A 121,896-nucleotide genomic window follows, 5' to 3' on the forward strand; every position below is an offset into this window, starting at 1 on the left:
AAAAAAATCGGTCAATCCATTTCGGAGGAGTTGGGTGAACAATGAAGACACATAGTGATAAAATAACCAAACGAAGCCCTAAATAAAACCTAGTTCAGAATAATACCGCTCCAAACGGATTTACTAGACTTTAAAGTTATTACGGAGTTTAAGAGATGGCTAGTTCGTTTTATTTTTGTATTACATATTTCAAAATCGCGTTAAACCCAGTTTAAAGTATTTATAAAATACGTGACTGGTGTAATGTTTCCGGAGATTTGTTGAACATACAAAACTTTTGAGAATGTCTATGGAATTCTTAGTTCTATGTTCTATTTTGTGTTGCGATATTTCTCAAGTTCGATTCCTGTAAATAATGAGGTAATTCTCTTTATTCTATAACATTTAAATAATAAATATGTATCGATAATATTTAATTTATTCACCTTTAGTTTTAACTACCGGTTAGGCTTTTACAAGTGCCTACTTGTAAAAGCCTTGTGAAACTGTGACTTCGGACGTAATGATCAATTTTTCACATTATTTAAAAATTTTCGATTGTTTCTAAATGTTCTATTAAAATGGAATGAGATGGAGGTTCATATTATATCTATCATGTACTCTACTTACTATATATATATACTACTATATACTAGCGGACAGCGGTCGTAGTAGCCCCGGCTTCGCCCGTGGTACCTACATGTTTTATAGCCTACTAGCGGTCCGCCCCGGCTTCGCCCGTGGTACATATTTATGTTTTCTCTACATAAAAACCATCCTGGTACTTCAAGAAATATAATAAAAAAAGAATTATCGAAATCGGTCCACCCGTTCTCGTGTTATGCGCTTACCAACACATTTTGCGATTCATTTTTATATTATTTATAAGATGTTGCTCAGTGAATATGCAGCTTTGAGCTTTCTAATGGTGAAAGAATTTTTGAAATCGGTCCAGCAGTTTATGCGTTAAAAGTTAAAACCATACATACATAAATACATACATACAAACCTTTCCTCTTTATAATATTATAAAGTTTTTTTTCGACCAAAAATAACAACAATAAAGTACCTACACATTGAATACGAAATATAGCTGAAACTCAACCGATTGTAGTGAAATTTCACTACAACTGTAGCTCTACGTATAACGTTGTTTCTACATGTTTAAAACTCGTAAACTCAACTGCAAGAATATACTATAGAGAATGTGAACAAACTAAATAATTGTTATCATATTTTAAAGCAATAAATTCACGTCAACACGGATATTTAAATTATTGTTTGCCCAATTTAACATTGATATAGAGATACTAGAAGGTTCAACATTTTGTACCTAAATCTATATGATACGATTAATAAACAGTTTAAGGTTTTTTAATTGGTCATCCTAATGCAGAAACTTTAATATTAGACAATTTTGAAAATTCGCTGAAAAAATGGAATTACTCTGAGTGTAGGTACATACATATATTTCAAAAGTGACACTGAAACCCGTTATGGATGTTAAATACTCTTGAATCTAAAACCAGCTGAATTGATTTTGATAAAGTCACGCAATATAGTTTTCAACATTAGAATAAACCAATAATAATTATTGTTAAAGTAATGTTTTCATGATATTCTCCTGGGACTTAACACATCCAGCATCTGTAATTCGTGCGAGTTATGCACGCTCACGTATAACCTCTAAAGTGCTTAGTATCTCTACGAGAACTCCTTGCCGCCTATTTTTATGCGATTTTATGTATAGCGCATGTATCGCATACGTGCTTTATTAGGGGACTAGATACATCTATCATTTGGTATTTATTTGTACAGTTTTTAAACGTAATTAAATTATTTTAGAACAATAGCGGAAAGTACGTTCGCAAGATAATAATGGTGTACATAATTTTAATTTATATTCATTATTTATTCTAGTTTTGTTGAATCAAGTATACGGAAATGGTATAAAAAACAGCACGAACACACTCTCTAGCCTTTTAACTACCCTTGTATACAAATATCATATGATAGAATCGCTCCAATGGCAATTGCGACGTGAAAAAAATACATTTTCACATGTTAATTTTAATAGTAACTAGTATTAATAGTAAGTATAAAAATAGATTGTAGACCTAAATATTGAAATTATTTTTCGTTACACGGCAATTAAACTCGTACGTTTGCATGCGGCTAGATGTATGTAGTCCCCTGTCCCAGTATCTAAATGTGGTCACGTATTGATCCCCTCATTGGAGATGAAATCGATTCTTTAAAGATTCCTCAATTTCAATGTATCGTAACTTGTAAGAACTGAATATTTTGTAACATAAATCTAGGTTTTCTTTACATACATTTTACCAGTATATATTGTTCTTCACGAAGTAAATATTTTGTACTCTCATTCAAAATCTGTGTACCTAGTGTGTACCTATAAGTTTGTTTGTTCTTACTTGGTTGTCTGGAGGAGATCTCTTTTAAGTGATGAGGCCATATAAGTGTTGTGGTTTTTCTTCTGCCCATTAAGTCAGTACAATAAATAATCTTAAATTCATTACAAATAGCAATTTTCCGCTCGCTTTGTAGAACACTAAACAAATCTATGTGTTACCTTATATAATAAAATCGTAGGAAAGTCAAAACAGTTCATTGAATATTTTTCTAAAAGGATACTTGGTGCGTCAGCGTCATCTACGTTGATGAACTTTTATACCTATTTGCTGACAAAGTAAATTTTATTAGGAAAAAAACTAAATGCTTATTCCTTCTAGTTATTTATACAATCTGTGTTTTTCCCAATCGGACAATACAGTTATTTTTTCGCAGTTTTTGCTGTCATGTGTCAATTTGCGATTGATAATTCGATTCACAATTGAATTTATTGAGTTAAACTTAAGGGTGCGTATAAAGCAAAATTACCAATCTTCTATTAGATGATACGTGTAATATTCAAGACCAAATCTAAAAAATAAAATATATATCAAACTAGATGATATGTTCAACGATTCTGTTTAATCAAAAACATAAAATATTAAAATTTACTCGATAAAAAAAAATCACCAAGTTAGCTCTAATTTTCACACTTTTACGTTTTCTACTTGACACGGTAATACTTATTATGATTTTTTTTTTATAAACAATTATATTAAAACATTTGCAAGATATTTGTCAGAGCATTTTGTGTAATTACTTTTAGTTTTGGTTTTATCTGCGATAAACCACTTTTATCGTGACAAAACCAAACGTTTATCTCGAGAAAAAAAGAGCGCCAAAAGTGGTTTATCGCAGATAAAACCAAAACTAAAAGTAATTACGCAAAATGCTCTGACAAATATCTTGCAAATGTTTTAATATAATTGTTTATGAAAAAAAAATCATAATAAGTATTACCATGTCAAGTAGAAAACGTAAAAGTGTGAAAATTAGAGCTAACTTGGTGATTTTTTTTTATCGAGTAAATTTTAATATTTTATGTTTTTGATTAAACAGAATCGTTGAACATATCATCTAGTTTGATATATATTTTATTTTTTAGATTTGGTCTTGAATATTACACGTATCATCTAATAGAAGATTGGTTATTTTGCTTTATGCGCCCCCTTAAGTCACACTGATGTGAACTTTATATTTTAATCCCTACTAATATCATAAATGCTGTCTGTCTGTCTGTTACGCTTTCCCGCTTAAACCTCTCAACCGATTTTGATGAAATTCGGCAAAGACAATCTTTAGACCCTGAGAAAGAAGGCTTTAATCAAAACACCACGCGGGCGAAGCCGCGGGCGGAAGTTAGTAGGATATAATAATTATTAATTATGTACTGGAATAACACCATAAAAATATAGGTAAGTAATATTTATTTCTAATAGTTTTTTTCTTTACTTTTAAATATTTATTATGCACTTACCTACTACGCGAGTGAAGCCACAGGCTCTTGCTAGTACATATATTGTTATAATAATTAATATACATATACTTACTGTGAATTATGAAGCTTTTTGTTTAAAGTTTTCACCGGATATTATAAATGCAAAAGTTTGTATGTGTGTTTGATGATTACTCCTTCACGCAAAAATTGCAGACCTATTTTCATGAAATTATCACAGAGGATATATTATTATGTTTGTAATTATTGTACCTGTGTGTTCTCCAAATAAATAAATAGTTTTTCATTTTCCCGAACTATGTGGGTTTTTAACTACGCGGGCCATGCTGCGGACGAAAAGCTAGTAATTATTTAATTAATATAGAGCAACTAGGGGTCCGCCCCGGCTTCGCCCGTGGTACCTACATGTTTAAACTATCCTATCTCTCAAGTTGGATCGAACTGCACATGGTGTCCGAATTTTATTATAATCGGTTAAGTGGTTTAGGAGTCCATTGAGGACAAACATTGTGACACGAGATTTATATATATTATAAGATAGCCAACCAAAAAAAATAACTTCCATATACTATCAGAAAACTCAAGTAAATGCCAAAAAGTTAATTTTATTTTGAATACATCCAGGTTAGTTAGCAGGTTGGTAGATGGCCAATACAGACGGCCAAAACCAATTTAGTTTTGTGTAGCAGATAGCTTATAATATTAGATATAGGTATATCTGGTCAATTATATAAATCCTATCCTATCCTACTATAATAATATAAAAATGCGAAAGCTTGTGAGGATGGATGTATGTGTATGTGATTGTGTATGTTTGTTACTCTTTCACGCAAATACTACCGACGAAACCAATTTCAATGAAAGATTAGATGAAATTTACACACAGAAATATGATCAAATAGGTACTTCTACCTAAAGATATATCATAATATAGTAAGTGGGAAATATTTATATCATTAATCACTAGGTACATAGTATAAAACAAAGTCGCTTTCTCTGTCCCTATGTCCCTTTGTATGCTTAAATCTTTAAAACTACGCATCGGATTTTGATGCGGTTTTTTTTAATAGATAAAGTGATTCAAGAGGAAGGCTTAAGTATATAATTTATTAGGTTTTAGACAAAGCGGGCGAAGCCGCGGGCGGTAAGCTAGTTTTTAAATAAATTCGAGTTTAACTTAAGTAAATTTTTAGTCCTTTAGTATCATTATTCTAGTGTTTGTATACGTAGAATAAAAAGGTTTCTTTCTTTAAAAAAATCTTATCACAATCAGGATTCGAACCCAATTACTTTACCTTATTATTTAGCCATTTGGAAAATTACGGAAACATAAAAATGACCCAAAAACAAAATTTCCTCGTATTATCTAATTTTATTGTATTCTCAATAAGTATTAGATAATTGAATATTTTAACAATAAAAGGTCGTGAGTTTGATGTCGTGATTTATGGATAATACTTCCGTAAGAGTTATTTTTAATTCCGGTTATTGACACACTTCATTATTATACCTGAAAAAAATGCTAGACTATGATATAATTTAATTTACCTACCTAATAATTTTTTCGTTGAATCTTATCAAAATCTGTTCAGCAGTTTGCGATTGACGGACGAACTTCAAACCTTGACATGTGTCAATCTTTTACAATACGTGAAAGTTTGTGAGGATGTATGTGTGTTTATTTCACGAGAAATCCACTGAACAGATTTTGATAATACTCTACAGTGTATCAGAATGACACATAAGCTACCTACTCTCTATATACTCTCTTTTCCCCGAGGGCGAAACCGCACGGCACAGTGAATAGGTAATACATATAGGCTTAGAGTATATATAGTATATAGAGTGCGAACAACACGACGTTCCCGCCGCGCGCGCTCGTAGTCGTGGTTGAGTGCTGACGAAGTGCGTTGCTCTGGAATTTTATTCATATTTACGAATAAACATGGTAAAATATGCAGTTCTCTCTTGCAAAAATGATACTATAAAATACACAAAATTGAAATCCATTATCACATTTCATCAGTAAGTCGATTGTTATACTTATTTTTATGAAAATAAATCTAGCATCGCGGGGGTGAAGAGGAGGTGGGAGGCGGACACGCGCAGGCTCGCTCGCGCGCCTCACTGCCGCCACGTGATCGTAGTGATGTGACCTGACCAACGCTGTACTCGATATAAAGTTTACTAGAAGAACTATATTTTAACAAATTATTTATTTAACTTTAAAATTAAAACTCTTTTAAAAATGTATTAAAAATAAATTTGTGGTGTGTTTTGTATGATACACTTTCTAATATTATGAATGCGAATGTATTACTTATAGTGTAAATGTAAAGTATGTAATGTTACGATATATTTTCTGAACCGCTAAATTGATTTTGATTGTAGAATGGATAAAATTAAATAAAAAAATTATTAATATTATTAAAGTGAAACTTTTATTACATCGTCTCAAACTTTTTGGTCTGTGTAGCGCATGTCGCGTGTATCGCGGCTGCCGAGTAGGTATACCTACTCGGCAGCCGACAGTCACGCGACATGCGCTACACAAAGCAGTGTTCGGAACCGTTCGAACAGTTTCACTTTTACCGTGGTTTCATAAAACCACACAACATTTTTTTATTATACAGTAGACCGATTATCCGAATCACAAAAAATTGTCCAAAAAAAGTCAAAGTGCGCTATTATTCTTCCCCCCGCGAAGCCAGTGTTTGCGCGTCAAGTCTTGACTTGACTTTTTGTGCCTATACTGACTTGAGATGTTTAAAAAACAATGATTTTTATTTCTAAACTTGTACATAAGTAGGTACATTTTATTTATATATTTAAAACATGTGAAAATTTCATGTTTCTTTCATTTAATTCAATAAAAATATAGTGCAATATCAAAACGTAGCTTTTATTCTCTCCAATTGCAAATTAAAAAAAAAATCCGATTATCCGAATATTTGATTATCCGAATGGGTCCCGGTCCCCATTAATTCGGATAATTGGAGTTCTACTGTATTAGCATTTTAAATTATTAATTATTTCTTATTTTTATTTAACATTTTTAAAACATTATTATTATTTTTTGATTTATTATTAAAGATTTATTTTATAGCACTAAACCCGATCTTTTATTTTTCTGATATTCATAAACATATTTTTTTTAAGTACTTAAAATTAATACAAGAAATATTCAAATGGAATAAACAAACTTTATTCAGTTGGTAAACAAATTTAAAATTACATATTTATACTTTTTTCATATATTTTTCCTTTAATAACTTATTGAACATAAAATGTACTTATGTTACATATTTATTTACATAACGTCTTATCGATAGTTCAACACGCAATTGATACCTACCCATCCCTATTTGTCACACACACATCTATATAGTATCTATAGCTCATCTGCCTACGATGCGCACTGAGCAATTTGTGCAATACACTCGCTCTATACTACTGTAATATATACTCTAAGCATATAGGTATTTTAAGTCATAATAAAAAAGGCAACAATACATGCTATGTCAATACATTAATCTATATTTACTGTAACAAATCATAATCGTCACATTTCGTTAGCGACACTTTAAAACTAGTTAAAATCATATTACTATTGATCCTTCATAAATACATAATAATTATTTGTATAATATCGAATCGAATTTGTATCTTGATATCTAGAGACATAATTCATAATAAAAAAAGACGGGTTGCACTGGGGGAGTGCCGGTCGAAGTGAAAACTTGATTATTAACGTTGAGCATGTTTGATATCCGTCCGTCTTACGCTTTTTCGATCAGGTCACGTGTCCTGACGCGAGTTTAAGATTTTATACTCAACGCCGCGGCCGCTAAAGAAGTTTTCACTTCAAAAAACTTCTAACAATATCGTATTTAAAAAGAAAAGACAAACAGACAACAAAGTCTCAGTAAAAGGGTTTTTAATCCTTTGGAAACGGAACCCTAAAAAGAATGAGCACAGAAGTTGTATTCGTATTTCCTATAGGAAAAAAAATAAGTAAAAGTAAAATAAGGATTACAATTCGATTCATTTTTACGCATAATTACCTATATCGTTAAACATTAATATTTAATATACTAGCGGTCCGCCCCAGCTTCGCCCATGGTACATGTATACGTTTTCTCTCCAATAGAACCATCCTCGTACTTCAGGGAATATTATAAAAAAAGAATTAACGAAATCAGTCCAGCCGTTCTCGAGTTTTCCGCTTTCCAAACACATTTAGCCGTTCCCGTTCCCGTAGGATTTCCGGGATAAAACCTATCCTATGTCCTTTCTCGGGTATCAAAATATCTCTATACCAAATTTCATGCAAATTGGTTCAGTAGTTAAGGCGTGATTGAGTAACAGACAGACAGACATTTAAGTTACTTTCGCATTTATAATATTAACTGTATGGATAGAATACGTAGAGCTATTTTCATAGTAAAAATATATTTAAATAATAGTTTTCAATTCAATGTAAAAATACAATTAGCATTTTACAAACTACATATATTTCTATGAATTCACCCTTAAATATACTAGCTGTGCCTCGCGGTTTCACCCGCATTGCTCCACTCCTGTTAGCGTGATGATATATATAGCCTATATAAGCCTTCCTCAATAAATGGGCTATCTAACACCGAAATAATTTTTCAAATCCGACCAGTAGTTCCTGAGATTAGCATGTTCAAACAAACAAACTCTCAGCTTTATAATATTAGTATGGATAACCTAAAAACAGGGTCGTTGACCCGTAAAAAAAACTACAGTCGTACCAGAAAGTTGAAACATCTATAAAAAAAAACTAACAGCAACTTTTATAACAATCTCAAAGCAAAATCAGCTGGAATACGTATTTAAACGACAAACTTGCAAAACTTATAACAAGGGAGTACTTTCTATACAACTTGTATTAAAAGAGCTTGTTTAAATTCGCGCTGTCATTATGTTCACTGCTTCCCGCGCATTTTGACATTTGGCGCCATATTGATTTTTTTTATTGGTGAAAAAAAGTATCGATGATGTTCTGTGACGATAAATTAATTTATTAATTATTGGAAATAATTTTTATTGATTGCAGTTTTAGACATTTTTTTATTATTATTTATAATTTATTTTACTTATAATTTTTGTTGAGTGGTAACTTTTTAATTATCATTTGGATTGCAAAATTACACAATGGAATATTTAAGGTAAGTTTTTTTGCTTTTGTTGTTTAATATCGATGACATTAATTTATAATTGAATATAATGTAATATAGTCCGGGATACATCGCCCATTTTTGCAAGTGATTACTATCAAGCTAATTTTTCGTGAGTAGCTTTATTTTGAAGAGATGCCCAATAATTTCATGTACGAAACTCTCGATTGTGGTAGCTTACAGAGGTAACAAGGATATAAATTTTTGATTTGACGGTTCTCAAATATTAATTACTAACTGAATGTTTTTTTTTTGTTCAATCTCAAGATAATTATCTAAAGTATTCGAAAAAATATTTGTCCTACAAAATCTATGGTTTGATCAAAGAGTCCCCCTTTCCAATGTGTATCGATAACGAAGTCATCATAAATGATTACTAACCAGCTGATTTTTTTATTTTCACTTATTTAATACTTATATAATTCAACAGACATATTGTCCTACAAATTGCGTAATAAATATTTGAGAACCGTCAAATCAAAAATTTATATCCTTGTTACCTCTGTAAGCTACCACAATCGAGAGTTTCGTACATGAAATTATTGGGCATCTCATCAAAATAAAGCTACTCACGAAAAATTAGCTTGATAGTAATCACTTGCAAAATGGGCGATGTATCCCGGACTAATAGGTACCTACATACCGACTACTTAAACCCAGATTATAATATTATGTAGTGTAGAAAACAAAATCTTTACCAAAATAATCAACCTGCCATTCCGGCGATAAGCAAACAGACATACAGATAGAAATTTTGATCATATTAAACAATATTAAATAAAAATTTCGTTTATGCATGAAATATTATAACTAAGGTTTTGTTCACAATACTAATAATTTCAAATAAACACTAGAAAATACCTATTTCAATTATTATTCTCTATTTTTATATTTATATTCTATATTACAAATATTTCAATGCAATACGTCTAGACTACTAAGAAATAATATTTTAATCAGATAAGTAGATTGAAGGATTACGCTCGGAAAAACAGACTCGTTAAACTATTATTATTAATATTCTATATTATATTAAACGGCTCAATTACTTGGTGTTCATCAAGTTAATGAATATTATATCTACTTATTTACTGTAAAAATAGATTACATTGGTTTATCACTACATCACTACATAGTATAAAACAAAGTCGCTTTCTCTGTCCCTATGTCCCTTTGTATGCTTAAATCTTTAAAACTACGCAACAGATTTTGATGCGGTATTTTTAATAGATAGAGTGATTCAAGAGGAAGGTTTTAGTAAGTATATAATTTATTAGGTTTAAGACAAAGCGGGCGAAGCCGCGGGCGGTAAGCTAGTAGTAAGTATAAAACAAAGTCGCTTTCTCTGTCCCTATGTCCCTATGTATGCTTAAATCTTTAAAACTACGCAACGGATTGTGATGCGTTTTTTTTAATAGATAGAGTGATTCAAGAGGAAGGTTTTAGTATATAATTTACTATGTTTTAGACAAAGCGGGCGAAGCCGCGGGCGGAAAGCTAGTATATAATAAATTCAAGATCTCTAGACTCTACCTCGAATGACCTCGACCTATAAAACAAACCAGCTTCAAAATATATTGTACCTAGGGTCAACTCATCTAATTCTGTGACAAAACAGAATATGAAAAAAAAAACAGGTTAAACTTTATAAATTTTATTTTTATTTTTAATAGGAACATTAATCAATCTTCTATTTATCAAATGGAGCAAGTGTAATGGTTAGGGAGCCAGGTGCAAATTTGGTTCATTAATTCCTCTCAAGAGATAATTCGTCAGACGCATGAGAGTATAGTATTATAAAGCCTCGTGAACGTCAGCTGGCGCTCGGTTGGGGGGGTGAGCGGTTGTAGCCTCCCACGCACATAGGAAAAAAAATACATTCATTCATTCATTTCCTCTCAGCTAAAAATTTGTCAAATTGTAGCTAACCCAATATCTCAACGAAAAAAAATAGTCAGCTGGTTACAACATGGTGTATTATACGTCAGCTGGTGTCTCGAACATGAAAGTTAAATTTAAAGAAAAATTTATTTTCCGTTATTTCCTCTCAAACAAAAATTTACCTGATGATAGCTTATATGTAACTGTGGATAAATATATATGTCAGCTGGCTGTATCTTGGTGGAAAAACCGTCAGCTGATACGGGAGGCTACAACCGCTCTTCCCCCCAACCGAGCTCCAGCTGACGTTCACGAGGCTTCATAATACTATACTTTGATGCATTTTACTAATTACCGCTTGAGAGGAACTTGGTCATAAAATCTGCTGCTGGCTCCCGGACCATATGAATTAACTCAGCGTAAAATGAGCTTAATCAAACCGCGATGACTTGTCTAATTCTGTGACAATCACCATAATTCGGTGATAGTACTTCTCTAATTCTGTTATAACCGAATTAAGTGAGTATTTATTATTTTTTAACACAAAAGTAAAAAAAAATACAATTAATAAAAAATATAAACATATTGAAAGTAATAATTATTTATTTATTTATCAATGAGAAATTATCAAAAGAGGGGAACCATAAAAAATTAATATTGGACTTTATAATTGTTTGTGTGAACAGTGTACAGACTCATTTTTGACTGCAGAATATTTTGAATTGCGGATGTCAGCGTTGTTTCATTATATTTTCTATTTTTATTTTTGTCTTCCTCCATGCTGTCTAAAATAAATAAAAATAACTCACTTAATTATGTGATAAAAAAAATAACGGACTTTTTTAAAATGCTTGAAAGCGATCCTACTTTTAAACCTGAGTAAAAATAAATATTTTCTGACTTAAACGACTAACGTATACGTACTAAAAACAATTATTTATACACGAATTGAAAATAATAAAAATTTGCTTGGTTAATTCGGTGACACTGTTTTGAGTTGCAATCTTGAAAATCGTTAACTTTTTGAACCCAGGAAATAAGGTATTATGCAAAAACAAATGAAAAATTACTAAAACCTTTATCGGTATCAACAAGAATATGTTTTTAACAATTAATTGTCAAAGTATCATGAACTTACACTCACCTTTTCTATTTAAAATTAATTAAATAATGACAGCACATTTGCACGCTACCGGTGAAACGTCAAACATGGCGGGCGCAGTGACAAATCCCGTGATTGTTACTATCTCACCCGCACGATTTTAACAAAAATTTGTACACGAAAAGAAGCTTTATTACCATACCATAGGGTTAATTTTAATGTATTGGATTTTACTCCTATAACGCTGTAAAAGAGTCCAAACGTTGTATCTCCGAATTAAGTGAGTCACATAATTAGGTGAGTTTACCCTACTAGCTGCGCCCCGCGATTTCACCCGCGAGGCTCTGCTCCTATTGGTCTTAGCGATGATATATTATAGCTTAGTGGCTTCCTCGATAAATGGGCTATCTAACACCACAAGAATTTTTCAAATCGGACCAGCAGTTCCTGTCAGTTATATGTACCACGAGCGAAGCCGGGGCGGACCGCTAGTTTTAGACATACCTGTGTAACCCTTGTGGCCTGTGGGGTATGGGGTATGGCATTTCAGGGCTTATCACCTTCTCATAAAATCAATCAGAATGATATTACAATATACGAATTCACCAATACAGATACAAAACATAAGTTTAATATTGAATATCGTATCGTAAAATCAGAGAAAGCCATTCAAAATTAAAAGTGAAACTCGCTTATCTTTAAATTTATTATCTGTACGTTTATTTTATTATTTTGCCGTTATGTGATATCTTTTGTTAATTAATATTATCGCTAAAGAGAATTTATTTTAAATTATTGGATAAATTTCGAATCATTTTACCCTGTTTTGTTCATATTATCATTTCGCAAATACAGTTTATATTTAAGCTTAATGTATTTTTAAAAGATAATGAAAGTATAAGGATTCATTCCTCAGGCGTATTTAAACAATTAGAAGGTATTTTAATTCACCAATTAATGAATCTTGTTTTACATACGTCATTACATTAGTGCCCTTAATAAATAGATAAATGATTTGATTGATTGATTAGGTATTTTGTTTTAAAAATTTAAATGATTTGATTTTTTTTTGGACTCTACGCGCGTAACTCAAAAGTGTGCTCAAAAGCTATCGAGATCGATGTCTTTTCATAAATTCCCCATTAATGTATCAGCTGTGGTATCAGCCAACTAAAATAGCAAAATTTTCTTTCTTATTCAACCATCCTGATAAAACTCCAAAATCGAATTGTTTCCGCAAATATCCAGCAATCAATGTCTTTAAAACGCCGAAAAAATAAAAAAAAAAACACAACGTTTGTTATCTTGATTGCATCATTGTGTCGTGTGAACTCGGCCATGGATCGGCGCCATATTGTCGTTGTCATGGCAACGCCATTGTTTTCCCGCGCCTGAGAAAATGGCGCTTTTTCTGCTAGGGATGATAGATTATTGATATAGCTTTGGCAGAATATACCGTCTTGTTTTTTATGAATAATTATGTAAGGGCTTTTTTGTGTTAAACTTAAATAAATAAAAAAACTTGATAAGTACGAAAAGATTTGGAAAATGCTCGCTGTAGGTTTCAAAGCATAGGTTCATAATATTACAGGAAGTCGAATAAACATAATTTCTCATATTATACCATTGAGATAATATTACTACGTATGGAGGAGACACCACGAACAAAATCTGTGCGCCATTTTTTTGCTCTAACTAAGTTTTAAAAATTATTATCTAGTTAGGTACTTACCGATGAAAGTTATTCCTTTGCACTTTTCCGTATTATTTGTGCAATATCGTAACACACGAAGGCATATTTTTTGATGCGTTTCACTTTAAAACAAATAAAAAATGAGCGTGCAGTTACGCCATATTATGGCGTATGTTGAGCGGAACGTAAGTGATGTAGGCGGTGTCGTCTCCATATGTATATCTCAATGTATTATACTTACTTATTTATTTATTTATTGTTTATGTATGTGCAACGATTTTTTATGTAAACTTAATCGATACTTGGATACCAGAAAAAAAGATGTTAAAACACTGAATCGATACGTAAAGTGCTAATATTTTATATTGTTCTGTTTATATTAAATAAAAAACACAGAGAGTGCCAACCCTACCTCGTTTACTAGGTTCCTCTATTTGTCGATATCTTTTAAAGCTAAATAGATAGACACTTTCTGAGTGTAATTCTATATTATCTGATACAGAGCTAGTTGTCGAGACCAACTCGCTATTGACGGTTTTTATATGGATTATCACATGTTTTATGTTGTATTAGTAATTAGTATCCAGGAAGTTGTCTATCTGAAATCAGAATACCAGAGGCAGAGAGCACCAACTTTCAAATACAAAAAGATTCATCAAAATCGGGTCACCCAGTTCTGAGTTGAATTGAGAATCATTTTTTAAGTCGGTTGAAAAAGTTAACAATTATTGAAATGTGTAGGTAGGTACCAGTTTGTCTGCATCTGTGTATGTGTCTTCTAAAAAAAAGCAAACAAAGTCGCGGGCATACAACTATATATACCTACACAAAGCTAGAATCAAGCTTGTAAAAACATCAATCAAAAGTTTATTCAACCAATGAAAATAGCAAAAAACATACACATCGGAATACGTTTCTAAGTAAATTAGATATGAACAATATATGATACAGCCAAGCGTGAGTTATTGTTGGGAAATTGGGTTGAAAATTTCACTGGGGAATTTCGTTTAGATATACCTACGTAAGCATAAAACATTATAACATTTCGTTAGACATACTTCTTACTCTTTGACCTTTGTTATTATGTCATATCTGTGTTATTACTTATTCTTTGGTGTAACCTTTTTGAATTGGAATTTGGAAGATTTTGAAAAAGGAATTCGAATTTTTAATTTGGTGATTTTGAATTATGGTCACTTATGGTTCTGTGCAGATCAAGGTGCAGATTAACAATTATTTTAATTGTTAATTATTTGTTCTCGTACGTGGGAAATTGTAATTACTTATTTATTAACCTTTTTTTACATAATATGAACAAATAGGCATGCATACCTACCTAGTACCTACATACAAATTTCCTAAAAAAATTCTTACCTAATATGCAATGTAGTTATTTATTCAAAAATATGTAAACTATATAATATTATGTCTATAAATTCTGTAGTAAATACTTAGTTCCCATAGATCTATTTCTTAATGAATGTCATAGACAGTATATTTAGCACTTATCTGGGTCCATAATCTGACTATATTTAAATATAATTTGTTTATGTAATAACGCTTCTAAAGCGCTTATTATAAGAATAGTTTCATAATAAATAAACATGCTATTTTGAATTCTTGTGATTTTATTTAATAAGTAGTTGAACCACGCAACTTCGTCTACTTTCAAAATTAATAATTCTGCAATAATTTCTTTGCTGCTCCGCGCCTATTGGTCGTAGCGTGATATTATCGTCGATAAGTGGCCTATCGAATGCATTTTTTTTGCAATTCGTACTTTAGTAGTTCCTGAGATTGGTGCGTTCAGTCAAACCAACAAACTTTTGGGCTTTAAAATATGAGGAAAGTGTGTGGTACAAAAGGTTTTACGAAGCCCAAAGAAAAATAACCAAAAATACCATAGTATAAAATAAATTGCGCTTTTTTGGCTCAAAGCTATCTCTACCAAACAACTTTACGAGTAATTCTTACAAAATTAGTTTGAACGCGAATATCATTCTATATAAAATAGAAGCACATAATATGTACCCAAGAATATTATTACGGTATTTATTAACTTTCTGTTATCCATACTAATATTATAAATGCGAAAGTAACTCTGTCTGTCTGTCTGTCTGTTACTCAATCACGCCTAAACTACTGAACCAATTTTCATGAAATTTGATACGGAGATATTTTGATACCCGAGAAAGGACATAGGCTACTTTTTATCCCGGGAAAATGAAGCAATCCTGGAAATCCCACGGGAACGGGAACTATGCGGGTTTTTCTTTGACTGCGCGGGCGAAGCCGCGGGCGGAAACCTAGTAAGAAATAAATTTAACAATTTTAGGATAATATGATGTCGCAGGCCATACCCACCAATATTCTTTTGAATAACCCAGGGGGGAAATAGATAAATAAAAAAAAACACTACATTTTTATTTTTAAATACTTTATTTTATTATACTATCAATATGAAATACAATAAATATTAATAATATCAATAATTACATTATATTTGTTCCAGTATATATCTTCTAACACTCGGTATGGTAGCAGCCCAGGATCTCTCCACACCATCCAGCCTCCTGCAGCCGAGGAATTACAACCACCACCCTTATCAGATAAGACAATATTTGGAAGAAGTCACCCCTGAACCTACGAAGTAAGTATTTTGTGATATTTTTAATGGAGTTAAAGAGATAAAGATATTTATAACTAGATTTCCGCCCGCGGCTTCGCCCACGTTTTCAAAGGAAAACCCGCATAGTTCCCGTTCCCGTGGGATTTCCGGGATAAAACCTATCCTATGTGTTAATCCAAGTTACCCTCTATATGTGTGCTAAATTTCATTGTAATCGGTTGAGTAGTTTTTACGTGAAAGAGTAACAAACATCCATACAAACTTTCGCCTTTATAATAGTATTAAGATTGAAGCGAAACTTCTTTAGGCTCGTTGAGAGTAAAATTTCAAGGTGGCAGCATGGCAATACCGTCACGTCATGGAGTAAGACGACGATTTTGGATAAGATGGAGTAAGATTTCGATCTTTGAATCTTGCCAAAGAAGTTTCGCTTCTGACACGTGCGCACGGCACACACGCTCGTTTTTTAATGCTATTATATAGGTAACTAGCTTTCCGCCCGCGGCTTCGCCCGCGTTTTCAGAGAAAAACCCGTTCCCGTAGGATTTCCGGGATAAAACCTATCCTATGTCCTTTCTCGGGTATCAAAATATATCTAGATACCAAATTTCATGCAAATTGGTACAGTAGTTCAGGCGTGATTGAGTAACAGACAGACAGACAGAGTTACTTTCGCATTTATAATATTAGTATGGATTATATGTATAACCAAAATCTTTATCACATTATCCTATTTAAGTTTTTACTGATTTTTATTACCTGTGTACTGTGTAGTGTCCACAGAACTATATGTAGTGTCAATGTTATCATTTCGGTTTGGAGACAAATCTTCAATCTTAATATACTATTATAAAGGCGAAAGTTTGTATGGATGTATGGATGTTTGTTACTCTTTCACGTAAAAACTACTGAACCGATTACAATGAAATTTGGCACACATATAGAGGGTAACTTGGATTAACACATAGGATAGGTTTTATCCCGGAAATCCCACGGGAACGGGAACTATGCGGTTTTTCCTTTGTAAACGCGGGCGAAGCCGCGGGCGGAAATCTAGTCCTACATATTTTTTTAAATCATATGTTTTAGCTGTCTTACTGTCTGATAAATAATATTTTTATGACTTTTATGATACACTTCTGAGAATTATATTTTTATAGTCTTTTATACCATATTTTATTATAGCAGACACCAACAAAAGATTCATGATTCCGGAAAATTCGTATTTCAATAACAGGTTAACTGCAATTTTATTGATCTTCATAAAAATAACGGAATTTCTCAATTTGACATTATTTTTGAGGATTGTTTGATGACAGTGTCTCTAACGGTGCATTAACATCAAACGAACATAGAGCTAGAGCAAGAGCAAGAGCATTCGTGATCTTTCAGTGTAAACGAAAACTCGCATTCAGTGTTGTGTATTAGAACATTGCATAGAATCTTTTCGAACGCACTAAGAACAACGAAAGAATGCTCTACGCCTGTTTACACTAAAAGAATTTGACATTGTGAGGTTAGAATGAGCATTCGCTGATGTAAATGCACCGTAACAATACCAAAACTTAATAATTGAAACCGACTTACTAAAATATAAAATAGTATTATAAAATATGTACTAGCTTTCCGCCCGCGGCTTCGCCCGCGTTTTCAAAGAAACACCCGCATAGTTCCCGTTCCCGAGGGATTTCCGGGATAAAACCTATGTGTTAATCCAAGTAACCTATATTTGTGCTAAATTTCATTGTTATCAGTTCAGTAGTATTTGCGTGAAAGAGTAACAAACACACTCATACACATCCATCCTCACAAACTTTCGCATTTCTAATAATAGTAGGATTAATAGGATATTGCACGCCTCATAAGCGAAGCGTTGAGGTGGGTACTACTGTCACTTCGCGCAAAACATCTGATTTTTCAAACTTAAAATGTCTTTATGTATCATACATTGCACTTGTAAGATAATACATACACACACATATTAAGAAAAAACACTATTTTTAACGTTCATGATATTTTTGATGTCATTTTTGTTATTTAAACTAGTTAAAAAACAGTTTAAAAAAGTGCTGTCTTGGACGTCCGTGTGTCTGTATGTGCGGATCCTTTTTCTTGTTAACACGATAGCGACCGAAATACTTTACTAATCGAGTATTTTTTTTTCTTTTACGCTTGAGTATGCTCAGGAATAGAACCCTTTCATTTTTCAGGGTCTGATTCGATGTGGTTTAATTTTTATTAAATAAACAAAAATAATAATTAATAAATATTTATTAAAAAAAATTATGAGGCGTGCACTTTTGGATTTTCCAAATTATTATTATATCTATTGTACAAATTATTATTAGGGCTGATTTTCAATCCTTGGTTAAAACTTATTCGTCGAATAATGTATAAAACTACCATTTTAAAAACGTATTCTAATTGCCCGTATTTGACAGTTTACGTGACATTTTAATATTATCGTGTAATACTTTATTGGACGGATAAGTTTTAACCAAGCATTGAAAAATCGGCCCTTAAACAAATTATACATTATCCCTGAAACAGCTGCATAAGAAAACCCCAACAATGAATAAACATTTTGTTTTGACACAGAATTATAGCGCGGCTATGAATCTGCTAATATCTACGATCGCCGGCGGGAAATAAATTATTGATACCATTCATCTCTAATCGATGTTAAGGTATCCTTTTGTTATTTACGTGTAAATGTAATATATCTTGTAGCAAAAAAGCGTGCTACTGTTTTTTGAGTAATAGCGTAGTATATTATTATTAGTCTGTGGTAATAGTTTAATAATTAAATCTATTATATTTAACTCACTTCTTACAGAATCAACAAAATACATATAAATGTAACATATTTTTTTCATTGCATTTTTGGTTTTACTCCCGTTCGAATTGCAAACCTTAACCATTATCAAATACACATCGGTCCAGCCATTTAGAAAAAGTTCAGTGACAAACTCACGGATGGAAGAAATATACAAAAAGATAAACCAATAAATTATTAGAGTTAATATTATTCAATTAATAAAATAATATATTACTATACCATAAACTCTATTAATATACTAAACGATTAAATTACAAACCCATCCAAACATAACCGCGCCTACCGTTGCTTACCCACACCTAAAACAGTAAACAAGAGTTCTAAAACTGATAGTAAACGGTCGTTTAGCTGAATAGTTAAATGTTTTAGCCGGACATCGAACTGGCTATCGATTTCTCATTAGCCAGCTATAGTACAAAGATATAAAGAGTACTAGATGATAAAAATTGATGGAAAATGTATGCTAAAACTGATTATCATTTTCTCTTAGGAATGAAAATTAAAATGGAAATGAAAAATATTTATTAAAATTTAAAATCGCATAAATATGCATATTATTTCATATATTCTATTTTACATAAGTTTGAAACAACAACTGTTAATAGCTCTTGTCATTGGTATAATCTTAATATACATATATATATAAATCTCGTGTCACACTGTTTGTCCTCAATGGACTCCTAAACCACTTAACCGATTATAATAAAATTCACACACCATGTGCAGTTCGATCCAACTTGAGAGATAGGATAGTTTAAACATGTAGGTACCACGGGCGAAGCCGGGGCGGACCGCTAGTAAATTAATATGGTTAAAAACTACATAATATACCATGGCGGTGCCATTTTCTATTTTGAATTCAGAATATCTACTTATTCATAAATAATGTTATAAACAAGTACTATAGCCTATAGGAAGGTAATATAATATCACAGATCACAGCAAAGCTCTCCCTCTAAATATAATATTAACTTTACTAATATAATAGCTAGAGGTAGAGCATTAAAAAAATTAAAACCTTTCTGCATTTATACGTAAAATAAACACAGCTAGTTTTAATTTTTTTCCTTATATCTCCCAGTCTATCCTCTATTACAATTGTCATAATTAAATAGCACATCCAGTACTTTATATCCGTTTTGACGTCCATTACATCGAATCATCACTATTAGGATGGAATTTAACAATTGGTTATAATCGGATTTATCTTGAAGGCTTTCATTTGGCCATCAAAACATTATTTACCTGTACAACACTAGATTTTCCCGTGATTTTGTCTACAAGACCATTATTATTCTGAATCTGAAGCAACAACATAATATTTTCATGATTGTGGTAGTTGAAATAATTATTTATTTATTTATTTATTTAACAAAAGAACATACATAACAATTAGAGCTGGTTTTTCAATCATTGGTTAAAACTTATTCGTCGAATAATGTATAAAACTACCATTTTAAAAACGTAATCTAATTTTCCGTATTTGACAGTTTAGGTACCTACTTGACATTTTAATATTATCGTGTAATACTTTATTGGACGGATCAGTTTTAACCAAGCATTGAAAAATCGGCCCTTATACAAATAAAAAAAATTTATGCGTGTACTAGAGTACACACGTAAGAAGTGAAACTTCTTTATGACCTTAAAAATGTCACGAGTATGGCGTAACGCAAAAATGTCACGCGTACGGCGTAACGCAAATATGTCACGTGTACGGCGTAACGCAAAAATGTTACACTAAATTTTTGTCCAACCCCGATAAAGAAGTTTCACTTCAAAAAGTAAGACTTCCCACCGTGCTAGTCACCGACTGTGTTACAGCAGGGAAGTTTTTGTTTTGTATGTAAAATTCTCTACATTCTGGTTAAAATCAACCTATACATAAATTTCATAAAATTGTCTTCTTTTTCAAAAAAAAATTTTGATGCTTGTTCCAAGAAATTTGTATAAAGAATAATTTGAATTTACAGCAGCTGAATAAAAACTACTTTGGCGTGTGCGTGTACTAGTGTACACACGTAAGAAGTGAAACTTCTTTAAGACCTTATTTTTCAAAAAATAATTTACTATATTCAACTTTACAGAAATACGTCGAATCACGCGTGGTAGGGAATGGTGGGAAAAAGATGGCGCGTAGCGGAAAAATGTCACGCGTAACGAAAAAATGTTACACTAAATTTTTTTCCAACCCCGATAAAGAAGTTTCACTTCAATAAATAAGTGAAATTTCAGTTGAAGTTGATTACCTATACCTATCCAAAATTATTTATAACTCCAAAACCGCTAGACCGTGTTATCTTTGTCTCGATTCAGAACAAAATTAATAACTTTGTACAAAACAGTAAAAAGACTATGAAGAAACTTTAGAAGGTGGTATAAAGTTTGCTTGTTCGGGTATACCTTTAGTTTTAGTATACATACTTTGATTACAAGTTTTTGTATAGCTGGTAGATCAAACTGTAGTTTTATTATATTATTAAAACTAGCTGCTCCGCGCGGTTTCACCCCCGTGACTCCTCTCCTGTTGGTCGTAGCGTGAGGATATATAGCCTATAGCCTTCCTCGATAAATGAGCTATCTAACACCGAAATAATTTTTCAAATCGGACCAGTAGTTCCCGAGATTAGCGCGTTCAAACAAACAAACTCTTCAGCTTTATAATATTAGTATAGAATATTACCGTAGAAAGATAGATATATAGCGCATAACTCGAGAACTGATTTCGTTAATTCTATTTTTTATAATATTCCTTGAAGTACGAGAATGGTTCTTATGGAAAGAAAACATAAACATGTACCACGGGCGAAGCCGGGGCGGACCGCTAGTTTGCAATATAAACAAGTTCAAATTTTGACATGTTTCTTACTTACGCAATAAGGTTATTGAAGCAATTTTTTTAAAAAATAGAGTGATTTACGAGGAAGTTTTAAGTACAGAATTTATTAGATTTTAGACATAGCGGGCGAAGCCGCGGGTGGAAAGCTGGTACTAAAATATAAAGCAGTAGAGTTTGTTTGTTTGAACGCGCTTAACTCAGGAACTACTGATCCGATTTGAAAAATTATTTCAGTGTTAGATAGCTCTTTTATTAAGGCTATACATATATTATCATCACGTGAAGACCACTGGACAGTTAGTTAATAAAATAACATCATTTACAGACAAGGTCCAGTTCTATTCCCGAACGACGCCCCCCCACCACCAAGACCTCCCCTGGTGGTAACATCTCGACCTCTCGCAGAATCCGTAGCAAGAAGCGAACTTAACAACACAGTAGCTGCGTCTACGTATATACGACCTGTGTATCGACAGAATTATAATGGACTCCGATTAGTGGTAAGTACTACTAATACCCTACTTCACTACTTACTACATAGTATAACAACAAAGTCGCTTTCCGCGGTAACCTAACCTGAAAAAACATGCTTTATTTACTGGTCTAGTACTACTATGTACTTCTTTGAGAAAAATTTCAAGGTCGCGTCAATACCGTCATGGCAATACTTGGTATCTTAGAAACTTGCACAAAGAAGTTTTACTTCTGTAACGTGAGCTCGGCACACACGTTCTATTATTACTTATTATCTCTTCAATATATTAAAGGAAATTTTTCTAAAATTTTACACAAAAACATAGCTTATCAGGCGACCTTATCACTTAACAGTGATCTCTTCCAGGCAACCGAGGCAAAGGTTAAACTCAAAAATTTAACTAGTCATACTACAGCTACAGCTATAGCTAAACCTAACTATAATCTCTCCTTAATCTACAAAGCAAAGTATATTATTACTACATAGTATAAAACAAAGTCGCTTTCTCTGTCCCTATGTCCCTATGTATGCTTAAATCTTTAAAATTACGCAACAGATTTTGTTGCGGTTTTTTTTAATAGATAGAGTGATTCAACAGGAAGGTTTTAGTATATAATTTATTAGGTTTTAGACAAAGCAGGCGAAGCCGCGGGCGGAAAGCTAATTCATATAAAAGAAAAGCAAATAAATTGCCGCGTTTTTGCGAGCTATAGCGGAAGGGATCTTATTATTTCCCGCCCTTATTGATTTGATTGATTGCAGCCCTCCTGTGAGTGACGGCAGGTGTTTTGTTTACTCCTAAGTGGATAATACTCATTGTATAGTGTTTTTGCGCAATCTATACTAATACTAGCTTTCCGCTCGCGGCTTCGCACGCGTTTTCAAAGAAAAACTTGCATAGTTCCCGTTCTTGTGGGATTTCCGGTATAAAACCTATGTGTTAATCCAAGTTACTATCTATGTGTGTTCCAAATTTCATAGTAATCGATTCAGTAATATTTGCGTGGAAGAGTAACAAACATCAATACTTACATACTTTACATTATTTTATAATATTAGTCTAAGTCTATACCTACTTACTAACATTGAGTTTCTTAGCTTGCTTGAACGCGCTCATCTCAGGAACTACTGGTCCGGTTTGAAAAATTGTTTCAGTGTTAGATAGCCCATTTATTGAGGAAGGCTATACATACATATATTATTATCATGCGAAGACCAATAGGAGCATAACAATGCGGGAAAAACTGCGGGGCACAGCTAGTGATGTTATATAAGTAAAAAGTTGTAGAGAATATTATGTGCTCATTGTATACTTGTGTTGTATTTTTATTAAAGTTTTTCATAGAATGTTCTAGAAATATAGTGTGGGTGTATTTGACAGGCGAGGTTCTTAACATGTTTTGTTTTAAGAATAATGTGCGTATGTAAATGTTCTTGAGGACTATTTTATTTCTGTTTTTTTTCTTTGCAGGTTTTATTACTTTTTTTCTATGTTGAGGATGGTTATTTTATGATAAGGATTTTAAAAAATATTGTGGCTTTTAAACATCATTGTTTTATACAAGCGTAGTTTTAAAATAGACAGTTTATAAAAATCTCCATCTCAATCTCTCAAAGCTCTCTGAAATTATGGTTTCTAATAATTGTTAAAAAAAGTTGTATAATTTAATGAATTTAAATGTTTAATTTTGAATTTGTATGAATTCTAATGCATTTCTATCTAAAAAGCGTAGAAATCTATATTAATCTTATAAAGCTGAATAGTTTGTTTGTTTGTTTGAACGCGCTAATCTCGGGAACTACTGGTCCGATTTGAAAAATTATTTCGGTGTTAGATAGCCAATTTATCGAGGAAGGCTATAGGCTATAATATATCATCTCGCTAAGACGGAATGGGGCCACGCAGGTGAAATCGTCGAAATACAAATAAAATTCATTAAAATCCGTTCAGTTGTTCTCAATTTATAAGAAGTGCATAAAATCATGATTTTCTATTATATTTTCTTACAATCAAAGAATAACTAACTAAACATAACTATCAAAGTAATACAATTACATCTTTTCAGACGCAGCAACCTACAGCATCACAATACAATGTTCCAGATCGTGATCTCGACTATAATGAGGTAAAAAACTTATTTTAATAAAACTCAATTGAATAAAAAAGAATCTTTATTTATAACTATTCAAAATCTTTGGTAAAAGTATATTTCTCGTAATTTAGATTTGAATTTTGAATGTTGGTAAAGTAATTAAAAAATATTGAACCGATTTTTGACCAGCAGATAGATACATTACTAGCTGTGCCCTGCGGTTTTACCCGCAGTGCTCCACACTTGTTGGTCTTAGCGTGATGATATATAGCCTATAGCCTTCCTCAATAAATGGGCTATCTAACAACGAAATAATTTTTCAAATCGGACCAGTAGTTCCTGAGATTAGCGCGTTCAAACAAACAAACTCTTCAGCTTTATAATATTAGTATAGATTCTTGAGTGTCTTAGTATTAGTAGTTTTGTTTTTATCCTTTGTTAAAATATACGGTTAAGTCCTGTTATGTATATATGTATGTATGTATGCAGCAGATGCATGTCACATCTGTTTCACTGATCGATTTTCTTTACGGACAAGTAGGTGATTTGCCTTTTGCAGTAATATGTAAATTAATAGACTGTTTTGAAGAAGAACTATGAATCTCTTTTTCAATGCTTATGTGCCAGGTACAGGGACCAGGGTGGTAAAATTAAACAAAACATAATGTTAATAATAATTTATTTTCAATATTGAAGCGGCTCCAGCTTCACACAGCACATCTTTGATAAGTCGAGTCAGTAACTACTGCATGATGCATCATTCCTTGACCTAAAATAAAAAAATTAAAATATTAATTTTAAGAATTCACAACAATATAAGGGCGCACTTACATTAAACGAACCTATGGTCTATAGCTATAAATAGAGCAAGAGCATTATTTCGTGATCTTTTAATGTAAACGAAAACACGTATTCAGTGATGTTCAGTTTAAGAACATTGCATAGAATCTTTTCGAACGCACTAAGAACAACGAAAGAATGCTCTACGCCTGTTTACACTAAAATAATTTGACATAGTGGGGTTAGAATGAGCATTCGCTCGTTTGATGTAAATGCACCGTAAGAATTATTACATACATCACAGGACATGCGTTTTCTTTTAGTATTACTTAAGTTAATTCTGTTCTCATTAATTATTTTATCATTAGACTAGCTTTCCACCCGCGGCTTCGCCCGCTTTGTCTAAAACATAATAAATTATTAATTATTAATTATATTAAAACATTATACTAAAACCTTCCTCTTGAATCACTCTATCTATTAAAAAGAACCGCATCAAAATCCGTTGCGTAGTTTTAAAGATTTAAGCATACATAGGGACATAGGGACAGAGAAAGAGACTTTGTTTTATACTATGTAGTGATATTCTTATTTCTATAATTTAATTTCTTCCTTACAGGGTCAAAACTACGCATTCTCATACATCGTAAAAGACCAAAAGACCGGAGACGACTTCTCTCACAAACAAGAGAGTTCAGGCTCAGCTACCAACGGGGAGTACCGGGTTCGACTCCCGGACGGCAGAGTGCAAATTGTGTCCTATACAGCTGACGAAAATGGATATAAAGCCAACGTCAGATATGACGATGAAATAAAACCTAATACTAATTACATGAATAATTACAAAGATATTTATAATAGTGTAAATGTTAAAAATGATTATAATACAAATCTTAATATAAAAGACACTTACAACGCTAATCTTAATATAAAAGATAATTATAATCTAAATCAAAATTACAAAATCAATGATAATTACAATCTCAATTATAATCCTAATCCTGTTAAACCTAATTTAGACTACAACCAATATAACTATAGAGACGAAATACCAGTAAAAGAAAACGCATACGATTCTAAAGAATACTACGATTATTCTGTTGAGAATTATAAAAACCCGGATGAATATTTATTCCAACCATCCACGACTGTCAAACCTTTTCATACAACGATAAAACCTTTTCATCCAAATACTATATCATACAAATTTACTCCAACAACAGTAAGACCATCTTATGACGAAATAAAACATTTATTCACTACACCAAATTACGCAAATAATATAGAAATAAATAGTCCTTCTTCATACAAATTTGATGATGTAGTTCTTATTGGTAATAAACAAAATTATAATATTAATAATAATTTAATATCAACAACTCCTACATCATATATAGTATCGTCTGTAAATAGTGCGTCTGATAGAATTAATTCTAAACCAGTGTTATCTGATAGTTTTTATACGCGAATTAATAAATATTTGGCTTTTAAAAAGAAATGAATAAAATATGTATATAAAAATACGAATCATACTGTCTTACCACACAAAAATTTAAAACATGATTTAACTTTAAGCACGGGTTCTCTATATTAATCTGGTTTTGTCGTATTTCACATAGACAACTATTAAAGTGACAGATCCCTGGTTATAGTTAGGGCGTATTCAGAAAGAAAGCTTGAAACTTATAAGCGCTTATCGGCGCTTGTCATGTTCATATATTTTCCTGTCAGTGCTGGTAACCCGCGCAGGAAAATATATGAACATGACAAGCGCCGATAAGCGCTTATAAGTTTCAAGCTTTCTTTCTGAATACGCCCTTTGACTGTGTTTAAATTGTTTTGTGGTAACCTAACCTAGACTTTTGTCATCTGTAAGTCCTCAAACTTCCCTCTTTTCTAATAAGAAAATTCTTCTAAATTCGTTCTGCGGTTATGGTGTGGAAAGGAAACAGATAGTTTTTTTATGTTCTCTACATTTTTTTTTGCAAATTTGAAAATCTATAAACAATAACCATATATTATTTGAAGTATAAAAATTTTAATTTTCTCATATTTTTTACTGTTTTAATTGTAAGTTTATGTTATTATAAGGTGTTAATAGTTGTATTTAGGGATTATTTATTTCGATTAATAAATGTATTAAAATAAAACTGTGTTTTTATTATCTCTTTTAGATTATTTTTAAAGCATTATTTTACTTAATAGAGCATCAGCACGTCAGCTCTGCATAAAGCTCTTTCAAGTGATTTTTTTGTGACTGAAGTTTTAAAAATGTAGACCAGACCGTAATACGTAACTAGTATATTATTATTAGTCTGTGGTAATGGTAATAATATTATAATGACAAATTATTTTTGCATATTTTATATGTAAGAATATTGTGTTAATGAATAACATCTCCCAAAAAAGGAGCTGCAGCTGCAGCTGCAGGAGCATTTTAACATTTATATTTTTTTGTACAATAATATTTGAAGTACCTACGGATTGTTGTATCCATTATGTATGTATCCATATGTGTATGTATTTATATTTATATTTGTATCGTATTAGAAAACCAGTTAATTTACTACAAAATTTGATGCTACGGAAAGCTCATAAAAAGCATAGAGTATAAAACAGCAAGTGTATAGACTATAGTGTATAGACTATAGACGATAGTGAAGATAAGCTGTGGTCTATGGTCTGTCGATTATTGACAACGATACTGCCAGTGATGTCGGTATGTTATTATCGATAAATTTTATTAAAAACATCTTCAAGACGTGCTAAAGGATTGAAAGTACCAGTAATAAATGTAAATAAAAAAATGACTTTAGTTTTGATTCTTGATTCCTGTCTCCTTGATCTCAAATAACTGTAAAAGTAGTGTAATGTTTTTTTTTTTTAATTACAAAAGTCTTAAGCTTAATTATTACAATAATTATCTTTATCAAAACCCAATAATTCTGTATCCATATTCCATACTAATATTATAAATGCGAAAGTAACTCTGTCTGTCTGTCTGCTATTCAATCACGCCTAAACTACTGAACCAATTTTCATGAAATTTGGTATGGAGATATTTTGATACCCGAGAAAGGACATAGGCTAGGGAAAATGACGCAATCCCGGAAATCCCACGGGAACGGGAACTATGCGGGTTTTTCTTTGAAGCCGTGGGTGGAAACCTAGTTATAATATAATGAAGGGCTAATTTTGCGTAATACTTCGCAATCATAATTAATTTTGAGATGTTAGTTAAGACTAGGTACACCTCGCAAGCAATGAAAGGTGAAAATATTTTATGGCAACCTCGATAAAAAAAATCTGATAAAAAGTATCGATAAACTAAAAGTGTCGATTATTCAGCACAACACTAGTGATGTGAAAGTCACGTGCTAGCTGAATCCGCTGGCCGGTTGCCAAGTGCGACTCGGGAACATTTTGTGACGAAAATATTATGAAATTTATACATTTTTTGCACTCAATTTTTAGCTTATAAATTTTTATGTACAACAACACTACAAATGTAACATGAATTAAATAGATATTAGTTTAATATTAATTAATTGATTAATTAGATATTTATTGTTATTCTAAGTAAATTAATAATAAAAAAAATTGGTTGTTTGTAAAGTAGGTTTAAATTTTAAAATATTATCTCTTATTAGACATGTAAATCTACAGTATACTCAACTCTATGAGAAGCAAACATAATTTAGAAAGATAGCTTAAACAATTATTACTAAACTAGCTTTCCGCCCGCGGCTTCGCCCGCGTTTTCAAAGGAAAACCCGCATAGTTCCCGTTCCCGTGGGATTTCCCATGTTAATCCAAGTTACCTTCTATATGTGTGCTAAATTTCATTGTAATCGGTTCAGTAGTATTTGCGTGAAAGAGTAACAAACACACACACACACACAAACTTTCGCATTTATAATATTACTAGAGGTCCGCCCCGGCTTCGCCTGTGGTACATATTTCGCAATAAAAGGTAACCTATGTCCTTTCTCAGGTATCAAAATATCTCCATACCAAATTTCATGTAAATTGATTCAGTAGTTAAGAGGCCATATCGATTTTAGAGTGATTTTGACTTGTTTCTGTAATTCTTTAGGCGCTCGTTTAACAAAACTAAATTAGTAACAATGTGTTTTATTATCTTAAATTAAAGATTCATTCAATATCTAAAATATGCTCGAGACAATTTATTGATATTCATTGTCCAGTTTGTTTAATAGCCAATAACCTGAGGCGTGTTTCAATTTTTTCCATGCGGGACGTTCGTGTCTTTGTAGTTTACACGGAATTTAAAAGAAGAAGTTTTCATATAAAATATACCTACAACAGTAAAGACACTGAGACATCCTAAAATATGCTCGAGGCAATTTAAGTACTTTTATTCAAAAATTCAAAGAAAATCTAAGTTAAAATAGCCTTACTTTGATGAAATTTTATGTGTATTTGGCGTCGAATTTCTAAAACATACAACAGAGTAAAAAATAAATAAAAAATACACATTAAATGATAGATTTATGCTTAAAAATTTGCAATCAAAAAAATACATATTATATGATTTATGAAAGTAATGGAATATTTTAAAGTTCTCTAGAATTTTCGATTATATACGGGAGCGCAAACGCTGTAATGGTGGCAGTACACATGGGGCCAACGTGTTGGGCCAACGGGTTGGGCCAACGTGTAGAGAGCTACTTGGCGGTATGTTGGCTTCATTAGCCTAGTTGGCGCCAATATTGGCAGGCCAACCGAATGTTGTCGGTTTTTTGTGCACACATCAAAGGATCTTGGCGCGCTCCGCAAACAGCGTTCACACGTTGGTGTCTTGTTCAGTTTGTTGTTACGCGTCAGCGGAGACAGTATCGTTGCGCGTCAATTGAAATTTACGTTTAACCATGTTCCGATAGCGATGGAGGCCCGAGGCGCCGATGTGGACAAGCAATGAGGTTTTACAATTCGTAGAATTGTATCGACATGAAGAATAATTTGGAATTCACGGCATGAACTACACAAAAATAAAAACCAATCTCAATAAATTCGATGTTTTATTTTCTATTTATTATATTATTCTAGATGTTTTTCTTATCTCACTTTCATACAATGCGATAAAAAAATGAATATATTTATAAAATGAGTAAAATAGTATTAAAAAGTTACTTGTTCTTAAAAATTAAATAACAATATACAATGAGCAAGGTTTTGATCAAATTGTGCTTTATTACATAAATAATATTATAATTGAATATAATAATATTATATATAATCTTAAAAGTTTCGTTTAATAGGTAATTAAAATTAAATTAAGTGTAAAATGTACATATTTTGAACATTTGAAAAAATCTAAACATAATAATGTTTTATTTATACAGAAATAAAAAAAAGGACAATAGAGATTGGAAAATGGTATCATCGTAGACGGCAGAGTACACTCATTGTTATTGATGCACATGTACGTAATAATTAAACGCACTGTATAAATAAATTGCCGCGGCTGCAAGAACTTCTACGGACTACGTCCATCCTTGAAGCGCCAATGCAGAATGATCAGTACACCAATGTGTGAACAGGATCCTTCATTTTTTCCCAACACGTTGGCCCAACGCCTTGGCCCAATGTGTACTGCCGCTATTACGGCAGACCGCGCTCCGCGCTTTAGGGAGTAGGACGTGTTGCGCTGCTCCGTCAGACACAAAATTACTAAAGTACGTTTTTCCCGCGCGTAGTAGGCGGGAAGCCCACGATATTAGATTAGAATTGGTGGAGTAGACGATAACGAGATAATAAGGTCCTATAATGTTTCCACTTTGAGCGCTTTCAGCCTTTGCTACTCGACTACACGATGATCGCGTTAAAACGTAAAAATACTAGCTTTCGTCCAGCGCAATTTTGTATTAGGACTCTTAAGGCGTGATTGAGTAACAGACAGACAGACAGAGTTACTTTCGCATTTATAATATTAGTATGGATTAAAAAATTCAGGTTTTATATGTTGCCTACCTACATATTTATTTTTGGTAATTATCTATGTAATACGCGTGTATTCCTCATTGCTATAACTTTTAGGTAAGTGCATGAACATAATATTTCGACTAAGTGGTTCATTCGAGATAACATTTCTTAAGCTAAAACATTTTACATTATAAACAACTTACTTATACAATTTTTAATTACTCTGGCGCGCACAAAAACAACAGAATAAACAAAAAATATTTCTTCCTCTGACACTTCATTAAAAAAGACAACAACGTTTTTTATGATCTCGGGCAAATCTGAATACCATAGCTAATGGAAATAAAACAAAAACCCTCAGCTAATTCCTATAATGACTGTGTAGCAAGGAGATATGGTTATGGGGGCGGCCATTTTGTAAGCACTCCAAATGGCCGACCCGCCCGTTATGGCGGAAAATGTATTTGTTTTAGAAATAATAGCTTATGTCTTGAATATTTTTACCATAAACTGCATGTGAACATATTTTGCACGCCTCATAAGCGAAGCGTTGAGGTGGGTACTACTGTCACTTCGCGCAAAACATCTGATTTTTCAAACTTAAAATGTCTTTATGTATCATACATTGCACTTGTAAGATAATACACACACACACATATTATTAAGAAAAAACACTATTTTTAACGTTCATGATATTTTTGATGTCATTTTTGTTATTTAAACTAGTTAAAAAACAGTTTAAAAAAGTTCTGTCTTGGACGTCCGTGTGTCTGTATGTGCGGATCCTTTTTCTTGTTAACACGATAGCGACCGAAATACTTTACTAATCGAGTCTTTTTTTTCTCTTACGCTTGAGTATGCTCAGGAATAGAACCCTTTCATTTTTCAGGGTCTGATTCGATGTGGTTTAATTGTTATTAAATAAACAAAAATAATAATTAATAAATATTTATTAAAAAAAAATTATGAGGCGTGCACTTTTGGATTTTCCAAATCATTTAAGTATCTGCTGTGTGTTTGTTTATTAAATACCTATTTACTAGAGCTGTAGAAAACTTTTATTCGGTTAGTAAATAGTAATGTTTTGGTAGTTTTACCTAGTAAATTTAAGAATTCAAATAGTAATACTTTTCTATCTATAGTTAAAATAATTATTTAAAAAATACGAAAGTGTCTGCATACTTTAATTCCCTCTAACATCATTACATCTTCTAATAATTAAATCATACGGTCACAGGTGGTTCTGTGCATAAGGTCTACCAAATAATCACAGATAAATCTTCTTATATATAAAAATGAATCGCAAAATGTGTTGGTAAGCGCATAACTCGAGAACGGCTGAACCGATTTCGATAATTCTTTTTTTATTATATTCCTTGAAGTACGAGGATGGTTTTTAAGTAGAGAAAACGTAAATATGTACCACGGGCGAAGCCGGGGCGGACCGCTAGTTAAGTAAATATTTATAACTTTATAGTAAATAAAGTTTAGCATCTTTAATGTCTGTGATCATAATAATATCAACCCAATATCAACAACCAATACAATGACGTTGTTCTTGCCATAACAGAAAAAAAATGCAATGTAAAGCGAAGTTCACATTGCTGTTTTCCCTCCAACTTCCACGTGGCACAGAACATAAACACAATTACCATAATTCCCGCGTATTCAGAGTGGCCTCTTCACACGTCTTTTGTTTTCAGCTATTATACGAGTTCGGAATTTGAACTATCGAATTTCAATGAAGTCAGAAGTTTCAACAACTTGCGAGTTGTTTGATTATTTAGCGCGGGAAATTTCGAAGTTGAAGTGTTGAACGTTAACTTGGGAATACGTCTGGGTTTTTAATTCGTTTTTTAGATTGAGTTTGGCGGGTAGCCACGATAAAATATGTACTTTATAAAGACTATGTTTTTTTAATGTACTAAGTACCTAGTAAATTGATTACATAATATTGTCCAACAAACTATTATTTATCTACAGTGCTCATAAATAAGTACGCAATGTTTATTTTTAGGTACATTCAATAAATGATACTGACTTCATTATCTAACATAGGAAAAGGAATTTTAAGTACAACATATTTCTATAGTTTGTGTAATAATCTGGTACCTAGTTAGAATAATAAGCTACATCACTGCCAAGTATCATCAAAATCTGTTCATTGGTTTTCGCATGAGAGAGTAACAAACTACATCTATATATTGCTACTAACTTTATAATATTATAAAAGGAAAGGGAATATGAAGGAATAGATAAATAAAAACCAGTTAAATAATTACATCGTTTATTTTATCACTCCTATAACATCAATGTAACATAAAACGTACATTGAAACGTTTATGCCGAGCGTTTATGAGAAAAAGTCAACTGTCAATGTCAATTTGTCAATTATTTGCGGCAAAACTTGTAACTTTCGAAACTGCATCAAAAGTTTTACAACTTAAAAGTAAAACTTACTTCCAGAAATCAAGAAATTAATGTGTAAACTTGAAAAGTTGCTTGAAAATGGAGCGATGGAGAAAAGCTCCTTTTAAAATATACATTCAAGATATTTTTCGCGCCAAGCAATCGGAGATTAACAAATATGTCTATGAAATGTTTGGGGTTAAGTTTAAAAATGTTTTATTACACGGTGTTGTAACAGCAGTGTATAATACTTCGGAACGCTACACTAACTTTGAATTGAGTGATCCAACAGGTTCATATCTTCAATTATTATTTTTTTATTATTATTAGTTTGTTCTGAAAATCGTCATATTCTAGAAACATATTTTTATATTCAAGAAGTAAGCATTACTACTTATTGATGACTTCCAACTCCTATTTTTCGGACTTTTTATAACACATCTTTTAAGGTATTTTTTAATCATAATTTAACTAAACCTACATTCTAAGTTACTAGGCCAATTTAGATACAAATAATTGTCTTTTAGTTGCTTCTTCCGAGTTGACCTAAGATAGAAAAATAACACAAATGTTAATTGGTAAAAAGGTTTTAGTTTTCTTTCTTTATACTAATATTATAAAGCTGAAGAGCTTGATTGTTTGTTTGAATGCGCTAATCTCAGGAACTATTGGGCTGATTTGAAAAATTCTTTCGGTGGTAGATAGCCCATTTATCGAGGAAGGCTATATCATCACGCTAAGGCCAACAGAAGCAGTGCAATGCAGGTGAAACCGTGGTGCACAGCTAGTATATAATAAACTTTTGACTTCCTTTTTTTCTTGCAACCAACTTAAGTTACTAATGTATACTTTATTTTCAGGAACAGTACAAGTGTACTATAATTTCACGAAAGCCAATAAACATGTAAACGCAGAATGTATGAAAGATATTGTTCAAAGCTTTGCAAAAGTATCGCGCATCCCTGATAGAGATGTAAAAACAATGTCCTTTATGTTAGAAAGGATTGAAAAGAGAAATTCAAATTTAAAGTTAAAAAAAGGTGATTACATAAGTGTGCTTGGTGATATTTTTGTAGATGATTTAAAAGATACAAGAATGATTTCAGGGTATGACTGTAGTATAACCAGTATTGAAAAAGATATCATTTGGATGGAAGAAATTAGAGATATATATGATAGGTGTTATATTAAGTAAAGAAATTTTAAAGTTTAAAAAGTAACTATTTATTTTAGATTTTAAATATGGTACCTAAATAAAAAACTGTTATAAAAAAATATTTTTGTATTTCATTTTCCTTTTACAGTCCATTAACATGCAATAGCATAATTGAAACAAATAAAATGTAATAACTAATATGTATTTATAATACTTAATTGTACAAAACAATGTAGGAAATCTAGTACAATATTATTAGTCTGTGGTACAATCTATTATGGTACAAAGTTTTGCACAATAATAATAGACGGCCTTATTGCACAGCAATCTCTGCCAGGCAAGATATTGTGTAATAGTCAACTGCAAACCAATAAAATAAACCATTGAACTGATTTGGATGAAATTTATTACAGATAATATATTAGAGTTCCGAAAAAGTACTACCTATGTTTTGTATCCTGGATGTCTTGCGGGAGCGAGAAATATTTCAGTTATTAAGCGGTCGAAGCCACAGGCAGAAAACTAGTGTATATATTAATTGTTTGGTCTCTTATTTATTGAAAACAAAAATTATGAATAAGATCGCTATCTTCATTTTAGCACAGATTTTAGCAAAACAAATATCAACCTCTTTTTGAATACAGTGACATCTGTTGCTTTCTTGAAGTACTACTATAAATAAATGCATATGTAATCAAGTTAGGGTTTAGTGTCCAACAAAGAAAATTTGAACAGGCAGAAAGCTAGTGAATATATATTTGAATTGTTTGGTCTCTAATTTATTGAAAACAAAAATTATTAAATACATAATATCGCTATCTACATTAATTTACCAAAATAAATATCAACATCTTTTTGAATACAGCGACATCTGTTGCTTTCTTGAAGTACTACTATAAATAAATGCATATGTAATCAAGTTAGGGTTCAGTGTCCAACAAAGAAAATTTGAACAGGCAGAAAGCTAGTGAATATATATTTGAATTGTTTGGTCTCTAATTTATTGAAAACAAAAATTATTAAATACATAATATCGCTATCTACATTAATTTACCAAAATAAATATCAACATCTTTTTTAATACAGCGACATCTGTTGCTTTCTTGAAGTACTACTAATAAATGCATCTGTCATAATGGCATTACGGTTCAGTGTCCAACAAAAAAAAATTAAAATGTCATTTTTGTTATCATTTCGTCGGGCCGGTTATTCAACCGCAAAGAAATTCAATCGTTTTCACTTGATTGATAGAAATCGGAACAGTAGATTTATAGAAATAAACAGGTAAATTTCAAATTACTCTATTTACATTCCAATTATAGCACATTCTTTATTAAAGTAAGATTATAAGTAGCCACAACTTAGAATGAAACTTCCGTAAAGTTGCTTATATTAATAAGTTTATTTTCTAGAACGATGGCGAGTCAAGGCATATCCCCGCAAGAAATTGAAGCACTATGCAAAACACCAAGTCCCTCTACCAAGGTTTGTACTTGCTTATATCAATACACTTTATAAATAACTTATTGAAATAGTCAATCGATAGAAAACTGTTATTCTAATACTCCATTAAACGCTCATATGTACGCCACATTAGAATTTAAAACTGGTTTATATGTAACATATATTGCAAATAGATTATACAAATTGATCCAGCTGCTTTTGAAGGAGTTATTTAAACATAGGTACTATATAATTGCTTGTTTAAAACATGAGTAGGAATTAGAAATTTAGAAGCTGTGTAAGATTTAAGAATTTATATATTCAGTCAAAATCATATAAATGCCATTCTCACTCATAAATTCATTAACAAATTATTATAATAATTAACATTACTCCACATTCCAGGACTTTGTTTTCCAACAAACAATGTACCGTATCAAAGATCCTCGTCAATCAATTCCATTCTACACTGGAGTGCTCGGAATGACATTACTCAAGCAATTACACTTCCCCGAGATGAAATTTTCCCTATTTTTCATGGGTTATGAGAATCCCAATGAAATACCAGCCGATGATAAGGAAAGAACTGCTTGGGCTATGTCGAGGAAGGCTACTTTGGAATTGACGTAGTAAGTATATGATTTAGTAGTTCTTGTAGTAAAAAGTGAAGTCCCATGTCCCCTAGTGGGGTAAGGAGCAGATGCATTATACATCTGTTTCACTGATCGATTTTCTTTAGGGACAAGTAGGTGATCAGCCTTCTGTGTCCTGCCAGACCGAGACATTTTTTTTTTTGCGTCTCCACCGGGAATCGAACCCAGGACCCCTCGGTGTTATGCTCACGCGTCAACCACTGTACCGAGGAGGCGGTCAAAGTTCTTGTAGTGAAAGGAAATTCCCATGGGATCTCCCATTTATCTCTTTTTTACAGCAGCATCTATTTCATTGCTGTAAAAAAATACCTATTTATCACAAGAACAAGAAAGAAACAAATATTTATTTTTATAATTATAATTAGGAAAGGTAAGGATAGTTATGATCAATAAAACACTTATTTAAATGTTTAAGTATGTTTATTGTGCTTGGACGTATTAAGCAAGTATATACAGGGTGTAATCGTTAAGTGTGCACAGGCGATTATTCCGTAACTATTACAGATATCAAAAAACTTAAAACTGATATCGAAAGTACTTAACCTAATGAGTAAAATGGCCATAATAAATTTTTAAAAATAATACGAAAAATATCTAAAAAATTAACTTTAAACCCTCCCATACATTTAGTATGAGATATGAATATCCCATGTACATGGGTTGATCCAAAAGTAATGATAATCAATATTAAACAAGGTCATTACAGTTAAAATAATTATGTATTTCTCTAGATAGTCTTCTAACTAGATAATATACTTCGATATTTTTTTTCCTTAACTTAGAAAAAAAAAACTTTGACTTTATCTACAAAAACTCCTCAAAATCGGCCATCACTTCGCTGTCGTCTTAAAATTTCTTGTATCGACGGTGTTTCTTGTGCCGAGGTAAGAGATAGAATTAACTAGGAGCTAGATCTTACAAACAGGGTGGGTGTTCAAGCATTTTCAATGCCGATTTTTGATTGGCAGCCATCGCAACTGACGCTTTGTGATCTGGTGCGTTGTCTTGGTGAACCAACATTCAAGACCGAAGTTTGCCATGTCTCTTTTTCTTACTAACCTACCCGCAATCTTTTAATTTGGTCTGTGTAGTAAGAGTCCTGTGTAGTAGTGGCTACCTTCTTAAAATATTCCACATTTCTTCAGCGTCCCAAAAAACTACGGCTTTAATCTATCCCACTAATTTTCACTTTGAAAATCTTCACCGTCACTTTGGAAGCTCGCATCCAGGCCATTGATTGTTTCTTGGTTTCAGCATAAACATGGTGAACCCAGGTAACGCCCATGGTCACAAATCGTGACAAAAAATTATCCTGATCTCATTAAAAATTTAGAAATTCACCCTCTAAATGTCGAATCGTTGTTTCTTCTTTTCGTCGGGAAACATTCTGGCTCGCACTGTTCACATTAAAATTAATGTTAATACTTGGAAACGTGGCCTGTAGATATAATTTTTTTGTGATAACTTAGTGATTACATGAGCAAGCATAAAACATTTATTTTATATTTTTATGTGCACAGGAAATACCCAATTATCATTACTTTTGGATCAACCTATACATTTAATATGAAAGATTTTAGCTTTTTTTTTTGTTTTTTTGGTTTTCTGCTTTAATTACTTCGCAAATTTGGAGGGAAGTTCATTTAGAAACTGTAAATAGACCTCCTCATTGTATTGCACAATAAGGACGTCACTTCGAAAATCTACTATGAATACAAAATGTATGGGAAATAAATTGTATGGGAGCGTTTAATGTAACATTTTTGGTTATTTCTCGTTTTATTTTTAAAAATTTATTATGGCCATTTTACTCATTAGGTTAAGTACTTTCGATATCAGTTTAAAGTTTTTTGATATCTGCAATAGTTACGGAATAATCGCTTGTGCACACTTAACGATTACACCCTGTATATTTAGTTGAACATTACACAAAAAATATATGTAGGAAGTCACTGCAATAAAGATAAGATTACAAAATAGATGTTTCAAATATCGAAAAATAATGACGAATTACGAAAAATTATGTAGTACTAGCTTTCCGCCCGCGGCTTCGCCCGCATTTTCTAAGATAAACCCGCATAGTTTCCGTTCCCGTGAGATTTCCGGGATAAAACCTATCCTATGTGTTAATCCAAGTTACCCTCTATATGTGTGCGAAAATTCATTGTAATCGGTTCAGTAGTTTTTGCGTGGAAGAGTAACAAACATCCATACATCCATACTCACAAACTTTCACATTTAATTAATAGGATTGAAAGATTGAAGAAAAGTTTTTTTTATTTTGGTTGTTGATACAAAATGAACTGTAAAATTACTGGACTGAAATTGAATATTTTGTTCAAAAGTGTATTATTTTTTCTAGCACATAACTCAAACTCAAACATTTATTTATGCAATTAGACTTCTTCTAAAAGCACTTTTGAAACGTCATTACATATTTTTAACATTTACCACCGATTCGGAAAGCAGTATCTACGGAGAAGAACCGGCAAGAAACTCCATATTATAATTATTCATTTAAAAGTACTTAACAATATTAATAGCAAATAGCTTATATTATATACTATTGAATATAATTGGTATTGTTTAAGATAAGAAGGTCGTTAAGTCAATGACTGGAGTGATTATAACAATGTTATCAAAGTTTATAAGTTAATTTACAGTTTAAAGTTAAAAGTTTTAAATCTTTACTATAATATTATAAAGCTGAAGTTTGTTGGTCTTAGTGGCCTAATATGTATATAGCCTTCCACGATATCTAACACCGAAATAATTTTTCAAATCGGACCATAAGTTCCGGAGATTAGCACATTCAAACAAACTCTTCAGCTTTCTAATGTTCGTATAGATTAACAAACATACAGAAAGATGAGATGATGATGATACAAAAATACATGATGATGATAGAAAAAGAACTAACGGTCCGCCCCGGCTTCGCCGTTGTTTATATTTACGTTTTCTCTCCATAAGAACCTTTCCGTGCTTCAAGCAATATATATAGGTAATAAAGAATTATCGAAATCCGTCCACCTGTTCACGCGTGATTCCGTGACCAAGGAAAACGGGTTTCATTTTTATATCATTACATAGTATAAAACAAAGTCGCTTTCTCTGTCCCTATTTCCCTATGTCCCTTTGTATGCTTAAATCTTTAAAACTACGCAACGGATTTTGATGCGGTTTTTTTAATAGATAGAGTGATTCAAGAGGAAGGTTTAAGTACATAATTTATTAGGTTTTAGACAAAGCGGGCGAAGCCGCGGGCGGTAAGCTAGTATATAGATATAACTTAAAAAATTAAGCTATAAGTATTTTAATTAATTTTTTTTGAAGTGAAACTTCTTTATCGGGGTTGGACAAAAATTTAGTGTAACATTTTTGCGTTACGCCGTACGCGTGACATTTTTGCGTTACGCCGTACGCGTGACATTTTTGCGTTACGCCATGCTCGTGACATTTTTAAGGTCATAAAGAAGTTTCACTTCTTACGTGTGTACTCTAGTACACGCATACATTTTTTTTTAAATTTTCAGTAACTGGGGCAGCGAGAGTGATGATTCAATGTATCACAACGGAAACTCCGACCCGAGGGGCTTCGGCCATATTGGTATCCTTGTGCCTGATGTTGATGCGGCTTGTGCGAGGTAATTATAATAAAAAATATGGGTTGTCTGTAAAGTCGGTTTACTGACGATAGTTGAACGTGACAACGTCCGATTGTGCTTCTTTGTCGCTCGTTCCGCGCTCTCGCTCGCACTTCAAGCCTTACATGGAACGTCTCAGAGCGAGGTAACGCCGCATGTGTCATGTTTTTTCGTGCGTGCAACCGGCTATATCGAATTATAAGACGTTGTCACGTCAAAATATGTGCGTGTACTAGTGTGCACACGTAAGAAGTGAAACTTCTTGATGACCTTATTTTTCAAAAAATAATTTACTATATGCAACTTTACAGAAATACGTCAAATCACGCGTGGTAGGGATAAGAAAAAGATGGCGCGTAACGGATAAATGTCACGCGTAACGAAAAAATGTTACACTAATTTTTTTCCAACCCCGATAAAGAAGTTTCACTTCAATAATATGGATATTTGTTAATATTTTGGATTTAACTACTGGACGGATTTGGATGAAACTTTACAGAAATATAAACGTCAGAAATGTGTTGAAAAAAACTCGAGAAATAAACTGTGCTAAACAAACTCGAGAACCGCTCGACCGTTATTGTTTAGCTATAAGCCTTAGCTTTTCTTTTGTATTTAGTATTTACTTAAGGGCTATCATGCGGAAATCATTTTAAGTATAACATACTAGCTGTGCCGCGCGGTTTCGCCCGCATTACTCCGCTCCTGTTGGTCTTAGCATGATGATATATAGCCTATATTACTCGTGGATAATGTGGCTTTCGAATAGTGAAAGAATTTTTAAAATCGGTCCAGTAGTTTATGAGCCTATTCATTACAATCAAACAAACAAACAAAGTTATCCTCTTTATAATATTAGTGTAGATTACTATGTATACATACCTTCTCAATGGATGAGCCAATTTATACAATAAAATTTAATCAAGATTTACAAAAAATCAAAGATGGTTCTTTGGTTTGGTTTTCATTCAGTCTAATTTCAACAATCGAAAAAAAATTTTTTTTTATAAATACTTATTGTTTTATTTTATTTTTATTGCAGATTCGAAGAACAAGGTGTGAAGTTTATTAAAAAGCCGCAAGATGGTAAAATGAAGGGTTTGGCCTTTATTCAAGATCCCGATGGTTACTGGATTGAAATATTCAACAATAAATGTGTGGCTCAGTAATTTTGTGTGTATGTACATGTGCAACTAGGCAACGGTGAAATTGCTATTGATTTGGCTTTCAAATATTCAGTTTTAATGTGGAATTTATCTATTTACTATTTATGTAAAACTTTCATGAAATATCGAAAAAATTATGTTCATAGAAATTTATAATATTATGTCTAAATATTCGTAACTGAGCAATAATTACGATTAAAACATATAAGGATTATACTTATTAATTAATATTTATGGAAGAAAAAAATATTAATAATGTAAGTGTAAAAATTAGATTTTTATAAAAATTGTTTTTTTATGTTGTCCGGATATTATTCCGTAATTTGTGAAATGTATTTTGTATGAATTAGGATAATTTAAGATTTTTTTTAAATGTTAATCTTTTTTTCTAATTTTGTTTTGTTAATAGTTATTAGTTTTCACTTGTAATCATGTTTTGTAAATGCATTATCAAATATATCTTTTATTGTTATACATTTTTGTTTTATTTAAATAACTCGTTTTATTATTTTTATGAAAATGGAGAGAGGTTAATTTCTAATATATGCTATAATTAAAAGTAACAGATCGATTTCTGTAGGAAGATATTTTTTAGGAAATTTGGTGTAGGTGCATGGACCAATATACATATATCAAGTTATATTGGTCCATGGTAGGTGTTTAATCGTTACTGAACTATTAACATAAAAAATACCCTGTATGCCGAGCACGCGTGTCATTGTGAAATTTCTTTGGAAAGATTCAAAGATTACAAAAACGTCACCAACGCGCCCAAACGCGCCTTAAAAAGTTACACTTCAATAATGTATAAGTGTGTATAAAACAAGTAACTTCATGGACACAATTTTTAGGGTTCTGAACCACTAAAGGAAAAAACGGAACCCTTATAGGATCACTTTGATGTCCGTCTGTCTGTCAAGACAAGACTTTTTTTCTGAATAGACATTGAATTAATAAAATAGGCTTGTTCGGAACCCTGTGTCCGAGTCCGACTCGTACTTGGCCGGTTCTTTTTATTTATTCGCCAGGCAGGCAGAAGTTTTATCTTATAAGTTTTTTTTTATAATTTATACATTTATTGCAGCCACATTGCAGCATTTTAATAAGTGTGTTTATCATAATTTAGAATCACAGGGATATTTGGCAGTAGACAGTAGTGTTCATTTGCAGAATTATTCGTTTAGGCAAAAATAATTAAACAAAATCATATTGAGCTAATTACTTGTAGCATTATACATAAAACAATGCAATATTCACCTCCTAACCCCAAGAACATAGACTTTATTTCATATTAAAATAAAATTATGCACACAATTTAAAACCCATATTATATTGTGTAGGTAACCACACAATATAACAATAATGCGCACAACAAAATAAAAGCATATTATAATATAATTACACGCTATTACAATTCAGGATTATGAACCATATCGATAGCTTGTTATAATTCTTCACAGTCAATTTATTGCTGTATAAATTGTAATATGTAGATAATCTGTGCCAGTCACGATGAAGGTGTTTATATTTTTCTTAGTTGTGTACGCGGCTGCTTGCTTTGCTGAAATTCAGGTAAGTTTTTAAAAAAGAACTGCCTACGAATAATCACAGATAATAATTTATAATAACTAGGTACCACTTTAGTAGACTTAAAATATTAACGTTAATGATTTTTTGTTACAGCGCCATCTAGTTTTAATTACGTTAAAGTATTATTGTTAGGAATTAATTTTTTAAATTACATAATTTTATACCAGTGAATAATGCTCTAGTTTGGCTAAAGTGATTTTAAAATGTAATAAATTACGTATAACTCAGTAGAGCTTTAGCCAGATGCATTGTACATCTTTTTCTCTGCAAATTTCATACAGCATTTTTTAAACAATATCTCTGGTGCTGAACAAAACAGCTGAACCGATTGTAAATGAATTTTTAAATGTTTATAAATAAAAATAATAAATAATAAGGCCAATCACAGTCTATTGGATATAGTTTTTAATTTTGAAGTACCTAACGAAAATTTTATTTTAGTAAGTAACGTACCTAAGTAGTTACCAATAGTTTTAGCCGTTTGTTTGTAAATCTTGCAAAAATATATATACAATAGTTACTGAAGTATATTAATAATTTATAGGCAAGGGCAATTATTCACATGTCCTATTATACATTACATTTACAATTCATTATATTAAATTAACGTATTCTTATAACACGAAACATTTCTTTATAGAACACCAGTGCAGAAAATGCGTCGACAAGTGCAGAAACAAAAAGAGCGAGACGGGTGATATCCCGTATATTTACCCGCCCTCACTCCGCACCGCGTACACAAACATCCAAATTACTAGACATCATTAGAATACCGACTGAAGACGGGGTTAAAAGTATACAATATAGCACTGAAGAACACGGCAATGGTTCAAGCGAAAAAGCATATGTTATACCTTATAAAGCATCACATCATGCACAGAATATACATAGAAATGGATTAAGCGCAGAAGCACACATTCAATCTCATAATACACCTTATATGCAAGTTACACATGGCACAGAAACGAGTGGTAACAGCGATGAAAAAGCATATGTAACACCATACAAAGGCATTCATTTAAGCGGTAGTGGCGAGTCACAAAATGTTGCAAATTATGATGAGTACGCAGCAAAACATGAAACTGACCTTAGTGGAGAAGCCTTGCTCAAAATACTTCAAGATTACAATATGCCTCACTTGGATGGAGCCAGTAAAAAGCTCCGTAAGGGAAAACTAATATTATATTATGATGACGATGACAACGGAAGTAGTCCTAAAGAAGTAATTATCGATAATGTTCCAAAAGAAACAGAATCAATTAACAACATAAATACCATTTACAAGGATGTTCTTGAGTTATTTACGAAGTATGGTGTGACGCCAGGTATTTATTATAAAATTCTTCAAAATTCTATGGTTAAAGGGAACTTTGAAACAGGCGATAATGAAAATATTATCCAGCTTTTAAAAGCTTTAAATAAATATGCGAATAATAGTGCACATGATGATATTCTTCACGACATTAAGGCTATCGTAGCAAGAAATAACAAATCAAAAGGTCATCTAGCTCAAGTAAGTTGATTAATAATTCACTTTATCTATTTTTATATTAAAAAATAATAAACATAAAACATATATGTTACTATGAACAAATTTCATGAACCCAACTATTATTTTTATATTTCAGCAAAAGTATGATATTGATGTAAATCACCATCAAATAGTTGAGAATGACATTGATGTTGAAGATATAATTAATAGAGTCCTAAATCACAAGACGCAAGTCGATATTGAAAGCAGTGAAACAGATAAAGAAGGATCGATTGAGATGCCAAAAGACATATATAATGAAATTTTGCAAACAATTCAGAGAGATGATCCAAAAAAGCTAGAAACAGCGAAAATGAATATTAAGGACGAACTAGATCGCTGGATAAATGTACTAAATGATTCTGCTTTTAACATTAAAGGAAAACCATTGACTGAACAAGAAGATAACGACGCTAAGAGAGTAGAAAATAAAATACTTCAGGGTCACATTATACCTATTACGATTAAACCTGAATACACAAAAGTAGCTGAACACAAAATTTTAGAAGAAGTGACAAATGAAAAGAACTATCAGAATTATGAAAATTCACTTGAACCACAAATAGGAGATTTGGCTAGTGCCGAAGTACCAATATCGTTAGGTACACACGCACATAATTTTTTTATTAACACTCAAAGTAATGAAGGCAAACCCAAGCTTCATCTAACAATGAATAACAATATACACAGAATTGATTTAATGAAACATCGACCAAGAAACAGAAATAATTCCAGGTATGGTTTATATGAAACAGACGTAATAACACTTAAAAAATTGATTAATTACGTAATAGATGACATATCTCACATAGATAATTTACCACCAATTTTATCTAATAAACCTATTGATGAATATATCAAATACAATAAAGCTAAACCATTCTTAATTTACGTGATATTCCAAAACCACAACGAACACTTTGATCATGAGAAACCAAATATTGATGATAGCGATGAGATTTTAAATGATCTAAACCTTTTACAAGAGGACGATGATGAGGATACTACGGATGAATACAGAAGATCGCACTTGAGTCTTATTATTGAAGAAACTTTAAGTCAATTTAACAGAGATTTCCAAAATCAGCATTTAGATAAAACGAAGCTAAACAAATTGAAGTTGATTATAGCTCAAATATTGAGTATGACGTACAAACCAGTGACTAGGGAATTGATTACTCAAATCACCCGTGACCTTCTGAGCGGCCAATATAATAGTTTCCTTGAAACAATTTTCGATAAAATACAGCCAAATAATAATGATAATATAGATGAGGAAATTATAACAAGTGACGCTTTCCGACTTTCCATAAAAACAGCAACAGATAAGCTTATAAAGAATGTGTATGATATCCTAATCGCGCTTCGAAGGAGAAACGTGTCGCAAATACGAATAAGAACGATAATCAAGGAATTAATTGAACAAGGAATGTTGAAAATAACAGCTCAAAGTTTGAAAATTTGTTCAACAAAAGTGCAAAGCCAAATTGATCTGGGTATTAAAACGGCATTACAGAAGTATAAAGTGTCCCTGTAGTAATACTTGACCTTAAGATATTTTGCATTAAATTTTTTGTATTTCAAAATGTATTTTATTCATCCTTACAACAGAGTAAGCATCAGGTAAGTATGAAATTGTAATTGAATACAAATCAAATTAATATATTTTCTATTTCAGAAATCTCATTTAATGTACACTACTATGAATACTCATTGCTATATCTTCAATAATCTCCTAGCTTATCGGTGTCTAGCAGGAATTTACAGTATTCTGAAAGGTTTTCAAGTGCGCTAGTTAGATTCGAAAAAGTCTCATTTGTACCTAAGTAATAAGGCTCGTTCGTTGAAGTATGCAATTAGTTATATATTCCACAATCGGGAGCACATTTCAATTTTAATTCCTATAATACTATCCAGAACCCTGCAATTACCATAAAATAGGCTAAGTACGTGCAATACTTAAAACGTGGACAAAATCTTATGACGCACTTGCTCAAAAATAATCGTGTAATCACAATTTCCAATTACAATAATCACATTGTAGCAATTATCGGGAGATGATTTCACGCTGATATTTTAACAATGCGCTCATTTGCTCCTCGCTTTTGGCTGAAGTTCTCGATAACACCATGAACTTAGCGTGGTTTGTGTTTCTGATTGGCATCGCACCAGCTTATTTAAATGAAGAGGTAATTATATCATATCCTACTTCCTACTATCCTACTAATATTATAAATGCGAAAGTTTGTGAGGATGTGTGTTTGTTACCCTTCACCCAAATACTACTGAACCGATTACAACGAAATTTAGCACACATATAGAGGGTGTTTGTGACCCTTCACGCAAATATTACTGAACCGATTACAACGAAATTTAGCACACATATAGAGGGTAACTTGGATTAACACATAGGATAGGTTTTATCCCGGAAATCCCACGGGAACAGGAACTATGCGGGTTTTTCTTTGAAAACGCGGGCGAAGCTGAGGGCGGAAAGCTAGTTTTACTATATATTAACAAGTGTGGATGGATATCGATGAATTAATGACCCTTGAACAAGAATGTATGAAATGTAGCATAGAAATAGATTATGGATATGGTCTATAACTAAGGTCTAAAATTGAACATGGATATGTACCTACATAACGAGAGAAACTGTGAACTGAAGTTCTTTTCTAAATAAAATAACTGTTAAATATAAAATTGTTAGCTTGTTCAATTTAGTAGGAATTCAGTCTTTTAAGTAAATTACGTAAAAGATTATCTAGATGAACCAATTAAAAAAATGTCTATCTGTATGGGCAGGACGCGCTTCTGACATTGCCAAAATAAATATTAATAATATTGTTCAATCTCTTCACCCTCACACTTTAATATCTTACACGTCTTTTTAACAATACTTTTACAGACAAAAACAAGAACACCGATTCCAAACGAAGCAGAAATTAATCGATCTGATATTCAGGTATGTACCATAAGTTTTATGCATTTAAAATCAGTAACATATATTAATTTTTAAAATATTTCTAGGCCCAGAACCAAAAAGACGCAGACCCAAAAGAAAACCATAAATGTCCTTCCAAAGATTTAATAATAAGAACTTTAGTTTTTGTCAGGGATTACTTACTTCCGGCTGATAATAAAAAAGTTGATGTTGATATACTTAAAGACACCCTTGGAACATTTATACGACAAATAAATGATACAATTGTGGAAGATTCATATATTATAATTAATAGTAACAGTCGACCAAGGAAAGAAGTATTACGAGTATCTCAAATGGACGAAAGTAATCCACGAAATATATTAACGGGTAAATTATCTTTAGAATATCAAGTTCCTGAATTTAGAAACGGGGATTGCCAAACACTTTTAAGAGCTATTCTGAATGCAATAAACGCCGCGTATATGCAAATGAACGCGTATTGTGCAGAATCTGGCAAATGCAAATTCTCTAACAATGACATTACTCCACCACAAATTTCAATCCCACCAGGGCCACCACAACAAAATGTAATCGGAGGAATTGTTCAGAATCCACAAACGAACGAAGAGTTAAATAAATACATTTTATCTTTATTGGGAACTTATCCGCAAAATTTAGACATTATGACTATACTACAAAACTATAGACCTAATTCTACATCTATCAATGTTAACGGTAATAATAATAGTAATGAACAAGTGCTTGCTAATACAAATCTAAATAATGGATTACCGAACGGTCAAACGCAGGGTGCAAAAAATTCAGTACTAGAAATTTATACAATCTTGGATAAACCTTCAGGGTATACTGTTAACCAAGATTCCATTCCAACGGCTATTAATTCTGCTCACACGGCACCGGTAACAAATGCTTCGCTTCATATAATGTATGGTGCAGGTTCTATGCCACCGCCTGGACATATCGGTAGTATACAAATGACCCAAAATATTACTGGAACACCCACCATATCAGCTGAAAATCTGATATTAAAACAAACCATGCCTAGTACTGGTTCAACTATAATGAACAGCCATACTGGAGACAATAGTATTCCAATGCAAGGCTACCAGCACGGAGTATCCAACGTGATAAATAGAAACGTGATTAATAATGTACCAAATCAAGTTCCTAGTTACAATGTTCTGCAACCGCCACAAAATGCGTTTCAAAACGGAAACAATCCTCTAAATGCCTACCTACATTTGCAACAGAATAATCCTCAATTGGGATCGATCTATACTCAGAACCCACTATATGCTTATTTAAACTCTCCACAATCTAAATATATATTACAGAACTATAACAATAACTATCAGAATCCGCTCCATTTGAAGCCCCCTGTAACCAATCAATTCGGTTATTTACCAAACCAAAGAAACATGCTACTAAATCCGCAAATAAATCAAGGAATTTCATACAACACGGCTCCGGGAGTTAATAATTTGTTACAAAACGTCAATAACACAGTTGCATTACAAGATTTGTATCGCTTGACCAGTATGACGAATGGGCCTAAATTAAACATAGCACCTAATAAAAATGGCATGATTGAACTGACGTTTACATTGCAGCGCCCAAAGGCATTACAATATAACCCTGTATATTACGTCAAATACATCCTACCGTACCAGACCTATATGTACAATCTCCAGAACTTGTTACAGACGAGACCATTCCTAAGAAACAATCCAGCTCAATTATATCAAGAATTACTTGCTGTGGCTAACATGACAGAATCATCGCAGGACTTGAAAGATCTAGAAAAGCACGAAATTACTAAATTAGTAACAACCAACGGCGCTTTAGTAAAAGCAAAAGTTTTAGGTGATGGCAAAGATTCAGTTGATGCAGTTATCACAGATGAAGTTCAAAATATATTGAAATTGTCGTCTAAATTAGGTGCAGAGGGAATGTTGAATGCAACTAAATTAGCAGTTAATAATATAGAGGAAGCAATGAGTAATGGAAGCAACACAACTAAACTTGAAGCTAATGTTATAAATGCACCCATAGCTGATGTTTTGAATAGATCAGTGAATAGTAGAACACTTGGAATGACTCCTTTAATCACTAATCAACAGTACTTGCAACAAGCAATTAGAAATAATCGATATAATTCTCCATATGCGGGATATCGAAATGTTTATCCTGGCAGCAATGTGAATAGACAAGTTTTATTCGGTTAATAATATAAAATAAATACAAAAAATTTACTTAGTATGAATAATACTGCGAATAAAAATTTTGGTTCATTATTTAAATGTGTTTCGTTTCAGCTATACACTATCTGTCCCAGCAAACAATCTTTATATCACTTAGCGGCATGAAAAATAGACGTTATTTTGGTTAGAACCGATTCTCAGATCTACCCAATAGTAATCTAATCTGTGCCAATAGGCACACAAAATTTTACGGGAATCGGATTATTTTGGGGGAGTATAATAATTAATAACTAAAATCGTGACACGAGAATTTTATACACCATGATTTTGTTTACAATGTTAATTTTCTTTATACGTACCTACACTCGCGATGATACTGATTAATTTGAGCAAAGTTTTAAAATTAATATATTCTTAAAAATAAATTTAAAATGATTTTTTCAGAAACATCTACATGTATACATTTTAACTGCAACATGCGCCTGCGCACCTCCGACTCTTGCCATTTCATTCCGTTCGGGACCTATCTCTTCGTTTCCTATTGGTCACGCGCTCCGAGCGATGTTGCAGGCAAGATTAGAAATTAAGTACCCCGTGGTTATTGATTTTTTGCCTAGTGTGACAAATATTGAATAATGAATGAAAAATTCATATTTATAAATTATAACAGGATAAACAAAATCACGGTGTATAAAAGATAAAAATAAATAGGTAGAAATTATCACAACCTTAAGCTGTCAGTAGTTCTTTACGAATGTATGAAATTCAATGGGTGATTATGTTGTTTCTCAGACTCTTATGTTCCTAACTCGTGATTAACTATTTGAATATTCATTTCATATTTATTAATATTTGTTTGTCTCTAAAACGCAGGTAACGTCAAGTAACAAACGTTATTTTTACCCGACTACGGCAAAGCAAAAGGAGGGTTATGATTTTGACAGGCTATGTATGTATGTATGTATGTATGTATGTATGTATGTATGTATGTATGTATGTTCATCTGTTCCCTCGTAACTTCTAAACTACTTATCAGAATTCGACAAATGACATATCATTAGAAGCGTCTTAATTGTCCGCTGGTTATAGGCTATATGGGGTTTCACAAAATCTAATGTGGCGCCCTCTAGCGGACAAAACATACAGAGTAAAAAAATAAAGTTAAGATAAATATGCCGTGTTTGGTATCATTTGAAAGCTTTTTACTCGCACATTTTGAATATATATATATTACTAGCATTTGCTTGTGACTTTACCTGTATTCATGGGCTGATTGCATATAATTCACATCTTTTCGTTCATAGCTTCTTTATTAGTTCATCAATTTAACTTTTGTCAATATTATGCGCCAAAAATACACTTTAACACCAAAATAGTACAAATAATAAAAAGTAAAACAACTAAAACCCAACTACGACAAAAAACGACGCTGAAAAAGTATAAAACAAGATTTTCAGAATTCCACTATGTAGAGATAAATTTTCATGTTTGGAAAGGCGTAGTCACACGTTGTCAAAGTGCTACGGTAGATATATGTAACGTGTGACTACGCCTTTCCAAACATGAAATCTCTACATAGTGGAATTCTGAAAATCTTGTTTTATACTTTTTCAGCGTCGTTTTTTGTCGTAGTTGGGTTTTAGTTGTTTTACTTTTTATTATGAAATTTGAAATGAACATTGAATACGGTGAATACAATGGTGAATACGAATAATTTTAAATATTACAAGTTGTTGCAGATCTCATTTAGGTAGATGAAAATCTGCATAAAGGCAATTAAATTATGATTTTATTTTTTTCATTTTTTTCATTAGGTACCTACTTATTCATTCTTTCCTTTTATCTACATAAAAATATGTGCAAACCGTGAAATACTAAACTAAAGTGTAAACTTCATTCGAAAATTGTCAGAGATAAGATAATTTATAGTGAGAATAATTAACAAAATTTTTTACCTTCATTATGATGGATATATTGGTTTTTCACATAGCAAAACAAGCAGTTCTGGTGCCGATTTCACTGAATAGTAATAGGTAGGTACATATTATAATAAATTTAATCTTTAAAAAGATAAACGCGTTACATAATGCCCACCCAGATCATTATGTAACGATCTAAGGTACCTACCACCCGATACTTTGCCAAAAAATAATATGCATTACTTACTAGGCAAATCAATGTCAAATCGCAACTAGGATAACGGCAATAACCTCGCGCAGTAACAGTTTGGATTAGTTAATCACGTAGTGATTATATTACTTCTTCTTCTTCTCTTAAATAATGGCTCCACCCAATAAAAAGGGACTTCGCCAATGTCCAGTATATATGGGAGAAACAGGACTCAAATTTCAGTCAGTTAGACTTGTGCAGATTTGACATTTAACATTTGGTACTGAGTGGGAAAATGCAGAAATTTTTATCAACTTGGAGCGGCTAGAACAAACACATAAGACAATACAGGTTATATATATTACAGACAACAGGAAACACTAATATGATTTATAAATATAATAAGGGGTTAATATTTTAGTTTATTATAGGAAATAAATTTAGATAGAATTTCAACAAATTTGGAAGGCACTAAGGACAACAGACATTTAAAATTTGTGGGACGAGGGATTTCAGGAGGGAGGACATCCATTAATGAAGAACGAAGCTTGGTACATTCAAAGAACAGGTGGTCAGTAGTTCCTTCGTCCAATCCACACTCACAAATAGAGTGATCTCGTACTCTGATTTTCGCCAGATGGACAGGAGTACACGCATGGGCGAAGCGGAGCCGACAGATAGTGGATGTTACTGGTTTGTCGAATTTACGAAAGCGGAAAAACCATGGTTTGTGTGGAATAGTAGGCTGAATGTCCCAATAAAATTTACCTTTTGTGCGGCTGGATTCTTGCCAAAGATTCAACCACTTCCTATCTAAACGTGATTTTGATAGTGGAACAAGGTCTTGACTGTAATTACTAAAGTGAGTATTGCAACCCACTTGCGTAGCAGACTTAGCCAAAGAGTCAGCCATCTCGTTACCCCCTATACCAACATGACCTGGTATATAAGAGATTTGAACGTGGAGACCCTTATTGAGGCAATTTAAAAGAGCCACACGGATTCTCAAAATCAAGGGGTGACAAGATCTGGATCGAAAGGGATTAGATAGGAGAGCCTGGAGGTGATTATATTATCCTCTTTGAAGTTAATAGTGACATATTCAAAAGTGCTTCTAGAAGTAGTCCAATTGAATAAATAAATATTTGATTTTGTTTATGAAGATAGAATATGCATGCATGAGAGACGAGAGACGTACCTACTCGTACTAATACCTAATCTGTGGACGTAGGTAACCTAAGAGCGTTTTCACATTATCCGATCCGATATCGGATATCGGAAGCCGATAGCCGATATCCGATATCGGAGGGAAGTAAAATGTATGAAATATGTATCTGTCTTTCACATTGTCCGATCCGATATCGGATATCGGAGCCGACACCGATATGCCCGTGAGCTATCGGACGATAATGTTCAGTGTTGCCAACTCAATTTTCGAAAAGGCAGTATACCAACAGCAAAAAAGCACTAGTTTGTGTATTTTCAGTCTTATAGGACGCTAAATCTTTAAAAAAAATCTTTGCTTTAACCTAAAATCCTTTCTATTAAAAGAAACCTTTTTTTATTAAGAAAACACACATTTAAGTATTTATAGGCATTAAAAATACGATTTATACGGCAGCTATTTTAATTACCGTATAAAAATATACGGCAATTGGCTGAACTGAAGTAAACAAAAATATATTGCGTTCTTAAATTCAAATATCTATCTTCGAAAATATTAGTGTCTATCATCTTTATTTTAACTCATTCTGCCTCGCTCCTCCTCCTACTCGGATGTTGGTTGTGCTCTGTGGTTGTGCTATTTATTGTATTGTTGTCATTGAGTGCTTTGTTTTTAACCGACTTCAAAAAAAGGAGGAGATTTCACACCGATTTTGTTTTTATTTTGAATTAACAACAAAGAATATTTGAAAACTCTTAGTTCTAAAATAATTGCGACGGTAAAATAATTTATGTATCTTTAATTACAGGAAATTACAACAATCATATTATAAAATATATATTTGAACGGGTGACAATATTATTTACAGTGTAATAAGAAAAAGAATAGAAAATTTGAACAAAGATTGTATCACTTAATAAATTTATCATAGGTACTACATGAACTTTTATAAATGTATACAGTGAAAAAATGACTAAATGACTAGGTACGTCTTGTTAAAAATACATATTTTATTTTATTTTATTTATTTGGTCAACCAACATTTGTTTACAATGATTCTTAAATATAAATTTTACATAACATATAGTTCTTGCGATAAAGTAACAAATAATTAGAGGTTAACACAGCATGCGCCAATTATACAGAGCTATTTCTTAAAAGTAGGATACTTGTTATTGTTAATATTATTAAAAGAATAAGAATTATTTAATTATGGTGATGACAACAATTTAAGGTTTTAATTTTATGATATGATGGATATGATCTATCATTTGATTTTTTTTTAATTATACCTTTTTTTATCAACTGGCAACTTAGTTTAGTTTTCTCTAAAAATTTCTGGCAGCACTCATGATAATATCGGAAGGATTTTATCGGACAATGTGAAAGGGAAAATTGTATCCGATATCGGACATCGGCTATCGGCGTCCGATATCCGATATCGGATCGGATAATGTGAAAACGCTCTAACGAGGGTACATTAATAATAGCACAGATTACTATTAAAGTAAAGATTCAATCCACAGAGTATGTTAAAAAACCTGTCCTCGCTCGGTGGAATCATGATTTGCTATAAAACAAGAAAAAGGGATAAAATACTGTAGAAAATAAAAATTACAAACAAAACTTTATTAACTTCTGAGTTATTTGGTCTATTAAATATATTTTTTTCATCTTTGAATCTACATAATATGCATAATCTATGATAGCTACTCTTCCAAAATTACTCTTCATCGAGCTCTTCATAGTCCGGAGGCACTTTAAAAAACCATTCTCTTAAAAAAAAAGTTGAATTCGCAGTGAAAAAAAATGGCGGTGAATTATGCTAATTTGCCGCCTTTTTTTGTGCACTGTATGATAACGTAAAGCGGAACGCAAAAATGGCTATATTCAAAATATTTGTTACCTTTGACGTCTGTCAAATAAATGAATTATGATAGTTCATAACCTCAAATTCGTACAAGATCATAAACATAATAATTCAAATAAAATATAAACAAATAAAATATAAATAAGTGTCCTATAAAAATTGTTTAGTGTAAATGTTAAAGTGTAATTGTGTATAGTGTAATATGATTTCACGTAAGCCGATATTTCAAAAGCCGAGTAAGTAATAATAATCTAAGAATCTTAATAATAATGGATTGTAAACACAAATCATAATAACAATATACCATCATAGTTAAAATAGTCATATAAGCTTGAAATATAACGGCAAATCGTAATACTGGATGTAGTCCCGTTTTGCAAGAATTAGTATCGCATTTTCGATCGCTTTGGCTTATCATTGTAGTGTGAAAGTGAAGTCCCATGTCCCCAAGTGGGGTAAGGCGCAGATGCATTATACATCAGTTTTACTGATCGATTTTCTTTAGGGACAAGTAGGTCAGCCTTCTGAGTCCTGCCAGACCGAGACATTTTTTTTATAAGCCTCTACCGGGAATCGAAACCATGACCCCGCGGTTCTACGCTCACGTGTCAACCACTATACCAAGGAGGCGGTCATCATTGTAGGGTCAAGGGGAAATAAACTCCAATCACCAAATCTGGCCACCTTATTCAAATAAAAGTGTATAATATCTGAAGATTTAAAGGATTGTGTAAACTGTAAAGTCAATTTTATCCATTTTTATCCAGGCGATGACAATCTATACCCAGTGAGGAACAAAAACGGAGAGATAGAAACACTAGTCAATCCAAACATTGACTCCGCATTAAGCATAGACAACGATTCCAAAACTAATGTTGTGTACAATCGTTACCATCACTTACCATTGGAGGCTCAACGACAAAAGTTACCAGTGTTCCAGTACAGAAATCATATATTGTATTTGATGGAGAGATATCAAACGCTGGTCTTGATTGGAGAAACGGGATGCGGCAAGTCTACACAAGTACCACAGGTAAGCTTTTGTTAATCTCTATAATCTGTGGCTGCCTATAGTATATATTTAGTACTTTTAATTCTATGTCCATAGTGGTTATATTCAGGAGTGAAAATGCTATATACACAGGTGTTTTTAAATAAAAAAAAGACGGGTTGCACTCCGGGAGTGCCAGCAGAAGTGAAGACTTGATTATTAACGTTCAGCATGTTTGATATTTTGGAATGGTATCCGTCTTACGCTTTTTCGATCAGGTCACGTGTCCTGACGCGATTTTAAGATTTTATACCCATTACAGAAAAAGTGCTCAACGCTGCTAAAGAAGTTTTCACTTCAAAAATGGATTAACTTATTGATAAAATAAACTTTTTCCTCTCTGGTTTGCATATTTCAAAGTGGTCTGTAGAATTTAAGACGTATATGCATTTACCATTGTATTTCTCCATTTAAGATATTATACCAAACTAAGTTATCAATAAGTATTTTACAGAATAAATTTGAATTAGAAGCTTACAGCTCATGTCAGTCCACCACCGGGTTCAATCTTTTGTTTGTAGTTATACAAATCTTTACCGTTTCTAAAAGTTACCTAAATTTGTGCCAAAATACATAAGCAATACAACCTGTAATTGGGCATAAATATGCTTTTTCCTCATTCCTCTTTAGGTATATAATTAAATTCGTAATTTTTGGTTTATCCAAAAACAAAACTTAACTGATAAGCAATGAAATCATATAAATATTGTTTACATATTATAAGATAAGAAAAAGCTAGTCAAAACGTTACTCATAACATTATTGCACGCCTCATAAGCGAAGCGTTGAGGTGGGTACTACTGTCACTTCGCGCAAAACATCTGATTTTTCAAACTTAAAATGTCTTTATGTATCATACATTGCACTTGTAAGATAATACATACACACACATATTAAGAAAAAACACTATTTTTAACGTTCATGATATTTTTGATGTCATTTTTGTTATTTAAACTAGTTAAAAAACAGTTTAAAAAAGTTCTGTCTTGGACGTCCGTGTGTCTGTATGTGCGGATCCTTTTTCTTGTTAACACGATAGCGACCGAAATACTTTACTAAACGAGTCTTTTTTTTTCTCTTACGCTTGAGTATGCTCAGGAATAGAACCCTTTCATTTTTCAGGGTCTGATTCGATGTGGTTTAATTGTTATTAAATAAACAAAAATAATAATTAATAAATATTTATTACAAAAAAAATTATGAGGCGTGCACTTTTGGATTTTCCAAATTATTTTAAGTTTATTTTGAAATAACTATTAAATTTATAATTTTACTAGCGGTCCGCCCCGGCTTTGCCCGTGGTTCCTATATGTTTAAACTATTCTATCTCTCAAGTTGGATCGAAATGCACATGGTGTGCGAATTTTATTATAATCGGTTAAGTGGTTTAGGAGTCCATTGAGGACAAACATTGTGACACGAGATTTATAGATATTAAGAAGAAAGATATCATTAAATATAACTTTTAATGCTATATTTGTAGCAAGTTAACATCACTATTCACTATGTTGTTTAAAATAATATTTACCTTCATAATAGAAACTTGGTAAATAATACCAAGTTCCAATTCATGCTTAATTAAATTTATAAACATTCAACTTATAACTACATATTTGGAACATCTCTGCTTATAAAATAGTCACGTATTTTATAAAGTGGTTTCGTTTTTTAGGGTTCTGTAGTTAAATGTTAGAGGTAATATTGCCTGGCCATATGATGCATATTATATATTTTTTTATTAATTATTTTAGGCATATTCTATAAAAAAAACCACAAATAACTTTATAACTTACTCAATACTACGTAAAACAAACTTATCTATTATTATAATATATAAAGCTACACTACCACTCACTCACTCACTGACATCGCTTTTCTCGGAAACTATGCGGAAAGTGGGGGGGATAACGACGTGATCGTGTAGAGGTGCGCCGAGCGACCAGAGGAAAAATATTGACATCTCCAACACCCTGGACAAGAGAGTGGACCCCTGGAGGTGCGCAAAAACGGTGACACCTGGAGGGGGGGTGTCGGAACAAAAAATGCTCAGAACTGGTGGCGATTACCAGGGGGGGTGGAAAAATGGGGATTTTCGCGAAAACAAGATGGCCGCCGTACTTTGCCAAAATCGCCGTTTATGAATCCTTACGTCTCAAATTTGGCACACGTGCTCTGTTCGAGCCGGCGAATCGATCGGTGCCCCGTTCGAGTGGCTCCGGGCTCCCGTTTCCGACTTTCATACATTTATTTATTTATTTATTTATTTATTAGACACACCAATAATGACTCAATTAATACAATATACAGAAATACATTAATAATTATTTCATAAACTGAATTGGCCATAAAGCAGGCGTATACAACAATTATAAAAAAAATGTCTTAAAATTTTTCAGTTTTAAAAGTTTAAAAATACATAATCAAATTTATCATCCATTGACGAAAAAACATAAAATTCATCACATAATTAAAAATTTATCAAGAATACATAACATGATTAAAATTTTGAAATTTGAAACGTCCATGAAATAAAAAATATATGACTAAAATTCAATTAAAACATGGCTAAAACACATAAAATACAAATTAATAAAAACACATAAAGCACATAAAATAAAATATGTCAAATACATCAAAAATACAACACAGTCACTGAATAAAATTTACTATTTTATTTTTAAAACTATAAAAATTATCGTGAAAGATGTCAATGTCAACGTTATTACTATGTTGTAAGCTATTTCTTTTATTGGTAACACTATTGTACGTTTTCATTAACCTATTAAATGGACTATTCTTTTTTAAATTAGTACGGGATAGACTTGGGCAGAAAGTACTAGAAACACCGTAACGTGGAATAGAGCGTGGAACTGACAAATTCAAATACATAATTAGGTTAGAGCTAAGGTTCCCATGAATAATTTTATGCAATGTATATAAATCGAGTAAACGACGGCGATTTTCCAAAGAGTTTAATTTAAAGTGATCCAGTCTATCTTTATAAGCTGCCCTATACGAAATACGGTGATCCTTAAAAGCTAAGTACTTTGTGAAAGCTTTCTGTAGGCGTTCAATGCGGCCTATATGAATTTGATAATGCGGATTCCAAATCGTACTAGCATATTCTAATAGACTACGAACTAGGGCACTAAATAGGCAAATTATCGTACTTGCTTGTCTGAAATCTTTTGTATTCCGTTTTATAAAACCTAACATCTGCCAAGCTTTAGAACATATATGATCAATATGGTTTGAAAAGTTTAGTTTTTTGTCAAATAATATACCTAGATCACGAACTACTGACACTTCCTTAACAGGTTTATGATTAATTGTGTAAGCTGATTTAAAAGAATTCTTTTTTCTAGAAAATTTTATGTGAAGGCACTTGTCAGCGTTAATCTCCATTTTATTATTCTTACACCAGACTTGAATAGCATTTATATCATGCTGCAGAAGATATGCGTCATCAGAATTGTTCACACTACGATAAAGTTTTAGGTCATCGGCAAAGATTGAGCAATTACTATAACTAATGCAGTTAGAAATGTCGTTGATAAAGATTAAGAAAAGAGTCGGGCCTAGGTGTGACCCTTGGGGAACCCCTGACGTCGCAATATATTCACGAGACCTGAATCCACCCATGGTCACCCTTTGAACCCTATGGCGAAGATAAGAATGAAACCATTGGATAAGAGTTCCGTGGAAGCCATAATTCTTCAATTTTACCAACAGTGTTGTATGGTCGACTTTGTCAAATGCACTGCTGAAGTCTGTGTATATGGCATCCGTTTCAGAGCCTCTGTCTAAGCATTCGGTGATATATGTTGAATAGTGCAGTAAATTTGACACTGTCGACCGATTTTTGCAAAATCCATGCTGAAAATCATTGATAAGGTTGCTAAAGTATGGAGTAACGGCGGATAGTACCAAGCGTTCAAAAATTTTTGAGAAAGTGTTTAGTAGAGAAACCGGACGGTAATTTTTGACATCATCTTTATCGCCTTTCTTGTAAATAGGGACGATATTTGCTGTCTTCCACGCGGTTGGAAAAATCGAAGACTCTAGGGATTTCTGAAATATGATTTTGAGCGGAAAGGAAAGATTATGGCTGGTTTTAATAATAAAAAATGGCGGGATTCCATCTGGTCCTGCGCCCTTACTAGGATCGAGGGAACGGAGCAATTTTAGAATATGGCTCTCAATTACCTCGATATCGTATATGGAGAATTGTGAATATATATCATTATCCGCGGTTAATACCTGCTGGTCACTACATGAAAATATTGAATTAAAATGAGAAGCAAAAAGCTCGGAAATGCCAGGTCCAGTATCGGAAGACAAATTACCTAATTTCATTCTTGCGGGAAAAGTCGACGAACAACCTCTACGACTTTTAATGAACGTCCAGAATTTTTTAGGATGATGCTGTATTGAAGCTTCTATACTAGTTATATAATCCTTATATTGAGATTTAATTAATTTATTAATTCTTTTACTCAGGATGCTGACTTCTAGATTGTCCCTAGGATTTTTATAGATTTTAAACCTTTTACGGATTTTTTCTTTTTCAGAGATTAGCTTTATAAGATCCTTTCTATACCAAATAGGATATTTTCGGCTTTTTGTTTTGTGGCTGGGAACGTGAAGATTAATTACATCATTTATCAAACTATAAAACTTTGAAACCATAACATTGACATCTTTACACGAAACCAATTCCTGTTCCCAGTTTATCTCTGACAGCTTGGAGTTAATCAAACAATAATCAGATTTAAAAAATTTACGACTTGCATATGGTTTGTTTATTAAATATTTAGATTTCGATAATGCTACATTAATTTTAATTGCCGGATGATGAGGGTCTAATCTAGCTAAGGGAACAGAAACCTTTGATACTTCAATCTGACAATTTCGGCCAAAAACTAAATCTAAAATTCGCTGGTTATGATTTTTAACATTATTAAATTGGAGTAAATCATTTTGAGACATGAAATCCACTAGAGACAAGCCAGATGAAGTATCATAGTTGCACGGGCGTAAATACATATCTGATTCCACCGTCCAGTCAATAAATCCCATATTAAAATCACCTATAACTATTGATTCACATGGATGCGATTGTATAGCATTACTTATATTTTCCAAAATACCATCTAATACATATGAACACACTGGAGGAGGTAAGTAAACAGCACATAGTAAGATATCCCTAGTTTTGCCCTCCGATATGCATTTCAATGAAACCCATAAATCTTCATATATACTTTCAAGGTGACGCATACGAACAGATTGAATTTGTTTAGATATAGCTATAATAACACCACCACCTCTCGTCTTTATAGATGCCGTAGATTGCCGGTCTCTTCTATATATATTATAATTTTCATTTAAAATCTCGTTATCAAATACTGAACAATCCAACCAAGTTTCCGTACCAATAATTATGTCGTATTCGGTTTGCAGTGACATTAACCTTATACCATCTAGTTTAGTTTTCATACCTCGAAAATTTTGATAATATATATTGAATGGTAAAATATTAAATATCGGACTTTTTCCTAGGGCAATGATACTATATTTTGTTAAGAGATTCGAAGTTCTTAATTTGTATGGGTTGAGATCGCTCATCCTTCCGGGTCAAAATTCTCCCGTTTCTTACCCAGACAAATTTTATACCTTTTTCCTTTGCAACGAGGCGTGTTTTAGCATGAAGGGACTTATAATATGGTGATAAATGTTCCGACACATAGATAGGAGTCTTATTTCCACCATAACCCAACAAACTAGAATTAATACGATCGTTTTGTGTGTTTTTATTAAACTTTGAAACAGCTGATATTATTCCATCCCGAACGTGTGTACTACGGAGCTTAAAAATAATAGATCTCGGTCTTTTATTAGAATCGTCGAGTTTTCTTACGCGTGTACATGTTATAATGTCGGATTCCTGAATTGGGTAGGAAACGATGGAGCAAAGCTGCTTCATTACAGAAATTAAATTTTCGGCTTTATTTTCAGGCAGTCCGTTCACCTCCACATTATTCTCACGTGCATGTTGTTCTAATAAATTAATGCGCATTGATAAATCGCTTACATTTGATTGCAATACAGAATTCTCTTTTTTCAAAATCGAAGTAGTATCTTGAATGTGTTTAAATTCACATTTCAATTGGTCATAGTCAGCGCATAAGAAATCTAAAGTCTTTTGAAAGTCATTTAAAACTGATAATTGGTCTCTGATCCCATTTAACTCCTTCGATATATAAGAATCGATTGATGCTTTAACAGCCTCATGCACTGCTGATTGAATTTCGCTTTTTATTAAGGATAATAAGTTCGGATCACAAATTGTTGACTTAGATTGGTTCTGCGCCGATTTCTTTCGGTGAGTAATGTTGTTTTGAATTATTTGCTCGTCATCTGAAGAGCTTGTACTTTTATGTGTAAGTGCATTTGAGCGAACCGGGGTATTTGAATTGTCACCTCTAGGAATCTTTTTATTGCGGCATGCCTGACAAGTCCATCCCCTTTTTTGCGATTCCGACATTAAGTTGAATTTCTTAAGGGGGATGTTAGCGCACAACAGATCGAAACGACTTGTGCAGTGTAGACAAGATAGGTATTCGAGACCACTGATGATATTTGGGCATGCACAACACGAGAGACCTTTATTATTAGAGGCCATATTTAATTTTTTATTATAAAAATTTTCCTTTTCCTCTCCTTATCCTTATATACCGTAAAATATTATGTGTGTTCTTGTTAAAGTAGATGATAGCAGAAAAAAAAGAAAAAAAAAAAAAAAAAAAATTTATGTGGTATTACGTGGGATCGAACCGTAGACTCCCGATTCTAATACCGATGCATGTTACACATAGCCAAACCAACCGTTGAGCGTTGAGTCAAATTACGCGATATTATTCTTCGGATTTTTTAATTTATTTTTATCAGTTATGACCGAGGGTAATAGAAAATTAATTTCATACACTTATAAAGTAAATTAATACTTCCACTAGCACAATTTCGCACTGTCTGCACTTTATATTGTTTATTGTGTAACAGGATTGATAAATAATGTAATCAATCGCAATAAGCCAGGTGAGTTCACGTATATCACACAATTTTAATCAACAATAACTCTCAGCCGATTCACCGACGTTTTATTATGTTTTGTTATGTTTTGGAAATATTTTCAAATTTAGGATGACAATTTGGAGACTCTTAACATGTTCCCTCAATAACAACACAACTTTAGAACACTTTATCTATTTATAAATAACAAATATTTAAGGACACAATGTTTACATGTCAGAATTTGACAGATGATGGAAATTATTAAGATACATTGGAAAATCCAACGGCCCGCGGAAACGGTGCGAGTTGGGTGGGGGGTGTCGGAACTAAAAGTGATCACCACCCTGGGACGCTACCAGGGAGCCATAGTGGGTCGCTCGATTTTGGAATTTTTCCATTTTTGGCGCAAACATAAAAACGTAAATTTAGACGAGGTGGCGCAACGGAGAAACACACCAATGATGCATTCATACTCGCCCAGCTCCCAGGATATCCAGAAAAATCCGAAATTTTGAACTTTCTCACAGCCCGCGGAGACGGTCAACGGCCCGCGCAAACGGTAGCAGCTACATCTGGGGTGCTCAAACTAAATGTGTAGTAGACCTCGAGCAATTACCACAGATAGTGAAAAAAATTCAAAATGGCGGAAAAAATGGCCGCCGCCATACAAATGCTAAAATGGCCATTGCTGGGCCGATCGCGCTGAAACTTGGCACAGGGGCTTTAATCGAGCCGCACATTAAGGTGGGATACTCATAATTGAATTTCCACCGCTGGTTTCCGAGTTTCATACAACGCGAAATTCGACGGCTCTCGGAAACGGCGCGAGATAGGTGTGGGGTGTAGAACTAAAAAATGATCAGGAAGATGGGGCGCTACCAGGGCAATGGAGAGATTTCAAATTGGACGCCATTTTTTTTTCAAAAATGGCCAATTTTTCAAAGCAAGATGGTGGCGCCGGTTACTTTACGATCGGTCTGAAAATTGACTTCTGTGCTCTAATCGGCCAGATATACAAAACTGCATACTCAGAATTTCTCTCCGACCCCCGGTTTCCATTTTCCATACATCACGAAATTCAATGGTTCTCTGAACCGGTGGCAGGTAGGTCGGGGTCGCGGAAGTAAAAAATGCTTCAAAACCTGGTCCGCTTCCAGGCACATAAAAATTTTTGGTAAAAAGCGAATTTTTTTTTTTCGAAAATTTTGTATGGAATTTTCCATAGTAGGAAGGGAAATTGAATAGCAACGGCAAAGGACGGCGCCGCGGGCGGCTTGCTGCCCGCACACAGCGCAACGGCGAAGGTCGACAGCCTCCCGGAGCAGAAAATATTTATTAACATTTGAACTACCGCACGAGCCAAGCGAGCGAAGCGAGCGAATCACGGCAGCGGCCAGCGTAAATATTCAAATAGGTAGCGAGGAGCGAAGCGACGAGCGAGTTAGGTTATCTTTTGAACTACCGCACTAGCCAAGCGAGCGAAGCGAGCAAGTCACGTCAGCGGCCGGCGTAAATATTCAAAGAAGTAGCGAGGAGCGAAGCGACGAGCGAGTTAGGTTAACTTTTGAACTACCGCACTAGCCAAGCGAGCGAAGCGAGCAAGTCACGTCAGCGGCCGGCGTAAATATTCAAAGAAGTAGCGAGGAGCGAAGCGACGAGCGAGTTAGGTTAACTTTTAAACTACCGCACTAGCCAAGCGAGCGAAGCGAGCAAGTCACGTCAGCGGCCGGCGTAAATACTCAAAGAAGTAGCGAGGAGCGAAGCGACGAGCGAGTGAGGTTACTTTTGAACTACCGTACTAGCCAAGCGAGCGAAGCGAGCATGTCACGTCAGCGGCCGGCGTAAATATTGAAATAGGTAGCGAGGAGCGAAGCGACGAGCGTGTTAAGTAAACTCTTTAACAATTTATTATGAAAAATGAAAAGTCACTGCCCGCTATCGATTAGACACCTCAAAGTAATTTATAAACAGTTTCGACTGACTGTAGAATCGCTGTTAGCAGATGTAACAAATGGACAGGAAATTCGAATGCATTTTCAAATGACTGAAGATTTCTGCCCTGGGATGAGCCGCGAGCTGCTTGCAGCTCGCGCACCAAGCACCCTCGAAGGTAGACAGCCCCCCGGAATAGAAAATATTTGAATGGGAAATTTATAAGCACTTCCGATTGATTGTGGAATCGCTGTTAGCAGATATTAACAAATTGACGGGGAATTTTTATGCATTTTCAACTGACTGAAGATTTCTGCCCTGGGATGAGCCGCGAGCTGCAAGCAGCTCGCGCACCACGCACCCTCGAAGGTAGACAGCCCCCCGGAATAGAAAATATTTGAATGGGAAATTTATAAGCACTTCCGATTGACTGTGGAATCGCTGTTAGCAGATATTAACAAATTGACGGGGAATTTTTATGCATTTTCAACTGACTGAAGATTTCTGCCCTGGGATGAGCCGCGAGCTGCTTGCAGCTCGCGCACCACGCACCCTCGAAGGTAGACAGCCCCCCGGAATAGAAAATATTTGAATGGGAAATTTATAAGCACTTCCGATTGACTGTGGAATCGCTGTTAGCAGATATTAACAAATTGACGGGGAATTTTTATGCATTTTCAACTGACTGAAGATTTCTGCCCTGGGATGAGCCGCGAGCTGCTTGCAGCTCGCGCACCACGCACCCTCGAAGGTAGACAGCCCCCCGGAATAGAAAATATTTGAATGGGAAATTTATAAGCACTTCCGATTGACTGTGGAATCGCTGTTAGCAGAAAATTATAAATGGACTTGGAATTCTAACACATTTTCTAATGACTGCCCTATTGCTTCAACCCAGGGGCAAAAGGGGCTCGCGGGCTGCTTGCAGCCCGCGCACAACGCACCAGCTAGTACTAATATTATAAAGCTCTAGTTTGTTTGTTTGAACAATGAACATGCTTATCTCAGGAACTACTAGTCTCATTTGAAAAATCCGAGTTTTATTTTGCATCCGTTTCACTGATCGATTTTATTTACGAAGAAGTTGGTATTTTAACTACCAGCCCCCCTAGTCAAGTGGCTTTCTGTTAGCGTAGCGTTCAATAGAATAGACTACGAATGTATGAGATTGACGTAGGCTGTAGATACGTTTATCTGGAATTTTCAGCAAATCTTTCAAATCTATTGTTACTGAGTTAAAATTAAAATTTTTTAGATATTTACTTTTTCATAATTTCGTTTAAGTAGGTTTATTTTAAGTTGATATTTTTGTTTTCGCGTTATTTTTAGTTTTAAAGAAGTGATTTTCAATTCTAAAATAAAGATTCATAGATTTTTGAGGCATAGTAAGTGTTGGTACGTAAGGTAAGGCTCCGTAACTTACCTTACGTAGCGACACTTACTTGGCTGCTAGTGATGTGCTAATTTTTCAAGGCTTATACAATTTTTCACAGTATATAAATTTTTATCTAAACACGTTTTACAGTTTTTTTTGTTTTCAGCTAAGTAATATACCTAGTAAGCGTAATGTACATATGACTGAACATCACAATTCACAAACAATAACAATATTTCTTAAAATGTTAGGAATTGAAACCGTTAAATATAAATATAATATTATATAATCTTAGGTAGGTTAAGGTACCTATCTTTTTTTAAATAATAAAGAAGGAACTTTTAAAACTGCTTGATTTTAATTTAAAAACTGTTTTCATGAATAAATCGCATCCTTTTAAATAACACAAACATTAGAATATTTATAATTTTATACACGTAACGATTTAGGTATCAAAACATAAAGCTATTAAGTATAAAGATTTAAGGGCGCGTATAAAGTCAAATCACCAATCAACTTTTAGTTGATACGTGTAGTATTCAAGACCAAATATAAAAAATAAAATATATGTAAAACTTGATGATATTTTCGATTATATTGTCAGATCAAAAACATAAAATATTGAAATTGACTCGATAGAAAAAATTCACGAAGTTACCTCTAAATTTCACACTTTTACGTTTTTTACTGGACATGGTAATACTTATTATGATTTTTTTTTTCATAAACAATTATATTAAAACATTTGCAAGATATTTGTCAGAGCATTTTGTGTAATTACTTTTAGTTTTGGTTTAATCACGATAAAACACTTTTGGCGCTTACTATATTTTTAATTACGCAAGAAATCATCTTCCATCGCACGTTCCGGGAGCTAAAAACATAATTCTATTTCATACATCAGACGCTATCGCTCCGTTGAGACGAGTAGACCACGCTAAAATTGCTGCGCCGTGGCCCGTGTTTTATAATTACGCCGAATATTGATTTGTTGAAAATGGTAAACAACAAAATGAAAAGACTTAAGAAACGAGAACTAAAGAAGATTCAAATTGAAAAGATAACTAAATGTCGAAGGTAATAATGTATATAATGTATAATAAAATAAATAATAAATAATAATAATAAGTATATTAATAAATAATAATTATAATATAAAAAGATAAGTCTTGATTTACCTATTTGAGAAAGTTTAGTTTCTGTAAAATAATTTCCGCGGGCTGAGTATTGACGCGATAGCAGCAGCAACTATAGATAGGTAAATAAAATTCATAGTGGTAGGTACCTAATTCTTACAGTCGCGGTGCAATCAATCAAGTCAAGAAAGATTTATATTATTATTATTACTATAGGCAGATCCTATGTTCGCTCCAGTAAATAATAATATAAATAATATGTAAACCGGTTGTGAATAGTACATATATATTATATTTACAATCTGTATTAGATAATCATACATAACATCTATACATAGGTATAACAAATTCGTACGAAAGTCAAAACTGTACTTACATTGAATAGGTATTTTTTTATAATATACATATGTATATGTATATGTCACGGCTAAAGGTAGGTGAGAACATAAACTTAAGATTAGCCGGCTAAACTTAGGTTTATTTTCGACGAGGTGTTAATGTTAGTTTGTTCTATCTTTAGCCGGCTAAACTTAAGTGTAACCGCAGGCCCGTGGCTAAAAATGTCGGGGTGGGTAGATTTGGTTAGCGCCGGGCCGGTGGAGGGCTTGAGGGGCCCGCACAGTGCCAGAAAACACTCGCCCTGTTCCTTACATGTATTATAGTAACCAAATCTACCCACCCCGACTCAGGGCAGAAAGCTGGTGGCTAGGTTAGGTTAGGTTAGAACTCTTAAGACCCGCACGAGCCGAGCGAGCGCAGCGAGCGTGCTGCGGCAGCAGCCGGCGAAGTGCCAGAAAACACTCGCCCTGTTCCTTACATGTATTATAGTAACCAAATCTACCCACCCCGACATTTTTAGCCACGGGCCTGCGGTTACACTTAAGTTTAGCCGGCTAAAGATAGAACAAACTAACATTAACACCTCGTCGAAAATAAACCTAAGTTTAGCCGGCTAATCTTAAGTTTATGTTCTCACCTACCTTTAGCCGTAACATATATATATAATATATTCATAATCTGTATTACATAGTAATATGTAGTACATATCTATACATAAATATAGTTTTTAGAATTTTTGTATGTCTGTCTGTATGTATGTCTGGGCTCTAATTTTGGTGCAGATATAGCTTGAGACCTGAGAAAGGTCATAGGATGAGTTTTATCCCGTAAATAAAAAAAACTGTCTGTGTTTGTCTGTTTGTTTGTACACGCTAATCTCCGGAACTACTGGACGGATTTGAATGAAAGTTATTTTGTTGTGTAGGTACTATTATATTATCCGGGAAATATAAAATAATAATTTATTTTGAAAACTGAAACACCTGATGCAGAACCGCAACAGACCACCTAAACTATAGATTCATTTTTACAAAGACACTTTTTATACTTAGTTATGTAGGTACCTAATTCCTACGGTCGCCTTGCAAATGCAATCAATCAAATTGACCCTGTTTGAAAGTAATTTACTAATTTCACAGAACAATTTTAAATTTGGAAAATGTGGACCCTCACTCTCAACCTGTGTCTACTGACTATTGCCACGCAGAAAAAAATACTCCAGAAAGGTACCTGCTAAAGTTACCAGCTCTCGATAAAATAATACGTAAATTTCGAAGAACTTTGTAATATTTTATAAAGGATAATTTTTATTTTTATTTTTAGAATAATTGCTGAGTCGAAAAATGTCGTACAATCTAATAGTCCATTGAATAAAAAGTTCTAGAGTGCGTGAGTTAGTAACGTAAGATGTTTCTTCGGAAACATGTCAAGAGCCCTAGGTAATAAACATACTAAAACCCCGGGCCACTAGGAGGAGCCCCGGAGTGGGGGGAGGGGGAAAATGGGTCCATTTTTTCATTTTTCGCTTAAATCTCAAAAACGGTACATGTTAGAGAAAAACTTTCAAGGAAAAGTTGAAAGGCCATAAAATTATCTACAAGTTGTACCTGAATCATTTTTTCCTATATCCTACCGTTTCTGAGTTATACGCAGTAAAACATGATTTTGGCTCAAACAATTTCCACATCAATCGATCAAAAAATATTTCTTTCTTCCAAAAAACTCAAAAGTGTAACTTGTGACCGGTACTGATAGATTGCTCTTAATTAGGTCTATAATTGGTAAAATAAACACATTCCTCCATGGAAGCCTTTAGGAGGAATCGATTGTCAAAATATTATATTAGGGCAGTTTGAGTTACTGAACTTGATCTTTTTATTTTTTTCTTCCAAAAAACTCATAAGTGCAACTTGTGACCGGTACAGATAGATTGCTCATAATTAGGTCTATCATTGATAAAAATACCAGATTCCACCATGGAGGCGTTTACGGGGAATTGAATTTTATTAGGGTAGTTAGTTAAAAAGTTCATGTATCGTAACTACCCTAATAAAATTCAATACCTCCTAAAGGCCTCCATGGTGGAATCTGGTATTTTTATCAATGATAGACCCAATTATGAGCAATCTATCTGTACCGGTCACAAGTTGCACTTTTGAGTTTTTTGGAAGAAAAAAATAAAAAGATCAAGTTCAGTAACTCAAACTGCCCTAATATAATATTTTGACAATCGATTCCTCCTAAAGGCTTCCATGGAGGAATGTGTTTATTTTACCAATTATAGACCTAATTAAGAGCAATCTATCAGTACTGGTCACAAGTTGCACATTTGAGTTTTTTGGAAGAAAGAAATATTTTTTGATCGATTGATGTTGAAATTGTTTGAGCCAAAATCATGTTTTACTGCGTATAACTCAGAAACGGTAGGATATAGGAAAAAATGATTCAGGTACAACTTGTAGATAATTTTATGGCCTTTCAATTTTTCCTTGAAAGTTTTTCTCTAACATGTACCGTTTTTGAGATTTAAGCGAAAAATGAAAAAATGGACCCATTTCCGCCCTCCCCCCACTCCGGGGCTCCTCCCAGTGGCCCAGGGTTTTAGTATGTTTATTACCTAGGGACTCTTGACATGTTTCCGAAGAAACATCTTACGTTACTAACTCACGCACTCTAGACCCCCCTTGGAGGGACTCATTCAATGGACTATAACCAAATTAATCAAAATAAAGTTCTGGAGGAATGTGTGTCGTCGACTGCGTATGTTTATTTAAAAATAGTATCTATACTCGCTATTTCGACAGACTTTTTTTACGGATTCGTGCTCTATACTGTTTCCCTAATATTGTTTTTTTTTTTATATATTAAATACAGACAGTTTTTTTATTGTTTTATAATATGTATAGATTATCATTAATAATTATAAACAAATAATAATAAAAAGACATATTACATAATTTGTGATGATTTCAACTTCACTGTTTTATACAATTATTTTAGACAACATACCTACTAACTACCGAAAATACGCGTTGAACGAGCGAAGAATATTGTGTATAATTTAGCGTGCGATGAACTTTACGTACGTTGGATGAGCCGGGTGTATGAGGGTATTGTGAGGGCGCGCGGCATGGCGCGTAATGGGCGAGGCTTAATCGTAGAATTATCTGGCTTTATACGCCCTCTTAATAATAATTTATAGAAATTTTATAACAAAAAAATAATAAAAAGTTCAGAGGTTCTAAAACTTTTTTGCTAATCTCTTAAAATTTATTTGAACTCAATTAAAAGATAAAAATAACATTAACTGATAATCTAATCTTACCTTAAAAGCAATAAATTTATTGCAACTTTAACTCCCAATTGAATAAACAAATGCATTGTGATTCAGCTTTTAATTTAACAACTGCACAAACAAGTCGTTAAAGAGATAAATTTCCGAAACGGCGAATGTATAATGAATTTAATACCGTATTGGCGCGTAATCTCTGGCTTAGCCGAAAGCATTATAAGGTCAACGTTTGACACATGTTCGAAGGGGAGCAAACCCGCCCAGCGTCTATTTGTTTAGACTTGAGAAGCTGTCATTCAGACGCCAGTCGCGGTGGTGTGCGCACGCGTGGTACCGCAGTTCGTCCGTTGTTTTTAACGAATCCATATTATGTAAACATTGGAGGTTCACGTGCAAGCACAGTTAAATAAACTGTTGAAGCCTCTTGTTCGCGGTTGAATAACAGTGCGGGCCGATTGATACGATTGTTTTCATATTTTATCCGCTCTGTGTGACTCGACATCGATTTTACGTTTTCGAAGTCAAGTATAATAAAATGCGGTTTCGTTTTACGAGTTTCGTGCTTCGCAGAGGAATGCGCCGAGCGATAGTGACAAAAAGTTGTGCACCTCGAGTTTATGTGATATTATAATTCACCGTTGGAATGCTTGTTTACAATCTCTAACTTTTAGTTTACGGCGAGTTTCCACGAAAGTTCGATGGTGATTTATAAATAGATTGTGTGGGGTTTCGTAACCCGCGTGGGTTACTAAATGTGAACGAAATCTGGATATTGTGTAAATCTTTGTTTTTGTGCGCCCACTGTGAAGCATTGCAAGTTTTAGTCATAACTCGTGTTAATCGCGTCCTTGACTAGAAATAAATCTGCACATGCGTAAACGTAACCGTAACTATATATGATCAAGATGATGTGGCCTTCCTCTCAAGCGAGCAAAATCCTAACTCTACTATTGTTCATCGTCGTAGTATACTGTCTATATATGGACACTTTACTGTACTTACGAATACAGAAGTACAATTTAGATATATTCGAACATAATGAGAATATCACGCAAGAATCGTCGACGCACAAGACGATAGTGCCTCTGCGGAATTATGAAGACGAAACTTGGATACCGTGCACCATAAACCCTTTATGTCACCCGACCGTGAAAGCGCTAATGGTCGATCACATAAACCATTACATATACGGGCCACTGTGCTCGATACTCGACATGGCGCTCGGTATATCCGAGAAAATGTTATTTTTAACGCCAAACATGATATCGTTCTCTCATGTGGTTATCGCTTTAATAGGCGCAAAGTTACTGACCTGTCAAAATTTGGCTGCCAGGCGCGTTGGCATAGTTTTATTCCAAATAAGAATGTTCTTGGACGACTTAGACGGTCACGTAGCAAGGGAGAGAAAGCATATAAAAGGGGAACGATCAGAAGTTGGTACTCTGGGTTACTGGGTTGATGGTATATGCGATTTGATTGGTGTAATATTCATGATGGTGGGAATATTGCTTTATCTAAAGAATAATCCGCCCAGAAGGGGTTACAAAGGCACTCCAGTGAGCACTTTACCTTACCACCAGTTAAAGGAAATAAACTCGAGCGAAGACATCGAGAAGGATCACACGACTGAAGGTATTTCGTACAAAACCAAAGTGTCCTTCCAGAGGATCGTCCAGGTGCTCGGGCTGTTCTCTGGCCAAATGGTTCTATCTTCTTTAGCGTGGAATAGATATATAGATTTATACCAAACTATGCTTGAAAATAGTGCAGACTACGATATGTTTAGACGGGAGATGGCGTTTAAGTCTAGTAAGTTTTTTATCGCGACTGGTGTGTGGAGGGTTGTGAATCCACACAGTTATTTACACCTTCTGTCCTTGGCCGTGTTCTGTGATAAAACCTGGTGTTTCTTGAATGCTGTCCACTACAGTGGGTACATAGTTTTGGTAGTGACAGCCGCTGCGTCCGAGTATTTGGTGGAAAACATTCGTCGGTTTGTCGTTAACGGTATGGATGTGTGAGCCTGTTAGAGGAAGTGTTCGGTTTCAATGTAAAGCATACGTCCATGGTAGGAAGTCTGTTATACGGAGTCTCAGGTAGATATTGAAAGAACTGCCTTATTCGCCTTTCTATACGCGGTTCTCATATTTTCTATCGATATTGACGTGGCCATATTTAATAATTTATGAGTAATGAACTTCCTTGCATTGTTGTTATTGTAATAACAGACAGCAGCGATGTATTGACACCTACTTGTCAAAATAATTATTAAAACAATGTTGGCAATGGTAATTGTTTAAACGTTTTTAGTGAGGTCATGGCCTCTTTAACGCTATTTCTATAGTAAGTATTTTAAATTATCTGTCTCGCGCAATAACGATAATCTTTAAATACGTTCCAAATTCAAATGTTTGTTAATTCAAAAACTGTCTAAACGAAAGTTGTATAACTGTCTCATATTATTGAGAACTAAAGAAAGTGACAGTAGAACTCTTATTGCGCTCATCAAGTTAAAGTTAATTTGTAAAGTCGATGTCAATGATCGTTGTTGAACTAAAACCTAATTTAAAATAAAAAATAAAAATATTGTGATATTGTCTGTAGGAATCCGTTGTGCCAATACAATGGGATGCATTTTGATAAAACTCTAGTAACGGTGCATTAACATCAAACGAACAAGGAGATAGAGTTAGAGCATTCTTTCGTGATCTTTCAGTGTAAACGAAATCTCGCATTCAGTGTTGTAAGTTATTCAGTATTAGAACATTGCATAGAATATTTTCGAACGCGCTAAGAACAACGAAAGAATGCTCTACGCCTGTTTATATTAGAAGAATTTGACATAGTTAGAATGGGTGTTCGCTTGTTTGATGTGAATGCACCGTAAAATGACTGATTTTTGTAGATGGTACTATTTTTGAGGTAAATGTTTTATACACTTGGTAATTTGAATTATGATTGAAGTCAATGAACTACTTTAAATAATTTTAAAAATGTAAGCTACACACGACACACCTATACATATTCTAACATCACTACATTATTACGTATACGTGTATGGATTTGGAAACCAGTTATTATGTTAATATTGATTATTATCAGCAATATATTATTATGTTATCCGATTAATAATAATACTTATTATTTGTGATTAGACGGTAATATCCGAAACTAATCAACTGATATAAATTAAACTTAATTTGAAATAACTAGAGCTTTTTATAAATGAACTAGCTTACCCGAAAAACGTTGCCCTGTCAGGACCGTTTTATAATAGAGGAAGTAAAATAATTTATGACCTATTCTCAGATCTACGGAATATGCAGAAAAAATAATTGTACAAAAAGCGGTCGAGCCGTTTCGAAGGACCTTGGTTACAAACACTGTGACAATTTTTTTAGAATGAATGAACGAATTTAAAATATAAGTTCAGTTCACATACAACTAAATAGAGCATAAAAACACAATTAAATTGGTTAGATAAAATCTATTTATAAAACAGGATGGCAACATAATTTTGTACATATTTTAGAAAATAAATATTATACTTGATTTAAACATTTTCTTATAACTAGGGATGTAACGATACATGATTTTGCCGATACGATACCGATACCGATATTTGTAGTAATGTATCGGCGATACCGATACCGATACCGATATCGATGGCTTGGTAGAAAAATAAATAGTGAATTATGCATAAAAAGTTACCAAAATTTAACAGAGACAACTGTTAATCGTATTCTTTTAAATAAAAATGCCAAATCAAAAAACAACAAAACCATTTATTTTAGTATTATTATTTTACGAAGTCAGTTAAACTTTAAGTAATACACATACAATCAGTACCTAATAAAAGTTTACTATTGGTAGAGTTTTTTCAGAAAACAAAGTGCGCACGCACGGGCGGCCTCCCGCATCGTTTATTGGGCGCGGGTTTTTGAATTATTTGATATCAAAAAAATTGGTTGTTTGTAAAGTAGGTTTACGATCGAGATGTTTACGTGATAACATAATGCAGTGGCAGCGCTCGAGATGAAACGGGAGATCGGTCCGTCTCTCCCTCGTTATACCTGCGATCGCGCTCGTGAGGTTTTGGTGTGACACAAGTTTATGAACATGTCACCCGACTAAAACGATTTTAAAAACGTTATCACGTTAAAAATTAAAAAAATTCAAAATTATTTATTTCTTTCCTTTACATAAACAAATTTGTGATTGGAACACTCCTATAGTCTGTCCACTATAAGAATTGCTTTTTGACAGCTCGACGGGTGATACCAGAAGTGATGTTCAAAAGATTATCGATTGTGATACCATTTCAATTATAAATTCAAAATATTATCATAAATCGGATCAGGTACGTAAATAATAATTACAACGTAAACGTACTAATAAGATATGTTATAATGTGACCACATATCTATGCATTGTATGTTAAAACTAAACTAAACTAATATTTTATTATTTATTGGTTTCTATCTTACAATTTGGTTGTCTTTACGGTTAAATTATATAACATAATAGAAGAGTTTTTCTGTATCGGATATATTTTACAGAGTATTTCTATCGATAATTATAATCTATCGACCCATCATTGAATAATTCTGTGTAGACATCACTAAGTGGGCGGGACCTGCCCATGAAGTACGATAATTATTTGTATGACATTTTAACATAAACTCAAACTCAAACTCAAACATTCATTTATTCAATTAGACTACTATTTAGTAGCACTTTCGAATCGTCATTACATAAGTATTTTTAACATTTACCACCATAGACAATACAATCCTACATAGGCGTGAAGCTGTCAAAAAGCAAATAATATAATGGACAGAGTATAGTAAGCAAATAAAATGCTTGTGTCAGGAGGTTCCGCTCTTCCTTAACACTATTACAGAAACAGAAATAAAACAATATGAATGAATACAATGCAAAAACATAAAAGAAAAGAAAGAATTTAATAAAAAAATATCGGTATCGGTTGATTTATTATCGGCGATACCGATATATCGTTTTGCCGATATATCGGTATCGGTATCGGTATCGTTACATCCCTACTTATAACATTAGCGTAAAAGTAATAAAATTGAAATCGTGTTCACGCTTCTGAAATAAATATATGTATTTTATTATTTCAGATAAAGTTTATAACGATGTTAATCAAATTACCAAGACAATACTAAAAGTACGGGCTTTACAAAAATTATATTAAAAATCCGGCTGTCAATAATTCTAAAAACATATAACAAAAAAAAATGTGTGCGTGTACTAGTGTACACACGTAAGAAGTGAAACTTCTTTATGACCTTATTTTACAAAAAATAATTTACTATTTGCAACTTTACAGAAATACGTCAATCACGCGTGGTAGGGATAAGAAAAAGATGGCGCGTAACGGAAAAATGTCACACGTAACTGAAAAAATGTTACACTAATTTTTTTTCCAACCCCGATAGAGAAGTTTCACTTCAAAAAATTTGTTTCAATTAGGTGTAGGTAATTTGCCGAGTTTAGTTTAAAAGTGTAAAAAGTAGCTTTTTATTTTTAATGAATACAATAAGCTTTGATATTAGTGCTTATCACTTATCACTTATCAGTATGATTGTAAAAACCTAAAACATGATGTCAGCGTTTACGCCGTTAATATACATATTACACTAGCGGTCCGCCCCGGCTTCGCCCGTGGTCGGTGGTACATATTTCGCAATAAAAGGTAGCCTATGTTCTTTCTCAGGGTCTAAAGATTATCTGTGCCAAATTTCATTAAAATCGGTCTAGTAGTTTATGCGTGAAAATCATACATACATAATTACAAACCTTTCCTCTTTATAATATTAGTATAGATAATGGGTGAGGTTTTAGAAGCACTGTCTAGTAAAAAAAATAAAGTACTTATGTTTTTTGCAATTTTCGTTTGAAAGGTCATATGACCTTGAGTTTTCAGAGCTATATCTTTTAAGAAATTTTATCTAAACCGGCGCTGTGGTTTAGTTTTAACAGACGGACAGACTTTCGAATTTACTTAATTAATTACCTACGGCTTGTAATATTTTAATAATAAAAATAAATTGCCAAGTGTATAAAATATTTGTTTCAATGGAGGGGGTAAATAATGTAGTTAGAAAGGATTGTTAGTTAATTGCGACAAAAATAAACAATGTAAATAAATATTTATTTTCTTGAATTTAATATAAGTCGGTGTAGTAATTTTTGCGTTATAGCAACGACGAACATACATCTTGAGAATAATAATGCTTTAGTTATGTAAAAATGAAGTTTTATCAAAAACTTTTTCCGTTGACCGGACCGTTCAGCTGTTTTTGAGTAACGAACATCCAATCTGATGTATTTTCTCAATTTTGGTATAGATATTTTGTTTATAATATTATTTTTTTAGGGGTTGTTTGTGAGGACAGATGAAAAAATAAATAAATATGAAATACCTATGATAATAATATTTCTTCCAATTAATTATTAAGAATTTGTTTAAATGTCGTCATTTTTGTTACACATACCATTGTTAATTATAATGAAATTAATACATATATAAATAAGTTATAGAAAGAGATGAATGTAAAAAATATATTTAATTTAGTTGTTAATATATTATGTTTGTAAATATGTCAATAAATTGCACTTATTTGGACGATTCTATCTTAATTTCAAATAAAATAGCGAAAATACAAAATAAATAAATCATATTTGTTAGAGAAACTTATTCTAATACCATCAAATATAATAATAAAATATACCTACATGTACTGTATATTATGTTGCAGTCAAATGGTTAAATCTGCCGTTTTATAAATATCCTAGGATTTTTATTAAACTGCGACGTTTAATAATAACATTGATGTATCTTTTAAGAAAAGATAATCAATCGACAACTTATAATGATGTAGGTTTTTATGAAACGGCTGTTTTAACAAGTTGGCTGCGACATATTATATTAGGTGCTGGTCTTCTATAAATGAGATATCTTTTATAATTGTAATTTATCCGAATTTCATAACATTCACCATTACATCTGTCCGTCCACAATAATATTCTAATAAATTATTTTTCAAATCATAAAAGTATTTTTCGCAAATTTATATCAAGTCCTTTTCATACATTTAATGGAATTGCTTTGTATCTAATAGGAAATGTATATCATCGAAGTAAATGTAATTTGTAAGTGTTATGTTTAAATAAAATTTTATTTTATGCATTTAACGATTTGTATTTAAATATAGTAATACCTTGAAATTATTATTCGTTAGTGTGATTAACGAAAAATATTGAAAAGTGATTTAAAGCTATGTAATTACCAAAAAATGTTATCAATAAACTGACGTATCGATTAGTAATTTAAAAAATTACAAAAAATCTTGGTCCATCCGATGGCAATAATAACTAATTTAGGCAAATGGTATGTGGAATTTCTCTTTTTTTTTGCGTCGGGATCCCAAATAGATTTTTATAGCCTATTATACAAAAGCAGGTAAAGTCGGCTCCGAGGAAATATCCAAATCTAGGTTTTTTGGTTCCTCTGAATGTTAGCGTGCCTTCCAGCTTCCTCATGGGATTAGTGGTTAACGCCTTTCATCATGGTCTTGGATTCGATCCCGAATGAAGCAAATCAAACACACACACAGCACAGAAGGCAGATAGTAGATTTAGTGGATTATAATTTGTTATTTTTGCGAACCACTCCTATCAAATTAACTTACACAAGGTTAGAAAATACTAGGCTCTTATTGATGTTAATTTGTCTTCTGGACTCTTTCTTATTCCTTTTTGTACTTATCACTTTTATGAAACCTAATTATTATTAATTTCACCATACTGTTGTCCTTATATACGAAACATACATTCGCGGCAATAAAGCAAAGGTATTACTGTATTTCATATAGAAATATGTAACGTTAGTACGATCTGTGATTTATATGTTATAAACGGGTAGATTTTACTTAATTGTATGTGTGACAGTGATGCTCAAAGTGTGACACCCAGTCGATCAGTCGATAATCGACACTACAAACGAGTAAATTCTTAATTAGGTACATATTTATTATTCAGGCACCTTCAGTCATTTTTATTGTAACAATGATGTTACATTATGTATGATATCTCAGGAAATTTAAAAATTCGTACAAAAATGTACAACAATCAAAACGTAACAATATATATGTAGTATGTATGTTTGTGCATATTAAATATGTAATCAAAGGTTTGAATTCATTCAAGGAACAATTTTTGTAAGGATATTAAAGTCTTATCCAAATAACCAAAAATATTACATACAAAAGTCGAATAAAAAAATACATGCAGGTATTAATGAATAATTTTTATTTAAGTATTTTGAATTGCATAAAAAAATTGTCGTTTTTGGGTGTCACAGGAAAAGTTTGAAAACAGCTGGTGTATTTATGATAATAAAATTGTTTAATTTTCGTTTTAAGTTCATATTTTATTCATATGCAATATTGTTGATTCATGTTCAAATAAAGTATATGTTTAAAGAAGAATATACCTATTTACATAATTTTGGCTTTTCATTTATCCCCATTAATTTGTAAGTAGGCATCTAATGAATGTATGAAATAATTCATTTTTGGGCTGAGTTTGACATTTGTTATTCAATCATAAACAGTATTTATATTGCAAATATAGTTCAGTCACAATAAAGGTGTCTTGAACTAATTTTTAACTAACTATAGTTTCGAATATGAATATAATAAATTATCGAAGTAAATTGTTGAATTAAATTTATTAAATTATTGAAGAATTAATATAATTTAATATATGACATTTCTACATTTTTATTACTTTTTAACGTGTCAAATCATTGGCACGTGATTGATAAACAAACACAATTAAATTTAAATAAATTGGTTTACGAAGGTATAAAAGTAACAATAATAGAATGAACAGTCGAGATTACTACGCCTACGCTTTCCGCCCTCTCTTGAACTTATTTAAGCGCGTGACTTCGTTCATGTGCAATAATCTTATATATAAAAATGAATCGCAAAATGTGTTGGTAAGCGCATAACTCGAGAACGGCTGAACCGATTTCGATAATTCTTTTTTTATTTTATTCCTTGAAGTACGAGGATGGTTCTTATGTAGAGAAAACGTAAACATGTACCACGGGCGAAGCCGGGGCGGACCGCTAGTTTATAATAAATCATCAAAATAGCTTGTGACCTAACAATTTTTTAGTTCAAGTTATCTAGTAGGCAGCAAAAATACACTGATTTTTACCAAAATGTGTTGCTATAAAAGTATTTCTCAGAAACATACATAAATCCAAACAATTATGTTTTATAAATATTTGTACTTTTGCTGTAAATGTAGGACGTAGGTACTTATTTAATATCAACAACTGATTCCGGGAACTCCTCTGGAGTTTCCCTTTGTAAATAGGGGAAGTCCCGTTAATACAAAATAATTGAAATAGTATCTAATCTTCTAGATGGTTCTTTATATAAAATGTATGAGTTACATGTCATAAACTTCAAGTGGTTTGAAAAGCACTTTGAGATATAAATGACGATTGTTATAAGTATCGTTTTTATTAATTTCTTCTAATATAATAAACTGGATCGTTTATGACTGTGTGTAAATTGATTTGATTACATGCCATACCATGCTATAATTGCCATTGCGTTCACACGACGAACACACTAACACAGTAACTAAATAAGACAACATTATCTAATTTGTTCGTGCAATTAAACTTTAAAGAATTTGAATTGAATTTTCTTTCGTTAAATACATTTATTGATATAATAGTCAAAATCATTTTAAATTTTAAATTTATTTAAAGGGTATTGTTGAAAAGACCCGATTTCTCTGTTGCACCGCAGCATACTCAACATCGTACGATGAATTGTTTTAGTACCTATAGACTTTACGTCACAATACTTGAATTCAAGTAACTGTAACTTAATTTACAATTAACATTTTTTATTATTCGTCTTGAATATTTCAGTTGTATTTTTAAATTTAAAATTACAACGCGTTGTAGAGATAACGTTATTAATACATGTTTTGACGTTTTCTGAATTTGATAATTTTTGTACAGGCATGTTTATAATTTATAATTATTAAATAATCTAGTTGGTAACCATCGCTTGGTTATTTTTTCATGATTCACGTTTCGGATTGAAGAGATAGAACTTTAGAAGAGTTTTGAAAAGTTTCAAATATTTTTAGAAGAATTTTTCATAAATAATAAAAAGAAAGAGTTGTAGTTTTCGACGATTCCATTTCGACGTTATGCAAAGAAATTGTAATCAGAGAAATTACGCACTTTGAAGTAGAGGGACTACCACGCAAACAGCTATAGCACGTTTATATATATTATGTTGTGTAGCAATTGCCAACTATTGTTTGAATACTAAAATAAATCGAACAATTTATTGATCGCACCAAACGGCAGGAATAAAAACTTTCACCGGAATAAAGTTTTATTTTTATATATTTCCAATTTTTCAATCCTTGGTTAAAACTTATTTGATGAATAACGTATTAAACTACCATTACAAAAATGTATTCTAATTACCTGTATTTTACAGTTTACAGGTGACATTTTAATATTATCGTGTAATACTTAACCCTAAATTACATTAAAGACCGATTTTTCCATCCTTCGTTAAAACTTAGCCGTTCAATAAAGTATTACACAAGAATATTAATGTCACCTGTAAACTGTCAAATACGGTCAATTGGAATACATTTATGAAAAGGCTAATACGCTATTCGACGAATAAGTTTTAACCAAGGATTGAAAAATCAGCCCTAAGTAAGTTAGAAATGTATTAATATACATTTGTAACTAAATTAAAACTCAATGTGCTCTATTACGATTAGGGTTGCCAACCGTACTATAATACAGTAGCACCTCGTTAAGTCGAACCTCGATAAGTCAAAAACCTCCAAATCTCGAAAAAATGTCTTGTTCCCTTCCCTTCAAACCCGAAAACCTCTATTACTTGAAATTTTGTCCCTCTGTTAGTCGAAATAATCACCGAGTCCCTCCAAGCCATTTTGGTACATATTTTCACTCTATAACTCGAAAAATCAAATTTGACCTCTGTATCTCGAACATAGCGTTTTATTTTACAACCAGTACACTATTGTTTCTTAGAAAACATTTTAGGAGTATACGATAATTAATTTATGACTCACGAAACACGTGTTTGCGTTAAGTATCTGATGACGAAATTATCGATTCAGTAGCTCAGAAAACCGATACTAATGATTAAGATGACATAGAAGACGTGAATAGTACCTACATGCGCTCCATGGGTTTCCATCAAAGAGGCAAGAACCGTATTGAATACCTTACGAAATTTTATAAAGCAAACCAGTATCTTTGACTTTGAAAAAGAAGAATTTTCTGCTCTTTATAGATTATAAAATGCTAGAGAACAACCAAATTATCTAAAGCAAAAAAAATACTGACTTTTTTAATGCCATATTTTTTATTTTAAAATGATTTGAAATAATGTTGATTTATAATAAATAAAAACATGTTTGTGACCTCTGCAAGTTGAATTTTAATTTATTTTACCTCTGTAACTCAAAATTGATAAGAATAAACCTCAAACTCTTTATGTCGAATCAAAATCCGCCTAAGTCGAAATCCTCCATAAGTTGAAAACTCTATAACTCGAATTTTTTGGCGTCTCCCTTGATATTCGACTTATAGAGGTGCTACTGTATATAGTATTGTACTATATTTCGGGTCTGCGTACTATATACTGTTGAAAACATATATAGTACGCAAAAATACTATATTTTCAACACCGACAAATGTTACAAACAAATCTTCATTAAAAAAAACGCGACTTTTAATTGTTAAGATGGCTTAGTCATATAACCTATTGCGCATATACCAGTAGCGAGAAGAAAGAAACAGAAGTAGTGTATCATTAATAATATCATTAATAAAACAACCGTTTTTAACGCAGTTATTTTTATTTAATACTTTTTAGTGTATTTTTCAACACGAATCAAACGAGCCCAATCTCGATAAAATTGAGTCAATATATTACTAAGTTCCTATGGCCACCTTCCGCTTCCATCATCAAATCAGCTCTATGTCATGATTATGTTTCATCGCTGTCCAATTTACATACGTATACAAAATTTCAGCTCAATCGGTTACCGGGAAGTGAATCAAAGTTACTTGCTACATTTCAATTAAGTCATCGAGTACATATAAAATTGCTCATAAAATAAAAACTACTGGGCCTATCCGAATAAAATTTTTATGGGACCAATTCGACACCATCCCGCATCGAACAAACAAACAACAAAAATAACGTAAATCGGTTAAGAAACCTAGGAGTAATCGGTGTACATACATACAAAAAAAATTGTATACCGGCCGAATTGATAACCTCCTCGTTTTTTTTTGAAGTCGGTTAAAAAATGAGCTTTTGATTTATATTAATTTAAAAATTTAATGTGACAAAGCTTGACACTTTTATTTTAAACAAAAAGCTGTTACACAGTGCAAGAAGTGCAAAAAATATAGTTTTTATAAAAATAAATATAGTTATATGTCTATTTTTTGTTTTTCCCATAAAATACTATATTTTTTTTAAATGTACTATATTTTTTACACCTTATTTCGAAAATACTATATTTTGATGATGAAGTGTTGGCAACCCTAATTACGATAATTCTTTCAAATGTTTAAAACGAAAGAAAAGAATTAGTTATGCAACGTGTCATAAAAGTGTGTCAATGACCGACCTGACGCGGCCCAAAAGTTTTGACTTTGACCCTATATTATAAAATCATTCTGATGTCTAAAGAAATCTCAACAGATTGGATAATACTGTATAATATGTAGTAACGTTTTAAAAACTTACTAACATGTACCTTAAAATTGTAATTAAGCACATGAAAAAAAAAATAGCGTGTGTACCGAGCACATGTGTCAGAAGTGAAACTTCTTTGGCAAGATTCTAAGTTACCAAAATCGTCGTCTTTTATTACCATGCCATGCCATGACTGCCATAGGTACATGACACGTACCAACCCCTAGAGAATATTCTCTCACTACAATTCAATTTAAAAAGATTCCGAAAGTAAACAATATAATATTGTTTAATCAAACAATTTTGTAAAAATAAAAGTCGAGACTCGTGCTTCATGTGCCATCGCCTCTGTACGCATTTATTATTTAAATTTAGATCCACTATTAACAATATTCATTGAGAAGAATACAAAATAAGTGAAATAAATGTATGCAAATGTGAAGTTGTGGTTAGTACGGTTTTTGTATGATAATGTATCATGTATTTGTGTTTAAAATTATTATAGTTTATTAAACTCTATCCTTATTTTATAAGGTTGTTACCACAGATCACAGAAACTAAAGGGAGATATGGTTAGGGGGCGGGGCCGGTGTCGCAGCAATATGTACAAAAAGAGAACAAACTGTAGCGGTGCTGTATACGTACGTCACTTACAATCTAGTGTGCGAACGAATAGTCGCTCTCATATTTTTGTGTGATGACACGCACACAACGCGAAGTATTGTATTGATTTTGTTTGCTGCAGTTGTGTGCGTAACTTTTTTATGAGACACGGTTTCGTACTCAGCGCAAGCGATTGGCATCTCTCTAGATCTCTATGGTTGTTACGAACATTTTATTAAAATTTAAACGACTGTACCTACTAACAATATATGAATATTCGTGATAAAATATTTATGTACACGAGTTTCACAACTTTTAAGGTCGCAATAACTAAATAATTATAATGAAAGAATAGTTCCTGAGATTAGATCATTCTATAAAACAAATTATTCAACTTTATAATATGAATATTTAGTGTTTATTTAATGTTAATGATAATAATAACGATCGCGTGGTTTATGTCTCATGATAAAGAAGTATGCCGATTCTGCGACAAATGAAATCTAACCATACACGTGGCCAAGTTTATAGTGATGGTTATTTATTTATTTTAAACTAGCTTTCCGCCCGCGGCTTCGCCCGCGTTTTCAAAGAAAAACCTGTTCCCGTAGGATTTCCGGGATAAAACCTATCCTATGTCCTTTCTCGGGTATCAAAATATCTCCATACCAAATTTCATGCAAATTGGTTCAGTAGTTAAGGCGTGATTGAGAAACAGACAGACAGACAGAGTTACTTTCGCATTTATAATATTATAAGTATGGATTTCATATCTATCCAATATTATTTTTTACAAAAATAAATATATTCTTACTAGCGGTCCGCCCCGGCTTCGCCCTTGATACATATTTACGTTTTCCGGGATAAAATATACCGTATACGGATTCGGAAGAATCCCTCTTTTAAGTAATGGTAAAAGAAATTTTGAAATCGGTCCAGTAGTTTTTGAGCTTATTCAATTCAAACATACATAATAAAAAGTAAAAAAACTAAAACCCAACTACGACAAAAAACGACGCTGAAAAAGTATAAAACAAGATTTTCAGAATTCCACTATGTAGAGATAAATTTTCATGTTTGGAAAGGCGTAGTCACACGTTGTCAAAGTGCTACGGTAGATATATGTAACGTGTGACTACGCCTTTCCAAACATGAAAATTTATCTCTACATAGTGCAATTCTGAAAATCTTGTTTTATACTTTTTCAGCGTCGTTTTTTGTCGTAGTTGGGTTTTAGTTTTTTTACTTTTTATTATTTGTACTATTTTGGTGTTAAAGTGTATTTGTGGCGCATAATATTAACAAAAGTTAAATTGATGAACTAATAAAGAAGCTATCAACGAAAAGATGTGAATTATATGCAATCAGCCCATGAATACAGGTAAAGTCACAAGCAAATGCTAGTAATATATATATATTCAAAATGTGCAAGTAAAAAGCTTTCAAATGATACCAAACACGGCATATTTATCTTAACTTTATTTTTTTACTCTGTATGTTTTGTCCGCTAGAGGGCGCCACATTAGATTTTGTGAAACCCCATATAGCCTAAAACCAGCAGACAATTAAGACGCTTCTAATGATATGTCATTTGTCGAATTCTGATAAGTAGTTTAGAAGTTACGAGGGAACAGATGAACATACATACATACATACATATATACATACATACATACATACATACATACATAGCCTGTCAAAATCATAACCCTCCTTTTGCTTTGCCGTAGTCGGGTAAAAAATACAAAGGTTTCCTCTTTATAATATTAGTATAGATATAGATTAAGGAGTTCTTATTGTGTCTCGATTATTGGTGTTGATTAAACAAAATATTATTTAGAACGAAGAGGGCCTTTGCGTTCTTTATTTTTAAGACATATATATTCTCTCATTTATATTCTAGACGACTAGACTAGTTCCAAACTTTCTTTTTAATCGTAAACGATCTTAAAAAGAAATCAATGTGGTGCTTCAAATTAAATTGTATTTCCTATTTTTACATACATGAGATATTCATTCGAATAAAATGTAAGACGTGACAAGTAGTAGTCGCTCATCGAAAAATATAAATAAAATAAAGATAAGTCCATATCATTCAGGAAAACCTACTAATAATGAAAACCTATTCATATTTTGACATCGCTCCTATACAGGGTGTACCAAAAAGTAGTGATGAACGGAAGCTGAGAGGTAGAGGACCTAGAGGGCTATCCGAATCACCCCCATGTATGTTATGCGATTTTTCGTATTTTCGGAGTTATGACGATTTTTTCCATTTTTCACCTATCGCCGAGTACGATGATATTTTCACTCATGCTGACGTCAATGATTGCGGAAGATGCTTGATTTTTTTTGTGTGCTAAGCTGAAAGATAGGCCAATTCAGTATGGTAACATTAACTATCGTTAGATCTTTGAATGGAATAAAAAAAATAATTAAATGGCAAGAAAGATAAAATTACCCAGTATGTTCACCACTTCAAGGGCCCGTAAAAAAATAAAATCACATAAAAAAAATTTTCCGTTTGACTTTTAAAAACTTGCTCTATCTATCAGATAGCTACCCTGAAAATTTCATTTTATTATTCAGAAGGCTTCAATCGAATAATTTAAATCTAAATGTGGTAAGTGCAAAAATTGAATTAACATGATGATCATTAAAACCAATAAATAGGTGTTTAATTACCAGAAATTTTTAAAATAACCCCGCTGTTGCTCAATGCAAGTGCGACATCACCGTAAAAAGTTGTCTTTTAAATGTCTGAATGCCCTTTTATCATTTTTAATGGTTTCTTCTGTTACTATGAATTTCCGGGTTATTTCGTCTAAATTGTGGCATTCTCTCAAGTAGCCGAAGTCTTTTTAATATTCCCATTGAAACAAATCAATGGGGTTTAGGTCGAAGGACCGTGGAGGCCAGGCTTTAAGGCAGGCTTCACCGGCGCATGCGCAGGCTGCAACGACCAATCCATCTTTCAGGGTATCTTGGCCCTTTAGCCTGGCCTGCACGGTCCCCGGACATAAACCCTATTGATTATTTTCCGTGGGGATACTACAAAGACGAGAGACTGCCACAATTTGGACGAAATAACCCGGAAATTCATAGTAGCAGAAGAAACCATTAAAAATGATAAAAGGGCATTCAGACATTTAAAAGACTACTTTTTACGGTGATGTCGCACTTGCATTGAGCAACAGCGGGGTTATTTTAAAAATTTCTGGTAATTAAACACCTATTTATTGGTTTTAATGATCATCATGTTAATTCAATTTTTGCACTTACCACATTTAGATTCAAATTTTTCGATTGAAGCCTTCTGAATAATAAAATGAAATTTTCAGGGTAGCTATCTGATAGATAGAGCAAGTTTTTAAAAGTCAAACGGAAAACTTTTTTTATGTGATTTTATTTTTTTACGGGCCCTTGAAGTGGTGAACATACTGGGTAATTTTATCTTTCTTGCCATTTCATTCTTTTTTTTATTCCATTCAAAGATCTAACGATAGTAAATGTTACCATACTGAATTGGCCTATCTTTCAGCTTAGCACACAAAAAAAATCAAGCATCTTCCGCAATCATTGACGTCAGCATGAGTGAAAATATCATCGTACTCGGCGATAGGTGAAAAATTGAAAAAATCGTCATAACTCCGAAAATACGAAAAATCGCATTACATACATGGGGGTGATTCGGATAGCCCTCTAGGTCCTCTACCTCTCAGCTTCCGTTCATCACTACTTTTTGGTACACCCTGTATTATTCCCATAATTTGAGTTTATTCATTACGAGCGTTTAAAAATATTTCTCTTAACTCTGTATAACATTAGTGTACTCTAGCTTTAAAATTTAAATAGATTGACATTTCACAAAAAACCAGTTTCCGCTGTGGCCCGCGACATGAATATTTATATCTAAATTCTGAACATCGTACGATCGGTGGTGCCATGTGACGTCACGTGGTCGCGTGCTAATATTTAGTAATTATTATTTTTGATTAAATTATTATTAAGATAAAGTAAAAAGTAGGTTAAAAAGTTAAAGGTAAAGGTTATTTGGGTGAAAGGTCCGACGGAATTGGTGTAACCGTTTCGGAGATAAGCGCAAACTTCCCCCACCACGCTACTTTTTTGCCAAGAAGTTTGCCGGGCGCTATAAATAAATGAGTGCATTTAACAATAAGCTCCCTCGTCCTCCTAAACGAGACGCACCTGGGCGCGCCTGACAAACTCAGCGCGTCTGGCTACGTCTCGTACAGACAGGACGAATGCTCCCCGTATGGGCGTAAGTACCGCGGACTTGCGATCCTTATCCGCAAGTCCATCCCTCACACCCCACTCCCCGCTTTCACATCCCAATCCTTTTCCGCGCTCGGCATCGAGGCGGAGTTTCCGGTGGGCAGGCTGCGAATGTATGCTGTATACAGGCCGCCCGGGGGGAGAGTTGACACGAACGAGGTGAAACGTCTTTTCGCCTCGAGCGTGCCGACGATCGCCGCGGGTGACTGGAACAGTAAGCATTCGCACTGGCTATCCCGCCTCGATTGTTGCAACGGCAAAGCCCTTTATAACATTATCGATTATAACGACATTGTTATAGAGGGCCCTTCCGAACCTACTCATTATCCTCGTACAGACTCCCACCAAGCGGACGTCATCGACTTTACGATTCACAATGTGATCCGCCAGTCGATGACGCAAACTGTTATTGTGGACGATCTCGGCTCAGACCACCTGCCGGTATTGGTCGAGATCACCGCAAACAGTTCCGCGCTTGCCCCATCCTACTCCCGCCGCTGTGTTAATTGGGAGTTATTTGCGAATGCGCTTGAGCGCTCTACGCCCTCACGCGCGGTTTCAAGCGCCGAGGACGTGGAGATATTCGCAAATGACTTGCATGATGCACTCAAGTCCGCTCTTGTCCAAGCCACGACTCTTAAACCGTCCACGTCCATACTCCCCCCCATTCCTTCTCATATCAAAGCCCTTATCCAGAGGAAGCGAGCTCTGCGACGGCAGTGGCAGCATTCGCGCTGCCCCACCCTCAAGCGGCAACTTGCTCGTTTGCGTGAGCAAGTTAGCGATGCGCTTGAGGCGAACAGGATCGAGGGCTGGCACCGTGCGATCGACTCGGCCGCCGAGGACTGGCCCTCGCTCCACAACCTCTGTCGCAGGCTTAAATCTTCAACCGCCCCCGCGCGCCCACTCACCGATTCCGCGGGTAATTATATATACGCCCCTCAGGGTCGCGCTGACTTGTTCGCCGAACATCTGGCACAAGTTTTTCAGCCGAACCCCCTGACGCCGTCGAGCGCCGCCCACGCAGCGGTGGTGAACGAACACCTATCAGGTTTTCTAGCATCACCGATACCGCCCGCTGAGGAAGTATTCTTCACCTCCCCGTCCGCCGTCCGCCGTGCGATTTCGCGTACAAAGTTGCGCAAAGCGCCCGGTGAGGACGGCGTGACGAACGAATCCCTCCGCCACCTCCCCCGTAAAACAGTCGCGGCTTTGTCGCGGCTGTTTAACGGTATATTACGCGCCGGTCATTTCCCTTCAGTGTGGAAAACCGGTCGCGTAATAATGATCCCCAAACCCGGCAAGAATGCCTCCTTAGCGGGCAGTTATCGACCCATCACCTTGTTGAGCACAGTCTCCAAAGTGTTCGAGTCACTACTGCTGCCTATGCTGCGTCCGTACGTGTCGCCGCGCGCTGAGCAATTCGGCTTTCGCTCGGCACACAGTACCACCCTTCAGGTATCTAGAGTATTGCACCATGTTAGCTCCGCCTTGAACAGGAATGAGAGAGCGGTCGCAATATTCCTAGATATCGAAAAGGCTTTCGACCGCGTCTGGCACGAGGGTCTTATATATAAGATCCTTACCACCACCCAATGCCCCGCGCGACTCGTGAGGATATTGCACTCTTTCCTCACGGACCGCTCCTTTCACGTTTCCGTGTCCCCCGCCATTTCCCGAAACCACTCTGTGCAGGCGGGTGTCCCGCAGGGCAGCTGTTTATCGCCCGCGCTATACTCCGCCTACACAGATGACTTCCCCTCCCCCGCGCCAAATTCTAATCAAATCCTCGCGCTATACGCCGACGATGTAGCTTTGATCGCCGCATCGTTGAATACAACGCATGCGATGGTTAAGGCGCAACGCTGGCTTGATGTGTTGCCTGCGTATTTCGATCGTTGGCGGATATCTGTTAACGCGCGAAAGACACAGGTGATTCGGTTCGGTGGTTTGACTCCCTCCCACCAACTCACTCTGGCTGGTGAGCAGATCCCATGGTCCGATACCGTCCTTTACCTAGGTGTAACTATTGATTGCCGGCTTCGCTTTAACAGCCACGTGAAGCAGGTAATCAACAAGTGCAAGGCCGCCCACGCAATACTCCGTCCGGTGTTATACTCCGAACTCCCGCTGCGTATAAAGGTAAGCGTTTATAAAACCTACCTACGGCCGCTCCTCGCGTACGCCGCGCCCGCCTGGTATGTGTATGTGTGTGAAAGCCTGCGCCGCAGAATGCGCGCGCGGCAGTCACTCGCATTACGCGCTATCGTCGGTGCGCCGAGGTATGTGAGAAACGAGCTAATACGTAGCGATCTCGGTGTAGAAACGCTGGATGAGTTTATCCTTCGTCTCTCCCAAAATATGTTCTCGCGGGCGGACGCTTCCTCTCATCATCATCTCCGAGAGATTGCTCCGCACCGCGCCATTCCCGGGTCGCGTCGTCCAAATCCGCGCGACCTACTACCACCCCCCTCTCCTAAGGCGAACACGCCGTCCTCACCACCGGCATTGCAAACAATGCCGGCGCCCCATACCGCGCTTCCAGCGCCACCTACCGCCCACGCACTCTGTGCGCCCCTTACTATTCCCTCCTACCAAACCTATTCCCACGCGCAAATAGCGCAATCCCTAACAACGCCCCCACCCACGCAAGCCCCGCCTGCGACGGCGCTCACTATCGCGCCGTCTGTCGCCTCACCCTGCATAACTCCTACACAGTCGGTACACAACGTACCCAGCCACTCCACCGCCCACTCCCACGCGCAATTGGCGCCTCCTACCGCTCCCATCGGTTTTGTGTCGCTCCCGGGTTCCCTGTCCGTCCCTGGCTTAAACACAAGTTTAAGCCGGGCTCGAAAAACTAAACACGGGTCGGTTGAGTCATCGCAAAATGCGAAAAGATTAAAGGTATCAAAGTCGGGCACAGTCTCCTATACTGTGCCCCAAATAACTAACACTTTTATTCCCAAACAGGGCGATTCGTCCTCCCAGTAACCCGCCCGTATTAGCGGGCGGCGCCATACACCTGCTGCAGAGGACGAATCGTCCTGAACAGCATCCCCCACGCAGCCTCCTAACGGAGGCCGCGTGTGTGAAGACCCTTGCTTGCTTGCAATAAGCTCCCGTCCGATTAGGGCCCTTCTGGCCTCCTCCACTCAAGCGACAGCCCAAGCCGAGTTTCGAGATCCCCGTGGCGGGAAGACGAACTTGCGCATGTCGCTACCAGGGTGAACCTTCAGTTCACCCCCGCGTCCGCGTTAAAATGTAGAAGCCCTTCTGGCTAACATTGAGAAACACTACACAAAAAAAAAGAAAACAATAAGCTGTTAATTTGAATTTTAAACCAGACAGTGCAAATAATATATTGAGTAAATGATTGTCAATATGAGTAAATGATAGCACGTTAAAAAGCTTTCAATAGATTAAATAGGAATAAAAAATCAAGTGTAAATAAGGATTAGTAAGTTTTAGATATATAGATAGTATAGTTTACATAGTATTTAGTTATCTGTGGTAAGTCCCGTGTCCCCTTGTGGGGTATAGGACAAAAATATCGCATTAATAAAACAGGAATATAACTTGTATAACTCCATCGTGTCCTAGAAATAAAAGACGATCTTACCAATAAAGCATGTAAATAGACGGATCAATTTCTACTTTACTTCTATTGAATATGGTTTATTTTACTTCGGCATATTGATTAAGAATTGAGAAAACAACATATTCGTGTAAATATTAAATTAAGTTAGCGCATGCAGAATTCGATGTCTGGAAATTGCTTGAATTTATGTGAAGGTTACATCTATACTAATATTATAATATATAAGCTGAAGAGTTTGTTTGTTTAAACGCGGTAATCTCAGGAACTACGGGTCCGATTTGAAAAATTATTTCACTGTTAGATAGTCTATTTATCGAGGAAGGTTATAGGAAGATAGGCTATATATTATCATCACTCTATGAATTAATGAGCGGAGCAATGCGGGTAAAACCGCGGGGCACTGACTATTACATAAGTATACTGTGTCAGTTAAACAATAATTTATACAAAGAAAAACAATTTAATGTTTTATGATAACAGCTTTATATTAAATACACGTAAAGTGTTAGCGGTAATTGTTAAACAAATAAAAAATAATTGAAAATATTGTCACTTCGTTGCTATTAAAAACCAATATGTTTCAGTCTCTACATTACAATGATATGAATTATAAATATTGTTATTGTTTAAAATTTTAAATTATAGTTCACGATAGCATAGATTAAGTTACTAACGACAGAGCAGAGGGCCTAAATGTCTATGATCGGCCGTCATTATAGATGTATCATGTATGTATATTCATAATCGGCGTAATGGCAGCAAACATCGACGAGCACTTGTTGGGCCAACTATGCCCATTGTTAAGAGGGCTCATAACATATTTGATTTGTTATTTTTTATTTTATTGACGATTATTCATTTGTTGAACCATCGATTCGATAAGTACATAGATATACATACAAGATTAATAGTAAATGCTGAATATTATTTATTTATTATATTGACATATTTATCGATCTATCTGACTCATCACATTGAGATAATATTACTACGTATGGAGGAGACACCACGAACAAAATCTGTGCGCCATTTTTTGCTCTAACTAAGTTTTTAAAATTATTATCTAGTTAGGTACTTACCGATAAAAATTATTCCTTTACACTTTTCCGTATTATTTGTATTATTTGTGCAATATCGTAACGCACACGAAGGCATATTTTATGAGTTTCACTTTAAAACAAATAAAAAATGAGCGTGCAGTTACGCCATATGGCGTATGTTGAGCGGAACATAAGTGATGTAGGCGGTGTCGTCTCCATATGTATATCTCAATGACTCATCATGATATTTTTTTTCCAGACAGTTTGTAATCTGTAATGTCTGTAAAGTTTGTTATATCTACGATCAAACTACACGTAGTAATTATTTAGTAATATGTACTCAAAGATAAAACCTTTTTACATATGTAAACCTTTGTAAGTGATTATTAAAAGCCAATATTTTTAACTACCTACGACGTTGCCTGGCAGAGTTGTCTGTGAGCCATAAGGCCGCCATATATGTACGATTAACTTTGGCAAAGGTTTTTTTTGCATTTTAATTATTTTATGAGTAATCCTTGTACAAGAAAGTGTATTTTTTTAATAAATACCGCCTATTAATATGTACGAGGAAAATCTAATCACAATATTATGATCAATCATTGATATAGGTACTATTGTTTTCATCAGATAAATATAATTACTGTAAATAAGTAAATAGTTTCAATTGATTAGATTAAATTTTTATAGTCATCAAAATAAACCAGTTATTTTTAAAAGCAATTATATTTTTTCCCGCATGGCGGATAAAGTGACGAGAAAGTATCATTAATATTTATTTCATTCAAACTCAAACTCAAACATTTATTTATTCAATTAGAGACTTCTAGAAGCACTTTTTATTTACATACCCACTATCTCTACCCACTCACTCCCTCCCTCTACACACTCACTCACACTACCCACTCACTCACACTACCCACTCACTCACACAACCCACTCACTCACAATACCCACCCACTCTACCCACCCGTTCAGGCTAGGCACACGCTCACACTACCCACCCGCTCACACTACCCACTCACGTCGTCTACCCACTCACCCCTCTACCCACTCACTCATCTACCCACTCACTCATCTACCCACTCACTCCTCTACCCACCCACTCCATCTACCCACTCACTCACGCTACCCACCCACTCCCTCTACCCACCCACTCACAATACCCACCCACACTTCCCACTCACTCCCTCTACCCACTCACCCCTCTACCCACCCACTCTTCTACCCACCCACTCCTCTACCCACTCACTCCTCTACCCACACCCTCTACCCACTCACTCACACTACCCACCCACTCACAATACCCACCCACTCCCTCTACCCACTCACCCCTCCACCAACCCACTCCTCTAACCACTCACTCCTCTACCCACACCCTCTACCCACTCACTCCTCTACCCACTCACTCACACTACCCACCCACTCACAATACCCACCCACTCTACCCACCAGCTCACACTTCCCACTAACTCCCTCTACCCACTCACCCCTCTACCCACCCACGCCTCTACCCACCCACTCCTCTACCCACCCACTCCTCTACCCACTTACTCCTCTACCCACACCCTCTACCCACTCACTCCTCTACCCACTCACTCCTCCACCCACTCACTCCTCTACCCACTCACTCCTCCACCCACTCACAATACCCACCCACTCTACCCACCCGCTCACACTTCCCACTCACTCTCACTACCCACTCACTCCCTCTACCCACTCACTCTACCCACTCACTCACTCTACCCTCTCACTCTACCCAGCCACTCACTTACCCACTCACTCATTCACCTGCGAATGCCCGACCGCCGACAGCGAGAAGTCCAGCAACGCGTCAACAGCAGCCGCATTGCCCAACGTACAAGATTAAACCTTTTTGTTTTAATCATTGATTTTTATTGAAAAAATCGGTTGATTTAAATCTTGATTTAAATCATGATTTAAATCAAAATGATTTAATCGTGCCAACCCTGCTTTTTAAACGTCATTACATATTTTTCACATTTACCACTGATTCGATAAGCAGTATCTACGGAGAAGAACCGGCAAGAAACTCCATAGTTGCTCTTTTTAATCATGTCAGTTTTACAATTTAATTTTCAAAATACATATGTTTTCCTTAATACTGTAATAGGCTCTCTAATTAATTCAATATTGATATCAAATTTACCTCTTATATTATCTAGTATAAATAATATTTGTTAATTAAAATTATATTTAATTAATTTAATTACTTAGCTGTTAATAACATCTACCAAAATGTCATTTTCCTTAATCATTAAAATATAAACATAGATTGGTTGGGTTTTTTTCTTACTCCTGTAAATCATACGAGTAATCGATTATTATTAGTCATAATAAAACAATAATTTTCTGTTACTTGATAACGATAAGATGTGAGTGTGTTGATATCGTGTTCTCAAGTGGAGATTAAATATAATGTGTTATGGAATCTTAAATTTGAAGACAGGGCCGGACTTGAATCATGGCGTGCATTTTATTTTTGTATATTCCAATTAAATTTTATAAGACTTAGGTACATGTTAATTCTTATTACATCGCTTTTTAATACATTTTCGCTCCTGCTTGTAGAATCATATCTTTACTTTGTATATTTTTATCCGATGTTCTAAGAAATGTGGGAGTTGCAAATGTAGCGTTTTTTGTAGAAGACCATTTGTTTATCTAATACGTCCTAATTCCCAAAATATTGTTTCTTGAGAAATAATCTTGTTGAAATACTTTTTAACGCATTAAAAAACAGTTTGTTATATTATTCAACACGACAATTGGAACACATCACAATGTGCATTCCCTAGAGACATTGTTTAGACTAGATTTCTGTTGATTACATCTTATAATATAAAAATGAATCCCAAAATGTGTTGGTAAGCGCATAACTTGAGAACGGCTGAACCGATTTCGATAATTCTTTTTTTATTATATTCCTTGAAGTACGAGGATGGTTCTTATGTAGAGAAAACGTAAATATTATGTACCACGGGCGAAGCCGGGGCGGACCGCTAGTTAAAAATAAAATTAGTACTGTTAAATCGAACGCGAGGAAATATATCTATAGTATCGGGGTTTACATAAGACACATAAAACCGAAAGAGAAGAAGAAATGAGATTGCTCAATTGAGATAGCGGGATCAAATGTGGCCGAGTGGTCAAGCGTCGTCCTGGAATGACGAAATCGTTATTTTTTCTATACCTTAAAAATTGATATTTAAAATTGATATCGTAGCTATCTGACTAAAATTCTACCTGTTCTAATCATTTTCGGGTATTTAAAAAGCTTACAGTGTAGAAAAAAAAAGACGTGTGGCACTCGGGGACTGCCGCGGTAAAGCTATTGCATGCTATGCCTTCAAGCCACACCTCCGCGCCCGTCGGAGTGGGGAGCATGAGGTTTTTCGTTACTAAATTTCTGGATTCGGGCCCCGCGCTCAAGGCTCGCGATAGAAGCTATGCAATAGCTTAAATGTTACGTGTGTTTATTTTAATGTGAGCCTGCCCTAAAGCCATCTCTGTAAAAAACAAAAGACTATTTCAATAATTCTTTGAAGTTGAATGAGTACTTACATTGTTAGCTACTATGAAAACATTGTTTGTACATTAGTTACATAAGTTTGTACATGTACATTGTTAAGCAAGGGATATGGGATGTTAATTGTTATAAAAATCACTACATAGTGTAAAACAAAGCCGCTTTCTCTGTCGCTATGTCCCTTATCTTTAAAACTGTGTAACGGATTTTGATGCGGTTTTTTTAATATGTAGATAGAGTGATTCAAGAGGAAGGTTTTAGTATATAATTTATTAGGTTTTAGAAAAAGCAGGCGAAGCCGCGGACGGTAGAACGTTACAATTTACAAATAAAATCCTGTCTACAGGAGTCGGTCACATACAAAGTACACATACAAAGTACAAACATACAGGTGAAGCTTTACGTTTTAACATTTTAAATACAAAATTTGATAAAAAATAATTTCTAAATCTAGTTCAGTTATGAGTAGGGCATGTAATATCGGAATAGTTTTGAATTCCGATATTGATTTCCGATATTGAGCTCAATATCGGAATTCCGATATTGATATCGGAATTGGACATATATGTTAAAAAGGTGGATTTTATTAATTAAAAACCTATTATAATCATATAATCTTTTATTTGGTATGAAAATAGTTATTTTACTGCTAAACAACTTAATTTAACTGACTCAAAATAAACATGTTTTAAGCAATACAATTTCAAAAATATAAAAACTTATATTTAACTGTTTAATTTATTACACGACTAGTTGTTTTACTGCTAAAATACAAATTTAACTACAACAACACTACCTAGTGTTACCTAGTAATAACCCAAAATATATAAGTGGCCTATTTGGCAAGTATTTCTTCTCTGTCTTCAAACCTACACAACACATGGACTACAAATATATGGCTTTACCTATAATGCATCCAACGTAACTTCTGTGCTCAGTACATTCTCGATATCATACAATTAAAATAGCACTACTGGCCCTGGACCCGATCAAAGGGCCATGTCCAGACAATGTCCCGCCCATATTTCTTTCCCCGTCCCGTTGTGCAGACGTGCTGTCTGTTCCCCTGTCACTAATTTTAAATACTTCCCTAAATAATGGTTTGTTTCCACCAGTTTGAAAACAAGCTCGAATTGTTCCCATTTTTAAGAGTGGCAATCGTGAGCTCATTTCAAATTATCGCCCAATCTCCATTCTTTCTACCTTGTCAAAGGTTTTTGAATCAATGGTTTATGATGTAGTCTACAAGCATAACTATAGCCTTTTTTCTGAATTCCAACATGGTTTCGTGGCTAAAAAGTCCACAAATACAAATCTTATCTCATAAGTCATATGTAAGTTACCTAATTGAGGCAGTTGATTAGGGTTACCAAGTCGACGCAATTTATACCGATTTCTCATAGGCCTTTGCCAAGGTCGCCAGAAAACACACACAGAGTTAAGAGGTGTTTACTTCTTAACTTTACAGTTCATGAAAGTGACTGATGCACACAGCAGGTGACGCTTTGTTTCTCTGTGCGAGCGAATAAGCAAGTGTGAGTTATACGCTGTGAAAGAGTGAGATAGGCATACTGAAATGCGTCATTTCAATCACCACTATACCTATTTCTTTTTTTAAATCTGCCTAATTATTTAAATTGCCGCAAATTTTAACCTCAACTTAATGATTTAGCACTGAATAAAAAAAAATCTTAATTCCGATATAACGATATTGGATCACTCAATATCGGAATTGTAATATCGTAATTTTCATTCCGAGATTCCGATATTGCGAGATTCCGAGATTCCGATATTCATGCCCTAGTTATGAGTAACTGAAAATAAAACGCAAATAATTTATAATTATCAAAGGGAAACGTGTTTCGAGATAATGAGTGAGTCATACAATATTAATATCAAAAGAGCCGATAGCTCTGGATGAGATTTCAGAATGAACCAAATAAATCATCTCAAAAATTCAAATATCAAAAATTCGTGACTGATTATGAAATGAAAATAAATAAATGCAGAGTTTTTAACGTCAAAATAAGAGCAATTTAAAACCTATACTAAGGGCTGATTTTTCAATCCTTGGTTAAAACTTATTCGTTCACTACCATTTCAAAAATTTATTCTAATTGCCCGTATTTTACAGTTTACTTTGACCTTGAAATATTATCGTGTTATACTTTATTGGACGGATAAGTTTTAACCAAGTATTGAAAAATCGACCCTAAAACAAATAGATAGTAAAAAAATAATAATAGATAATGCCTGTTTTTCTGTTTGCTGCGGCATAAAGGCTGGGCCATTTTTGCCGGGATGTGACAAATTACAATCATGAAATATAGATTATTCATTATAGGTATTTGATTTTATAATTTAACTAGCTTTCCGCCCGCGACTTTGCCTGTTTTATCTAAGACCTAATAAATTATAACGTATACGTTTCTCGAAAATTGCTCTATTGAAAAAACGCATCGAAATCTATTGCGTAGTTTTAAAGATTTAAACAAACAGACACACAATTCGTAGGTGTATGTTAGTTACATTGTGACACGACAATTTTATGTGTGTAGAGATAGAGATTATTTTGTGTTATTAATTTATTCGCAGTACCTTCACGAAGTCGGGCATAAGGTATGTGTCACACAGCCGCGCGTCACCGCAGCGGTGACGCTCGCGACGCGTGTCGCGGAGGAGCGCGGCGTGCGTTTGGGCGACGAGGTGGGGTACGCGGCGGCTATGACCGCGCAGAGGACCGTGGATACAGGGATTGTGGTAAGTTTTTAATACGTTTTCATTAGCTATTGTTGTATGTTTGTTTTTAGCTGTAAAATACCTTTAAGTATAGGTGTTAAACAGAAGACGGAAGCTTTGCTGTTATATTGCATACTAAATTAAAACTAAATGTCGTCAAAGGTTTACTTGTGATAAAAAAAATTGCTGAAATAATACATCTTCTTCTTCACTACATAGTTTAAATAAAGTCGCTTTCTCTGTCCCTATGTCCCTATGTATGCTTAAATCTTTAAATTTACGCAATGGATTTTTAAGTGTTTTTTTTTATAAATATCATCCAAGAAGAAGGTACTTATATAATTTTAATTTATTAGGTTTTAGACAAAGCTGGCGAAGCCGCGGGCGGAAAGCTAGTACCTAATGTATAAAATGCAAATGCAAAGGACCTATCAACGCACAACCCAAACTAATGCACCGATCCATATTATAACATTTAGCATGACAGATAGCTACTATGACTATCTGTACAATTTATAAGACCACGCGAGTGAAGCCGCGGCAAACAGCTAGCAATAAGACAATATATTATTTAATCGTCTGATGTTTTCTGATGGCAGATATTATTCCGCCTTTTACATTGAAATTTAAATATCCCAAATCATTTTTCAATCAATTATATAACTCGATTATATCGATTAGGGATATCACTAATCGGAGTATAATTTAAAGTTAATAGTAAATACGTAACGAATTAAATATATCCATTAGGGTACCACGATAATGGATTAATTACAAACACAAGGCCCGCATATGTGGAGCTGACCTAAAAACGCACGTGTCGCGCACGTGTGAAAACGCTCTTATAAATGGCGCAAAATAACAATTAAAAGTATGCCGGAAACTCAAACTCAAATAATAATTATAAAAATAATTAAAATGATACGTAAGTTCTATTAAAATCAAGCTACTGCTTAAACTCGAAAAAAAAAGCTAAATCATACTCAACCTTAAACTCAAACTCAAACTCAAGTCACTCTGTTTCAGCATAAATCTAGTAAATATTCATTAAATTTTTTACTCAAACTCAAAAATATATTGAAATAACTAGACTTACTAGAACAGCTTTTAAATCTAGACGACATACATATTTATTCTGTGGTCATTCCAACCATGACATCATTACACTTCTTTTAGTACAGTCGAGTAATTAAATACGAAATCTATTAATAAAAATAATATTATGCAATGTTCGGCTATTCGGTTCGGTATAGCTTTAAAATAATATTAATGGCCAGAGTTATATTGTTAATGGTTGAACGCGCTAATCTCGAGAACTACAGGTTCGAATTTAATAATTGTTTTTGTGTTGGATAGTCGAGAAAGGCAGGCTATAACGCTACGAGTAAATAGGAGCTTGAGCAGCACATTTTGTAAATACATGTTCAAAATAGGTATTGCAAAGACGGGAACTATGAATGCTTCCGTAATATGTAATTTTAATTGTTTATTTTTCCGTAAATTATTTCAGGTGAATCGTACACACTTGTAATAATTAAATATCTACTAATACAGATAATCTATATCTGTTACAGTTTTTTTACCTACAGCTTCGATCAGCTGACTTTCTGTGAAAGAGTAACATACATCCAACCTCACAAATTATCACGTTTAATATTGTAGCCTTTAATAATAAGATTTGTCGTTAAAACTAAGAACTAGTAGGATAGAATTTCAAATGACCAAAATAACATAATTTAGCCGTTAAAAAATCCAATTATAATGGCTCTAACGTTAATTGAGACAGGTATAAAGTCGACCTGTTGACCTCAGCCCGACCCTGGTGGACCTTATCAATGTCCATTACGAACTTAGATTTTTTCTTTAGTCATTACATTCAGGTCATGAAGGAATTTCAACCTTTGGCCAAGGAGAGAAAGTGCATTTTTGTTTATGCTGTGTAATGTATATGGGCTTAGATTTTTTGTTACTCATTAATCAGATCATTTATAAAGAAAATTCAACTTTCAGTCAAAGAAAGAAAGTTCGTTTTCGAATGTAGGCAGTTGTTTGGTAGAATGGTAGTAACTAAGGTATAGAAAAGGAAATCAAGATACAAGTTAAAGGGCCAAGGTTATGTTAATCGGTTGTTATGATAACCATTTATGAATTTATTTATACAATAATCCCTTTATTTTGTTTGCTCATATAGTAAAATGTAACGTTAAAGCATATTCTTTCGTGCATGAAGTAGCTTTATATTTGTGAATAAAAAAAAATGGTAATTAGCTATCCGATTTTATCCATAACAAAGAACAGGGACAAATCTAAATCTAGTTTCAATTATTTAGATTCTAAATCCTAGACATAGGTACGGTAAAAGGCATCTAGCAACCGGTTTGAAGCTTATATAGGTAAAAATTTATAGACATTAGACAATCTTAATTTGGAAACTTGATGTTACTTTACTAGGAGAGGAGATTTTCTATGCTAATATTATAGACTAGCTGCGCTTCGCGTTTTCACCCGCGTGGCTCCGCTCCTACTGGTCTTAGCGTGATGATATATAGCTTATAGCCATCCTCGATGAATGGGCTATCTAATACCGGAAGAATATTTCAAATCGGACCAGTAGTTCCTGAGATTAGCGCGTTCAAACAAACAAACTCTTCAGCTTTATAATATTAGTACCTATAGATATGAAAAATAATCTTCTGTCAGTTTTTACGGAAAAAAAAATCACAAAAAAGTCTTAAGTTTTAAGGGTTTTGATAACTTTCAATTAAATAATAATAATATTAAATGAATCTTTATCAATCTTTTATTAATGCTATGGTCACCGTTCAACCTTGCATGCTGTAAAAAGTGGTTTGAAGTTAGTTTTTTTTGTCTGTTCGTCAGTGTTCACAAGGTAAACGGCTGTTACTTTGTCAAAAGATATAATATAGGTCAAATGTAGTAAAGAATAATAATGTTATTATTAGATTTGAAGACATTTCTGAAAGAATACACAATTGAATATTGAAGAAAGAACTCTATACTAGGTATTTTAGATATACAGGACGTCCCACTGTTGGTATACTAAGCTCAAAGGAGGTTATAGTTTTGCATACGCTGAGTACGTAAGAAATACTTATAAAATTCTAGACGCACTTTTTTTTCAAATAGATGAATTCTTAAAACTCTATGTGTACACCCATAACAAGCAACCCGCCCAACTTTGCCACCAGCACGTGAGCTATCGTTTAAGATTATGTTTTCATAGACAAAATGCTCACATTAGAGAAGCGGTATATGCCGGCTGCGCGAAGCTAGAGAAGAAAACATGGATTTTCAGGAAAAATTTAGCAAAAAATTTTTTACGTTATCAGTGTATGCAAAACTACCTACGCGCTTAGTATACCAATAGTGGGACACCCTGTATACTTAGTACTTACTCTGTAACAGGTAACTACCAAACAACTTTTAACTGACTTATATTGAAAAGGCATTATCTAATGCATAAGTTAAATTGTATTTTCTTTTTCTTTACACATTTAGTCCATTGAAAAGTTACATTTGGGTTTGCGTTTTTTAGAGGACGCAATTTTATTTTTTTGATATGTAGGGGGGGTCAGTGTGAAGCTATCACCAAGTTTGTGGGGTCGCCACCCTTGTCCCACGGCCGCCATCTTGAAAATAGCGGTTGAAATGGTTTTTACGATATATCTCTTAAACTATTTATCTGATAATAAAACAATGTTAACATTATTCGTTGCAAATTAAATTCTCTACAACTTAGGTTCAGTAACTTTTTGTCGTATGTTCAGAAATTAGAGATGTTTATATTTTTCAATAAAACTTTTTTTTATAAGTTTATGAAGTAAAAAATGTAAGATTTCAATGAACTAATTGAATAAATGTATATTATTATTTATTTTCAGTTTATGACAGAAGGCGTGTTGTTACGAGAAATGTTCGCATCGCCGCTGTTAATGCAGTATACTTGTATCGTTTTGGACGAGGTGAGATATTTTCAATTTTCTAATAATAATAAGGAAATTAGCAGTCAATATTAAAGTGCAATAAAACGATAAGTTTTGATTAAAAACAACTGGCCCTTATCTGATGCAATTAAACAATATATGTAGTTTATACACAATACCTGTTTCCTTATCTAATCGAGAATATATTATATTTTATATTGTATTGATTTTAGATAACCAATTAATATAATCATGAGTAATTGATATTAGTTAAAACTGGTTTTAATTAAAAATACGGTCAAATCTCGTATACCTAATTGTTTACTAGGTGAAGCAGATATAATTGAGTTTTCTTGTTTATAAACTCGTACTTAGTTTAAACTTAATAAACTAACATAGTTTGCAAATCTTAGTGTTCTTATGCTAAAAATGACCGCCTCCTTGGTACAGTGGTTGACGCGTGAGCATAGAACCGAGGGGTCCTGGGTTCGATTCCCAGTGGAGACGAAGAAAAAAAAATGTCTCGGTCTGGTAGGACACGGAAGGCTGATCACCTACTTGTCCCTAAAGGAAATGGATCAGTGAAACAGATGTATGCATAATGCATCTGCCCCTTACCCCACTAAGGGGACACGGGACTTCACTTATGCTAAAAATGAAAAGTTACTTGAATGATGTTCATAAACTAGGTACATAAACCAAATTTCTTTTAACAGTACCTATTAGAGTTGGAAATGTTAAAAAAAAAAATTTGCGCGAGAAAATTATGCCGAAAATGGGCCATCAGCGGACTTTCGATATGATCATCTGGACATGCCAAGGAATAACTGTAGCGATTTTCAAAACTGCACGAATTATTTCCGATAATTTTACTAATTTTCTCAGATTATGCCCAAAATAAATAATTAATTCAGTTATTTCAAATATTATTATATATTTTCAGGTGCACGAAAGATCTCAAATGACAGATGTTTTGATGGGACTCTTGAAGAAAATAGCTAAAGTAAGTTATAATAGATATTTTTCATTAAAGAAAATGTTTAAATATTTCTAAATACATACAACTTTCACTAATAGCTAAAAAAAATAATTAAAAAATGGTGAAATGAAGAAATTTTGTCAAAATGTAGATTCCACCGAGTAACTTAACATATTTTTTTTCCAGAAACGCAAGAACCTTAAAATCGTAATATCCTCAGCGACAATGGACGCGGATTTCTTTCAGCGGTTCTTCAATTTGCGAGATGCGCATGGACATACAGACACATCTGCTGTAATGTCAATTCAGGGCAGGAGTTATCCGATCGAAGTGTTTTATACTGAAGGTATGTATGAAAAATTATTTATAAGTAAAACAATGAGAAACTATTAGGTACCTACTTATTATTAAAGATAGAAATAAAAATAATCTTAATATATATATAAATTTCGTATCACAATGTTTGTCCTCAATGGACTCCTAAACCACTTAACCGATTATAATAAAATTCGCACACCATGTGTAGTTCGATCCAACTTGAGAGATAGGATAGTTTAAACATGTAGGTATCACGGGTGAAGCCGGGGCGGACCACTAGTAATAATATAAAAATATTATAAATACTATGTAATTTCATGAAAACTCAATGTACAATTTTGCGGAAAATATTTAAAAAGAACAATTCATTGACGTTCGATAAACAAAACTAAACTCACAATGAGGTTCATAAATTGACCCAAACAAAACTCTGCCTTCAATTTCATTAAGCAGAGTTTTCTTATAAGCGTATACAATAGAGTTTGAACTTTATTGCTACGAAATAAAGTGCTTATTTAAATGAATATTCTATACAACACGGACATTTTTTGACGACCTTTTTAATAGGCGATTTAGCCCAGTTGTTTGTAGACTGACTCTGTAGAAACTGCTTTCCGAACCGGTGGTATTTAATATTTACCACCTAGGAAAATATTAAACTATTTTGACGACTCAAATGCACTAAAAAAGGTCTAGTTAAACAAATCAAGATCGCGAATTTGATTTTAAAAACGACAGGGAATGTAGGATAAAGAAATATGTTACATAAAATATTATTTTTTAAGCATTTGAATGCTTAACTCAATATCTAATTCAATGTATGTATTAAATATTGCCTTGAATTTGGTTTGAAAATATAATATTTCTTAATTTCAGAACCGGTTGCCGATTATGTAAAAGCTACAGTGGAAACAATAATAAAAATGCATGAAAACAAACCGTTTGGAGATGTTTTGGCGTTTCTGACGTCACAGGTAAGTTCTAACTTGTATAACTTAGTTAGATTAAGTTATAACAATGATATAGCTGATATAATTTAATAATATAGTATTTCCTATCATTGTGCAGTTATAACAAAAGAAAATAATGCATTATTTTATGCCCGTCGTTACAAGGTTACGTTGTTGAATTGTCAAATGTTGCCTATTCAAATGACTCTACTATAAGTTATATTTTAAGGATAACATTAAAATCTTATAGAAAGTTTTGAAACACTCATACTAGTCATAAATCTTAGATAAATTATAAAGATTAACAATCTATTGCCATTTATCTTAAAATGTAATAAATATTATCACAACTATTTATAATTAATTTAAAATTGTGAATTACATAACAGATAAGTAATCTATGTTGCATTTATAATGTTAAGAAAAATAAGTCATTTTTTCCACATTTCTCATTATTTCTGTATGTTAGCACAAAAATAAGTTATTTATTTCTTTACTAGGTATGTTTTGGGCAGTTAATTTACTAACTACATGTTAAAAACGGCTCAAATCATTCTTAAATGCTGCTTAAATATTTTCTTATATGCGACTCCAATCAGCCAAATATACCTTATAACATACCGATAGAGATGATACTATCAAGCAATATTTGATTTTATATTTTTTTTTTGTTCTTTTTTCTGTATTCTAATAGATCAATTTGTTTCAGGAAGAAATCCTCTCAGCCCTAGAAACATTACAAATATACGCCGAGGAAAATAATGAAAAGAATAAATATCGAAAAATATTTCCTAGCGGCATGCAAGCAGCGAATCTATTAATTTTGCCAATGTACGGCAGTTTGCCTTTACACAAGCAAATAAAGGTTTTCCAAATGGCCGACAGGAATGTGAGGAAAGTTATTTTAGCTACTAATATAGCGGAAACGAGTGTCACCATTCCGGGGGTTGTTTATGGTGAGTGGACAGACAGACAATTTTTTTTATATCTTTGTTGTTATTGAAATGAAGTATTTTAAGGAAACTATTTTGTTTGAAGATGTGGTTTATCCACAGAAAATGTACTGTCATTGATAAAGAGCATTATAAGCAATTTTGAACACCAACTGAAAACTTTTTTTAGATCTCTCTAAAGCTTTTGACACCGTCTCTATCTATATTTTTCTATCTAAATTTGATTTACTAGCGTAATTCGAGGCTCTGTGCTAGATATATTTAGCAGTTACCTTTCTAACCGTACACAATTCGTCGTAATTAATAATATTATAAGCGGATATGTATTGGTTTCATTCGGCGTACCACAGGGTCACGTATTAGGACCTACCCTGTTTCTAATGTACATTAATGATTTATGTAATTTGTCTTTTAAAAATTGTAAGATAATGGTGGGTATTGGCCCTGCCTTCCAAACCAGAGGTCGTGGGTTCGATTCCCACCCAGAGCAAATATTTGTGTGATGAACATAGATGTTTTGCTTTGTGTTTGGGTGTTAATTATCTATTTAAGTATTTATTTAAAATTATACATATATGTATGTTTATCAGCCATCTGGTTTCCATAACACAAGCGAAAGCTTAGTATGGGATCAGATCGTGCCGTGTGTGAAAATTGTCCTGGAATATTAATTTATTTATTGAAGTGAAAACTTCTTTAGCGGCGTTGGGTATAAAATCTTAAACTCGCGTCAGGACACGTGACCTGATCGAAAAAGCGTAAGACGGATGGATATCAAACATGCTCAACGTTAATAATCAAGTTTTCACTTCTGCCGGCACTTCCGGAGTGCAACCCGTCTTTTTTAAAGTGAAACTTTTATTACATCGTCTCAAACTTTTTGGTCTGTGTAGCGCATGTCGCGTGTATCGCGGCTGCCGAGTAGGTATACCTACTCGGCACGCGACATGCGCTACACAAAGCAGTGTTCGGAACCGTTCGAACAGTTTCACTTTTACCGTGGTTTCATAAAACCACACAAAAATTTTTTTTTATTTATTCTCCCCCCCAGTGGTGGACAGCGGCTACCACAAGCTGCCGAGCTACTCGCCCACACTGCGCGTGGAGTGTGTGTGTGTGTGTAGCGTGTGTGGGCACAGCGCGCGGCAGCGGGCCGGCCGCGCGGGGCGGGACCGACCCGGCGAGTGTTACAGGTATAGTGATGCTGGGCAGGCCGAAATCGACCCGCCGAGTGCTACAGGTATAGTGATGCTGGGCAGGCCGAAATCGACCCGGCGAGTGCTACAGGTATAGTGATGCTGGGCAGGCCGAAATCGACCCGGCGAGTGCTACAGGTATAGTGATGCTGGGCAGGCCGAAATCGACCCGCCGAGTGCTACAGGTATAGTGATGCTGGGCAGGCCGAAATCGACCCGCCGAGTGCTACAGGTATAGTGATGCTGGGCAGGCCGAAATCGACCCGCCGAGTGCTACAGGTATAGTGATGCTGGGCAGGCCGAAATCGACCCGCCGAGTGCTACAGGTATAGTGATGCTGGGCAGGCCGAAATCGACCCGCCGAGTGCTACAGGTATAGTGATGCTGGGCAGGCCGAAATCGACCCGCCGAGTGCTACAGGTATAGTGATGCTGGGCAGGCCGAAATCGACCCGCCGAGTGCTACAGGTATAGTGATGCTGGGCAGGCCGAAATCGACCCGCCGAGTGCTACAGGTATAGTGATGCTGGGCAGGCCGAAATCGACCCGCCGAGTGCTACAGGTATAGTGATGCTGGGCAGGCCGAAATCGACCCGCCGAGTGCTACAGGTATAGTGATGCTGGGCAGGCCGAAATCGACCCGCCGAGTGCTACAGGTATAGTGATGCTGGGCAGGCCGAAATCGACCCGCCGAGTGCTACAGGTATAGTGATGCTGGGCAGGCCGAAATCGACCCGCCGAGTGCTACAGGTATAGTGATGCTGGGCAGGCCGAAATCGACCCGCCGAGTGCTACAGGTATAGTGATGCTGGGCAGGCCGAAATCGACCCGCCGAGTGCTACAGGTATAGTGATGCTGGGCAGGCCGAAATCGACCCGCCGAGTGGTACAGGTATAGTGATGCTGGGCAGGCCGAAATCGACCCGCCGAGTGCTACAGGTATAGTGATGCTGGGCAGGCCGAAATCGACCCGCCGAGTGCTACAGGTATAGTGATGCTGGGCAGGCCGAAATCGACCCGCCGAGTGCTACGGGTATAGTGATGCTGGGCAGGCCGAAATCGACCCGCCTAGTGCTACGGGTATAGTGATGCTGGGCAGGCCGAAATCGACCCGCCGAGTGCTACAGATATAGGGACAACAACAACAACCAACAACATATATCTATAATAAAAATTACATATCTATTATCTATAATAATAATGACCGATACGAATATTTTCAATATTTTTGATTTAGCTAATAAACCATTCTAAACATAATAAACAATTTCTGATGTAAAGAACTGACGTCGCTACAGTGATGATGAAAATATACAAAATTTTCATGTATCCATACTTTTTTTTATATTTTATAATATATTATATAATATTATAAATGCAAAAGTAACTCTGTCTGTCTGTCTCTTACTCAATCACGCCTAAACTACTGAACCAATTTTCATGAAATTTGGTATGGAGATATTTTGATACCCGAGAAAGGACATAGGCTACTTTTTATCCCGGGAAAATGACGCAATCCCGGAAATCCCACGGGAACGGGAACTATACGGGTTTTTCTTTGACTGCGCGGGCGAAGCCGCGGGTGAAAACCTAGTAATTTAATATATTTAATTACAGATTATACACGGAAGAGGAATTTGAGAAATTACCTCAAAGCGTTCCGCCAGAGATTTGTAGGAGCGACTTGAGTTCTGTGCTTTTGCAGTTGAAAGCTTTGGGAATACATAATTTATTAAGGTAATAATAATTAATTAATTTGAATTATCTATACGTATCTTATATAGCTGAACAGTTTGTTTGTTTGAACGCGCTAATCTCAGGAACAATGATGAAAAATTGTTTCACTGTTAGATAGTGCATTTATCGATGAAAGCTCATATATCATAATGCTAAGACCAATACGAGCGGGTAAAACCGCGGGGCATAGCTAGTACGTCGTATCAGTGTTGGTGATTATTACTTATCGTTTATCATTTTTTTATTTTCAAAAAATAATATAATGTTACCAATAACGTTAGATATCCTTGTGTTAGACGTAACTTTTGATTTAATATTTTTGTGGATGAGTAGTTGTTAATATAATTGTCACTGTTTCCTGTCCGAACATGCTTAGCTGTCGCATACTATAAATTGCCGCGTTCCTTTGACTCGTGGCGCATTCGTACGAATCGTGCCCGGGGGGGGGGGGGGGCTCGGACGTTGTTTATACGACGTTTGACCCAACTACCCTCACTTTGCTAATAGTCGTTGACTTGCTGCGTTTTGTTATCAACTACCTACATCAATTAGGTAGCTGTGTAGAATCGCAGTACATTCTAATTACATTCAAACTAATATTTAACCCGGCCGTCTCTCGCTTTTTATTTCTTTTACTTGCATATAAGAATTTTTATTCATTTAGTTTGAAAGATTCTTTCAATTTTTTTTTCCGTAATTGATTTAAACGTTTCTTCTTTCTATCTATGTAACAAATATAAACTTTACTTTGTTACTCGTATGCACACAAAATGTCATGAGAATCGGTCAAGCCGTTTCGTATGAGTTTCACTACACGAGAATTGTATACATTAGATTTTATTGTCTTCTAGATGCATACTAGCTGTGACCTGCGGTTTCACATGCTATTGCCTATGCTTTCCTCGATAAATGGGCTATCTAACATCGAAAGTTTCAAATCGGACCAGTAGTTCCTGAGAATAGCGCGTTCAAACAAACAAATTCTTCAGCTTTTAGTATATATTTATAATTATAATTTATTATTCCAGATTCACATTCCCCACACCACCCCCCGCAAAAAGTCTATTATCCGCTTTAGAACAACTATACGCGTTGAAAGCGATCGATAAAACCGGCAATTTGACACAAGAAGGAAACAAAATGGCGGAGTTGCCGCTCAAACCGATGTACGGGAAAATGCTGTGTGAGAGCGGTATGTTTGTTTGTCTTTTTTAGGGTTCCGTACTGAAACGGTAAAACGGGAACGTTATTCTATATCTTCACTATATAGTATAAAACAACACTATCACTACATAGTATAAAACAAAGTCGCTTTTTCTGTCCCTATGTCCCTTTGTATGCTTAAATCTTTCAAACTACCGAACGGATTACCCGGGATAAAAAGTAGCCTATGTCCTTTCTCGGGTATCAAAATATCTCCATACCTTTCATGAAAATTGGTTCAGTAGTTTAGGCGTGATTGAGTAACAGACAGACAGAGTTACTTTCGCATTTATATTTATAATATTAGTATGGATTAAATTATTTTATTTAAATATTAAAAATATTATATTTAAATTTCCAGGCGAATACGGGTGTGTCGATGAAATTCTATCAGTAGTGTCTATGCTACAAATGGATAGTGTTTTCATAAAACAGTACACCGGCAAAGCGTGTGCCGCCGCTAGAATGTCCAGGAGGAATAATTTCGAGGTTAGTCTATTAGATTTAGAAAATCACATCGGAATTGGTTTAGCCGTTTTGATAGTATAAAAATATATGGAGGCAAAGAAAAATATTGCATAATACGCAGCTATAAACGATTTGTAAAGCTACTGTCTGTCTGCTTATTGTTATTTATTGCATATCTTGCATACTGATTTGAGTGTCTTTTTCATGACTAAATAAGACCCTTTTTTTGAAATTATTTAAACTAATAAATTAACTCAATCATTAAGATATTCTTAGGGATTTTAAATTCAACCTAGAAAGGTTTTATTCCTTACAAAATGCTTTTATATCTACCTTCAACAATAAAATAATAATCGACTCAAAATAATTTAATAATTTAATATTAATTAGATTTTTAATGAAGTACCTAGCTATCATTTTTTTGTAATTTGAATATTTAGTCAAAACAATCAAAAAATATTTTACTGTTATTTACTATTGAAATTTATTTTTCAGGTAGCGGAAGGTGACATAATAATGTATTTAAATATATTCGATTCCTACAATAAAATGAAGAATTCATACAACGACGAGAAAATGTCGAAAAAAGCGTGCAAAGACTGGTGCCAAAGGATGTATATTAATTATAGAGTTATGGAAAAGGTATATATTATTATTTGTTCTACTTTTTAACCGACTTCAAAAAAAAGGAGGAGGTTATCAATTCGGCCGGTATGTTTTTTTTTTATGTATGTACACCGATTACTCCGAGGTTTCTGAACCGATTTACGTGATTCTTTTTTTGTTCGATGCGGGATGGTGTCGAATTGGTCCCATAAAAATTTTATTCGGATAGGCCCAGTAGTTTTTATTTTATGAGCATTTTTGTGTGTATTTGTAAATGTTGCAAGTGCAAGTTTGAAGTCGGTTGTTTTTGACGCAGTTATAACTTGTTATATTATAAACTAGCTGTGCTCCGCGGTTTCACCCGCTTAGCTCTGCTCCTGTTGGTCTTATGATGATATATTATAGCCTATAGCCTGCCTCGATAAACGGGTTATCTAACACCGAAAGAATTTTTCAAATCGGACCAGTAGTTCCTGAGATTAGCGCGTTCAAACAAACAAACAAACTCTTCAGCTTTATATATCTATCTATGTAAGACTGGGGTCTTGGGGTTTCAAAGAAAACCATCTAAAGGTTCTTTAAATTATATTTGATAACAATTATGTATTATGAATCGTACAAAATAACAGAAGCCAATAGCACGCTTATTGGAGGCGTGTGCCGCGTACGACGCTCGAGGTAGCAGAGAGCGAGCTCGGCTGTGAGGGCCGCGGGGACTTGATGCCGTCCCTGCGTCGCTGTCGCTAGGCATCCGCCTAGACAACTAATATTATAAAGCTGAAGAGTTTGTTTGTTTGTTTGAACGCGCTAATCTCGGGAACTACTGGTCCGATTTAAAAAAATCTTTCGGTGTTAGATAGCCCATCTATATAATATATCATTACGCTAAGACCAACAGGAGCGGAGCCACGCGGGTGAAACCGCGGAGTGCAGCTAGTGTAAAATAACTATGGTATTCCATTGAGATATACATATATGGAGACGACACCGCCTACATCACTTATGTTCCGCTCAACATACGCCACATGACGTATGTTGAGCGGTTTTTTTTAATGGTTTTAAAGTGAAACGCATCAAATATGCCTTCGTGTGTGTTACGATATTGCACAAATAATACAAATAATACGGAAATGTGCAAAGGAATAACTTTCATCGGTAAGAACCTAGCTAGATAATAATTTTTAAAACTTAGTTAGAGCAAAAAAATGGCGCACAGATTTTGTTCGTGATGTCTCCTCCATACGTCTAGTAATATTATCTCAATGTGGTATTCAATAATTTTTACAGGCATGTGAAATAAGGAGTAGTTTAGAAAAACTTATAAAAGGCAAATTTAATATTGAGAATAAAGTTTTCGAAGGACCGGATTTAGGTTCAGGTAAATATTTTTTTGTTTATTTAATAATGATCTTAATCTTGTGAAGAGCTTACTATAGAAATGATCCTATGAAGTAAGGTTTTATATTTTTATTCTTCTTATATATAAAAATGAATCGCAAAATGTGTTGGTAAGCGCATAACTCAAGAACGGCTGAACCGATTTCGATAATTCTTTTTTTATTATATTCCTTGAAGTACGAGGATGGTTCTTATGTAGAGAAAACGTAAATAAGTACCACGGGTGAAGCCGGGGCGGACCGCTAGTTGTTACATAAAATTTTCCTTTTTTCATACATTTTTTGTTATTTTTCCAGGAAAATGCATACGAATAATAAAATGTATTTTAACCGGTTTATTCCCGCAAGCGGCTTCTCTAACTTCAACGGGAGAATATAAAAGTATTTTTGGAGCAAAATTGTATATAAGTGAAAACAGCTGTTTATATAGAGTTCAACAACCTACGTGGTCAGTTTGGTGTTTTTAAAATGTGTGCGTGTACTAGTGTACACACGTAAGAAGTGAAACTTCTTTATGACCTTATTTTTCAAAAAATATTTTACTATATGCAACTTTACAGAAATACGTCGAATCACGCGTGGTAGGGACAAGAAAAAGATGGCGCGTAACGGAAAAATGTCACGCGTAACGAAAAAATGTTACACTAAATTTTTTTCCAACCCATAAAGAAGTTTCACTTCAATAAAATAACCTTTATTGAATTTTTGATTACATTAATGGACAACTAAGATCCGTTACGCAAAGGAAAAAATAAATACAAAGTTGAATTTGATATTTTTGGTTTTATGGCATTCAAATGCTTTATAAATATAAATTTATAAAGAATAGAAAAAAATCGATCACGAGGCCGGACTCGGTCCCTTAGACACATAAAACTGAAAAATAGAATAAATTCATTAAAAAGTATTTAAAATCAATTACTTTTTCAGGGTGGTGTTCGCGAGTGTTCAAAGTGTGGGAGATAAAATAAATATGCGAGATTTAATGGTGATACAAAAAGAATGGCTGTTAGAAATTGCTCCACATTATTATACTGAAGTTTAATAAATTATTTCAATAAATAATTGGTTTTTATTTATTTCCTTATAATGTATGGTAAAATTTTAAAATTTAACTTTTTACGTTGTTGTATACGTAATAAATTATGATTATTGTCAGACAATATTTTGAAAATAAAGAAAATTAATATGAATATAGGTTAAAGTACCCTTACCATGAAAATAAAAATAACAGATATTATAAAATATATGAATTAACTAGCTTTTTGTCTGTGTCTTAAATCTCGTAAATACACTAAAATTATGCAATTACCATCATATCACATGTAAAATTAGACACCGAAAATTCTTCAAGAAATTCTTATCAAAAACTATAATATGAAAATAAAGAACTTTGGACAAAAGATAACTGTCGTTAAACATACAATTTGTTTAAAAAATGTCGTTGGCATCGAACCTTAGACCTCTTTTAATCCAATAATTTTCTGAGCTGAGCCTTACATTGATAGTAATTTAAAATTACGTAATGATTTATCAAAAGTCAAAACTTTAGGCATTCTTACAGAAGACAATTATTGAATTTGTGTTTTCAAAATAAGGATATACTTATACAAAATCTAGTTTATTAATTGTCGAAATGAAAACTATCACTTACTATTTCGTATAAAAAAGTTTCACCTCTTAAAATTATTATAACATCGTTTAAATTCTACACATTTTTCCTATTTTTATTTCTTAGTAAAAATGGCTGAAAACATTAAGTTTTTAAAATATTATCATCTACTATATAAAAATAAGTCGGGTTTTCCTTCCTGACGCTATAACTCCAGAATGCACGAACCGATTTCCACGGTTTTGCATTCGTTGGACAGGTCTCGGGCTCCGTGAGGTTTATACCGTTTATAGCAAAGAGAAGGTGTCTCTGGTGGTCTCTGGTGGCGAAACGGAGTTCACCCGGTTTCTAGCAAACCGCTAGCTTATATTTAAAATAAGTCTCATATTATTATACTTATATTGAAAGAGAAACTTTATTGCAATCAATTAATTGTTTTTATTAAATCATACATTTGTCATCACGCCATCTTTTATCAAAATAAAGAACTTTGTACAACTTTAACTATCCGATAAATATAAAAATATAATAATTAATTGTATATTAACTAAAGGTTAATTTGATAATTTCGTTACTTTATCATTAAATATGATAATAAATATATGTACCTTCGAACCTAAGACCTCGGACCTCTATAATCAATGCCGGGAATACACACTAGGCTTAATATCATTGATAACATAAAATTACGCAATAAATTATTAAAAATTGAAAAAAGTTCACTGACGAAAATAATTAAACTGAAGACACAATTAAAAAAAGAGCGTGTGAGCCATGCACACGTGTCAGAAGTGAAACTTCTTTGGCAAGATTCAAAGATAACAAAATCGTCGCCTTATTCCATGACGTGCCGGTATTGCCATGACGCGACCTTGAAATTGTACTCTCAACGCGCCTAAAGAAGTTTCACTTCAAAACTGAATAGTTTTAACTAAAATTGTTATATCTTTAGCTGTTATTATATGTATTCTCAACAGATAAATTTATAATAGCAATATTCATTTGCAATACATTTGCCCTATTTAAAGTTACAATAATCTACACCTACACACAATTAATAACATTGTAACCTGACCATATACTAACTCATGATTTATTTTACTATTATGTAATATATTGATAACACTACATATAATTAAATTAAAAGCAAATTTATATGATGTAGAATAAGTAAACAAGAAAGTTAGTTTATATTTTTTTATAAAAAGCAACTACTTCAGTACAAAGACTTGTCTAAGCGGCATATTTAACAAAAAATTGTGGCATGATTTCCTCCACATGGCAGCTCTTGCTGAAGGCTGCTTTACGTCAACACTTTCGAGGAAGATCATTATCATCGCAATAACCAGCCATGGTATATTGCGATCATAATATGAATTTGTCAGTCAGTTCATTCACGGCGTAATCTGTCTGCAAATAAGAGGTCATAATACGGCCCTGGACGCAATACGCGAAAAGCTCAAAGCCCGACCACCTGTTTCAAACTATACTAATTTTATAAAGCTGAAGAGTTTGTTGGTTTGAACGCGCTAATCTCAGGAACTACTGGTCAGATTTGAAAAATTCTTTCGGTGTTAGATAGCCCATTTATCGAGGAAGGCTATAGGCTTTATACGCTAAGAGTTAAGACCAACAGGAGCGGAGCCACGCGGTTGAAGCCGCGAAGAGCAGCTAGTTAATTATAATGATCACGAAGGTGTTTTGACTTCCCCTAAATGTGATATTTCTCGCTAAAATATCAGTCATCTTTAGGCAGGGCATTGTTGACCTACCGTATTGATGTAGTAGTCGCTGTAGCCGAAATCGGCAAGAAGCGATTATTATGTAACATAATATTTATACGTATTTACAGGAAAACATATCTAAAAACCCTTGAAAAACATTACCTTCATTCTGCCGCTGTTGGTTAGTAAGTAAACTATCTATCTACTAACTACTAGTTCTAGAAAGTCTACTTAATTATGAATTAAGAGAAAAAAATATTTAAAAAAAATGAAAGAGATTAGAAATCTCTTAAAATTTTCCATTTGACCTATGTAATACGTTTTAATTAATGTTTTTTTTCATTTTAACTACTTTGTAAATCACGCCATCTAGTATCAAAACTGAGAACTTTAACCGCAGATAAGTGATAAATATAATATAAAAAAAAAACATAATTTTATAATAATTTCATCACTGAATATTGTTGGCATCGAACCTAAGACCTCTGTTGTAATCAATGCCAGGAATACACACTAGTCTTAGTAACATTGATAATATTAAATTACGTAATAATTTTTTTACAATTTTACATGAAAAAAATGTTGATAAAATAATAAATAATAATTACCTATGTCAATTTTTGACAGATTTTTTAAAAATTTATTATTCTTTAAATAAAATATATGTTCGCTTGGTAACGGTAGATACGCCCCGGCATTTTCCGTAGTACATCACTACATAGTATAAAGCCGGGTATCCACTTAGGTTCGCCGTGGATCGCGAACAATGTGTGCTCCGCGAACGTGAACGTGTACAGTGTACACACTTAGGCTGCAACATCAGTGCTCCTGTCGGAGCGCTAAATTCCGCGCTCCGGTCTCCAGTAGACACACGACAGACGGTCGGTGCAAACATGCCGCCTCCAGAATTAGTAGGAAGTGCAGCTTATATTTTGATACATTATATTGTGATCGAATACAAACAACCTCCTCAATTTTGGCAAGGTAATACGAATAAGGGAAGAAGAAATAATGAAATAATGCATATATTCATCATTTCATCGGACCACTCCATGTTCGCGAACTTAACAGACACACACTCGCGTCCACGAACAAACTGCGCTCCCCTTTGAGTTCGCGCAAAAAACCGCTTCCGGAGCGCTCCGCCGTGCTCCGATCGTGCTCCAGTCGCGCTCCGCGATCACGACGTATCCATTATGTTTGGTTTGCGGAGCGAGCGCGTTCGCAAACCACGGCGAACCTAAGTGGATACCCGGCTTAAAACAAAGTCGCTTTCTCTGTCCCTATGTCCCTATGTCCCTTTGTACGCTTAAATCTTTGAAACTACGCAACGGATTTTGATGCGTTTTTTTTAATAGATAGAGTGATTCAAGAGGAAGGTTTATATGTATAATAACATCCATTAAATAGTGGAGAAGTACTGTTTTTTTCGAGGTTTCCAATGTGATGTCGTAAAAAATTACATTTTTTCCGCGTACATTGCAAACGCAGGCTGAACCCTACGAGTTTTATCAAAATAATGTACTAAGTATTATACACATTGAAAAGGTCTACAGAAAAGTCCGCGATGGTATATGTCTATCTCTTATGGATAACCCACAATAACTTTTTTTTTCATTTACTTTTTACGACAAATAATGGCTAATTTTCGAAGCGATTTTAACCAATACAGCATTAATCCAATACCTTGAATACATTGTTCATTTAATATAGATCTATATGGCACTTTACACCGTATGATTTAAGTGAATATTTTCGAAGATATTACAGATTTAAAAATTGCGGGACGTAGCGTTTGCGGCGGTACCGCGGCCGTCCGGTGCGGGTCGCTATGTTTTTATATACAACGTTTACAGTTTTTCTGTAGTGTATTTAGTATCAGCATTGCACCCGTGCGAAGCCGGGGCGGGTCGCTAGTAATATTATAATACAACCTTTTTAACACTCTGTAATCTGGTACCATCATATTAAAGTGTGAAAGAATTTTTAAAATCGGTCTAGTACCTACTTACCTAGTTCCTTAGATTAACGCATTCAAACAATCAAATTCTTCAACTTCATGTCATCACTATAAGTCACTCCTAAATAATAATACGTAGATGAAGAAAAAACTTAATTTATACCTAGGAAGTAATTAAATGTCAATATTTATGTAAAATTAAAATATTAAATTCCTCTATAATATTATAAGTACTTGACCTCATAATTATTGACCATCTCATGACTCATATTATTAATAATGTGTTGACAGCAACACATAATAATTAAAACGTAAATCAAAAGGTAAGTTTTATGTAAACAAAAATTTAAATAAATAAACAAATAAATGTAATAAACATTGACCTTATTATTATTATTGACCAAAAATAAGTAACAACATGTTTAGATATTGAATCAAAATAGTAGATAGAACATCCGCCCATTGCATCCGCCTTTTATATGCTACCTTTAGTTAATACTTATAAGGGAAATTTAAACAATACGTTTCAAGCTAAGAAGTCCAACTATTACAAGTATAAATATTCAGAAAACTTAAAAATTGTCCTTATGGCTTCTGCTACAGTCAGATGATAAATTATAATAAGAAGTAGAAAATACGAATCAAACTACGAGAATATTTTTGTTTTATAATAATGATCGATATTTGAAAAACCCATTTAACTTCATCAACTTTCTTGATTAGCATTTTAATCAAGCGATACAGTTGAAACATTAAATAAATCTGGGAAAAATGTACTTGCCTCTCAGAAATACCGAAGTTTTATTCTGTTGAAGTATTTTTTGAGACTCAGTTTTTGAGTCTATCTTCATGAATCATAAAGAGGATTTTTTATTGTAGCCAACTGACCGGTTGGCTTGGTTGGTAGTGGCCCTGCCTTCCAAGGTCGTGGGTTCGATTCCCACCCGGGGCAAATATTTGTGCGATGAACGTAGATGTTTGCTCTGTGTCTGGGTCTTAATTATCTATATAAGTATTTATTTAAAATTATATATGTATGTTTATCAGCCATCTGGTTTCCATAACACAAGCGAAAGCTTAGTAGGTATGGGATCGGATCGTGCCGTGTGTGAAAATTGTCCTGAATATTTATTTATTTATTTATATTATAATAATGTCGACAAATTGTTTGACTTTTCCGTTTACAAACGGCTCTATAAACGCTCGCTATTTTATATTAATTTACGAGCATTAATATAAAACTGCGAATTAAATAAACCAAATCTGAATTCTAATCTAACCCAACATTACCCTGTAATTTCTGATTTAAATTATCTGCAGCATTTGTTAATTAACGACGTCATTTATAAATGGCGAATTCATAAAATTTGGCTGCGACACAAGTGTGACACGTCATATTAAATCTAAATATTAATCAGAGTTTACACATAGGTACCTATGTTAGTATTACCTTCACGTATCGCTTGGCTACATATATCGTGGTTCCCTTATCACAATGCGGATTTGTCGAATGTGTCTTATCACGATACGTGCAGTGGAACGCGAGTAAGACGATGTAGACTGAGGTTTTATTTCGACCAATGAGATTTCAGTATAATATATTATCTAATATTTTCTTTAGATTATGTAATCTAAGTTTTCCGCCTGCGATTTTGCGCGCAGCCAATTCATATCGCGTGACAGCCGTATTCTTATGCGATATTACAATCTTATCAATGTTTTATTTTACTGAAAAACTAGCTTTCTGCACGCGGCTTCGCTCGCTTTGTAGAACGCCTGACAAATTGTATATTAAAAGCTTCTTCTTAATTCACTCTTTCTATTATAAAAACCCTATCAAAATCTGTTGCGTAATTTTAAAGATCTAAGAAAACAGATCAGACGGCGTAGATGTGGTAAAAACGAGCTTTGTAGTGAAGATGGCTGCCTTTTCTCAAACATGCACCTTTATTTCGATTCGACATCGATTCAGTGGTTTAAATAAAAATAATAAGATTTAAATATAAGAGCTTATTAAACTACCTACATGACTAGCACCGTATTTTAATACTAGAAGATAATTATTGAAATAAAACAACATTAAAAGCAGTTATTAATAGATAAATAAAATACCTTTATTCATATCCTCCTATTACACAAAATAATTCGTTTTAAGTATAAAAATAATGACAAAATAACACAAATTTACATATTATGAATTATCCCACTATACACATTCACGAAGCCACCATACGTTAATCTTATCATTGACGTAACCATCCCAAACACTAGACCCGTGATCGCTGACTCACTCGTCGTGACAACGATTAGATGCAATATAACCTCTGGGAGTGTCATACACACCCATTTGATATCCAATAATATTGATTTGATTGCTGATCAGCCAAACGTTGCTTTAAAAGTATGGATTCCTTCCATCCTTAGGACTTAGCGCTGTGAAATATACTTTACAAGTTACCTACAACCTTTTTAAGAGTCCATATCGATTTTAGAGTGATTTTGACTTGTTTCTGTAATTCTTTAGGCGCTCGTTTAACAAAACTAAATTAGTAACAATGTGTTTTATTATCTTAAATTAAAGATTCATTCAATATCTAAAATATGTTCGAGACAATTTATTTATATTCATTGTCCAGTTTGTTTAATAGCCAATAACCTGAGGCGTGTTTCAATTTTTTCCATGCGGGACGTTCGTGTCTTTGTAGTTTACACGGAATTTAAAAGAAGAAGTTTTCATATAAAATATACAACAGTAAAGACACTGAGACATCCTAAAATATGTTC

General features: G+C 33.9%; 7 protein-coding genes across 8 annotated transcripts; all 7 read left to right on the top strand.

The window, feature by feature from the left end:
- Positions 1–8,775: 8,775 nt before the first annotated feature.
- On the top strand, positions 8,776–119,761 carry LOC149476674 (uncharacterized). 2 transcript variants are annotated; one of them, XM_089711920.1, is made up of 6 exons: positions 8,776–9,042; positions 16,240–16,377; positions 22,360–22,534; positions 24,576–24,635; positions 26,002–26,892; positions 119,741–119,761. In XM_089711920.1, the coding sequence occupies exons 1-5, from the start codon at positions 9,029–9,031 to the stop codon at positions 26,881–26,883; spliced, it is 1,269 nt and encodes a 422-aa protein (XP_089568046.1). In that variant the 5' UTR covers positions 8,776–9,028; the 3' UTR covers positions 26,884–26,892; positions 119,741–119,761. The 2 variants fall into 2 exon arrangements, with proteins under 2 accessions (XP_089568046.1, XP_089568045.1); XM_089711919.1 differs by lacking the exon at positions 119,741–119,761 and having other exon boundaries at positions 26,002–26,895.
- Positions 33,734–34,989, top strand: LOC149476675 (uncharacterized). The gene is made up of 2 exons (XM_089711952.1): positions 33,734–34,029; positions 34,598–34,989. Exons 1-2 carry the CDS (start codon positions 33,837–33,839, stop codon positions 34,930–34,932), a joined length of 528 nt encoding a protein of 175 aa, XP_089568078.1. The 5' UTR covers positions 33,734–33,836; the 3' UTR covers positions 34,933–34,989.
- On the top strand, positions 36,040–42,273 carry Glo1 (Glyoxalase 1). The gene is made up of 5 exons (XM_089711686.1): positions 36,040–36,177; positions 36,306–36,378; positions 36,742–36,965; positions 40,523–40,633; positions 41,676–42,273. The coding sequence occupies exons 1-5, from the start codon at positions 36,068–36,070 to the stop codon at positions 41,800–41,802; spliced, it is 645 nt and encodes a 214-aa protein (XP_089567812.1). The 5' UTR covers positions 36,040–36,067; the 3' UTR covers positions 41,803–42,273.
- Positions 43,276–46,457, top strand: LOC149476677 (uncharacterized). Its single transcript, XM_089711688.1, has 3 exons — positions 43,276–43,371; positions 44,030–44,902; positions 45,018–46,457. Exons 1-3 carry the CDS (start codon positions 43,312–43,314, stop codon positions 46,455–46,457), a joined length of 2,373 nt encoding a protein of 790 aa, XP_089567814.1. The 5' UTR covers positions 43,276–43,311.
- On the top strand, positions 47,050–50,092 carry LOC149476678 (uncharacterized). The gene is made up of 3 exons (XM_089711728.1): positions 47,050–47,109; positions 47,829–47,885; positions 47,951–50,092. The coding sequence occupies exons 1-3, from the start codon at positions 47,050–47,052 to the stop codon at positions 50,090–50,092; spliced, it is 2,259 nt and encodes a 752-aa protein (XP_089567854.1).
- LOC149476679 (putative ATP-dependent RNA helicase DHX35) lies at positions 55,286–114,881 on the top strand. Its single transcript, XM_089711901.1, has 16 exons — positions 55,286–55,448; positions 55,980–56,245; positions 99,924–100,088; positions 103,970–104,050; positions 104,955–105,014; positions 105,177–105,336; positions 106,185–106,282; positions 106,968–107,214; positions 108,263–108,404; positions 110,023–110,142; positions 111,171–111,334; positions 111,707–111,834; positions 112,309–112,455; positions 113,707–113,797; positions 114,114–114,264; positions 114,747–114,881. The coding sequence occupies exons 1-16, from the start codon at positions 55,415–55,417 to the stop codon at positions 114,859–114,861; spliced, it is 2,169 nt and encodes a 722-aa protein (XP_089568027.1). The 5' UTR covers positions 55,286–55,414; the 3' UTR covers positions 114,862–114,881.
- On the top strand, positions 71,660–74,977 carry Cpes (Ceramide phosphoethanolamine synthase). Its single transcript, XM_089711926.1, has one exon. The coding sequence runs from the start codon at positions 72,308–72,310 to the stop codon at positions 73,430–73,432; it is 1,125 nt and encodes a 374-aa protein (XP_089568052.1). The 5' UTR covers positions 71,660–72,307; the 3' UTR covers positions 73,433–74,977.
- Positions 119,762–121,896: the final 2,135 nt, after the last annotated feature.

The sequence above is a fragment of the Colias philodice genome, chromosome 27 (assembly GCF_061535455.1).
Source record: "Colias philodice isolate Cphi_HAF_F1 chromosome 27, ilColPhil1 Martin Lab GWU primary, whole genome shotgun sequence".
NCBI classification, from domain to species: Eukaryota; Metazoa; Arthropoda; class Insecta; order Lepidoptera; family Pieridae; genus Colias; species Colias philodice.

Coding starts and splice junctions, on each gene's coding strand:
- LOC149476674 (XM_089711920.1), top strand. Junction 22,535..24,575: donor ATAATGGACTCCGATTAGTG/GTAAGTACTACT, acceptor ACATCTTTTCAG/ACGCAGCAACCTACAGCATC. Junction 24,636..26,001: donor GTGATCTCGACTATAATGAG/GTAAAAAACTTA, acceptor TCTTCCTTACAG/GGTCAAAACTACGCATTCTC.
- LOC149476675 (XM_089711952.1), top strand. CDS start 33,837: ATGGAGCGATGGAGAAAAGCTCCTTTTAAAATATACATTCAAGATATT. Junction 34,030..34,597: donor TGAATTGAGTGATCCAACAG/GTTCATATCTTC, acceptor CTTTATTTTCAG/GAACAGTACAAGTGTACTAT.
- Glo1 (XM_089711686.1), top strand. CDS start 36,068: ATGTCATTTTTGTTATCATTTCGTCGGGCCGGTTATTCAACCGCAAAG. Junction 36,379..36,741: donor CACCAAGTCCCTCTACCAAG/GTTTGTACTTGC, acceptor TCCACATTCCAG/GACTTTGTTTTCCAACAAAC. Junction 40,634..41,675: donor GTTGATGCGGCTTGTGCGAG/GTAATTATAATA, acceptor TTTTTATTGCAG/ATTCGAAGAACAAGGTGTGA.
- LOC149476677 (XM_089711688.1), top strand. CDS start 43,312: ATGAAGGTGTTTATATTTTTCTTAGTTGTGTACGCGGCTGCTTGCTTT. Junction 43,372..44,029: donor CTTGCTTTGCTGAAATTCAG/GTAAGTTTTTAA, acceptor ATTTCTTTATAG/AACACCAGTGCAGAAAATGC. Junction 44,903..45,017: donor CAAAAGGTCATCTAGCTCAA/GTAAGTTGATTA, acceptor TTTATATTTCAG/CAAAAGTATGATATTGATGT.
- LOC149476678 (XM_089711728.1), top strand. CDS start 47,050: ATGAACTTAGCGTGGTTTGTGTTTCTGATTGGCATCGCACCAGCTTAT. Junction 47,110..47,828: donor CAGCTTATTTAAATGAAGAG/GTAATTATATCA, acceptor ATACTTTTACAG/ACAAAAACAAGAACACCGAT. Junction 47,886..47,950: donor TTAATCGATCTGATATTCAG/GTATGTACCATA, acceptor AAATATTTCTAG/GCCCAGAACCAAAAAGACGC.
- LOC149476679 (XM_089711901.1), top strand. CDS start 55,415: ATGATTTCACGTAAGCCGATATTTCAAAAGCCGA. Junction 106,283..106,967: donor TGGCGTTTCTGACGTCACAG/GTAAGTTCTAAC, acceptor AATTTGTTTCAG/GAAGAAATCCTCTCAGCCCT. Junction 112,456..113,706: donor ATTATAGAGTTATGGAAAAG/GTATATATTATT, acceptor TAATTTTTACAG/GCATGTGAAATAAGGAGTAG.
- Cpes (XM_089711926.1), top strand. CDS start 72,308: ATGATCAAGATGATGTGGCCTTCCTCTCAAGCGAGCAAAATCCTAACT.